Source organism: Pongo pygmaeus, chromosome 9 (genome assembly GCF_028885625.2).
Source record: "Pongo pygmaeus isolate AG05252 chromosome 9, NHGRI_mPonPyg2-v2.0_pri, whole genome shotgun sequence".
NCBI lineage: Eukaryota > Metazoa > Chordata > Mammalia > Primates > Hominidae > Pongo > Pongo pygmaeus.
The window spans coordinates 119955451-120081100 of record NC_072382.2 but is presented as its reverse complement, the minus strand read 5'-3'; the positions used below and the strand labels follow the sequence as shown (position 1 = coordinate 120081100).

The 125650-nt window shown below is 41.7% G+C and overlaps 4 protein-coding genes across 14 annotated transcripts in view; 3 read left to right on the top strand and 1 right to left on the bottom strand.

Moving 5' to 3' along the window:
- Positions 1 to 8224, bottom strand: part of LOC129007968 (T-cell surface glycoprotein CD3 epsilon chain) — an 11418-nt gene extending 3194 nt beyond the window's left edge. The window contains exons 1-6 of the mRNA XM_054439447.1: positions 8178 to 8224; positions 7953 to 8060; positions 5639 to 5659; positions 4520 to 4534; positions 786 to 803; positions 117 to 338 (exon numbers count right to left, since the gene is read on the bottom strand). Of these exons, the coding sequence (XP_054295422.1) occupies positions 117 to 338; positions 786 to 803; positions 4520 to 4534; positions 5639 to 5659; positions 7953 to 8001 (325 nt within the window). The 5' untranslated portion in view covers positions 8002 to 8060; positions 8178 to 8224. The remainder of the gene's footprint in view (positions 1 to 116; positions 339 to 785; positions 804 to 4519; positions 4535 to 5638; positions 5660 to 7952; positions 8061 to 8177) is intronic.
- A 40030-nt stretch (positions 8225 to 48254) lies between these two features.
- MPZL2 (myelin protein zero like 2) lies at positions 48255 to 61396 on the top strand. Of its 2 annotated transcripts, none has more exons than XM_054439446.2 (6): positions 48255 to 49637; positions 50631 to 50797; positions 51080 to 51290; positions 53523 to 53670; positions 56431 to 56506; positions 58505 to 61396. In XM_054439446.2, the coding sequence occupies exons 1-5, from the start codon at positions 49583 to 49585 to the stop codon at positions 56492 to 56494; spliced, it is 645 nt and encodes a 214-aa protein (XP_054295421.1). In that variant the 5' UTR covers positions 48255 to 49582; the 3' UTR covers positions 56495 to 56506; positions 58505 to 61396. The 2 variants fall into 2 exon arrangements, with proteins under 2 accessions (XP_054295421.1, XP_054295420.1); XM_054439445.2 differs by having other exon boundaries at positions 49344 to 49637; positions 58580 to 61396.
- A 10-nt stretch (positions 61397 to 61406) lies between these two features.
- Positions 61407 to 87112, top strand: MPZL3 (myelin protein zero like 3). 3 transcript variants are annotated; one of them, XM_054439444.2, is made up of 6 exons: positions 61407 to 61552; positions 73389 to 73555; positions 76516 to 76726; positions 78247 to 78352; positions 80274 to 80337; positions 83881 to 87112. In XM_054439444.2, the coding sequence occupies exons 1-6, from the start codon at positions 61480 to 61482 to the stop codon at positions 83905 to 83907; spliced, it is 648 nt and encodes a 215-aa protein (XP_054295419.1). In that variant the 5' UTR covers positions 61407 to 61479; the 3' UTR covers positions 83908 to 87112. The 3 variants fall into 3 exon arrangements, with proteins under 3 accessions (XP_054295419.1, XP_054295417.2, XP_054295418.2); XM_054439442.2 differs by having other exon boundaries at positions 61408 to 61552; positions 78187 to 78352; XM_054439443.2 differs by lacking the exon at positions 61407 to 61552 and adding an exon at positions 72535 to 72970 and having other exon boundaries at positions 78187 to 78352.
- Positions 87113 to 88753: 1641 nt separating this feature from the next.
- On the top strand, positions 88754 to 123991 carry JAML (junction adhesion molecule like). 8 transcript variants are annotated; one of them, XM_054439435.2, is made up of 11 exons: positions 100586 to 100799; positions 101353 to 101624; positions 102816 to 102878; positions 105139 to 105293; positions 106992 to 107217; positions 111693 to 111802; positions 114042 to 114279; positions 117094 to 117232; positions 119628 to 119721; positions 120888 to 120974; positions 123299 to 123815. In XM_054439435.2, exons 3-11 carry the CDS (start codon positions 102836 to 102838, stop codon positions 123389 to 123391), a joined length of 1185 nt encoding a protein of 394 aa, XP_054295410.1. In that variant the 5' UTR covers positions 100586 to 100799; positions 101353 to 101624; positions 102816 to 102835; the 3' UTR covers positions 123392 to 123815. The 8 variants fall into 8 exon arrangements, with proteins under 8 accessions (XP_054295411.1, XP_054295416.1, XP_054295412.1 ...); XM_054439436.1 differs by lacking the exons at positions 100586 to 100799; positions 101353 to 101624 and adding an exon at positions 88754 to 88857 and having other exon boundaries at positions 123299 to 123991; XM_054439437.1 differs by lacking the exons at positions 101353 to 101624; positions 123299 to 123815 and adding an exon at positions 122332 to 123291 and having other exon boundaries at positions 100585 to 100799.
- The last annotated feature ends 1659 nt before the right edge of the window (positions 123992 to 125650 follow it).

Sequence of the window (125650 nt, the reverse complement as noted above, 5' to 3'; positions counted from 1 at the left end):
GGAAGCGCAAAGACGCCTGGGCACTGTGAGCTGGGTTAGGGGAAATCATTGAGAATGCCCTTTTGAATGGTCCTCCCTAAAGAGCCAGTGGTGCCTGTTCTGGAGACCTGGATTACCTCTCGCCCTCAGGTAGAGATAAAAGCTCGCATCTTCTGGTTTGCTTCCTTTGGGGTAGCAGACATAATAACCACTTTGCTCCAATTCTGAAAATCCCGTCAGTGACAGGTGATCCTCATCACTTTCTATGTTTTTATCATTGTGTTGCCATAGTATTTCAGATCCAGGATACTGAGGGCATGTTAGTATTACTGTGGTTCCAGAGATGGAGACTTTATATGCTGGGGAGAAAGAAGGGAAATTGGCAGAAGAAACCAGGACAATTTTAGAAAAGGCAAATTAGTGACAAAAGAACCACCCAAATGCAGGAACTCATCTGTCATCTAGGTCTTAGATTTGCTTGTCAGAAGGGAGCTCTGCTGGCTAGAGGGTGTGGAAGAGGAGATATGTGGAATGAAGGGAACTAGAGAACCTTGAAGGGAACCAGAGAACCTTTTGAGAGGTGGCTTTAGGGTTTACGCAGGGACATGGAGACTTGGGAAGGGTAAGATGGATGTAAAGAAAAACCCACAGAAGTCCTTATTTGGAACCTTTCTAAAATGGGGTTGAGAATGCAATGCTGGGAAGATCTCAGTTCTTGGGGTTAATCTCTCTCAATCAGTTCCTTCTCATCTACCCACCAATCTGCATCCTCAGACAGGGCATAAATAAAAGACCAATAAACTCACGTGTCTGTGTAATACCACCTGAAAATGAAAAAAGGAAACAGCAGTAAGAAAATATCTTGGTTTAAGTTTAAATTGTAGGTAAAATTTTTCTAGTGGAATTACACACTCCCCAGAAGACTTCCCAAAGAGGGTCTCATCCACTTAGGAGCCCCGAGTCTTGGAGGTGAGGTTCATGCTTAGCCTATGAGATGTAGCTCATAGATATATTTATTAAGTAGCTCACAGATGTAACTCAGATACATTGGATTCAGAATATACCAGCATGAGCTCCTAGATCCAGATCTACTGAAGCTCAGAAAGCCTTAAAGTCCTAAAGCCGAAAAATTCCAGAGGTCTTCAAGCTTATCCTCTTACATTAGCCAGAACTGTATTACAGATAGATATGAATGACAAAAGAACCAACCAAATGCAGGACGTCATCTGTCATCCAGGTCTTAGATTTTCTTGTCAGAAGGGAGCGCTACTGGCCTTCTCAGAAATAAAGCTCTCCACACCACTGAATCACTGATTCATGGACTTACCTATTTCTTACAATTCAGAAATTCTTTCTCAGAACTGAGTCCCTCATAATAGAGAAGAAACATCTTTCTTCTTATTCCATATAATTTTCTCTCTTTTTGCCTTTAAATAATGTGAAATACTCTACACGTTTTGAGGGAATGCTTCTTCCAATAAAAAGTGGCTTCACTTTACATTATATCTGAGCATAATCAGCTCTCAATTATTTTTGTTAGAGGGAGGCCCATTAGTGTGGACAATTGAAATCAACTAATAAACCAGTAATGCCATTCGTAGGTCCAGCCACATTTCCCACAGCAGCCATTTTTGCCCTGGGAGGTGGAGCTAGGAGTCCTTTCTTATTTCCTGGAAAACTTGTGGCTGGAACACTGGGTTCTGCTACAGCCTGGACATGACAGCTGGAAGAGAGGAGAGGCGGTGGTGCCGCTCTCAGGGACAGAGCTCTGGACTCAAGAGTCAGAAGCCCTGTGTTTGAATCCTAGATCTGCCCTAGTCTGTGTGACCAAGGGCAAGTCATTTAACTTTGCTGAACCTCAACTTCTTTATCAGGGAAATGGAGATAAAACACCAACCTCACAAAGTTTTTGCAAAAATTAAATGGATTATGAAGGTGAAAGTGGATGACACATAGCAGGTGCTCAAGAAAATGTTACTTCCTTTCCTCCTTTCCTTCTTGAGGTCCTGCTACTCCCAGAACAGAACTGAACTCTGACCCAGTTGCTCAGGCAGCCCTCTGACAGAGACCGCACAGAACGTAAACAAATCATTCTCCAGGTTTTTCCACCTGCTTATAATTGGGAGCTGAGTATAAGGACAGTAGATAGTTTATATTATTTTAGTTTATAAATAATTTTTCAACACGGATGTTTCTTAGACATGTTAAATGAACTAGAAATCATAAATAAAGTACATAGACATTATACTCTGCTGGGTGTGTTTGTTTGAAAAAAATGTAAAGAAAATTGCTCACAACTTTTATTGGCACAAATTCAGTAGCAGAGCTTAGATTTAACTCATGCTCACACAAGGGTCTAGATGTCTATGCTTAGACAGAAATGTGCTCCACATATATTCATTGTGCACTATTCACAATAGCAAAGACATGGAATCAACCTAAATGCCTGTCAATGGTAGACTAGATAAAGAAAATGTGCTGCATATACACCATGGAATACTACGCAGCCATAAAAAAGAATGAGATCACATCCTTTGCAGGAACATGGATGGGACTGGAGGCCATTATCTTTAGCAAACTAACACAGTGACAGAAAACCAAATACCACATGTTCTAATTTAGAAGTGGGAGCTAAATGATGAGAACACATGAACACAGAGGGAAATGACACACACTGGGACCTCTCAGAAGGTGGAGGGTGGGAGGAGGGAGAGGATCAGGAAAAATAACTAATGGGTACTAGGCTTAATGCCTGGGTGATGAAATAATCTGTACAACAAACTCCCATGACACAAGTTTACCTATATAACAAACCTGCACATGTACCCCTGAATTTAAAATGAAAGTTAAGTTGAAAAAAAGATATGTGTGCTCACAAAGATGTTATACATATCCAGAGACAGTATTCATAATGGTTAAGAAAATGAAATTTGGTATCATATAAATCTGCAGTAAAATTTTTTATTTTTAAATTTCTATTTATTAATTTTTTCAGAGACAGGGTCTTTCTCTGCCACAGAGGCTGGAGTACAGTGGCACAATCTTTGCTCAATGCAGCCTCAACCTTCTGAGCTCTAGCGAGCCTCCTGCCTTGGCCTCCCAAAGTGTCGGGATTATAGGCATGAACCACAGCACTTGGCCTAAATCTGCATTTATATCTCCAGGACTGGACTGTTTATTTATTTTTGTTTATTTCATTTATTTTTGTATTTATTTGAGCCTTTGTTTCCTTAACTGTACAGTAGGGGTGTTAGAAGAATTAAATGAGGAAATTCAAGTAAAATATTTAGAGCAATGCCTAAAACATACATGCTCAGTAAACTTTAATGCTTATCATCTATAGTCAGCATGCTTTCCATGTATTAATAGCTAAAATTCACCTACTGCCTGTTTGTTTGTTTGTTTTGAGACAGAGTCTCGCTCTGTTGCCCAGGCTGGAGTGCAATGGCACAATCTCAGCTCACTGCAACCTCTGCCTCCCAGGTTCAAGCAATTCTCATGCCTCAGCCTCCTGAGTAGCTGAGATTACAGGCACCTGCCACTACACCTGGCTAATTTTTGTATTTTTAGTAGAGATGGAGTTTCACCTTGTTGGCCAGGCCGGTCTCAAACTCCTGATCTCAGGTGATCCTCCCACCTCGGCTTCCCAAAGTGCTGGGATTATGGGTGTGAGCCACCATGCCCGGCCCACCTACTGCTTTTTATGTCAGATAATGTTCTAAGTGCCTTAAATAAATTACTCATTTGGTCCTCATCATAACCCTACAAGTTAGGTAGCACTATTATTTCCATTATACCATGATGATGCTATGGCACAGAAAAGTTAGGTAAATTACTCAAACACACCCAGCTAGTAGAGAGTTGAGCCAAGATTCAAACATTCTGGTCTAGCTCAGTTAGACTCTCACCGTCATACTATACAGCTTTATCTCTTCTGCATAAAATATTTTTCTTCCCTAAAACATAAGCTTATCCTTTAAAATTCAGCTCAAGGATCACCTCCCCCAGGGAACCTTTCCCAACGACACTCGGTAGAGTTGACCACTCCCCTCTTTATACTTCATTTTAATCTGTATCTACCCATATTATAACATGCAACTCACTATATTTTCAATTATTTGTCTCTCACACAAGACCATCAGCTTCTTGAGGGGAGATAATTAGCAACGTGTTCATACGTTTGTTCATTTATTCATTCAAAAAATATTCATTGAGCACCTACTGTGTCCCAGACACTGGGCTAGGTAAATGAGACACTGTCTCTGTCTGCCTTCAAAGATTTCATGGCTTATACAAAAACACATGGTAGCTCCAATCCACACCCATATGTGTATGATCAGAAACACATATATGCACAGCTATAATCTGACATGACAGCTAGCAACAAATACAGGCATGTTTCATACAGATCCCATTGAAAGATACTTGTATTTTCCCTTTAATAGTTTTAGTTCTCAGTATTTGTTACTGTGATTGTACTCTGTGAGCATTTCATTCCACATTTGAAAACTTTTGCTAGATAGAGTGGAAATCCTCTTACCCATTTCTTCATTACCTGAAAAGGAAACAGTAAGAAGCCATTAGTAATGTTTCTATAGGCAATGAAGATCAGATCCTGCTCCCGTGGGTTGGGACTCTTCCCTCAACTCTTAGGAAACAATGGATCTTTCAATTCCTTCAGTGCATATAAAAAGCTGTTTTGGGCCTTACATCTTATCTGATGACTATTTACAAAAATGGCTCCTAAGGACACTACAAATTAGGCAGCACGGCGGAATCTAGGCTGGCATAGTGATTGCCTTTATTTTATTTTTGAGACAGTCTCTATCTGTCGCCCAGGCTAGAGTGCAGTGTTGTGATCTTGGCTCACTACAACCTCTGCCTCCCGGATTCAAGTGATTCTCCTGCCTCAGCCTGTCGAGTAGCTAGGACTACAGGCGTGCACCACCATGTCTGGCTAATTTTGGTATTTTTAGTAGAGACGGGGTTTCGTCATGTTGGCCAGGCTGATCTCGAACTCCTGGCCTCAAGTGATCGGCCCACCTCGGCCTCCCAAAGTGCTGGGATTACAGGTGTGAGCCATGGTGTCCAGCCATGGTTGCCATTAAATACAACATTGGTTCACTCAGTTTGGAAGAGCTGATTGAATAGAGGGGCTTCCAATGTTGGAACACTCCTGACTCTATTGCTGTGGTTGAGAGAGTAAGTTCACGCCAGGCACACTCATATGCATGTGCACTCGCATAAACACGTACACACGTATTCAGAGCGTTCAGACATGTGACTCTGAACACACATCCAAATGTTGCCCCAGCAGCTTATCCAGAGTAACTCTGTGCATGCATTCTGGCTATATCTCCGCAGAATCTCACATCAAATATGAAATGCAAATAAATGAAAACCGTTAGTGCTTTCAACTTCATTTAAGTTTCAATTTTTCTTTTGTATAGTTAAGACTCATTATTTCCTGCCTGTGTTGCTTCCCTCTTCTGGGCTAGAAATATCTCCAGACTTGTGAGGAAAGTCAAAGGGGTAGATGGCAGAAACTCCTTTCCCTGACATCTGTGGAAGTTCTGTGGGAGGCCTAAGAGAAAGCTCCACTCATAACTACAAAGAATGATGGGATGATTTCATAAAAAAGAAAGAAAGCATATCTCACCATCTTGCCCCCAAACGCCAACTAGAAAATAAATAAGAAAAAAAAAGTGTTAGTAAATGTTGTGGGTACCTGCATTCCTAAACAGAAAAAGGGCTGTGTTGCAGTATGACCACTGACGACATCTGATGTCCTTCCCTTCTGCTGCTGGGTCACAGCCATTTCTACACCCTAGAACAGTGGAACTTACTGCTGGTATTGACCAGGGGTTCCCAGGAAATTTGGGAGGAAATAGAGGAAGGAAGCATCTAGCATTAACTATGAGCCCACAGTTTTTGACAAGCAGGAGTCAGAAAAAGTTAGGACCATTTTTTGGACGACTAGAGACATAGCAAAAGAATTTTGCCCCCAAGCCTCCATTTTGAACATTGGTCTCTGTGGAAGAAAAACATGCTCTTGGTTGGGTATAAACACGGGGATTCTTGTTCCATCTCTGGCTCTGCTTTTCTGGTGGTTCAGTTTTTCCATTTGTTTTTTGCTTGAGACAGAGATGGAAATATTTGAAACCCTGATTACTCATCAACTAGGGCCTGTGTGTTGAAGAGCCGGACCACATTTCCACCGGGCCCTCCAGGATGCCCTCACTCAGCAATACCCTGGATTCATTACAATGATCAGTTTCCCTGGCATTGCCTGAAAGCCTTCTGTACACCTAGGCCTTTCTTTTACTGAAACCTCCACACAGGGGGAGACAGGATCCCCACTTTCCTATCCCCAGAGCAGATTGGGCACATTCCTATGATGCCAGATGTCTAGAGGTGATTGGGTCTTTGATACACTCTTATTTATTTATTTATTTATTTATTTATTTATTTATTTATTTATTTTGAGACACTCCAGGCTGGAGTGCAGTGGCTTGATCATGGCTTACTGCAGCCTCGACCTCCTGGGCTCAAGTGATCCTTCTGCCTCAGCCTCCCAAGTAGCTGGGACTATAGGTGTGTGCCACCATTCCTGGCTAATTTTTAATTTTTTGTAGAGATGGGGTTTCACTATGTTGCCCAGGCTGGTCTTGAACTCCTGAGCTCAAGTGATCTTCCCACTTTGGTCTCCCAAAATGCTGGGATTACAGGCGTGAGCCACTGCACCTGGCCCTCCCCCTCCTCCTCCTCCTTCTTCTTTTTTTTAAGGAAAAGCATACTTTATAATACAGGTCTCTAAGAAAATGCCTGGCCACTCCCTACAGGAGTCACATCCTGCCCCTCGATACTCAATATGTTCCTAGGACCAGTAGCAGATTAATAAACTTAAGAGCGTACTAGACATGCGGAATCTCCGTTTCCAGTCTGGGTCTTTTGAAACAGAAGCTGCATTTTTAACAAGATCCCCAGGTGATTTGTGTGCACATTCAAGACGTGAGAAACCCAAGATGAAGCAGGAAGTGGAGACATCACGGCTGTGGCTCTGAGACAGGAGCACCAGCTGTGACAGCATTTTCTAGGTCTTTGAAATAAAACCATCAAGAGCCATTTTGCCTCATGTGGTGCAGCCATTTAGAGTACAAACAGTCCTGGTCTCACAGATTGGCTTTAGCACTTACTAACTATGTGGTTTAAAACAAGTGATTTAACTTTTTTGAGTATCAATTTCTTAATCTGTAAAGTAGAGAGGACTTATCAGTTTATATAGTCAAAATTAAAAAGAATTTTAAAAAGAGGATATAACACCTTCTTTCCCAGGTAGAAGTAGGATTAAACCAGTTAACACATCTAAATAATTTTTTCTTTACACAGTATCTGACACTCAATAAATGGCAACTTTTTTTGGTATTATTTATCTCATATGAGATATATAAATGCTCTTGATTATTTATCAATTCATAATCCATCTTGCTTCAAAAAAACGAAATAAACTGAAAGTTGTTGGTCACTTGAAAAGGACTAAAAATTACGAGACGTTTTATGGTCTCGAAGATAGTGAATTGCTATATATGCCCTGTGCAGGGTTTGGGCACAACTATCTGGTCTCCTCAAAACAAGGAGTGGAGCTTAGCTCTTCTAGTCTCTTTTGGATTAGTTCTGGAGGGCTGGGTAAGTCGGAATGAGCTCATTCTTAGAGGTAGCGAGACATCTCTGCTCACAATAGCTATGATCACCCCAACTGCTCTTCTTTGCCTGCTCCCTGAACGCTCTCCCAGGCACCTGTGGCCTATCTTTTCCTTTAGTACCCAGCTCTAATCGCCCACCCTAACATAGCACAAACAGTTACTTACATCTGGTAAATGAGGCTCCTTGGTGCCACTAGGCAGTGCCAGGTAAGGCTGTAAGCCTTCCAGCGGTCTGGAGACACACCACCCTTTCCCCTCCATCCTACTCACCTGATAAGAGGCAGAGGCCCAGAACTCTCCAGCGAGTGCCCGACTGCATCTTTCTTTCATGGGACAGTTACTTTACTAAGATGGCGGAGGCCAGCAGACTTACTACTTCTGGAAAAAAAGCAAAACAGATGACTTTTTCAAAACATCTGCTAGAGATAAGGACGCTGGGGCCATTGTTCCCAATGCTAGAATGAAAAAGGAGGGCTTTATAAGAGAGAGACTCACCATTTTCTGAAGCAGGCACCTGAGGCTGGGAGGGGAGGAGGGTTTCTGAACCCCACACAGGAAGTAGAGGGGCCTCTGGGCCTGCGGGTTTTACCCCACTTGGAAACGTTCAAGACAGAGGCCTCCACCTGGATTGGTTGAAGAAAGCTGGGTCTCACAGCCTTCCTAGAAGGCCAAACAAGAGGACTCTGACAAAACCTGGAGGGGCCATGAAAAATACATGACATTTAGCTGTCCAGACCATGTAGTAGGTTGGCACAAAAGTAACTGCAGTTTTTGCCACTAAAAGTAATGGTAATACAATATGCCTCCACATTGCGGGGTTCTCCTTCCCCTATAAGCTCTGACAGGAAGAGGGAGATGCACTGAACATTTGCTTTCTTTATGGCGGATCCGGCATGGAGCAGCAGGGTGCAGCCATCTTATTAACAAAACTTGTTGGCTTGAAAATACATGTTGACTTAAATCCATAAGATGCCATTTTTTTGCCTATAATCTTTACAAAAATATTTAAAAACACAAGACTCAATGTCGAACAGGGTAAAGAGTGATAGTGTCAAAGTCTGCTGGTATGAGTGTGAATTGATGTAATCTTTCTTTATGTTTAAGCGTGTGTTAATCAAATGCTTACTATATCCAAGCACTGTTCTAAGAGCTTTTCTAATATATCTTATTTAATCCTCAAAAAGACCTTGTAAGGTAAGTATTATTTTTTATTTTTATTTCCATTTTATACTTGAGCAAACTAAGGCTCAGGCAGGTTATCTAAGTTGCAGATTACAGAGCTGGGACTCTAGAAAACATTTTCATGAAATTCACTTATTTAATACGTATTTTCTGTCTACTGTACTGTAATTATATGCTGGGTGCTAGTAATACAGGAGTAATAAGATAAATAGTCCTCTTGGATAAAAAAGGAAATGTGGCGATTAAACAGATAACTTCATAACCAATAACCATGGCCCGCATGATGGTGTACACCTGTATTCCCAGCTACTCAGGAGGCTGAGGCAGGAGGATTGATTGAGCGCAGGGGTTCAAGACTAAAGTGAGCGTGATTGTGCCTGTGAATAGCCACTGCACTCCAGCCTAGGCAACATAATGAGACCCCATCTCTAAAAAAACCCCCAGATGACTTCAGGAGATTGATGCTAAGAAAGAAGATGTTCAGGTGCTGTGGGAGTGATAGAAGGGATCTAAGATAGTCTGGGGTGGGGTGGGGAAGAGAAGGTCTCCCTGAGCAGGTGACATCTAAGCTGAAATTTGATGGAGGAACAGCAATGAACCAGGTGGAGTGGAAAGCATTCCAGACAGAGGGAGCAGCATGTTTGAAGCCCAGAGATGAGGAAGAGAAATGCAAAGTCCAGAACAGAAGGTAACAGGGAGAACGAGGAGTGTAAGAAATAATATAGGAAATTCACCAGATGTGGTACTTTGGGAGGCCAAAGCAGGCAGATTGCTTGAGGCCAGGAGTTCAAGACCAGCCTGAGCAATATGGTGAAACCCTATCTCTACAAAAAAATACAAAAAATTAGCCGGGTGTGATAGTGCTCACCTGTAGTCCCAGCTACTCGGGAGGCTGAGATGGGAGGATTACTTGAGCTCAGGAGGTTGAGGCTGCAGTCAGCTATGATTGTGCTACTATGCTCCAGCCTGGGCAGTAGAGCGAGACCCTGTCAAAAAATAAAAATAAAAATAATAAAAGAGATAGGAAACTCAGCAGGCGCCAGATGGGAAGAGATTTGCAAGCTATGTTAGGGATTCTTAAGGATTTTCTTAGGGCTGTAGGAAGTATTCAAATAGTTTTAAAAAGGTGAGTGACAGTATCAAATTCTTATAATATTCAAATGGAAAAAGTTGGGTTTTTTTTGGATGAAGTCTCACTCTGTTGCTCAGGCTGGAGTGCAATCGTGTGATCTCGGCTCACTGCAACCTCCCCCTCCTAGGCTCAAGGGATCCTCCTGTCTCATCCTCCCAGGTAGCTGGAATTGCAGGTGCCCGCCACCACGCCCAACTACTTTTTGTATTTTTGGTAGAGACAGAGTTTCACCATGTTGCTCAGGCTGGTCTCGAACTCCTGAGCTCAAGCGATCTGCCCACCTTGGCCTCCCAAAGTGCTGGGATTACAGACATGAGCCACCATGCCTGGCCAAAACGGAAAAAGTTTTAATGATGGAAGTAATACGTGCATGTTAAAAACAATGCATGTAGAAGGGTTGTATAACAATAGTCCCCTGTTCTACCTTGCTTCATCCCTACACTTCTCCCTACAGAAAACAACTTTTAAGTTTTTCAGCTTTTTTTTTTTTTCTGGTTGTTACCTTCGTGTCTGTAAATGTGCATTGCTATCCATGGGGCTCTCTGGGGAAAAAAGACAGAGATTTGGGCAGGTGGCTCTCTGAGGAAGCACAGGAGCATCATCTGTAAGGGAGAGAGGGGCAGCATCAGGCAGAGAGAGGTGAAATGCGATGAGACATATCAGGAGCCTCAGCCAGAGCCATGGGGAGTTCTCAGCCTGTGATCACCTTCCCAAGTTATCCTGAATTATCCTGAATTGAGCAAAGGGGCCATGAAAAATACAGGTATTATGAATTGAGGGGCTGCGAAGTTGGGTGAGGCAGCTGCTTCTGCTGAGGGCGATGCCTTTGAAACAGCTCAACTGTGAGTACGAGAATCCCAGCAGCTGGGGGAGGGAGCAGCCCTGGAGTGGTGACCTGGGTGCAGCCACAGCATCCATGCAGTTTAACCCTTGCACTGCTTGGATCCCTTCGCTTCATATAATAATTTCATCCCATCCTTAAACAGCCTTTTCAGGATTATGGTTATCTCTTTTCTTGGAGAAGCTTATAAAAGGAAAGTTTCCTAATGGGACAAATTACAGCCCCATTAGCACAGTTGTCCCAGGGCACATCTGATAGGCAAACCTTGTTCCCTATTCTGGATTGCTCCTAGCCTCAGCTAGCACCTCTGCTGACCTCAGGGAAGACATAGCTTGAGGAGTCTGAGCCCCTGGCCGTTGTGGTCTTTTCCGGCTGTGGCTGCTGCACTTGCCCATTTACTATCAAAATTGCACTAAAAGATGCCCCAGGGGAGCCCTTGGATTCTATCTGAGTTGTCCCTGCTTCCCTGCCTCCTCCTTATCATCAGATATGGAGAGATTCACTCGCTGGGGGAGGAAGTCATTTTTTTTTTTTTTTTTTTTTTTTTTTTGCATGCTGGTCTCTTGGCAGTGGTGTAGCTTAAAGTTTAATGGGTGCTGTGGTGAAAGAGTTCTGCCTCTGGAAACCATGGCCCCTAGAAACTCAGAGCCTAGTGTTAGCGGGACAGGAAGCACAAATTTCCTAAGTGGGTCACTGGAAGTAATGGTAAGCATGAATATCCCTACTTCTAACCTTTAGCTCTTGGACACATGCATTTTACCTTTTGGAGACATAGTATCATTTAACAATCATTGGCTTAATATGTATACCACATTCTGAAGAGTGTCATCCTGAAGGATGCCCAATCCTAGCAGGGTGTCATCTCTAAGTTGATACCTTAGCTATGTCTTCAAAAGACGATTCCATGGATCCATCAGGCTGGCAGCTTCTGGGTGTTGTGGTATATGATAGGGCCAGTGGATCCCATGGTCATATGTCCACTGACACATCTTTGTTTTAAAGTGGGTCCCATGGTCTGTTGTGATGCTAATGGAAGATCCAATGCTGATGGATCAGACAGTATGTGAACTCTTGGATAGTACGGCTAGCTCAGGCACTGCAGGTAAGAGAATCAAACTCATACCCAGAATATGTCAAATGAATTGATTTGTCCTGTCAATGAATTGAACCCTTTCCAGATTTTGGTTTGAAAAGGGTCCAATGTAATCCACTTGCCAAGAAATGACTGGTTGGTTGCCTTCAACGATGGCCAAATTGGAGGCTCCACACTGAACTCTGTTTTGGCAGTGGCTGGATCAACCTTTGTGAGTGGCAGCCCACACTGTTGTGCCCAGGTCTAGCATTTACCATTGCCACCATAGCTACTACATTCATAACCCCACCGTTTGAGTGTTGGGATGGCCATAGACAGAGGCTAGTTGACTTTAACTGGCCAAGTCATTTTCTTCTACTTTGTGTTGTGGTGCCTCTTCCACGACGGATGTTCTCTGCTTGGTGTTCATATGGGACACAAAGATTTTAACACCTGGTAATGACTCCCATGGGTCCATACACATGCCTCTTCCCCAGTCTTCTACTCTTACTTGTTCCAGGCCCCTGATCAATAAATCAAGCCACTCACCACTGCCCATGGATCTCTATATAGTCTAACATTAGGCCACTTCTCTTTCCACATAAAGTGAATGACCACGTACGATGGCAGAAGCTCTGCCCTTTGAGAGGATTTCCCTTTACTACTCTTTCTTTTTCTTTTCTTTTCTTTTTCTTTCTTTCTTTTTTTTTTTTGAGACAGAGTCTCACTCTGTTGCCCAGGCTGGAGTGCTATGGCACCGTCTTGGCTCACTGCAACCTCTGCTTCTGGTGCTCAAGCGATTCTTGTGCCTCAGCTTCCTGAGTAGCTGGGACTACAGTCACGTGCTACCACTCCCGGCTAATTTTTTGTATTTTAGTAGAGACAAAGTTTCACCATGTTGCCGAGGGTGGTCTTGAACTCCCAAGCTCAGGCAATCCACCCGCGTAGGCCTCCAAAAGTGCTGGGATTATAGGTGTGAGCCACCACACCCGGTTCCCTTTACTACTCTTTCAAGCTCATTCCCTAGTGGGAATGCAGGACTGCAGGACTGCAGCATTCCATTTTTGGCTTGCATCCACATACTAAGATGACATCTGTCAAGGAAGCTCAGACTTTATTCTCCTCTGTCAGCTGGTCTTCAAGAATAGCCCATCAGGCAGCCACGGGTTGAACTGAAGGTGAAGTATTAGTGTAGTAGCGGTGGATGATGGAGGCCATGTGCTCCTGCAGTTGCTGCTTGTGTCCTCTGGCACTGTTCATGCCTCAGCCAGACTGCATTCCTTCCATCTTGCAGTGGGTTGTTGCGCCCACCCAACTTTATGACTTGGAGGGTCTGACACTGCTTAGCTTATAATGGGCAGATCAAGTTTAATGGTCAGCTGATGTCCCATTGTCAGTTACTCAACTTCTTCCTGTGTATCTACGCTAGTAGCATGACAAGAGCTGCTTTTCAAATGGTATATAATTCACTGCTGTAGGTAGAATGGCTTTGTTCCTGAACCCTAGGTATCAACATTGTGATTCTCCTGCTGGAACTTGCCATAGACTCCAAAAGGCATCTTTTCCCACCACAGATACTTCTAACTGCCATCAGGGTTGCTGGTATGTGGCCCAAGTTGCAGAGCTGCTTGTACCACAGCATGGACTTGCTGCAGAGCGCTTTACTGCTCTGGGCTCCACTCAAAGCTGTCAGAGTTTTATGTCACTTGGAAATGAAGAGGCCTATAAGGCATTGTCTTTCTTAACGGTGGGGATGGTGCAAGGTACAATAACATAGCCTCTACTTTGGAAGAAATGACCTGGATGGTCCAAGATCTTGCACTCTTAAAAAGGACACCTGGCCGTGCACGGTGGCTCATGCCTGTAATCCCAACACTTTGGGAGGCCGAGGTGGGTGGATCACCTGAGGTTAGGAGTTCAAGACCAGCCTGACCAACATGGAGAAACCCCATCTCTACTAAAAATACAAGAAAAATTAGCCAGGCATGGTGGTGCATGCCTGTAATCCCAGGTACTCGGGAGGCTGAGTCAGGAGAATTGCTTGAACCCAGAAGGTGGAGGTTGCGGTGAGCCGAGATCGCGCCATTGCACTCCAGCCTGGGCGACAAGAGTGAAACTCCATCTAAAAAACACAAAAAAACAAAAAAACACACTTATGTGGCAGGCCCCGGAATCTTCATAGAGTTTATCTCCTATTCTCCAAGGCCTCCAAATACTTGCAATTTCTTGCTCATTTGATGTGATTAACACAATGTCATTGATATAGAGGACAAACGTGATGTTCTGCAGAATGTCCAGATTGTCCAGTTCCCTTCAGACTATGTTATGATAGAGAGCTAGCAAGTTGACACAGCCCCAGGCAAGACCAGGAAAGTATATTGTCTCTTGGCTGTGAGTGAATGCTCTGATTAAAAATATTACATTTGGCATAACTGCTGCAGTTGGAGCTACTACTTGTTTAAATTTGCAGTAGTCCACTCTCATCCACAATGATTCCTCAATTTTTGCAAAGGCCAAATCAGTGAATTAAATAGGGTGTATAATGGGATCACAATTCTTTAAGTCTTTGAAAGTGACACTAATCTCTACCATTCTTTCTAGGATGCAATATTATTTTTTATTTACTCTCTTGGCGGGGAGTCATGGAAAGTTACAAGGGCTTCCACTGGCTTTTCCTAGTACAATAGCTCTTATTTACATGTTAAGGAGCCAAGGTGAGGATTCTGCCAACTGCTATATCCATTATCATACTTTTGGGAACTGGGTAGATGGTGACTGGGTGGGTCAGTGAGATGGACCTGGGCCAGGACCCCATTTACCACCTGACTCTTATGTGGCCCTCCTCTAACAGCCATAAACAGCACTTTGGGACCCTGGTTATAATCATCACATTGGGCCCTGTATCCAACAGCCCTTGAAAGGTCTAGGTATTCCCCTTTCCACGAATAAATGAGTCCCTGTGGAGAAGGAATGTGGGAATCACTAATTTATGTACTTGCCATGGTGTTGTAATGTCCTTTCTTATGGGGACTTGGTCTTTCTTTCAGTTGATTGGTTCTAGGTATGAGAATCGGCTAAGATCTGGAAACTCAGAAGGGAATTACAGCTTTCCATTTGTAAGCTCACTTTGGCCATCTGCTCATTCGTTCTCGGATCAATTTTGGGGAAATAAAAATACACACACATATCATCAGATGTGTATGGGACATACTGACACTAAAAAATTATTTGTTATTTATCTGAAATTTAAATTTAACTGGGCAGCCTATATTTTTATTTGCTAAATCTGGCAAACCCACCTTAGGAAAAACATATTCCGTCAGTCATTGCCATAGATCTCTGTGAATCAGGCCTCCTGACTGGCAGTTCTGACCTTATAGCCACCTTGCTTTGGAAGATAAGTGCCGCCAACTGGCCTCTGCTTCTCCGGGACCTTCTCATTCTCATTACTACCTAGGAACCAGGTCTATGATACCATTAACCCAGGCCTACAGAAAATGACTAATATTAACTGTCTCAATAATGCTGGTGCAACAGTTGAACTCATGGACTTAGAGAGTAGAAGGATGGTTAACAGAGGCTGAGAAGGGTAGTGAAAGACTGGGGTGGGGATGGTTAACTGGTTAAAAAAAAAATTAGAATGAATAAGACCCACTGTTTGATAGCACAACTGGGTGACTATAGTCAATAATAACTTAACTGTACATTTTTAAATAAAGAGGCCAGGCACAGTGGCTTACGCCTGTAATCCCAGCACTTGGGAGGCCGAGGTGGGTAGATCACCTGAGGTCAGGAGTTCAAGACCAGCCTGGCCAACATGGTGAAACCCTGTCTTACTAAAAATACAAAAATTAGCCACGCATGGCAGTGGGTGCCTGTAATCCCAGCTACTCAGGAAGCTGAGGCAGGAGACTCGCTTGAGCCCAGGTGGCAGAAGTTGCAGTGAGCTGAGAGCACGCCGTTGTACTCCAGCCTGGGCAACAGAGCGAGACTCTGTCTCAAAAAACAAAACAAAACAAAACAAAACAAAACAAAACAAAACAAAAACCAAAAAATGAAAACGTAAAGAGTGTAATTGAACTGCTTGCAACTCATGGATAAATGCTTGAGGGAATGGATACCTCATTCTTTATGCTGTGCTTATTTCACACTGCATGCCTTTATCAAAACATCTCATGTGCCCCATAAACATATACACTTACTATGTGCCCACAAAAATTAAAAAAAAAACTTAAAAAAAAATAATGCTGGTGCTCATTTATTAGAATGCGTTGGCAAATCCTCTAGGCCCCCCGAGGGATAGAGTCAACTGGTGGGTTTTCTGGTATTTGAGAGTAGATTCGTTCTAGCCTGCTCACTCTCTGATCCTTTTTGGTCCTTTCTCCATAGTCTGCCACAGCAGTTCAGACACTCTACTTCATTTAATGTGGGCCACCACTTTTACCAAACTTTCAAGAGCCTTCCTAGCAGCAGATTAAATCAGTCTCCTAGGGCCCATACCAGGTATTAAATCTCGTGTTATGAGAGTGCCCCCACATTGACAAAGCCTCTTCCGTTCAGCTTTACATTCTACCCTACTTGATCCACATGCCTCCCACAGGCAAATGCCCCAGGTCTTGCCAGTCCACATCAGTGGGGTCCTGCAGCGGCCTTGGCATATCAATCTCTCTCTTCTCTCAGCAGCCCCAGCACTTCCTCAGTTGGATCATCTTGAGATTTGACTCTAGTGATTGATCTGATGGCCAGGAGGGGAGGTGAGGGCAGATTCTGAGATGGGCTAATGGTGTCTTGTAAGGCACCTTCTTATATGAAGCCTATGCCCAGCGGGTTCAGGGGAAACTGGAAGTTCAGGGGTCTCAATCACATTTTCTCAGCCTCAGGGTCCCATATCTTCCTTATCATGGCCCTGATTTTGGCATAAGCAACTTACCTAGGCTAAGAATTCCTCCTCTGAAATTCTTCCACTTTTACGGAGGGTGCCCTCTAGCTGCAGGAGATGAGGTCCTCTTTAAATGCTGCTAAGGAAGCCAGCTTCTGACTCACTTTGTTTTAAATTGGTGATTAATTGATATGAGCTTGTCATTTTCTTTCTTTAACACATCACTGGTTCTAAGCAAGGGCCACCCAATTTCACAATCTTCATAGTTACTATTTACCTGAACTTCTCACATGCCAGGAGCATTTCATAAGCCAGTGTATTCCTTCCACCTTAATCTTGGCCCAGTTCACCACAGGGACTGTAGCTCCTCCGACCATTGATGATGGGGTCTTCATTGCCATCTGCTATCCAACTCCAGAATCCCATCTTTAAAATCTACTTTTTAGGACAACTTCTAGAACCGACTAGTTTAGGATTGATCCCCCAACTGCAGAGCTTGAGATTGCAATTCTTGTTCAAGTGATTTGGTGAGGGAGTGCCCTCAGATGAGTTCTGTAAGGGAGTAAGGATGGCACTTGATGGCACATTAGAAGAGGAGAAAAAGCTAGTTCAAAATGTGGGTTCAGCTGAGGTCTAGCCTTAATCTGATCTCCAGGGGAGCTCTAGAGCAAGAATGCCCCCACGGAGTTGTCCCACCTAGAGGCAGGTGACTGAACTTCTGTATTCCCCTATCTGTCAGTCATTGGCTGCAGGATGCCAGGTAAGGCAGCTTCCTGGAGGTGGAGGGCAATTCTCAGGTGAAATGTGCTGCTGTGAAGCTATTAGCAGTCAATACTCACAGAAGCCAGGGGAGTTGGGTGCACTGAGCAGGTGAAGGGGATGCGACAGGGCACCAACAACACCTGCTACAGCATGCATCTCTAAACACTAATTTCCATTTCCTATTTGGTGAGTTTTATGTAAATAAAATCACTCATGTCACTCATACTTTGTGTTTGGTGTCTTTTGGTCAACATCAGGTTTCTGAAAATCTTATATGTTGTTGCTTGGGCTGCGTTCTGCAAATTTTAATATGTTGTATTTTACTTATTCAGTTAAAATACATTCTAATTTCCATTGATTTATCTTTGACTCATGGGATATTTTGAAGTGTATTGCTGGAATTGGCATTAAGAATAGACATAATTCAATAAAACAGAGTAGAGAACCCAGAAAAAGACCCTAACATATATAAACAATTGATTTGCAAGGAAAGTAAACAACGGGAGAAATGATAGTCTTTTCAACAAATGGTCTAGGAAAAACTAGATAGAAATCCATAAGGAAAATAATGAATTTCAATCCTCAAACTATGCAAAAAAAAAAAAAAAAAAAAAAAAAGAGAGAGAGAGAACTTGAAATAAGGACCTAAATGTAAAAGCTAAAACTATAAAACTTGTGGAAGAAAACATAGGATAATATCACTATAGCTTTGGAGTAGGCAAACATATTTTAGGATACAAAAATAGTAATTTTTAATAAATAATAAAAGGTAAAAAAGAGTAAGTTAGACTTTGTCAAAATGAAAAACTTTTCTGCTTTTTGAAAGACTATAAAATGAAGAGGTAAGTCACAGACTAGGAGAAATAATTCACAATATGTGTATCTGACAGGGGACTTGTATTCAAAATATATAAGTAACTCTTACAACTTAGTAAGAAGAGGCAACCCAATAAAAAGTTGGGCAAAGGATATAAATAGGCACTTCATAAAAGAAGACATACATATAGCCAAGAAGCACATGAAAATATTCTCAACATCATTAGTTGTCAGGGAAATGCAAATTCAAATCACAATGAGATACTACTATACACATTCTAAAATGGCTAATATTAGGATGACTGACAATAGTAAGTGTTAAAGAGGATGCGGAACAATTGGAACTTTTTTACTTTGCTGGTGGGAGTGCGGAATGCTACAACCACTTGAAATAACAATGGAAAAATGGTTTGTCAGTTTCTTATAAAGTTAATATACTTTTATGTTATGACTCATCAATACCATACCCAGGTTAATGAGATAAATGAAAACATGTATCCACAAAAAGACATGTATATGAATGATCACAGCAGTTTTTTAAAAAATAATAATGGCAAAAACCTGGAAACAGCCCAAATGTTCAACAAGAGATGAATGAATAAATAAATTGTAGTACATTCAGAGCATACTACTAAAGCAATAAAAAGGAGCAAACTACTGATGGGTGCATCTCAAAAACTTTATTTTAAGCAAAGAATCCAGACACAAAAGTGTATGTGCTGTATGGTTCCTTTTATATGAACTTCTAAAACAGTAAAGTTTATTTATTATATTTTAAAATTTATTTTCTTTTTTGTAGAGACAGGATCTCACCAGGTTACCCAGGCTTTTTTGGACTCCTGGACTCAAGTGATCCTCTTGCCTCGGCCTCCCAACAAGCTGAGATTACATGTGTGAGCCACTATGCCTGGCTTAGAACAGTAATATTTAATTTACAGTGACAGAAAGAAAATTATTGGCTGTTTGGGGCTGGAGGTAGGTGGAAGATTGATTGCAAAGAGCCTTGAGGGAACCTTTAGGGGTGATAGGAATGTTTTGTATCTTAACTGGGGTGGTGGTTACACGAGTGTATACATTTGTCAAAATTCTTGAACTGTATACTTAAAGGGTGCATTTTATGGTAAATCAAACCTCAAAAAAAGAATGTACAAATAGACACATATACACACACAGGAGAATGACTACATAACAATGTCAAAGTAATAGATCATAGAGTAAAAGGGGAGGGGCAAGGATTAGTTGGTTGTGTTTTTTCACTCTAAGCCTTCAGAAAATTGATTTTTTTTTTTTTTTTTTTTTTTTTTCTGAGACAGGGTCTTGCTCTGTCGCCCAGGCTGGAGTAGAGTGACGCGATCTAGGCTCATTCCCGAGCCTCCCAGGTAGCCGGGACTACAGACATGCGCCATGCCCAGCTAATTTTTGTAATGTTATAGATATAGAATCTTGCTGTGTTGCCCAGGCTGGTCTCAAACTCCTGAGCTCAAGCAATCCACCGGCCTCAGCCTTCCAAAGTGCTGGGATTACAGGTATGAGCCACTGTGCCCGGCCTAGCAAACTGATTTTTTAAAACAATGTCCTTATACTTCTTCACTAAAAAAAATTAGGCATAAATGAGAGGTAAAGAGGTAGAGTCAGAATGTAGACATCTCTTTTGAGAAGTTTTTCAGTGAAAGAGAGCAGAGAATGGGGCTTTGGTTGGAGGGGATGTGATTTCATGGGAATTCTTTTTTAAATGATAGATACATAAAACTAGGCAAGAACTCAATATGCTTATATCTTTTATACAATTATAGAACCAAAAGGAATTTACAAGTTAAATCTAAAAAAATTCAAAACCAATTCAATTTAATTATACAAAAAAGAGAATTGCACAGTATAATCTTTACCATGTACAATGCAAATATATATTTATGAAAGTGACGGGAAAAAACTACAGCAAAATGCCTACAAAGATGGTACATGAATATAAATAGAACAATTTAAATTTTCTTCCTATACTTTTCTATGTTTGAAATTTTCTGTAATGAATATTTATTACTTATATAACTAAAGATAAGCATTTAAAAAAGAAAAGAATAATTGATGCTAATTTTCAAATAGGTATGAATCTAATGTGGCATATATATATATTTTTGAAACAGTCTCACTCTGCCACTCAGGCTGGGGTGCAGTGGCAAGAACATGGCTCACTGCAGCCTCAACCTTCTGAGCTCAAGTGATCCTCCTGCCTCAGCCTCCCAAGTAGGTAGGACCACAGGTGTGTGCCACCACACCCAGATATTTTTATTTTTATTTTTTGTAAAGATGAAGTCTCCCTATGTGGTCCAGGCTGGTCTTGAACTCCTGGGCTCAAGTGATCCTCCTGCCTTGGCCTCCCAAAGTGCTGGGATTACAGGAATGAGCCACTGCACCCTGCCTAACGTGCATGTATTTTTGATATCAGCATGTGGACACACCCATCCTGCTTTCCCTAGCGTTCATGTGTCTTACTTATTTATGCATTTATTTGTTAATTTTTGCTTCTTCTGACTCAGTCCTCATATCATTCATGCTTCTGTTCCTAGGTCCTCTCCTTAGCTTGAAATCCTTCCCTTTCCAGCACCATACAGTTCTTAATTAGTTGAGATGGCACAGCCCAGAACAACAACTGGCCACCTTAGTGTAATGTAGTGCTTCTCAACTCATAAGACACATGCCCCTTCCTATAACAACTATTTTGTAACATCCCCTTTACTAGGCTGAAAGGAAATCACAGAAAAGAAAGCAAAACTCTACACACAATTTTCCCTCAAATCAATGCAATGCTCCTTGTAAAGAAGAAATACAAGAAGTGTATGATGAAATAAATCCTTTGGCATGATTCCATTAGAAGACAGAATAAGAGTCAGATTCTTGCCTGTGTATGTATTATCCTTGTAAATGCTCAGCTTCAAATGTGTGCTATTGGGTGGTGCTGGTGACTCAAATACCACGGGTGCTTTAGTGATGTAATTTTCAAAAGCAGTAAACAACGATTGGTAAAGCTCTGAACAAAACAATCTTCCTTTAAATTATATGGTAGTTGCATGCCTGGAAAATTCAACATATATTAAAACCATGAAAAACATATTGTGTAAAATGGAGCTAGAGTCTAGGATCAGATATTAACACATTTAGGTTTTCCAGCTTCGTTAATGTCCCATGTGCCATTTGAAAGTCGTGTGGGATGTAGGACAACTCATTGTTTTGCTGAACTGTTCCCATGCATTGCAGGATGCCAGCACTTCTAGCCCCCAACCACTAAGTGCCTCTAGCATCTCACAAAAACAATCCCACACATTTCCAAAACATCTTCCGGGGAACCGTGCCATCTCAGTTAAGAATCACTATTTAGAGCCTTCCTCCGACCGGGGTTTGCAGAACCTAGTATCGCGATCCCTCCCGAAATGAACAGAAGGAGGCAGCAACTGACTGGAAAATCAGTATTATGGACACAAATATACTTGGCATGAGGTGTCCTACTTCTCTGAACTTTGCCCTCACTCAACCTCCACCACGAGCCTCTGGACCAGCTTGAAGCTGCTCTGATTTCTGACACTCTACTTAATCATGTTCTCCTCTCTGGCCTCCCAAATGATTCCTATCTCCTCTCAGGTTGTAGCAAACTTGCAGTCCTCGAGCAGTGGCCCTATTTCTTTTTCAGGATTGTTATTTTTTTAAAAATTGTGGTAAAATGCAAATAACAAAATTTATCATCTTAACCATTTTAAGTATACAGTTGAGTAGTGTTAAGTCCATTCACAATTTTGTGCAATCAATATCCAGGATCTTTTTTATCTTGCAAAACTGAAACTGTATACCCATTAAACATTCTCCTATCCCCTCTGATATAGTTTGGATGTGTGTCCCTGCCCAAATCTCACGTTGAATTGTAATCCCCAATGTTGGAGGTGGGTCATGGATCATGGGGGTGGATTTCTCATGAATGGTTTCGCACCATTTTCTTGGTGCTGTCCTTGTGATAGTGAGTGAGTTCTCTCAAGATCTGGCTGTTTAAAAGGGTGGCACCTTAGCCAGGCATGGTGTCTCACACCTGTAATCCCAGCACTGTGGGAGGCCGAGGTGGGCAGATCACCTGAAGTCGAGTTTGAGACCAGCCTGGCCCACATGGTGAAATCCCATCTCTACTAAAAATACAAAAATTAGCTGCGCATGGTGGTGCATGCCTGTAATCCCAGCTACTCGGGAGGCTGAGGCATGAGAATTGCTTGAACCCAGGAGGCGGAGGTTGCAGTGAGCCGAGATTGTGCCATTGCACTCCAGCCTGGGTGACAGCGAGACTCTGTCTCAAAAAAAAAAAAAAAAAAAGTGTGGCACCTTGCTGGCTCTCTCTTTCTCCTGCTCTGGCCATATGATGTGCCTGCTTCCCGTTTGTCTTCCACCACGATTGTAAGTTTCCTGAGGCCTCCCCAGAAGCCAAGCAGATGCCAGCATCATGCTTCCTGTACAGCTTGCAGAACCATGAGCCAATTAAACCTCTTTTCTTAATAAATTACCCAGTCTCAGGTATTTCTTTATAGCTATTTGAGAATGGACAAATACACCCACAAAGCTGCAAGAAACATCTGTGTACATATCCCTTCAGCAACTATAGCTGCAGGATAAGCTACTAGAAGAGAGATTGCTGAACCAAAGGATACATGTACTTAAAATTTAGACAGATATTTGTAAATTACCCTTCCAAAAAGTCATACCAATTTATATTCACATGGGGTATAAATGTTACTCTTTCATTACATCTTTGTTAACCCTGGGAATTTTTTTCTTTCTTAAAAAGTAGTTTGTATTTTAATCTAAATAACATAATAGTCTAATAGTATTGTAAAGTTTATAATGAAAACCAACAATCTCCTGCCTGCCTCCTCCACCCCTTAACCATCTGGAGTTGATTTTGTGTACAATGTGAACTAGGGATTCAATTTCATTTTTTCCCCTATGGCATTTTTCCAAACTCCATATTTTGAACATATTCTCCTTTCCCCACTGATCTGCTATGCCACCTCCATCATATGCCAGATTTTCATATGCATAACATATGCATAAAGGCCTGACTTATAGGCTATGTATTGTCTCATCAGTTAATTTTTCTATCCTTACATCAATACCACATCATCTTAACTATTATAGATTTACAATACATCCTGGCATAGAGTCAGTTCCCTGCCCTGCTCTTCCTTTTTCTGGCTATCCTTGGCTTTTTACTTCTCCATATAAATTTTAGAATCTTAAGTTTCATGAAAAACCCTGCTGTGATTCTGATAGGAAATGAAACAAATTTATAGATCAATTTGGAGGGAATTTATATCTTTATGATATTATTATATTGTTTAAAATACATGAATATGACATAGCTCTCTGTTATCATCACTATTTTGTTGAGACAAGGTCTCACTTTGTTGCCCACGCTGGAGTGCAGTGGCACGATCTCAGCTCACTGCTGCCTTAACCTCCTGGGCTCAAGCGATCCTCCCACTTCAGCCTCCAAAGTAGCTAACACTACAGGTGCACTCCACCATGCCCAGCTAATTTTTTGTATTTTTTGAAGAGAAGAAGTTTCATTATGTTGCCTAGGCTGGTCTGAAACTCCCAGGAGCAAGTGATCCACCCGCCTTGGCCTCCCAAAGTGTTGGGATTAATGGTGTGAGCCACCATGCCTGGTCTATGAAGTTATTTTTAAATGTCACTAAAGTTTTATAATTTCCTTTGTGTAGGTCATACTTTTTTTTATTAGATTTATTCTTAGGTATGAGATATACTCTGATATTATAGTATGTAGTATCTTTTTAAAAGTTATGTATTTTTGGCTGGGCGCAGTACCTGACGCCTGTAATCCCAACACTTTGGGAGGCTGATGCAGGCGGATCACTTGAGGTCAGGAGTTCGAGACCAGCCTGGCCAACATGGCGAAACCCCGTCTCTACTAAAAATACAAAAAACCGGGTGTGGTGGCTGATGACTGTAATTCCAGTTACTCAGGAGGCTGAGGCAGGAGAATCGCTTGAACCCAGGGGGTGGAGGTTGCAGTGAGCCGAGATTGCGCCACTGCACTCCAGCCTTGGCTGGCACAAGGAGACACCGTTTAAAAACAAAAAAAGTTATTTTTTTGTTGTTGATTATTGTTGCCTTATAGAAATGTTTTTAAATATTATGTATATTGGTGTAATATTCAGTTTCATTGCTAAACTCTATTATTCTTAAACATTTGTCTATATTCTTTTGCTTTGTCAATGTAAAAAATCATGTCATCTGCAAACAATTACAGATTTATTTTCTCTTTTTTTGTTCTGTAAGCTTTTAGTTTGTTTTTCTTGTACTGTACCAGGTGGGGCCTCCAATATAACACTGAATAGCAGTGAAGATATTGGGCATTCTTCTTTAATTATTGAATTATATTGAATATTGGGAATGATCTAATACGTCTCCACTTAGAACAATATTTGCTGTGGGGGTTTAATAGTTACTCTTTATCAGGTTAAGGAATTCCCTTCTAATACTGATTTATAAAGAGCTTTTATCCTGAATAGGCATGGGATTTTATCCAATACTTTTTCCGGTTCTATAGACAGGTTCCTATGATTTTTCTCTTTTAAGCTGTTTATATGATGAATTACATTGATAGATTTCCTGATATTAAACCATTGTTATATAACTGAAATAAGTCCTACTTGGTAGTGGTGTGTTATCTTTTTAAAATTTTTACCCATTTGAAGTCAATTTGCTAATATTTTGTTTAGAATTGTTGTCTTTATTTTCATGAGAGAAATTGGCTTGGAATTTTTTTAAGTGTCTTTATCTTATTTTCTTTTGTATCAGTGTTATACTGGCCTCAATAAATGAGTTGAGGAACATTTTATTTCTTCTATTTTGTGGAAAAATTTAGTTTTTTTCTGGCACTCTATTTTATTTATCACTCATTCACTTGTTTTTCAGCTTCCAAATTTTTATTCCATTTCTTGTCTGCTATTATCCTCATATTGTCCTTGTCTTTTATGGGTATATGCCATTTGAGTGGGCTTTCTAGGAGATAAAAAGAACGAAATACATGTGTGTTCACTTTGTCATGTTTAACCTAAAATCTGGTATTTCTGTTTCCTTTCCCATTAATTAATTTATCTATAAAGTTTGACTAATGGAGAGTTGATTGAATAAAGAGTAGATTGAAGTCTGAGCCTGGGTATTTAATTTTAAATTGTTAATTTTAATGGAAAAACTAAGAAGCCTATACAGTCATACTTCAGAGATATTGCAGGTTCAGTTCCAAACCACCACAATAAAGTGAGTACTGCAATAAAGTGAGTCACACAAATTCTTTGGTTTCCCAGTGCCTATAAAAGTTATGTTTACACTATACTGTAGTCTACTAAATGTGTAATAGCATTATGTCTAAAAAATAATGTGCATACCTTAATTAAAAATACTTTTTTGCTTTAAAATGCTATTGATCTGCTGGGCGTGGTGCCTCACACCTATAATCCTAGCACTTTGGGAGGCCGAGGCAGGTGGATTGCTTGAGCTCAGGAATTCAAGACCAGCCTGGGCAGCATGGCGAAACCCTATCTCCACAAAAAATACAAAAATTAGCTGGGGTGGTGGTGCATGCCTCCTGTAGTCCCAGGCTGAGGATTACAGTTTGGTGGCTGAGGCAGGAGAATCACTTGAACCTGTGGGGTGGAGGCTGCAGTCAGCTGAGATTGCACCACCATACTCCAGCCTGGGCAACAGAGTGAGACCCTGTCTTAAAAAAAAAAAAGTGCTATTAATCATCTGAGCTTTCAGCAAGTCATAATCTTTTTTGCTGGTGGTGGGTCTTGCCTTCATGTTGATGGCTGCTGACTGATCAGGATGGTGGTTGCTGAAGGTTGGGGCGGCTGAGGCAAATTAAAAAAAAAAAAATGAAGTTTGCTGCATTGATTGACCCTTCCTTTCATGAAAGATTTATCTGTAACATTCAATGCTGTTTGACAGCATTTAACATACAGTAGAGTTTCTTTCAAAATTGGAGTCAATCCTCCAAACCCTGTCACTGCTTTACCAGTTATGTTTATCTAATATTCTAAATCCTCTGTTGTCATTTCAACAATGTTCATAACATCTTCACTAGGACTAGATTCCATCGTAAGAAACCACTTTCTTTGCTTACCCATATGAAGCAACTCCTCATCCATTAAAGTTTTATCATGAGATTGCAGCAACTCAGTAATATCTTCAGTCTCTACTTCTAATTCCAGTTCTCTTGCTGTTTCCACCACATCTGTAGTTACTTCCTTCACTGAAGTCTTGAACTCCTCAAAGTCATCCATGAGGGTTGGGATCAACCTCTTCCAAACTCCTGTTAAAGTTAATATTTTGACCTCCTCTCATGAATCATGAACGTTCTTAAATGGCATCTAGAATGGTGAATCCTTGGCAGAAGTTTTTCAATTTCCTTTTCCCAGATCCATCCCACTATCTATGATTGTTATAGCCTTAAAAAATGTAGTTCTTAAATAATAAGACTTGAAAGTCAAAATTACTCTTTGATCCATAGGCTGCAGAATAGATGTTATGTTGGTAGGCATGAAAACAGCAGTAATTTCTCGTTGTACATTTCCATCAGAGCTCTTCGGTGACAAGGTGCATTGTCAATGAGCAATAATATTTTTAAAAATAATCTTTTTTAGGGGGGCAGTAAGTCTCAACAGTGGGCTTAAAATATTCAGTAAACTGGCTGGGTGCGGTGGTTCACGCCTGTAATCCCAGCACTTTGGGAGGCCGAGGTGGGCAGATCATGAGGTCAGGAGATCTAGACTATCCTGGCTAACATGGTGAAACCCTGTCTGTACTAAAAATACAAAAAATTAGCTGGGCTTGGTGGCAGGTGCCTGTAGTCCCAGCTACTTGGGAGGCTGAGGCAGGAGAATGGTGTGAACCCAGGTGGCGGAGCTTGCAGTGAGCCGAGATCACACCACTGCACTCCAGCTTGGGCGACAGAGCAAGACTCCATCTCAAAAAAAGAAAAAGGCAAAACAAAACAAAACAAAAAACAAAAAACCATGCTGGAAACAGATGTGCTGTCATCCAGGCTTTGTTGTTCCATTTATAGAGCTCAGGCAGAGTAGATTTAACATCATTCTTAAGGGCCCTAGGATTTTTAGAATGGTAAATGATAAATTGGCTTCATAAAGTCACCAGCTGCATTAGCTGCTAACAAGAGACTCAGCCTGTCTTTGAAGCTTTGAAGCCAGGCATTGACTTCTCCTCTAGAGCTATGAAAGTCTTAGGTGACATCTTCTTCCAACATAAGGCTGTTTTGTCTACATTTAAATTTTTTTTAACTTAAAAAGATTTGATGGCTGGGCGTGGTAGCTCACGCCTGTAATCCCAGCATTTTGGGAGGCTGAGGCACGTGGGTCACCCGAGGTCAGGAGTTCGAGACCAGCCTGACCAACATGGTGAAACCCTGTCTTTACTAAAAATACAAAAAAAAAAGAAAAATTAGCCGGGCATGGTGGTGCATGCCTGTAATCCCAGCTACTTGGGAGGCTGAGGCAGAAGAATTGCTTGAACCTGGGAGGTGGAGGTTGCAGTGAGCCAAGATTGTGCCACTGCACTCCAGTCTGGATGACAGAATGAGACTCTGTCTCAAAAAAAAAGAAAAAAAAATTGAGACAGGATCTTGCTTTCTTGCCCATACTGGAGTGCAGTGGCACAATCATAGCTGGCTGCATCTTCAAACTCCTGTACTCAAGTGATCCTCCCATCCCAGCCTTCTGAGTAGCTGGGACTAGAGATGTGCACCACCATGCCCAGTTTTCTTTCTCGTTTTTTTTTGTTTTTGTTTTTGTTTTAAGATGGGATCTCACTCTGTTGCCCAGGCTGGAGTACAGTGGCACGATCATAGCTCACTGCAGCCTCCTGGGACTCCTGGGTTCAAGCCATTCTCCTACCTCAGCCTCTCGAGTAGCTGGGACTACAGGTGTATGCCACCATGCTCAGCTAATTTTTTATTTTTTTGTAGAGATGGGGTCTCACTGTGTTGCCCAGGCTGTTCCCGAACTCCTGGCCTTAAGTGATCCTCCCACTTCAGCCTCCCAAAGTGCTGGGATTACAGGTGTGAACCCCTGCACCTGACTACATTGAAAATCTGTTGTTTAGTGTAGCCACCTTCATCAATTATCTTACTTAGATCTACTGAATAACTTGCTGCAGCTTCTACATCAGCACTTGTTGGTCTACCTTGTACTTTTATGTTATAGAGATGGCTTCTTTCCTTAAACCTCATGAACCAACCTCTGCTAGCTGCAAACTTTTCTTCTTCAGCTTCCTCACCTCTCTCAGGCTTCACAGAATTGAACAGAGTCAGGGCCCTGCCCTGGATTAGGCTTTGGCTTAAGGAAAGGTTGTGGCTGGTTTGATCTTCTATCCAGACCACTCAAACTTTCTCCATACCAGCAATAAAGCTGTTTTGCTTTCTTATCATTCATGTATTCATTTGAGTAGCACTTTCAATTTCTTTTAAAGACTTTTCCTTTGCATTCACAACTTGGCTAGCTGTTTGGTGCGAAAGGCCTAGCTTTCTGCCTATCTCTGCTTTCCATATGCTTTCCTCACTAAGCTTACTCATGTCTAGTTTTTGATTTAAAGTGAGAGACATGCAACTGCCTTTCACTTGAACACTTAGAGGCCATTGTAGGGTTCACTTGGCCTGATTTCAATATTGCTGTGTTTCAGGGAATAGGGAGGCCTGAGAATAGAGAGAGAGATTGGGGACTGGCTGGTGTGTGGAGCAGTCAGAACACGCACAACATTTTCTGATTAAGTTTGCCATCATGTATGGGCATGGTTTGTTGTGCCCCAAAACATCTACTACTGTAACACCGAAGATCACTGGTCAAAGGTCACCATGACATATAAAATAATAATAAACAAGCCTGAAATGTTGTGAGAATTACTAAAACATGACACAGAGACACAAAGTGAGCACATGCTGTTGGAAAATGATTTGCTCTACATGGGGTTGTCACAAACATTCAATTTGTAAAAAACACAGTATCTGCAAAGTGCAATAAAGTGAAGTGCAATAAAATGAGGTCTGCCTGTAGAGCATAAAGCAGTAGATGAATCACAAACATAATTTAACACCCTAGTAGCAGTGTATCCTTAATGCCCAGATTGTAGGTTCAAACACCATTTCCCACTAAAAGAAATCAAGGATCCTTGAAGAATTGTGGATGATTTGAAGTCTATGGCAAGAAGTGTTCAAAATGAGCCTGGAACATCTTGTCGTATGGGTCAAAAGGACTGTCACGTGAGGAATTACCTTGGTGCAATGATAACCTTCTAACGTATCACATAACAAGCTATCCCCAGATTGTAGGTTCAAACACCATTTCCCACTAAAAGAAATCAGGGATCCTTGAAGAATTGTGGATGATTTTAAGTCTATGGCAAGAAGTGCTCAAAATGAGCCTGGAACATCTTGTCGTATGGGTCAAAAGGACTGTCACGTGAGGAATTAGCTTGGTGCAGTGATAACCTCCTAACGTATCACATAACAAGCTATCCCAGATTGTAGGTTCAAACACCATTTCCCACTAAAAGAAATCAGGGATCCTTGAAGAATTGTGGATGATTTTAAGTCTATGGCAAGAAGTGCTCAAAATGAGCCTGGAACATCTTGTCGTATGGGTCAAAAGGACTGTCACGTGAGGAATTAGCTTGGTGCAATGATAACCTTCTAATGTATCACATAACAAGCTATCCCAGATTGTAGGTTCAAACACCATTTCCCACTAAAAGAAATCAGGGATCCTTGAAGAATTGTGGATGATTTTAAGTCTATGGCAAGAAGTGCTCAAAATGAGCCTGGAACATCTTGTCGTATGGGTCAAAAGGACTGTCACGTGAGGAATTAGCTTGGTGCAATGATAACCTTCTAATGTATCACATAACAAGCTATCCCAGATTGTAGGTTCAAACACCATTTCCCACTAAAAGAAATCAGGGATCCTTGAAGAATTGTGGATGATTTTAAGTCTATGGCAAGAAGTGCTCAAAATGAGCCTGGAACATCTTGTCGTATGGGTCAAAAGGACTGTCACGTGAGGAATTAGCTTGGTGCAGTGATAACCTTCTAACGTATCACATAACAAGCTATCCCAGAGGTCACAGAACAGAATGACTCACAGACAAAATTACGATCCTGAATCACTTGGTTTATCAACTCAATTAAAATGTTTAGTAAGAAGCAATGGAAAAGAGATGACGAAGGTTAACACCCTTAGCACAGGGTGGAAGAAGTACCCTATGTGAGTCCTGTGTTACGTAATGCTCATATGCCCAATCTTTCTACTGCATCAGCCTTCCCCACCAATGGTTACAAGGACCCAAATTGTGGATGGGCAAGAGGAAGAGGACTCAGCAGATTGACTGGGCCTGGAGCCCAGACACTCTTGCTCTATTGTAGGAAGGCAACGGCAAGAATCCTTGGCTACAGCTGTAGCTTGCCGATTACCCTGTTGGGCAGCTATGGGTTTTATCTGCATATCTCAGGCAGAGGATGCAGATTGCCAGAATGGGTGTCACAAAGGGATGGCTGGTTTAAATTTTTGTGAATATTCAGTGCCTCATAAATATTTGGTGTTTCATGTGTCTTGTGTCTACTTGGTCTGTCCATCCCTTCTCATATCAGCATAAATCTGCTCTACTCACCAAGGTCTAACATAACATGTCTTACAAGCTACTTGCTTCAATTTCATCTAGTCTCCATATTTGTTTCCTTCTCTTACTTTCTATAGCAGATTTTAACATTTATAAAGAATTCAGCAAACACACCTTACAAGGATGCACTTGAAGCTGGAAGAGCCTCTTCCACTTGAAGAGGCTCCCGATGGCTAAAGATGAGATAATTTGAGAATCAATAAGAATAATAATGATGATGTTTGAAACACATCAAACATATTTAATGCTATGTTTAGCTTTCAATTTAAAGTGAGAGGTGTGTTAACTATCTTTCACTTGAACACTTAGAGGCCATTGTAGGGTTTAATTGGCCTAATTTCAATATCATGTGTCTCAGGGAATTGGGAGGCCTGTGAAGAGAGACTGGGGAATGGCCGGTCATTATGTCACAATGTCATTATGTGTAATAACACTAAAAACAAAAAACTCTCATTGCTAATCATTGGAAGATGCTAGTGAACCAATGCATTGTGCTCAAAATAGATCTTTTCTTTTCTTTTTTTTTCTTTTGAGACGGAGTCTTGCTCTGTCGCCCAGGCTGGAGTGCAGTGGCTCGATCTCGACTCACTGTAAGCTCCGCCTCCTGGGTTCACACCATTCTCCTGCCTCAGCCTCCCAAGTAGCTGGGACTACAGGCGTCTGCCACCACGCCCAGCTAATTTTTTGTATTTTTAGTAGAGACGGGGTTTCACCGTGTTAGCCAGGATGGTCTAGATCTCCTGACCTCGTGATCTGCCCGCTTCGGCCTCCCAAAGTGCTGGGATTACAGGCGTGAGCCACCCTGCCCGGCCTCAAAATCGATCTTTTCTATATGAACCATCCCTGTGAGTAGTCACTTTGTAGATGAGGGAGTTTCTCTTTCTAGAAATAGTCTAGCTAATAAATAAAGTAGGGATGATATGATTAGAAGATCATCACTTTGCACACCAAATGAATGAATGGATCTGGGCACTGAGCATCAAAGGCTACTGACATCAAACACACAAAAGAGACAACCACATACTATATTCCTCCCGGAGGAAGACCACAACACTGCCTGTGATGTAGTCTTGCTTTAAAAAAGTCAGATTTCAATCTGATTGAGCCTCAGTTCAGTCCACATCAATAGTTTTCAAGGAGTGGTCAGCATCAAGCACACAGGAAGTTGCCGGGAATGCAAACTTTTGGGACTTTCCCAGACCAGAATCAGAAACTCTGAGGGTGGGGCCCAGCAACCTGTTGTAACAAATCATTCAGGTGATTCTGATGCTCACTAAAAATGGAAAACTACTCCTTTAAATACAATACCAGTTTATAGGAAATACAGAGGAACATATTAAACAACACCTTTGTGATGCAGGCAAAAAAAAAAAAATACACTGTGGAAAACCATGAGACAAATGACTCAATTTCTTTAAATGTAAATTGCAAGGAAATAAAAAATACTAAGGAATTATAATAAAAGATAATAAGGAACCCATAGATTAAGAGAGATCTAGGAAACATAAAGACCCATCGCAAATTTTATACCTTATTTGGACCTTAATTCAAATAAACAAATTGTAAAAACATGTTATAACATTTATGAGATAACTGGAAATTGTAACACTGGTTATTTGACATTTAGGAAATGCTAATTCTCTTAGAATATGATAATGGAGACTGGGTATGGTAGCTCAGGCCAGTAATCCCAGCGCTTTGGAAGTGCGAGGCAGGAGGATTGCTTGAGGCCAAGAGTTCAAGACCAGCCTGGGCAACATAGACAGACTGTCTCTACTATAAGATTAAAAAAAAAAAATTAGCCAGGGATGGTGGTGCACTCCTGCGGTCCCAGCTACTTGGGAGGCTGAGGCAAGATAATTGATTGTGCCACTGCACTCCAGCCTGGGTGACGGAGCATGACTCCATCTCTAAAAATATAAAATAAAATAAAATAAAATAAAATAAAATATGATAATGGTGTTGAAGTATTTAAATAATTAAATGCGGGGGGGCATTAGACTAAGGTGGCTCTAACTAAGTTCCTACTAAGCAAGCTAAAACCTAACTCAGTCTCATTTCCTGTAAGCAGTTAATTTAAAAGAAACTTAACCAATCACAGCAGGCCATCTGGGCATTAGTTATATTGTCTTTAACTTCCTATTGGATAGTCTAAATATGGCAATTCCTGGAAGTTTAACCAATCAAATAATTTATTTGCTCTGCTTCTGCATTTACCCTATTAGAGCCTTCCCCTCTTGCTCCGTGCTCGAAGCCCAAACCATTTCCAGTTTGGAGCAGCCTGATCAATGAATTGCTGTTTGCTCAAATAAACTCTTCAAAGTTTTAATGTGTGCCAAAGTTTATCTTTTAACAGAAGTTATATTTATGGGCAAAATGATATGGTATCTTCAATTTGCTTCAAAATAATATTGGGTGGGTAGCTAAAGACATAAATGACCATGGGTTGCTGATAATAAGGGCTGGGTGATAGGACATGGGGTTTGTTATATTATTTTATCTACATTTGTATATGTTTGAAATGTTCCATAGTAAAAAGCAAAAAAAAAAAAAAAAAATTATTGACTTTGTGTGAGCCCATGAGAAAAGCTTTGGATTTACAGACAGAACTCCCAGATTGAGCCCTAATTTTTCCATTTATTTTCTAGCCAGAGTGAGTTGAGTAGCTGGGTAAACTGTTTCATCTCTGTCATCCTCATTTTCCTCATCTAAAGTAGATGAGGAAAATTGGGTAGAATAGAATAGTGAGAATTAAATGATACAATGTATTCAAATGCTTTGCAAAGAGCTTTGCAGATGGAAGGTTCTATTATCCGGGTTGTGAATTCCATGAAGCTAAATATGGCATCTTCATATATTTTTTTCAGCACAGTGTTGGACATATAACAGGTGCTCTATAATTATTCAGCCTTAGTATTTAAATTCAATTTAAACATTATTTGGTAGACGAATGAATGGGTATATTCCAAATCCTAGGTTTCAGCCCAACATAGTAGCATTCTTGATCATTAACTTAGTAATTAAAACTTATAAAGAGTGAATAAAAGTAGGAGACACATTCTGACAATTAGTATTTAATTAGTGTTTATTATTTAATCGACATTATCAATTAGCTTTAATTTAATCATGTTCAAATAGAATCTATTATAATACAGATTACATTTGCTCCTTTCCTTTCGTGGTTGCGCCTAGGCTGAAAACAGAGGAAGGTGGGAAGCCCTTGTTCAGTGTAGATATCCCAGTCTTAGAGATCATCTTCACTTAGATACAAAGATAAGCCAAGTTAAAGCTGGGACTGAGTTTTAGGTTGTCACTTCACTTCTTTAGTAAACTTCTTTAGGTTCCAAGAGTGGGAGCTCCATACTGCTTAGCATCACTGAGGTGTGGGGCACACAGATGCTTCAGTAAGAATGCATTCACTCATCCAGCAAATGTGTATTGAGCATCTACTATGTGCCTAACAGTTAGGTGTTGGGGATACAGAGACATGAACTCTGCCCTGGAGGGATTCAGTCTACAGTAGAGGCAGACGTGTAAACAAGTAATGACCATACAGTGCAGCAAGGGCTATAATAAAGGTGTCCCAAGGTGCTAAGGGAACTATTAACTCCAGGTCCAGGGGACAGGGAAGGCTTCATGGAATGTGAACTTAATTTTGAAAGGCAAATAAGAGTTGATCAGCTGGATAAAGTAGACATAACATATGCACAAATATATACGTGGAGGTAAGAACAAGCATGTGATTAGTTTGGCATAGTGATGAATAAGGCTTAAGGAGCCTGGAAAGTGGGGAAAGAGGGGCTGGTTAGTTGACAGGGGCAGATCATGAAAGGCCTTAATCTGTGAATTAAGAAGAGCCAGTTAGGGTATACATCCAGCTTAATAAGATAAGAGACCTTAAAGTAAATGGAAAATTATACCTTTATTATAGTTATGCACAAAACAGTTTTTAAAGAGGTTTTTTTTTGTTTTTGGAGACAGAGTCTTGCTCTGTTGCCCAGGCTGGAGTGCAGTGGTGTGATCTCGGCTCACTGCAACCTCCATCTCCTGGTTCAAGCGATTCTCCTGTCTCGGCCTCCTGAGTAGCTGGGACTACAGGCACACACCACCATGCCCAGCTAATTTTAGTATTTTTAGTAGAGACGGGGTTTCACCATGTTGGCCAGGATGGCCTCGATCTCTTGATCTAATGATCCGCCCACCTCGGCCTCTCAAAGTGCTGGGATTACAGGCGTGAGCCACTGATCCTGGCCTAAAGAGCTTTTAAAGAGAATTTTGTCTTTTAAAGGATCCTCAGGGACGATTTATGCATTTCACAAGTCATCATACTTATAATTTTATAATCAGTGCCTGGTTTGGTCATTCACTTTCTTACTTTCTTTGGATTTGATCTACATGACTTTTAAATGTGTCCAAAAATCAAGCCCATTCTCAAAAGCATGAAGATTTGCCATCATGAAAAATCTCAAGGCTGGACGCAGTGGTTCATGTCTGTAATTCCAACACTCTGGGAGGCTGTGGTGAGTGGATCACTTGAGGTCAAGAGTTTGAGACTAGCCTGGCCAACATGGTGAAACCCTGTCTCTACTAAAAATACAAATAAAATACAAACTTAGCTGGGCATGGTGGCATGTGCCTGTAGTCCCAGCTACTAGGGAGGCTGAGGTGGGAGAATTGCTTGAGCCTAGGAGGCAGAGGTTGCAGTGAGCCGAGATTGTGCCACTGCACTACAGCCTGCTCAACAGAGCGAGACCCTGTTTTTTTTTTTAAATCGAAAAACGATATGATTCAAACTCCTAGGGCAATTCTAAAAATGTTCTAGAAATATCTGGAATAATGTCAGCATCATTAGAATAAAAGCTTGTCCCCAAGGTGACAACTTTAAATGACAATTTTTCTTTGGCTTTAAAGGCCTCTTTTCCTCTCGGTTATTGCTAATGTAGCTCAGCAGATATTGACACTCAAGACAGCATATAACATTGGAACAAACTGCAAGAAAAGAGCAATGTTGCTGGGACTTTTCCCTGAGTTTTCCCCTTTCCAAAGCTAAGGGTGGACCCCCTCACTGAGCTAGGCAGGAAAGCCTTTCCTCTTTAGCTCTGACTCACCTGAGAAGACTCACATCCTGTCTGCCTGGACAAGCAGCTGGCTGCCCTTTCTACCCAGAAAGGCTTCTCAACTCTGACAAGTCCAACCTGCTTGTTCTCTTGAAGTTTGAGGCCTCAATGGGAAATGGAGGGGAAGGTAGAAAGGCTGAAATGCTTTAGCTAACTCAGCACCTTTGTTGCTTTTCAGCATTTGGCAGATCTATGATGATGCCTCCTGCCATACAATTTGCAACACCTGCACTGTTCTATAACCTGTCCAGTGAGTCCTCTGATCACAGCCTTGGATGTTGTGACAATGTCAAATTACTTGTAATAACTTTAAATACTTACTCTCAGGTTTTGTGTTTATCTCCTTAAGGACCAGTGACAGTTTCCAGGTAGTCTGCAGGCCACACTTTGAGATGCATAGTCCCAATTTTTTTCAGTGAACAGAAAGTTCTGGAAAGATGAATAGGTAAGGTATAAAAAACCTGGTCCCATGTTAGCATATTGAAAGCCCTGAGGAGTACTGTAGCTAAAACCAAACCAAAACAAAATTCTGTTTCATTAGTTTAATCTAGCATTTTCCCTTGCATACAGAATCTTTTCTGTTGTTCAGTACCTACTAATATCTTGAGGAGTGGTGTCTGTCCAGATGCCAATCTAGGAGATGTTAGTGTAATGGGTCTCCACGGCTTCTTGCAATTCTGAGTTTTAAACAGGCAAACTCTTCCCATTGCTTGAGTTATTGATTCTATACTTCTCCCTGCTTACAACATTATCTCAAACAAAATATGTCTGCTGCCCCCCTTTTCTCCCCCGAGATGGCTGTTGTGAAAAGAGCAAAGAACAAGAGGTGGAGTTACAGTAAGTCAAGGACCCTGGACAGAAAGTTGCTGAGGCTGAGGCCAGGGAAAACAAGAATTACTGGTGGGATTACAAGTCAGGTCTTGCCATGAGCTTCTAAGCTTCCACTTGCTGTTATTCAAGGAGGCTACTTGCAAGATCAGCTTTCCTCCAAAAAGCTTATGTCTGTTTTCAAACATAAGCTCACTGTCTCAGTGGTGTTGATGGATCAAAATGTTTAATGGTGTTGGAAAAGGTGGAGCCTTTTTCCACTCTGCCTGGCACAGTGTACCTCTTGCGGAGAATCCACCTAACCCTCAGATTTTCCTCTACTCCTCTTCCTGTTCCGATTCAGTGAGTGCTCCATGCAACCACTTTTGCATACCTACGCTTAAATCCTTATATACAAAACCCATTAATAATGAAAAAGGTAAAACCTTTTTAGCATTACTGACAAGTCTCTGTTGCCTTTCTCTTTCACACTTATTTAAAATTCCCATCACTTCTTAGAATTTCCCTGACATCATCAGACTTCAGTGAAAAACCCTTGGACCAAATTGGAGACAAAAGACTCTCACCTTCAATAGCTCCTTTCCTGCTGCTCTGCCTCTTCTGTCTTAAGCTTGTTTTGTGGAGGAAGGATCATGGAGTTTGGAATTAAAGCCCAGTTGTACTACTTCCAGCTACGTAAGCTTGGGTAAGTTACTAAATGTCCTAGTGTCATTTTCCTCATCTGCGAAATGAGGAGATTAGTAAAGTACTTTCTAAGGTTGTTGTGAGATGTAAAGATATTAAAAGAAAATTATTGCCTGGGTGCGGTGGCTCGCGCCTGTAATCCCAGCACTGGGGGAGGCCAAGGTGGGAGGACTGCTTGAGCCCAGGAGTTCAAGACTAGCCTGGGCAGCATGGCAAGACCCCATTTCTACAAAGAATACAAGTGTGGACGTGGTGGCGCGTGCCTGTGGTCCCAGCTACTTGGGTTACTGAGGCAGGAGGATCGCTTGAGCCCAGGAGGTGGAGGCTGCAGTGAGCTGTGATTGAGCCACTGCACTGCAGCCTGGGTGACAGAGTGAGACTGTCTCAAAAATAAGAAAAAAAAGAAAGAAAATTATTTAACAAATGATAGTTATTGCGATTCCCACAAGCTGGCCTCTGACTTGAAGCTCTTGTGTGAGCCATGCTATTTCACCCTAACCCAGCCCCCCTGTTCTTTTGTCAATTGGTCTTGGCTAAAGGATGCCATTTTATGGTTAGCCTTTTCAGGGACAGCTTCCCTCATGCTTCCAGGCAGAGCTTGTTCTTCCTGTGCTATCATTTGAACCTGGCATTTCCTTTATTATTGACATCACCCTGTATTGTGACTAACTTTTTTTCTTTAACCTGAGAACTCCTTGAGGGCTAAGATCTTATCATTTTCACCCTTGAATTCCTGAGGATGGTGCCTGACACTTGGTAGTTGCTCAAAACTTTTTTTTTTAAAGTAATAGGAGGCAAATGGAACAAAATGAGATTTTGCACAATCCTAACCTCATTGTAGGCAAAAATTCCAAGTATTTTCCCTTCGACTTTTTCTTTCAGGAGAGATGCTGAGAAAAGGATACCTACTGTTTATTTCATTTGCTTTTGCTTCAAAAGTCTTCCAGAATGGTGGAGATGCAGTCCTGGGGAGGGAAGGAAGGCACTACTGATCAAAGAGTGGTTGGTACATACAATTGAGAGTTGACTGTTGATGTGTTTGGTAGATTCTAATGAGGAAGGGAGACTGACGTTGAAGAAGGAGTTGAAGTTGCCTCCGGAGTTGACCTGTGAGTTAGGCAGGTCTTGTTGTGAGTCTGACTATATCACTAGCCGGGTGACCTTGGTTATACTACTTGATCTCTTAAGTCTCAGCCTTAGGCCAATTTCCTCTCTTATTCCTGTCAAAAAACCGTTGGGTCACCTCTGTCTTCAAGACTTCTGCCTCTCCATCTCCTCTACTCTAGGACAGTGACTTTCCTTCTCTATTACACAAGGAAAGTGAGACCACTAGATGATAACTCCCTTACAGGGGAGAAAAAACTATAAAATCACAAACACACACACATGCCCAGATCAAAAACTCCTTCAACTTTCTGTCCCAACCCTTTTACCTTCAAAGTTAACTGTACCCGTGCCCCATCTGGGGGCTCCCCATTATCTAGATTGACCATATAAATTTTCTTCCAAACTGTAACACCACAGCGTAAAAGGCGTACAGTTAATCATTACAGTGGAATAAGAGGTATTAGCCAGGGCTGATTTAAGCAGCCAGAACATTCTTTACCTCTTCTTAACAATGCAAGAGGTACACTTCCTCCTGTCTTTGGCCTCAGTCCTAAAAGCACTTTAACATGCTAAAGTCTTTCCCTTAAAACCAACATAAATCAAGATCTGAAAACTTCTTTCTATTCCTATTTCTTTCCAGCTGCCTCTGTCTCTGCCTCCTTTATAAGCTCTGTCGTTTGAAGGGTAAACTACATCCTAGTCTACCATGATTCCTCAGTCTACTGCAAAATGGGCTCTGCTTCATAACTTTTCTGATGAAACTGCTTCCACCTAAATCACCAACTGGGGAATCTTGTAGACATTTTCAGTCCTTGTTTTATTTGACTTTAGCAGCATTTGATATTTTGTGTATTCGCTCTTTTTTTTTTTTTAGATGGAGTCTTGCTCTGTCACCAGGCTAGAGTGTAGTGGTATGATCTTGGCTCACTGCAACCTCCGCATCCCGGGTTCAAGCAATTCTTCTGCCTCAGCCTCCAGAGTAGCTAGGACTACAGGCGTGTGCCACCACATCCAGCTAATTTTTGTATTTTTAGTAGAGACAGGGTTGCACCAGGTTGGCCAGGATGATTTCGATCTCTTGACCTTGTGATCTGCCTGCCTCAGCCGTACACCTGTACTCCTAGCGTAGCCACCGCGTCTGGCCCCAGTATTCGCTCATTATTTAAATACCTTTCTCCCTTGGCTTCTGTGACCACTCTCTCCTGGTAATTCTCCTCTCTCCCTTTCTTCTGGACACTCTTATTCAGTGACTTTAGACATCTCCTCTTCCCCTTGTCCCTTAGGTATTGTTCAACCTCTAGATTCTGTCCTTTCCCACTCTACTGTGGTCTCGGGCCATCTCATCTATTCCCATTCTCACAACTACCTTCTAGAAAGGCGAAAGACCTCAAACTGGCATCTCCAGTCCAGAACTCTCTGTAGAGCTCAGATCTGTGTTGGGTACTACTGTCAAAAGACAAAATTACCACAGATTTAGCTTAAATATTGAATTGGCTTTTATTTGCAACTCTAGAAGAGGGCAACACCTCATTCCATAAAACACAATGAGTGTCCTGATGAGCTGAGCACAGGGGGTTGGCTTTATAGGTAGAAAGGGGCTGAAGAAAGCAGATACAGGGAACAAAAAGTGGACGAATGGTTTTTTTGCTTGCTTTTGAGACAGGTTCTTGCTCTGATGGCCACACTGGAGTGCAGTGGCATGATTATAGCTGATTGCAGCCTCAAATTCCTGGCCTCAGGCAATCCTCCTGCTTCAGCTTCCAAAAGTGCTGGGATTACAGGCATGAGCCACTGCACCCAGCCTATGGGTGGTTTGGAAGTGACTTTCCTTCTTGGGCTAAAACAGAGGGGACTTCTAGCTGGGTGTGGTGGTTCATGCCTGTAATCCCAGCACTTTGGGAGGCCAAGGCAGGTGGATTACCTGACGTTAGGAGTTCGAGACCAGCCTGGCGAACATGGTGAAACCCCATCTCTACTAAAAATATACAAATTAGCCATGCGTGGTGGCACACGCCTGTAATCCCAGCTGCTCAGGAGGCTGAGGCAGGAGAATCACTTGAACCCAGCAGGTGGAGGTTGCAGTGAGCCGAGATCATACCACTGCATTCTAGCCTGGGCAACAAGAGTGAAACTCCATCTAAAAAAAAAAAAAAAACACGCACACACAAAACAAAAAACAGGCTGGGCGCAGTGGCTCATGCCTATAATCTCAGCACTTTGGGAGGCCGAGGCGGGTGGATCACCTGAGGTCAGGAGTTCGAGACCAACCTGACCAACATGGAGAAACCCTGTCTCTACTAAAAATACAAAATTAGCCAGGTGTGGTGGTGCATGCCTGCAATCCCAGCTACTTGGGAGTCTGAGACAGGAGAATCACTTGAACCCGGGAGGCGGAGGTTGCGGTGAGCCGAGATTATGCCATTGCACTCCAACCTGGGCAACAAGAGTGAGACTCCATCTCAAAAAACCAAAAAACAAAACAAACAAACACACACAAAAAACACCAAAAAACGAAACAAAACAAAACAAAAAAACCAGGGGACTTCCTTATCATACCAGTTCAGGTACACTGGCCTCTTTTGATTGGTTACTGTGACTCTTCTGTTCGTTTGTTTTAAACTGGCCCATTTCAGTGTTCAGTTTGATAACATGTCACCTAGCATGAGTGGCTCTATTCTGGTTTGGTCTGGTCTGCTGGGACCTACTGCAGGAGGCTAGGCCAAAACAATGGGCTCCCATAAACTTTATTTAATAGTGCTATACTAAACATCTCTGCTTGGCTGTCCCATAGAAACATCAAATGCAACAAGTCTTCATCTTCTCTGTTTCAGAGAAAGGCAGTCACCTTCCACCCAGTTACCTAGGCTCGAAATTTGAGAATTATCCTCCAATACTTAATATCCCTTCTGTCCACTTCTAATCATGTACCAATCCCCTTCCTTTCCATCTCCTTGATAGCTCTCAAACTCTTAACTTCTCTCAATTCCCTCTGCCACCGTTTCAGCTCAGGTCAAATAATCTCTTGCCTGGGTTCCTGGAAGCCTCTTGCCTGGCCTGATTCCTCTCCAGTGCCTTTCTCCATACTGTAACTGAGCGATCTTTTAAATTCACAAATCTGATCAAATCACTTTCTGCTTAAACAGTTTCAATGTTTCCTCATTGCTCTCAGGATAAAGCCCTAACTCCTTAACTCTTATCAAGGGCCTCTTGGGTCTGGCCCCTGATTAGATTTTCAGCCTCATCTCTGAGGGTCATTCACTTTACTTTTCTTTTTGCCCTTTTCTCTCCACTCACACTCAAGTTTTTTAATTGCCAAAAAGGCCATGTTTTCTCTTCTTTCTTGGGCTTGGTACCTACTTTTGCCCCTACCTGGGCTCACCTCTCAAATGCCACCTCCCATTGCTTACCTTGTAAGTATCTTCAGAATTGAAGAATTATAATAGTAATTGCAATAATAGATAATGTTAATTGAGTGCCATTATGTGCTAAGTGATTTATCTGCACTATCTTATTCAGTCCTCACAACCGCCCCATCAGGAAGGCCTCATTATCCTCATTGAATGGTTGAAGAGACTGAAATCCAGATACCCTCACAGCAGTCAGAGTGATCATTTTAAACGTGAGTCAGATAATTTTACTTTTCATTTCATAAGCTTTCTTTTTCTTTTGTATTGTAGTAAAAATACATAACAAAAAATTTACCATTTTAACTACTTCTAAGTGTACAGTCAGTGGCATTAAGTCCGTTCACATTCTTGTGCCACCATTATTACTGTCCATCTCCAGAGTTTTACATCTCCCCAAATGGAAACTCTGTACCCATCAAACAATAACTCCCCATTTCCCTCTTCCCCCAGCCCCTGGCGACCACCATTCTACTTTCTGTCTCTATGGGTTTGACTATTCTTGATGCTCCCATATAAGTAGAATCATTCAGCATCTGTCCTTTTGTGACTGGCTTATTTCACTTAACATAATGCCTTCAGAATTCATCCATGTTGAAATATGTGTCAAAATTTTATTCTTTGTAAGGCTGAAAATACTGCATTGTATGTATATGCCACATTTTGCTTATCCATTCTTACTTTGATGGACATTTGAGTTATTTTCATCTTTTGGCCATTGCGATTAATGCTGCTTTGAACGTCGGTGTCCAACTATCTGTTTGAGTACTTACTTTTAATTCTTTTGGGTACATGCCAGAAGTGGAATTCTGGGTCATATGGAAATCTATGTTTAATTTTTTAGGAACTGTAATACTATTTTTCACAGTGACTGCACTCCTTTATATTCCCACCAGCAATACACAAAGATTCCAATTTCTCTACATTCTTGCCAACACTTATTATTTTCTCTCTCTTTTTTTTGGTAATAGTTATCCTAGCAGATGTGATAATAGCATCCTAATGGACTGAGGTTTTGATTTATATTTTCCTAATGTCTAGTGATGTTCAGTATCTTCTCCTGTGCCTACTGGCCATTTTATATCTTTTTGAAGAAATGTCTATTCCACTCCTTTGCCCATTTTTTAATGGGGTTGTTTGGTTGCTGTTGTTGTTATTGAGTTGCAGGAATTCTTTATGCATTCCGAATATTAATCCTTTAGCAGAAATGTGATTTGCAAATATGAAATATTTTCTCCCTTTCCAGAGATTGTCTTTCATAACACTTTAATGCTGCCCTGTACCCCTGGTGGTCTGATCTGCCTTGTACCCCTCCCTCCTTAGCCCCTCGCCACTGCCCCTTCACTCTGCTCCAGCCACACTGGTCTCCTTGTTTTTCTTCAAATACTCCACACATGCTCCCGGGAGCTTCAGGTCCTGTGCTGTTTCCTCTGCCTGGAATGTCCTTCCTCCTGATCCACATGGTTCACTACCTCACTTCATTCAGATGTTTCTTAAGTTTCATCTTATCAGAGAGGTCTTCCCTGACCACCCCTTGTCCCTTTGTTCACTACTTTATTCCTTGTGTGCCCAGGAAAATGCCTGGCGTGTCATAGGTACCCAAAATGTGTTTCTTAAATGAATGAATGAATGAATGAATGAATAAATGATGTAGACCTTTGATTCACACCCATGTTTCTCTGACCCTAGAGCCTGTAGCTGCTAGCCAGCTACACTGGATGGTTCCTGTTTTGGGAAGCCTTCCCAAGGCCTCCAAGGCTGGCCGAAGGACCCTGGCTTCTGTGTTTCTCTGATCACAACTCATTTCATTTGTCACATTGCATTGTAATTGTCTACTTATTTGACTGTGTTTCCTAAGATATAGTTAGCAACTTGAGAGTACACACTAATTTCTTGTTTGGAATCTAGCACAATTTCTAGCAACAGGGCTCAATAGGTATTAGAATGAATCAATCTCTCTGAGTCTCAATTCCTCATCTATAAAATGGAGATATCTATGTATCATCTTGCAGTTACGGAGATCAGAACTAATATATGTAATATGCCTACCACAGTGCTGGGTACATGGTAGGCACTTGATAAATAGTAATTTAAAATTATTAATGGTAATTTTTGTTTGTTAAAATCTACCAGTATTCTAAGGTATGTCTACATTAGAATGATATAATGTAATGAATCTCCAACACTTTATTACTGAATTTGTGTTGTCATTTACTTAATGCTGAAGAAACTTGGTGAATGTGGGAGCAAATTTCCTCTTAACATTTTATTATGAAAAATTTCTAACATGCAGAAAAGTTTAAAGAATTATACAGTAAATACCTGTGTATCCCACCTAGGTTCTTCAATTGACATTTTACTATACTTGATCACATATCTATCCATCCATCCATCCATCCATCCACCCACCCACCCATCCTTCCTTCCTTCCATCCATCCATTTATCAATGCATCTTATTTTTGATGCATTTTTAAATTAAATTGCAGACATCAGGATGCTTCCCTGTAAATACTTCAGCATTAATGAGAGTTTAGAATTTGTTTACAATTCTTTTAAAAAAATTACTGAAGTAAAACTTACATTCAATTAAATGTACAAGTCTTAAGAGTATACCATTCAAAGGGTTTTGGCAAGCGCATAACTCAAACCCTTGTCAAGATGAAGAACATTAATATCACTCTAGAAAGTTCTCTCATGCCCCTTCAGTCAATCCCTGCCCCCATTCCCCCAGGGGCAAACACTACTTTTATACTTTTTTCATGACAAGGTAGTTTTGCCGGCTCTAGAACTTCATATAAATGGAATCAAAGAGTTTATACTGTTTTGTGTCTGGCTAATTTGTTCAACTTACTTTTGAGATTCATCGTGGTGATATGTATCAGTGATTTGTTCCTTTTAATTGCTGAGTAGGATTCACGATATGAATATTCTACACAGGATCCATTTTTCTGTTGATGGACCCCTGGGCTGTTCCAGTTTTGGGCTATTATGAATAAAGCTTCCATGATTATTCTCCTACAAATATCTTTCTGTATATATAATTTCATTCATCTTGGAGTGGAATTGCCAGGGTGGCTGAGTGTTTAGCTTCATAAGAAACTGCCAGCCCTTTTCCCAAACATCTTAACTAAGTATAGCCACAAACAACTAAAATTTACTGAATGTTTTGTGTGGGTGCTGAGCATAGAGCTTTAGTTAATGTATTTCACTTGATTCTTAACATCCAGACTATGGGGTAAATGTTACTGTTCCCATTTTACATATGAGATAACTGAAGCACAGAGAGTTAGATAACTGCCCAAGGTCACACAGCTAGTAAGCAGCTGAGCTTGGATCTGGATCTAGGCAGGTTGGACTCTAGCTCCTATACCTCATGCCTCCTAGAATATAGTAGCAAAAAAAAAAAAAAAAAAAACAAGAAAAAAAGTGGCTATTTCTTTTCTCAGGAAATTAATGAACTTCCTAAGAATAAAAAATTGGTCATGGTAACCAATTTTAACAAGAGATAACTGGAACAATAATAAGAGATGCGGTGTTCATCAATAAACACAATATAATGTAAATTCTCACCACCATTTAGATGTGGTGTGCATGGTTAATGGGGAGGTAGATAAATTCATTTATCAAGGTCCCTTTATCCTCCTGAGAGGTTCCTTAAAGTTATCTTCAAAAATGCCCCATCTCTCTAGCCCTGCACCATCTATGTAGCTTCCCTTGAGAATAAGTGAAGCGTTAAACCACTTCAGAGTCTCTTCTTTGGGCTGGTTAATAAGGGCATGCTGCCTCTCCTCTATAATTACCAGAGGAGCCTGAGGCTTATTGGAGAGGTGCATATCAGCTGTAATGAGGTGGGGCAGAAGAGCGTTCCCTCCCACGTTTTTTCTAAACTCATAGAGGCTCAGTTTCAGGCCCAGACCTGTTTTGGAATATCTCTAGGAAACTTCAGGCAAGAAGGAGGGCCACAGGGAACAGAACTATTCTCTTGGGCTAAGAGCCCACCTCTCATCTAGGACTCTTGACAGCCTAGCCTCCCTCTCTCATCTTTGAAAAGCTCTCTAAACCCAGAGAAGTTTTGACAAAGGATGCTAGAGATTGGAGTTGTTGGTTGGGGAAGGCTGGGGGTCCCTGAGTCTTTGGAAAACAGATGCTGGTCTACCTTTTCATTCTGGCTCATAAGCCAGGATCCCAAACGAAAGCCAGGAGTGAGTGGTGGTTGGTATCCCAAGACTTTCCTTCTTGTTTTTAACGGTTCCGGGAAATACCAAAGTAATTCTACTTCTAGGGATGCTCTTCTCGGGTCACATATTAGCCATCCCCAATGGGTATATTTGTCAGGATCAAGTCCACACTCCTTAGGATGGTGGATGAGGGCACTGCCCGGGTGGACCTAGCCTCTCACCTGACCTGCCACTCCTCCCTGTGCTCCAGGTTTGAGGAACTGCATGCTAGTCCCTGTGGGTACCACATTCCCACCCATTTGTTCCAATGGGAAGGGCTTTGTTTATCCTCTTTCCAGAATTCCTATTCATCCTTTAAGGATTGAATTTAAAAATCAAGAATGTGGTAATTATTTGTTTACTTCACCTTCCTTTCTTATATTATTTCCTCCCAGATAGAAATATTCTATGTATGTCTGATTTTTTTTCTAGTAAAAACATATGAACAGAAACTTTTGAGTAAATGAATGCTTTATTTGATCACCCTAAGAGCTAAATTATTTGTTTTCCTTGCTTCACACAATGCTAATTTCATCTTAGGTGAAAAAAAGATTTTTGCCTAGGAGGTTGAGAAAGGCAACTTTTGCAAATATTGATACAGGCCCATTGTCCCTTCTGTCGTCTGAGCCCCCGGTGAGTCTCCTGCTGGCTAAGGTCTGTATACTCACTAGAAATCATTTTTTGGGAAATGTGTAGAGGGATGGGACAGATGAGATTCTTTCAAAAACTATTGGTATCTCACAATTTTAAATGACAATCAGGATCTTTCCCTGGAAAAGTTTAGAAAGAAAATGGTGTCTTTGAAAACTTTACTTTTCTTCTTTTCAATTTCCAGAACTCCTCTTCCTTTCCTTCCATTTGCCTGGACACAAACATAACTTAGGCCTTATGTAGATGCCTTCAGTTTTGGTCTAAGTCCTGCTGACTGGTGTCCAGAAAACTGTGAGGGGCAAACATCCCTTTTATTTAGCATTTTCTTTTCTTAACCTTCTACCCTTGGCCTCTTCCTTGCCCAGCGAGGTGAAGTGGTTGACTGTGGAGCCACTCCTGCTAACTGGAAGGAATTGGGCGTTGCCAGGCACTAGGCCAGGAACTTGAACTCAGCTGAGAAGTGGGATCTGGATAACTCCCGCCCCTCAGAGCAAGGCTGGCAGCCAGCTCTTGGGCGTTTGGCTACCTGGGGGAGGGATTTCTGCTCCTGACAACAGGCAGTTTGTTCAGTTCTTCCTGCCCTGATTCTTCTCCTGTTGCTTTTCACTGCATCCCTGAGCTCTTTGGTAACTCTACCTCTCACCAGTTTTCGCAATTTGCTGTAGACTTCAAAATCCTGGCTCTACCTCTCCTTCCTCTGTAGCTGTATTTCCCTGCAAAGTTGGAAGCCAACCAACATCAAGTTTCCTTAACTCTTTCTTTCAGGGTCCTGGAGCTGAACTCTTCTGACCTACATACCAGAAAGGCTGTATCTTATCCTTCCTCACCACCATCTGAAATGTTCCCCCAGCAGACTGATTTTAGGTCCCTTTCTGAACTAGAAGCTGACAAAGATGCCACACAGTTTTCAGAAACTCTCACCATGCTAACAGATTTTCACTAGCACACAGCTGGTCTGCATTTGGGGCCACCTCTGTTTTCTGAGTTCCAGCACAATGGATTTTTGTGGTTGTCTACCTGTTTTTGCTCCATGCCCATGTCATCTTTCTCCTGTTGTTTTCTGTTTTCTGCACTTCTGCATTCTCCTCTCTTTTGGTAGAATTTTCTCTTTTCTTCCCTCTTTATGATGTTTTATTTTTTTCTACTCAGCCTGCCACCTTCTCTTGTTCCTGCCACCCTTTCTGCTCTGGATTCAGCTAGAAGATTTTATGAGTGACTGAAGGGTTTCTAGACTGCTAATCCAGGGATAAAGGCAATCTGTCTTTTTTCAGGGTTAGATTCTCAGCCCAGCCTACTTCTTAACTGCATGTGTAATCTTCATCCCCCTCCTACCGATGTTTCCGTGCCGCTTCATTAATCTGTAACGATGACCCACCCTCTTTCCAGACAAGGAGGCATCTTTTCTCGTTTGGATTCCTCAGCTCTTTAGACTTCTCAGTCATTTAGCTATTCAAAAAATGACAGATGAAATCCGAGGCACAACAAAGTTATCATGAAAACCTTTTCCTTGAGAGCCCCATGTCTGATTGTTCATATTAGCTGTTATTTGGTGGAAAGAACACTAGATTTTTAAGAAAAGTTCTGGTTTTGCCACATGGTAGCTGTGCGACCTTGGGCAAATCATTTACCTTCCTCGGGTTCTTAGCGTCCTCACTGGTAGAATGGGAATGCTTCACAGGGGTGTTATGGAGATGAAACAATCAGCAGGAGAGCACTTTGTAGATTGCACTCGGATGGCAGGGTGAATGAGCAGGGATGGTGTCCTGATTTGTTTTTAAATTCTTCAAAGGTAAAGGATTGTTAAGCGTGGAGATTTGATTGGTTTGTTTCTGCCAGGTCTCCTGGAAAGCTACAAACTAGAAGAAGTGCAGGAATCCTTGTGGTAACAAGGGTATCAGCTTTTTGTCCACAGAGGGTCCTGAGGAATTCCGACTCCCATTTTGAAATTGTTTCGAATCCAGTCCCAGGTGAATGTGGCCCTGGGGTGGTGCTTTGAGAAGTGGAATCACTGCAGGACAGTTTCAACATTCACTTCCCAGGCAAGCCTAAAGCCTGTTTTAAAGGGGCGTGTGAGGGCCAAACCCATAACAGTCTGGGACATTTCAGACCGGCACCACCTCCTCTGGCTGTTTCCGAGGCCATCTAGAGGCCAGAGCCCAGTCAGATTAACTGAAAGTAAAGAGAGGACTGCAGGAGTTTGGGACCTTTGTGCAGACGTGCTCATGCTCGTTAGTGTAGAGGGCGGGAGAGAGGAAAGGAAGGAGGGCATTGGGAGCTGAGGCCCCACCTTTCATTTCAGAAAAGTGCACAGGCAGAGCGGGCTGAGTCACAGGCACAGGTGAGGAACTCAACTCAAACTCCTCTCTCTGGGAAAACGCGGTGCTTGCTCCTCCTGGAGTGGCCCTGGCAGGGTGTTGGAGCCCTTGGTCTGCCCGGTCTGGTCTCTGGGGCCAAGGCTGGGTTTCCCTCATGTATGGCAAGAGCTCTACTCGTGCGGTGCTTCTTCTTGGCATACAGCTCACAGGTAAGAGCCGGCGGGCTTCTCTCAGCGTTTCCTCCTTCACTGCTCACTCTATAAAGTTAGCTAATTGTCTTAGAAGTTGCAAGACTTTTGTTTGGGAGTCTGAGCCACAGATAGTTTGTTTTACTTTGGGTTTTACTGAAACCAAAGTTGGTGGACTATTTTTGGAGAACTGCTCTTGGACAAACAGGTTTAGGTGTGTTCAGCTGCCAGTGATTCAGGCACAGAGAGGGCTTTCTAATCTCAGGTTACATGCCATTTTTTTGTGTGTGGCTGTTCTCAACCTCCCACTGCTGGCAGGACTTGGCATTTGGATTTCTGTGTGTGGGTCTTTTCTGTGACTCTCAGCAACACCAGGAAAGTGGAGATTGTTAGAGAGAGACCTGCTGTGATTTTGAAAGTGCCCCAACACACACATTCTAAATGTAAATATCAAGGTAAAAAAAATGCCACGTGGTACAAAGGTTCTAGGGGTGCAGGCAAACATAAGCTGTCTGGAGTTGATTAATTCAGTTTCTGTAATAGACTAGTAACAGTACGAAATCCACATAAGGACCCATCTGGAAAAGTTACCTGCTAGGAGACCACTTTACATACAATACATAATGCAAGGTCTATACATAATGTATAGGTCTAATCAATGTTATGATTCATTTTAATTTTTTGTTTATGCTTTCAATTCTATTTGTGGATGTTTGTAGTTTGTTATAACAGTTTTGAAGTCAGTACCACGAGGCGAGGCTATCATGCTGTGGAGAAAGTAAGAGCACTACGAAGGCTTGCTGTGTGGTAGTTTAGTTGTCACATGGAATGGGAGGGTCCAGGCTGCATACTGGTAGGAGTATGTAGATTCTGGGTGAAGTAAGTTTGGGAGCTGGGGCATCTCAGTTTCACTTTACTTTGTGTTACTCAGATATTTATTTTGGAAGTGTCAGCAGAGGTTCTCACAATACTACATCCCCTGTTAACCCTTCTTTTTCTTCTTTTTCATTGCAGCTATTTGGCCTATAGCAGCTGTGGAAATTTATACCTCCCGGGTGCTGGAGGCTGTTAATGGGACAGATGCTCGGTTAAAATGCACTTTCTCCAGCTTTGCCCCTGTGGGTGATGCTCTAACAGTGACCTGGAATTTTCGTCCTCTAGATGGGGGACCTGAGCAGTTTGTAAGTAGATTATCGTCATTTTCCAGGGTACTCTTGTTTAGGGAAATAATAAGCCAGTCCATTTCTCCTTTCCCTTCCAGTATTTTTCTTAGCAGCAAGCACAAGGTTAAGCTCGGAAACAATTCTTGGGACAGAGACTGAGAGGCCATTGAAGGGGAAAGCAAGTGACCGAGCCGCAGACAGGACAGTTGGGTTTGCTGGCGTTTCACTTCTGTTCCCACCATCTTGGCCTCCTTGCCTGGGTGCTGAGTAAGAAGACCTTTTGCCATTTCCCCTCTCTAGGTATTCTACTACCACATAGATCCCTTCCAACCCATGAGTGGGCGGTTTAAGGACCGGGTGTCTTGGGATGGGAACCCTGAGCGGTATGATGCCTCCATCTTTCTCTGGAAACTGCAGTTCGACGACAATGGGACATACACCTGCCAAGTGAAGAACCCACCTGATGTTGATGGGGTGATAGGGGAGATCCGGCTCAGTGTCGTGCACACTGGTAGGTTATGCAGGGAACAGTGGTTTTGGAAAGGATGAGAGCTTGTAGAAAAGAAAGGGGCAATCTTTGTTAAGGCTGAGAGAGAGGGACAATCTTTTGTGATGGATAGAGAGAGGGACTAGCCCTTCAGAACTGGGAGCCTCAGAGGGAGACTGAAGAGTTCTGGGGTAAAAAGAGAAAGGCTTTGTTTGGCTGTGGAAAGAAACAGAAAGTAAAGCAAAGGAACTCAGAGAATCCGTTACAAAAATGGCATTGAGATTGTGAAAGGGACAGGGAGCAATTCTTTGATAAAAGGCTTACAATAGGTCTGTTCACTCACTCATTTATTCGAGATACTTACTGAGTACCTACTCTAATGCTAGGCAACGTCACAAGTGCATGACATACACTATCTCACTGAACCCCCACACCACTCTAGGAGGCAGGTACTAATAATGGTAGCTAACACTTACTGAGTACTTCCCAAATGTCAGGGGCTTTACATGACACATTTTATTTAATCTTTACATATCTCATCAGTTTATTGTGCATTTAATGCCTCCCATCTTGCCAATGAGGAAACGAGGCTCACAGAGGTTAAGTCATTTGCCCTGAGTCATGTAGCTGATAAATGGAGTAACTTAGTACTCAAACCCAATCAACTTTGAGTCTAAAACTGTGCTCTAAATTGGTGCATTGTATTGTCTGCATCCCTGTAAAGGACAATCTGGAAAACCATGCCAAGCAACAAAGAGCAAAGTACATGAAACTTACAAGTTGTAGATCTGGGTTTGAGTCATTGCTACCATTTACCAGCTATCAATAAGTCTTATTTGCCTCATCTGTAAAGTGAGAATAACACAGTGAGGATCATGGTGAGGATAAAATGAGATAATAAATGTGAATATGTCCCAACCTCTGAATTGTACTTAACAGCTACCATACACTGAGTGTTTATTTTGTATAGGCACAGCAAGGAACAACTTACATGAATTATTTTATTTTTTATTAAGAACTCAAGAGATGAATATCATTATCTCTGTTTATACATGAGGAAACTGAGGCTCAAAGAAGTTAATTACTTCAAATCACACAGCTAGGTATTTCAACTTAGTGCTCTCTGGTGTGTGCTCTTAACCAACACTACTCCAAACATATAAGCCTGTGCAGTGGTATGATTTCCTTTCATTCATAGTACAGTTTAAAACCATTTCTCAACGCCCCACCAATAGAGGGCTGTGTGACCTTGCAGAAGTCATTTGAGTACTGAAAGAAGTAATGTAATGGTTTTGGACCTGTTTCTTCATCTGCACAATGAACAGGTTAAACAAACAAAAAATCAGTGGTTCTTAAACATATGTGGGTAATTATTCTTTGAGAATCAAATGAAAGCCATGGCCCTACTTCCCATAAAACAATGGAGACATACAAAATGAGACATGGATTCTGTGGGCTTGCAGACTACCTTCCATCTTCTTCCCCATTCTCCTTCATAGAGTCAAGGCTGGGAATCCTGGGCTAGACATTCTCTAATGTCCTTTCTCGCTCTGAGGGCTTATGGAAGTATAATCAGAAATCAAGCTAAAGGACAAGAGAACCAGGGTTCACAGACTCTAGTGTGGCTTAGGGGACCTTCCCTCTGGTTTCCCTTTTCCATCATTTATCCACTAGACTAGCTTCCGATTTACTTTCCTATCCTCTCAGTGGCATGAGCTCCTTGAAGGTGATGTCTTTTTTGGCTCTGCATTTCTATCACAGTGCCAGGCATGTAGTAGGCCCTTAATAAATCTGAATAAATGACTGACTGAGTGAAAGTGGTGAGAAGTCAGGGAGAAATGGATTGGGCACTACGTTTGATGAGGTTAGCAAAAACCTTACCCCACAGGTAGTTCAACCCACCCAGTGGTTTTCAAAGCTGCATCAGAATCATCTGGAGGACATGTTAAAACACAGATTGCTCAGCCCCACCTCTAGTGTTTCTAATTCAGTAGGTCTGGGGTGGGGCCTAAGATTTCCATGTTCTCAAGTGATATTGTTGCTGTTACTTCGAAGACCACACTTTGAGAACAACTAAAGTATGTGTATGGTTCTTCTATTGCTAGTAGGACTTACAAGGTAATATAGTATTTTATGCATAAAGGTAGGATAAAGGAAGATTCCATCTATTGATTAAATGCATCCCTATTATGTCATTAGATTTCATTGTAGTCCTCTTCTTTTTAGAACCCTAATTTGATCTTTTTCTCCTTACAGTACGCTTCTCTGAGATCCACTTCCTGGCTCTGGCCATTGGCTCTGCCTGTGCACTGATGATCATAATAGTAATTGTAGTGGTCCTCTTCCAGCATTACCGGAAAAAGCGATGGGCCGAAAGAGCTCATAAAGTGGTGGAGATAAAATCGTAAGGCTGGGCAGTTCTGGGAAAGTTCTAACACTCTAATGGCGACTCTTGGTATTTTGCAATGGGCTAAATAGTTGCTGAACAGATGTTTTTCCCTTTAAGTAAATCCTATATAAAAGAATTCACATTTGCAGGACAGATAAATTAGGTATGAACTAGTAACTTTACAAAAGTTTTCTTAATTTTACAAAATATTTCTTTATGGGATTTCTTTACTATGTGGGGGGGTTGATTTTATAAAAATCTGCTATGTAAAGCTTTTCTAAAAAATCCCTTATGTTTAAAGTGAAGCATACATTTGTAAAAACCACTGGGCTAGGCAGTCAGCAGGGCCACTATGAGTCAGGGCTTAGGAAAGTCTGTTGTGCTGATAGCAGGTGTTCATTAAATGTATTTTAAAATTGAGATAAAATTTACCCACCATAAAATTTACCCTTTTCATGTTCACAAAGTTGTGCAGCAATCATCACTAATTGCAGAACCTTTTTAAACTCCCTCCCCTAAAGAAACCCCATATCCCTAGCTATCACTCCCTATTATCCCCTCCTACCAGCCCCTGACAACTACTCATCTACTTTCTGTCTCTATGGATTTGCTTATTCTGGACATTTCATTTAAATAGAATCATACAATACGTGGTCTTTCATGCCCAGCTTCTTTCACTTAGCATAATGCTTTCAAGGCTCATCCTTGTTGCAATATGTATTAGTATTTCTTTCCTTTTTATGACTGCATAATATTCCATTGTATGAATGTACCACATATTGTTTGTCCATTCAATTGATGGGCATTTAGGTTTTTCCTACTTGTTGGCTATTGTGACTAATGCTGCTATAAACATTCATTTACAAGCTTTTGTGTAGATCATATGTTTTTAATTCTCCTAAAAGTGGAATTGTTGGGTCTTATGGTAACTCTGTTTAGTTTTTGGAGGAATTGCCAGACTGTCTCTAAACAGCTGGACTATTTTGCATTCCTATCAGCAATATATGAGGGTTCTGATTTCTCCCCATCCTCCTCAACACTCATTTGTCTTTTTTTTTTTTATCATAACTGTGTATTAGGCCGTTCTTGCGTTGCTATATAAAAAAAGAAACCCTAAGACTGGGTAATTTATAAAGAGATTTAATTGGCTCATGGTTCTGTGGATGTACAAGCATGGCGCCAATGTTGGTTGGCTCCTGAGGAGGCCTCAGGGAGCTTTCACCAATGGCAGAAGGCACAATGGGAGCAGGCATTTTGCATGGTGAGAGCAGGACAAAGTGAGAGAGTTGGGGGGAGGTGATACATAGTTTTATACGACCAGATTTTGTGAGAACTCACTCACTATTGAAGACAGCACCAAGCCATGAGAGATCTGCTCCCATGACCCAAACACCCTCCACCAGGCCCCACCTCTAGCAATGGAGATTACAATTCAACATGAGATTTGCGCGGGGACAAATATCCAAACTATATGAAGCCATCTAGTGGATGTGAAGTGGTATCTCATTGGGGTTTTGATTTGCATTTTCCTAATGACTTGATGTTGAGCATCTTCCCATGTTCTTATTGTCCATTTGTATATCTTATTTGGAGATGCATACATTCAGAGTTTGCCCATTTTAATATGGGGTACATTATTTCACTTATTCTTGTTGAGCTGTAAGAGTTATTTAAGGGATGCTAGTTCCTTATCAGATATACAACTTGCAATTATTTTTTTCCCATTCTGTGGGTTGTCTTTTCATGTTCTTCATAGTGTCCTTTGAAGAACAAAAGTTAAATTTTGATGAAGTCCAGTTTATTTTTTCTCTTTTGCTGCTAGTGCTTTTGTGTCTCATCTAAAAAACCACTGCCTAATCCCCAAGATCATGAAAATTTATGGCTGTTTTCTTCTAAGAGTTTTATAGTCTTAATTTTTACATTTAGATCTTTGATTTGAGTTCGTTTTTGTACATGGCTGAGACAGAAGTCCAAATTCACTCTTTTGCATGTGGATATCTAGTTGTTCCAGCACCATTTATCTCATTTCCTTAATAAATATTTACCGAAATAAACAGACCTTTTTTTTTTTGAGACAGACTTTCACTCTGGTTGCCCAGGCTGGAGTGCAATGGCACGATCTCAGCTCACTGCAACCTCCGCCTCCTGGGTTCAAGTGATTCTCTTGCCTCAGCTTCCCAAGTAGCTGGGATTACAGGCATGCACCACCATGCCCAGCTAATTTTGTATTTTTAGTAGAGATGGGGTTTCACCATGTTGGTCAGGCTGGTCTTGAACTCCTGATCTCAAGTGATCTACCTGCCTTGGCCTTCCAAAGTGTTGGGATTACAGTGTGAGCCACTGCGCCCAGCCAAACAGAACTGATTTTAAGAAGCCTAAACAAACACAACTCTGAGGTTCTAGTTTGAATAGAATCAATAAAGATGACTTAGGTCAACACAAAACTTTTTATTTTTTATTTTTGAATAACAAATATAAATTAGAGGTGGGATACTAATGATAAAATAAGGTGTCTGCTTTAAAACTCTGGAGTTCCCGAATCAGAACCCAAACTGTATTCCCTTACATTCTGAAAAGTCTCTAAGTTCAGAGGTGTGAATATTATTAATTAGATGGCACCAGTTTAGCTCTGTGTAAACTTCAATCTACTCCCAAGTGCATGTAATTCTTCCAAAAATATGGGGGAAAAATACCTTACCTGAAGCTTCTGTGGGATTTACCTACTTGCTTCTTGTCTTGTTCACCTGACATTTGGTTTCTGCTTCTTTGTTACAGAAAAGAAGAGGAAAGGCTCAACCAAGAGAAAAAGGTCTCTGTTTATTTAGAAGACACAGACTAAGAATTTTAGATGGTAAGGTTCACAAATAGGTTGATTTCTTTCTTCAGCTTTCTGACATGTCCGGCCCATCTCTATGTCCATCTGGGACATAAAGTGTCCCAGATCACTTTATGGCTGTTAGGTGTTTCCCATATGAAATTAGAGGAGCTGGGTCAGGGAGACAAAAGTCTTCTATTAGTCTTATGGATAGCTCCTCCTTCGAGTGTATTTTGTGCAAAAGATTAAGAAGCTGGACTCTACTGCCATTAAAGCTGAGAGAATCCTAAGGTTATTTGTGGCTTCGGGGTTATATTTATTACTACTACTACTAATAAATATTCAACAAGTACATAAATCTTTTTTAAATCCAAAGATTAGTATCTGCTTATTCTGTTTTTTTTTTAATTGTAAACCAATTATGGTATTAAGAGAGTGACTCAATAGACATATCTGGCAGTTTTTACAGGAGAGTTTTTGTACTATTTGGAATTGATTTCAACTCCTCTCATTTAGTTATTGGCACTAATAACTACATGAAATGAATCCAGCTTTAGTAGTGTATAATTTTATTTTTCCAGTTTTCAGGTTCATCAGGCTTAAAAAGTAGGATAATTTATTTTTCTTGTCTTTGTTTTTGAGACAGGGTCTCAACCTGTTGCCCAGGCTAGAGTGTAGTGGTGCGATCTCGGGTCACTGCAATCTCCCCCTCCCAGGCTCAAGTGATCCTCCTACCTCAGCCTCCCAAGTAGCTGGGACCACAGGTGCGCGTCACTACACCCAGCTAATTTTTGTACTTTTTGTAGAGACGGGGTTTCGCCATGTTGCCTAGGCTGGTCTCACCTGAGCTCAAGCGATCCACCTGTCTCAGCCTCCCAAAGTGTTGGGATTACAGGCATGAGCCACTGCGCCAGGCCAATTTATTTTTCATATGCTCAGAATTTCTCCCATTCTCTGAAATAGGTCCATACATTTAATTTCTAGATGTTATAAATCCAGACATGCAAACTTAAATTTTATGCTCATCAGAAAGTTCTTGATATTAATGACTTTATCCTGTAAAACTCTGGCTATGTTACACGGGAGAAAATTTTTTATAGACCATTATTAGTTGCAAAGAGGGTCACATTTTTATAGGCTAAAGCTCCAGTGAAATACCTCAAGGATTTATAAAATAGAATATGGAGAAAAATGATTGTATTGTAAAACCAGAAAACCAAAATTAACATCAGGGAGTTTTTACCAACCAACGGCTATTGTCTTTTTAAAGTTAAGGGGATTATCTAACAAGGTGGGGTCATGGAAAATAAATATGGGAGATGTTTTAGATCAAAAGAAACTTAAGAGATGAACACAATCAAACTGCAATGTGTGATCCCCAACTGGATGAATAATAGTGTGAACAAGCTAGTTGTAAAAAAAAAGCTTGGAGGGGCAATTGGGAAAGTCTTGAATATGAAAATGTTAAATATATGGATAATATTAGGGAATTATTGTTAGTTTGTATTAGGTATAGTGATGGTATTGTAGTTATAAAGAAAATGTACCCCAATACATTTGGGGTAAATGTCAGCAATTTACTTTAAAAGCATAGGAAAAAAGCAAATAAAACAAAAAAGGCTTCAGAATTAGGTGATGGGGGAGATGAGGGGAGAAAAGAAAAGAATGAATTAATGAATTTAAGGGATGGGTAAATTCCACATACTCTCTTCTCTACTTTTCTATATGTCTGATTTTGTTTGTAATGAGAATGAGAAGTGGGGAGAATATGGAATGCATGTGTGTGAACAAGTTGTGGGTCATCCAAGTGTCCATGCAAGGTACTTAGAGGCTATGATTTAAGGATACTAACTCTGAAAATTATGTAATAAGGATTAGGAAACTTCTTTTAAAAATTAAATTGGGGGAGAATATGAATACTTTCCCTCAGAATATTTTCCTTCTAATAACATATATGTAATTCATAATGCCAAGTATTCCTATTGTACGCTTTTCAAATATATTATCCATTTAAACTTTTGTTTTGTGTTTTAGGAAGCTGATGATTTCCAAGAACAAGAACCCTAGTATTTCTTGAGGTTAATGGAAACTTTTCTTTGGCTTTTCCAGTTGTGACCCGTTTTCCAACCAGTTCTGCAGCATATACCTAGACAAGCAACATCCCTCTGGAGCCAGCACAGTACTCCTCCATATCACCAATCATACACAGCCTCATTATTAAGGTCTTATTTAATTTCAGAGTGTAAATTTTTTCAAGTGCTCATTAGGTTTTATAAACAAGAAGCTACATTTTTGCCCTTAAGACACTACTTATAGTGTTATGACTTGTATACACATATATTGGTATCAAAGGGGATAAAAGCCAATTTGTCTGTTGTATTTCCTTTCATGTATTTCTTTTAGCAGCATTTCTGCTACTAAAGTTAATATGTTTACTCTCTTTCCTTCCCATATTCTCAATTAAAAGGTGAGCTAAGCCTCCTCGGTGTTTCTGATTAACAGGAAATCCTAAATTCAAACTGTTAAATGACATTTTTATTTTTATGTCTCTCCCTAACTATGAAACACATCTTGTTTTATTGAATTTCTTTCAATATTCCAGGTGATAAATTTTTGTTGTTTTGTTAATTAGTCCAAGATTTACAATAGCACAACGCTAAATCACACAGTAACTACAAAAGGTTACATAGATATGAAAAGATTGGCAGATGCCATTGCAGGATGAATCACTTGTCACTTTTCTTCTGTGCTGGGAAAAGTAATCAACAATGTGGGTCTTTCATGAGCAGTGACAGACTGTTTAGTTTACTATGTTTCCCCCTCAATTCAATGATCTATAACAACAGAGCAAAGTCTATGCTCATTTGCAGACTGGAATCATTAAGCAGTTTAATAAAAAGATTGTGAAACAGTACATTCCAAGTTTGAAAATTCAGGACTGGTGAAAAAAATCAACCCTAAATGATGATAATTTTGTACAGTCTCATATAAAACTCTGAGAACTAGAAGAAATTATTAACTTTTTTCTTTTTCTTTTTTTTTTTTTTTAATTCTAATTCACTTGTTTATTTTGGGGGAGGAAGACTTTGGTATGGAGCAAAGAAATACCAAAACTACTTTAAATGGAATAAAACCAACTTTATTCTTTCTTTCCCCTGTACTGGTAGATAAAGCAAACTTTATAAGTGGGCTATTGAAAGAAAAGTGCCTTTTAAGTGTTTAGTTTCCCAGTGTCTTTCCAAGCTTAAGATACAGAAGCATTTGTTCAAAGGATAGAAAACACCTAAAAGTTTAGGCTCAAGATCAATCTTTACAGATTGATATTTTCAGTTTTTAATCGACTGGACTGCAGATGTTATTTCTTTTAACAAACTGGAATTTTCAAACAGATTATCTGTATTTAAATGTATAGACCTTGATATTTTTCCAATACTATTTTTTAAAAAATTGTATGACTTACATATGAACCTCAATTCTCAAATTTATTACATATCTGTCTCATTCTGCCTTTTATACTGTCTAAAAAAGCGAAGTTTTAAAATGCAATTTTAAAACTGTAAATTACATCTGAAGGCTATATATCCTTTAATCACATTTTATATGTTTTCTTCACAATTCTAACCTTTGAAAATATTATAACTGGATATTTCTTCAAACAGATGTCCTGGATGATGGTCCATAAGAATAATGAAGAAGTAGTTAAAAATGTATGGACAGTTTTTCCAGCAAAATTTGTAGCTTATGTCTTGGCTAAATAGTCAAGGGGTAATATGGGCCTGTTGTTTAGTGTCTCCTTCCTAAAGAGCAATTTTGTATTGTAATTTATTTTTTATTATGCCTTAAATACTATGTAAATAAACCTTTAGTAATAAAGAATTATCAATTATATAATTTGTGTATATACATATCTAGAAGTTCTACACTGCAGGGAAAACAGATGGATATATATTTGATCTTTACCAAAAAGTTTTCTTAGTAGAGACAACCTGCAAGTCAATAATGGATACAGTTAGTTTCTACTGGGTAAACAGAAGTATACGGATTTCCACAGAATTTTCACATTGTTTTGGATAGGTGGGAATAGGGCATAACAGCACTACTTAGTTTGAGGGCTCTTTCAAAGAAAAGTATCAAAGATTCTATTTAGTACTTTGCATTACACTTTTAATAGGGAAAACTACTGGCTTTCAAGTCTAGTAAAGGAATGGAAATTGAAAAATGGGAACTTATTAATTCTTCCCCAAAGTGAAAGCATACTTTTATTCTCCTCCTGCTTTCATTAACATGTGGCAATTTCCAGGGAAGAGGCTTACTCATTATTAAAGCAGCGTACTTGCTGTACCATCTCTTTTTCAGAAGTATGTGACGCCATCTCACTTCAAGTACCGTGATAACATAACTTTCTTACTTTTCCAACCAAAGACACACAAATCCCAGTTCCCCTTTTCCTCTAATACAGGCTGTAATGATTTGATCATCATTGCCACTGCCAAAAGTAATTTAATAAACACCCAATTTTGGATGCTGTAATACCTAGACTAAAAAGGACACCAACCAATGAGGCTTGGGCACATATTACTACAAGCACCTAATATATATTTACCTATACTGTATGATCTCCCAGGTGTTTCTGAACTCTAAATTTACGGGAGTGTATTCTGAGAACCTTCAACTAAATCTCGAGACGTAAAAACGATGTCTGACATGCAGTCAGAGCATCAAAATTATTTAGTTCTGCAGAATTCCATAAAAACAAAATTGTAATTATTCCAAGTCTGTAGCCTACTTCATTTTCAAGCAAGAGAGCAATTAGCTCCCGCCTGAAAGTTAATAAATCTCTGGTCAGTGAAACCAGGTGTGGTTCTGGAAAGAAGCCAGGTTCCTATGGTAACTTCGGGTCGCCATTTAAGTTGTCTCTCGGCCTCCTGCCCTGACGTCACTTCCGGTGTTACCTGTGTCGTTACTGGGAGCTGTAAACAAGGTGTGCAAGTAACTGCAGAGCTGCCGGGATGCAGCAGAGAGGAGCAGCTGGAAGCCGTGGCTGCGCTCTCTTCCCTCTGCTGGGCGTCCTGTTCTTCCAGGGTGAGTGCTCCGGCTGGCTACGCTCCACTTCCGGCCGGGGGATTAAGGAAGATGGTCGCTTTTCCGGTTCCTGGTGGGGAGGGTCTCCAGAAAGCCCCCGCATAGCTCTGGGATGGAGGGAGGGAGCGGTACGTTGGGACGATGTCATCACCACCCCGTTGAGGATAGTTGGTATTTTGTCAGTCCTTTCCTGAGCCTTGGGAGCTTTTCCACCTTGCGTGACCTGCCATTGTAGTTTGGTGATGGCATATTTGTTGGAACCACAAAGAGCTCTGGCTTTGGGGGCACCCGGTGTTATTTTGTGATGTGATTATCAGTGGTTGACTGCTGCGGTTTGGGCGCTGTATACCCTAATTAGAAAAAAGACAGTTCTAGCATTCAGTAGTTTGTCCCAGTAGTTTTGGGAAACAAAATCATGACAGTTGGTAATTTTATTTTTTGTAGGTGATTATTGTGGTCTATAAAATGAAATATTTGTTAGTCACAGAAGGGATGTGATGTGATTCATTATCAGAGAAGCATATCGATGAAAAAAGCAACTGCTTTAGCATTTTCATAACTTTTTTTAATACAAGAAAGAGCATATAAATTCTGTTAAAATTTAATCTATTAAGTAATATCAGAAGTAGAGTTTTCACACTGACGTTCACATCTTAAAATTTAGGTGAGTTTTGCTTTCATATAATTTTCAAATTGCATAAATTTCAGTCCAACCTAATTACCTTCATTTTAAGGTACAATTATTTCCTGGATTTTGTGTATGTGTGTCTTCCTGGGAAATAAAATATTAGTATATCTAGTATTAGAGTGAATTGCTAAATTTATAAAATTTCCTTGAGGGTAATGGGGATTTCTGAAAGAGATATTTAATATTATATGAATATAAAGACTTTAAAGACTTCAGATGTCCTAAATCTTAGCAGTTAAGGCTGGAAAGTTTTTATTTTAACTGGTGACAATATTCATGTTGCCAGCACACCCCCGATCCCTCCCAGCTGCCTGTGTCATCATAAGTCACCAGTTTTTTAGCTAAATGACTTTGCAGTATGATATTTAGGCTGGCCTGCCGTCACTCCTAATAAACCCAGTCCTCTCTCTCTCTCTCTTTCACACACACACACACACACACACACACACACACGAGAAATATTCAAATATTGTCTTATTGAGAAAAAAAAATCTGGAAATGGTGTTTTCTTAAATCTAATGTCATTTTGCTTTGAAGAGCATCTGTCAAGTCCAGCAGACCATATAATTCAATCAAACATTAAAAGTTGATTTTACAATCTCTGTGTACTTGTGGAATAGATTTTTTGCCTTTTAAAAAATAACTGGTGGCAGGGTGCGGTGGTTCTTGCCTGTAATCCCAGCACTTTGGGAGACTGAGGCAGCTGGATCACCTGAGGTCAGGAGTTCGAGACCAGCCTGACCAAGATAGTGAAACTCCGTCTCTACTAAAAAATACAAAAAAATTAGCCAGGCGTGGTGGCAGGCGCCTGTAATCCCAGCTACTCGGGAGGCTGAGACAGGAGAATCGCTTGAACCCAGGGGGCAGAGGTTGCAGTGAGCTGAGATCTCGCCATTGCACTCTAGCCTGGGCGACAAGAGCGAAACTCCATCTCAAAAAACAAAAACAAAAAAGAAACAACTGGTTTATCATATTATTCACATGCCATACAATTTACTCTCTTAAAGGGCATAATTGAATGGTTTTTAGTATATTCACAGTTATGCAATCATTACCACTATTAATTTTAGAACATTTTCATCACCCCAAAGAGAAACCTGATACCCATTAACAATCACTCTTCATTCCCCATTTCCCTTAGCCCCTGGCAACCACCAGTCTATTTTTTGTATCTATTGATTTGCCTATTCTGGACATTTCATATAAATAGAATAATATCTGTAATCCCAGCACTTTGGGAGGCCGAGGTGGGTGGATCATTTGAGGTCAGAAGTTTGAGACCAGCCTGGCCAACATGGTAAAACCCCATCTCTACCAAAAAATACAAAAAAAAAAAAAAAAAAAAATTAGCTGGATGTGGTGGCATGCCCCTGTTATCCCAGATTCTTGAGAGGCTGAGGCAGAAGAATCACTTGAACCTGGGAGGTGGGAGTTGCAGTGATCTGGGATTGCACAACTGCACTTCAGCCTGAGCGATGGAGTGAGACCCTGCCTCAAAAAATAAATAAAATAAATAAATAAATAAATAAATAAATAAATAAAAATAAATAAAGTAAATGGAATTACACAATATGTGCTTTTGGTGACTGGCTTTTTTCACTTTGCATGTTTTCAAGGTTCATCCATTTGTTTGGTGTTTTAAATCTTATGTGGTTGAGTTTGGTTTCATGTCAGTGTTTATTTGCCTGTTGTTTTCAAAGATAAGCCCACTTAAATTATTAGATTATTTGAATTCTCCTTAAGTTATAAGTCTGGTCCTGCTATATCAGTTATCTAAGTATTTAGAAATGGTAGACTAGGGGACCTAGGCTTCTTAAACTTTTCTCTCTTTTACTTAGGTGTGCAATATGAATAAAATATCAGTAGATTTATATTTTAGAAAATGGGGCATACAAGATTGGGGGTTTTATTGACACATTTAATTCTTTCATGTGTAAAATTACTTATGTTAAAATGTGATTTTCTTGTTTTTTCCCCAGACTAAAAAGTTTTTGTTAATTATTATGAGTATTTCTATAGTTGGCTGTTTTTACCTGGCAAGAATGCTTTCCTGCTCAGATGAAGAGATAAAGGCATTAGGCCTGGGATGGATATTTCTGAGTGAATTAATGTTGGATTGGTATTTTTTTTATGAGTGGAAGAGACAAACTATCTTACATCCATTGGTTTTAAAACATTTTTTAATTTCAGTATATATATGTAGAGAAAAGTACACGTCATAAGCCTATACGGCTCAATGAATTTTAAGAAACTGAACACACATGGGTAACTAGCACCCAAATCAGGATACATAAAATGTTCCTTGCATTCCAAAAGCCTTCTTTTGTGCTTCTTTCCAGTCATTAAACTTTCTCCCCAAAAAGGAGTCAACACCCTGATGTCTAACAGTATAGAATAGTTTAGTTCATCCGTGGATGCAGTGAGCCGAGATCACGCCACTGCACTCCAGCCTGGGTGACAGAGTGAGACTCTGTCTCAAAAAACAAAGAAACAAACAAACAAACAAACAAAAAAACTGAAAATATCAGTCTGTAAAGATTGATCTTGAGCCTAAACTTTTAGGTGTTTTCTATCCTTTGAACAAATGCTTCTGTACCTTAAGCTTAGAAGGACACTGGGAAACTAAACACTTTTAAAAGGCACTTTTCTTTCAATAGTCCACTTATAAAGTTTGCTTTATCTACCAGTACGGGGGAAAAAAAGAATAAAGTTGGTTTTATTCCATTTAAAGTAGTTTTGGTATTTCTTTGCTCCATACCAAAGTCTTCCTCCCCCAAAATAAACAAGTGAATTAGAACCAAAAAAATCAAGAAAAAGAAAAAAGTTAATAATTTCTTCTAGTTCTCAGAGTTTTATATGAGACTGTACAAAATTATCATCATTTAGAGTTGTTTTTTTTCACCAGCCCTGAATTTTAGTTCATCCATGGATAAACTATTACTTTTCTTATTTTTCTTTAACTATACAATTAAGACCCCACATATCCAGTATTTAGATTTCAACAAAGTGACTTTAAATGTTTATAACTTTGTGGCAAAATCATGCTCATAAATATGGAGTTCAGATATATTAACAAGGAAAAAATTGGTAGGTAGGTGGGTTTATTGGTGGTGTACTTACTATAATTTAGCAAACAAAATTTGGTTTAGTAACCAAAATTTACTATAATTTAGTAACCAGAATGTGTAATTTTAATGCTTATTTTGTAATAATTTTTGTTTTATAAAAAGGAAACTGGGCTGGGCACGGTGGCTCACGCCTGTAATCCCAGCACTTTGGGAGGCTGAGGCAGGTGGATCACGAGGTCAGGAGTTCGAGACCATCCTGGCCAATATGGTGAAACCCTGTCTCTACTAAAAATACAGAAGAATCATTTGAACCCGGGAGGTGGAGGATGCAGTGAGCCAAGATCGCGTCACTGCACTCCAGCCTGGGTGACAGAGTGAGACTCTGTCTCAAAAAAAAAAAAAAAAAAAAAAAGAGGAAACTGTTGCTTTGGTCTAGTTGAATAAATATTACTATAATAAACATCCACAATATGCTAGGCTCTGTTTTGGTGGGCTCAGGATCTATTGGAGAAGACATAAGTCAACAGATGATTTTAGAGTCTGATACTAAGAGGGAAATGCGTTAGAAACCATGAGGATGGAGAGAGATGCTTTGATCTGGCATGAGAATAAAGGAAAGATTTCCTGGAGGTGAAGTTAAATCTTGAGAGAGGAATAAGTTTGTTAGAGATAGGGAGTGAAGAAAATATTAGACGTAGAAAGGAGCATAAACAAGGCATGGAGGATCGTGCATGGTGGCTCATGACTGTAATCTCAGCACTTTGGGAGGCCAAGATGGGAGGATCACTTGAGCCGAGGAATTCAAGACCAGCCTGGGCAACATAGTGAAACCCTATCTCAAAAAAACAAAAAGTAAACAAGGCGGGCGCGGGGTGGGGGGCATTAAATAACTTTCCAAGCAGGTTTTCTGAAACTCGCTTTGATTGGATTAGCTTAGATCACATATTGACCTATCTTTATGATTGGGAGGATGTGATTGGCTCTCAAGAGCCAATTAAGTATTAATACACCTCTTCCTATGTCAGCATTAGGGACTTAACCTGTGTAGCCTGAAATTGACCATGGTAGGAGTATTTGCACCACAGAAATTGTCCAACCCTATGTATCTGGACTTTTTATTTTTTGTAAAAATGTTTTGCTGTTTACCAGGACACCACTAGATGTAATGATTGGTTTAGGTAAATCTGAGTCAGCCTCAGCTGGCAGTAAAGTCAGTTGCTGTTTACTCTTAGTTTTCTCCCCTCCCACCAGACTCATTCTTTTCTCTACTCTACTCTTTGGAAAGCTGACTACATAGAGTACATCATTCAGACTCTTCCTCTGGTTTCCAGTTAGATTTGGCCAACGGGAGGCATTGGCAGGAGATTGGAGGGCAGGAGAGAGGTCAGGATATTTATTTCCTGCTCCCTCCCTCTCTTGGTGCCATCATCTGTAGTACCTGTATCCCTCTAACAACAGCCCCTGTCAGGTTGTCCACAGCTCCCACTCTTATCAGGATCTAGTAACACCATTTCCTCCCTTTGCCCTTCAGACCTGGGGATGGTAAAAGCTTTGTGCTGCTGTCAGCTTCCCTAACCTTGGGAAAAGTCCCTTTGAAAAGTGGCCTAGGCTGAGCATGGTGGCTCACGCCTGTAATCCCAGCACTTTGGGAGGTTGAGATGGGAGGATTGTCTGAGTTCAGGAGTTTGAGTCCAGCCTAGGCAACATGGCAAAACCCCATCTCTACCAAAAATACAAAAAATTAGCCAGGTGTGGTGGCACACGCCTGTGGTCTCAGCTATTTGGGAGGCTGAGGTGGGAGGATCACTTGAACCTGGGAGGCAGAGGTTGCAATGAACCGAGAATGCGCCACTGCACTGTAGCCTGGGCAACAGGGTGATGCCCCATCTCAAAAAAAATAAATAAATAAATAAAAAATAAAATAAAAGTGGCCCATACACTTTTCACAGTCTCAGCTGATTGTGCCTTCCATTTCGTGCCTGGATCCTGACTGATCGTGTCATCTTCCTCCTAGCTCATAGGCTATGTGGGAAAAGGTAGGTATAAAAAAAAAAAAGGGTATTATTAGGAGATCAGGGGAAATGGATGTTGAGCTGGCAACAAACAAATGTTTACCACATTCGATTTGAGGTCCTGTGGGGGTGATATTCAAGAGCGTATATCTGGTAACACTTGAACACTCAGAGGCAGGTCATGGCTAGTAATATAGATTGGGAAATCATTATCCTATTAGTGGTTGTTAAATCTACAAGTGAATAGGATTGTCCAAGGAGAACATGTTGAATGACTGTATATTCAGGCTGGAGCTCTAAGGAACACCAGTGTTTAAAAGATGGTTAAGAAAAGAACAGCCTTAGATATTTGATACGTACTGTCAGAGAAGTGGGGAGACAGAGAGAGAGTGAATACGTGTGTGTATGTGTAACACAGTCAGTGGTGGAGTTGGTTGGAGGGAAACTAAACAGATTCTGATCTTAAATTGTAACCCATATCTCTTTGTTCTAAACCAAGGATTGACAAACATTTTCTGTAAAAGGCCAGAGAGTATTTTAGACTTTGTGGGCTACATGGTCTCTGGTGGCAACTATTCAATTCTGCAAAAAATGCAGCCACAGATAATACATCAACAAATGAACATGGCTGTGTTCTAATAAAACTTTATTTTTAAAAGACATTGTAAATTTTTTTTAGCTGTTTACCAAAAGACCACTGGATGTCATATTTGATTTAGGCCAATATGGTCACACCCAGAGCTAGCAGTAAGGTCAGTTGCTAGTTATTTTTAGTTTGTTCCCTTTCCACTAGATCCATTTGCTTCCATTTAGCTCATGGGCCATAATTTGCTCACCTTTGCCCTAAACCAACTGCTCCCTTGACATTATCCCTTGGGTATCTCAGAAGCACCTTAAATGCATCCAGAATCAAACTCCTGTTCCCTTGCCAAGCCTAGTACTTTTCTAGTCTTCCTGTCTCAGTGAATGACATCAGCAAGTCAGAAACCTGGGAGTCATCCTTGATACCTCCCTTTCCCTAACATTCCACAGCCATACTTAGTTCAAACTTCCCTTCTTTCTTAATTGACTATCGTAGTAGCCTCCTCAGTAATTTCCCCATATTCACTCATTCACTTTTTTTTTTTTTCTTTAAGAGACGAAGTCTTGCTCTATTGCCCAGGCTGGAGTGCAGTGGTGCCATCTCGGCTCACCGCAACCTCCGCCTCCCACCACCACGCCTGGCTAATTTTTCATTTTTAGTAGAGACGGGGTTTCGCCATGTTGGCCAGGCTGGTCTCGAATTCCTGACTTCAGGTGATCCACCCGCCTCGGCCTGCCAACATGCTGAATTTCCCCATATTCACTCTTGATTCCTTGTAAGTGTCTTCTCTAAAGTCATCTTTTTTTTTTTTTTTTTCTTTTTTTGAGACAGAGTCTTGCTCTGTCGCCCAGGCTGGAGTGCAGTGGCGTGATCTCGGCTCACGGCAAGCTCCACCTCCCGGGTTCACGCCATTCTCCTGCCTCAGCCTCCTGAGTAGCTGGGATTACAGGCGCCGGCCATGATGCCTGGCTAATTTTTTGTATTTTTAGTAGAGACGGGGTTTCATCGAGTTAGCCAGGATGGTCTCGATCTCCTGACCTCGTGATCCGCCCGCCTCGGCCTCCCAAGTGCTGGGATTATAGGCGTGAGCCACCGCGCTGGCCTGAAGTGATCTTTTAAGAATGCAAATTTCATTAGATCTCTTCTTGCTCAGTCCCACAGTTAAGTACTTTCCATGGCTTCCTATTACACTAAGGATGAGGACCCAAATCTGGAAGGTCCTGCCTGGTCTGGCTTTTGTTTACCTCCCAGCCACATCTCATTCTATTTTCTCTCCCTTTCGTGTTTTTTGTGTTGCAGTCATACTCCTTCTTTTCAGCTCCTTGACTGACTGAGCTCCTTCCTGGTGCAGGACCTTTGCATGTGCTGTGTCCTCTGCCTAGAATGCCCTCCCTCTCCTCACCTTGTTACCTTTTTCTTCAGATCTTAGCTCAAGAGTAACTTCCAGGGAAGCTTTCATTAACCACTCTCCTCTCCCCCATCTTAACAGGGGCCATACCCATAGCCACTTTCTTTTTCCTTCCTTCATAGTAGTTATCCAAGTTTGTTAATTGTGCATTTGTCTTTATGATTATTTAATTAATGTATCAAACTTCTGCTGTATTTCAAGTATACAAGGGAGTGTGTTTATTTTGCTTGCATTTAATTCCAAACCCAGAGGATGGCACAAAACAGATGCTCAATAAATGTATGTTTGAAGAATGAGTGAATGAATGAGAGAATTGTCATGCAAGCTTTGGGATAGAGAAGTTCAAGGAGCAATGAGTCACTGGCAGAGGATCCAGTAAAATAAGTATAGAAAGATGTCTACTGGAGTTTTTATCCCTCGGATTTTACAATTTTAAGATATATGATGCCTTTTACCAGAAGTGGTAGTGGAGTTCAGTTGTACCATAAGGTCCATAAGTGAATGGGAAAGAGGAAATGGAGACCTCAAGTGTAGACCACTCTTTCACAAACTTGGCTTAGAAAGGAGAGAACGGGCAGTAGTTGGTAACTAGAGTAATATTACAGCGTTAAGGAAAGATTTTTTTAAAATTGCTATTTGTTTTTAAGGATGGGAGATACCTGTGTATTTAGAGTCTGAAGGGGAGGGGTTGAAGAAAGGTTTTTTTTGTTTTTTTTTTTTTTGAGACAGAGTCTCGTTCAGTCACCCAGGCTGGAGTGCAGTGGTGTGATCTCAGCTCACTGCAACCTCTGCTTCCCATGTTCAAGCAATTCTCCTGCCTCAGCCTCCTGAGTAGCTGGGACTACAGGCATGTGGCACCAAGCCCGGCTAATTTATTTTGTATTTTTAGTAGAGACAGGGTTTCGCCATGTTGCCCCGGCTGCTCTTGAACTCCTGGCCTCATGTGATCTGCCTGCCTCGGCCTCCCAAGGTGCTGGGAATATAGGCATGAGCCACCACGCCTGGCCTAGGGAGGTTTTTCTGCTAAAGCAGGGAATGGAGGGGATGAATCCAGGCAGAGCAGAGGACCTGGCCTCGCATAGGAAAAGGGACACCACATCCTTTCAGGTTGGAAGTAAGGATGGGAGCAGATGCAGGAATGTGTGTGCCTGGGCTGTTTATATGGCCTCAAGTTTCATGACAATGTAAGAGGTAACATTTTCTTCTGAGAATGCGGGGTTTGGAGGTTGCATGGAGGACTAAGGGAGAATGACAAGGGCTTGAGGAATCATGGAATAGGAAGCTAAGCAAGGCCAGTTAAAGGTTTGCCAGGTCTCATTGAGGACTCAGCTGTGGGAGATATTCACGCATTTCTTATGATAATTGTCCAGTTGTGTGATTTTTCTTGTTCAGGGTATACTAGCCCAGTCTAGTTGTGGTCATCTAGAGCTGAGCTTTTTCTGAACGGAGTGTAGGGGAGTTAAGAGTATTGAATGTATTATAAAAAAGGTGATAGGAATAAAGTGGGTGATTTACAAGCATGCTTTGTTCCTATACTAGAATTTCTGGTGACCTGTCCACCTGTTTCTCTCGGTGTCCCTCTGCCTGCTCCCCTCCCTCTGAATTTTTGCCCTGAAGGTGCTGACATTTAATAGAGGAATAGCCTTTGTAACTAGGTGCAATCGATGGCATCTGTGCCTGTGCAGGATTATGTACCTAGTGTTAGGAGGAGAAAGGGCGATGAACCATATCAGGAAATTTGGGAAGGCACCGCAAAGGGGGCCAATATTTGAGCTGGAATTTGAAGGTGTGTGAATGTTGGGATGTGGCGTGGTGGGGAACAACCCAGGCAGGATTATTAGAGGTGGGGAGAGCCTTTCAGACAGAGACCTGTTCAAAGAGAGGCTCAGTGGCATGAAAGGACACAGTACATGTGGGACATGGCAGAATATTCAAGTAATGATGAAGGGATTGGGAAGGTAGATGGAACGCAGTGACAGAAGTTTGGGGCTAGATTGCCACTGTTTGAATTTTATTTTGTAGTCCAATAGGAGATTATTGAAAGTTTTTGAATATGTGTGGTGTTCATTTTAATAATAGCTAACGTTTATTAAAGTTATTATTCCAGATGCTGCATCAAGCATTTCATGTTGTGAAATGAACAACATGATCATAATAAAAAATTATCTTTTTTGATTGTAGTGGCTCTTCAGAGTGATCCAGTGAAGTAGATCTTGTTATTATTCCCATTTTCCAAGTGAAGACATTGAAGCTTGAACTGGTTAGGTAACCGAGATCATGGTCTCACAACCAGAAAGTAGCTGAGCTAGAACTCAAGTCCAGGTCTGGCTAATTCTAAATCTGTATTTTAAATGTCTATATTATACTTATGTTTTAGGATAAAGGAATGGACATGGGGAGAGTGTAGATTGTCCATTCATTTCCACCTCCCAGTTTTTAGAGCTAGATCTTGAGTGATGAATAAGGATTTTCTTACAGTGATGGGTCAGGATTGAGGGCCTAAGAGAGTGGGGACTGAGGGATAAAGCTTTCCAGCAGAGGGACAGCATTTGCAAAGGCACAGAAGGCAGGACAGGTTTAGCATGGCAAAGTCAGAAAGGGTGCCATAGGCAGACCAGAAGTAATCTTCATCTTTGGGATGGGTCAGATTCTTATGAGTTCTTATTAGTGGGTTCAGTTTTGGTCTCCTCCTCTTAAAAGGAATGTCAACAGACTGGATTGTCTAGAGAGGAGCAAGAAAAATGATTCAAAGCTGGCAGAGGTAAAGGCAGTGGAATTGATGACTCATAACTGTGACAGGAAAGGTTGAGAGTGTGTGGGCAGGACTGAAGAGGTGGCAATAATGACAATGACACTGTCTAACACGCACTGAGCACTTACTCTGGTTTGGGTAGGCTTCTTAGTGTTGTATGTGTTTTAACTCTTTTAATCCTCACAGTGGCCTTCTGAGGTAAGTACTGTTATTATCATTCCCATGAGGGTGAGAAGACTGAAGAAGTACAGTAACTTGCTAAGGCTGCAGAGCCAGCAGGTGACAGGGCCGGGATTTGAACCCAGACCCTCTGGCGTAGGAGCCGTGGCCTGCGTGCTCAATCACTACACCATTCTGCCTGTACCAGAAGCACTGCTGATTTTCAGGACAGCGTGTGGGTTTGCACTTTTCTGAAATCTTGCTGCTCTGTTTTTCTTGGCCACCAGAAGATTCACGGCTTCTTGAGGTAGATAAGGAAGCAGGAAGAACAAAGTACTGGCAATGTCATTTCCTAAAATATGCCTCTGTAGGGAAAGATAAGTTTTTGTTCTCTGAAAGCAGAAGGAACTGGTTAGAACAAAGTGCCAGCCCTTTTTAGGGAGATGAAGTGTCAGAGTTGGATAAATGAGTGGTTTTGGAAGACATAAGTCTCTAGTGGGTTTTAAAATGGTACCTTATTTTTACTTGCTAGAATGCATTCACCTATTCTGTTTTCTTCCCCATGATTTACTTTTAATGGACGTGTGATTCCTCAGCCAGCTTTAAGAAAAAGGGAAAAACTAGATAGTACCTTGGGGGCAGTTTTAGAAAATTATTTGAAATAAATTCTCCCATTCTTACTTCCTATTCTCATTTTGCTGTTGATGAGGCAATGGTAGTTTCATGATGCAACCATGCTATACTTGGGGTAAGTCCCTTAGACCACAAAAGCTGCCATATTCCCAGTGTGTGTGTGTGTGTGTGTGTGTGTCTGCGGGGGATGGAAGGGGATGGGTGACGTTGCCTTTTAGCCAGCCATGGGCAGACCCATTGTTTGTACTTAATTGAACCACAAGTCTGTATTTGGGAAAACGCTGGTGTGACCAGATTTTAAATTTTTACACAAGCATTCAGTTGTGATTTAAGATTAGAAAATGATTGAAAAATACTATCTTTGATTAATGCAGATATCAACTCCTTGTCCCTTGTGGGCTTGCCTGAGAAGATAGTTGTTAATATTTATTGCTCTGGCTTTTTGATGAGGGCTCTAAAAATAATTGTTCACTCACATCTGTGTATTCCACCCACATGAATGCATTTTAAGTGTTTGGGTTTGCTTTGATTAGGTGTTTATATCGTCCTTTCCTTGGAGATTCATGCAGATGCCCATGTCCGAGGTTATGTTGGAGAAAAGATCAAGTTGAAATGCACTTTCAAGTCAACTTCAGATGTCACTGACAAGCTTACTATAGACTGGACATATCGCCCTCCCAGCAGCAGCCGCACAGTATCAGTAAGTGTGTACTTTTTCAGAATGTTCCTTTGGTCAACAGTTTTGGAATTGTTTTACTGCAAATCATAGGCATGCCTGAGGCCATCTCATCTTAGAGTAGAAGATGAGCTTCTACTTTAATAGAGATAGATGAACTTTTATCCTGTATGACATTCATTTGGTCACGCAGGGCCCCACGTAAGAATTCTGTAAATAAGCTGCAGGAAAAAAGCTGTCAGAAACTCAGAGGAAATGTGGTTTGATTTTGTTTCCTCTTTGTTGTTTCTTTTTGCATTATTTCATAGCTTCATTTTCAGATTTAATGTACTAAAATGGTACCTTCAGGACTATTGAATAGAAAAATTCTATAGGTCCAGTCACAGACATCCTTTCTCTTAAAGCTGCTCATTTTCTGTCGTATTAAGTTGTCTCAATGGGTGTATCTGTTTGCATATTTGCGCTTTGTGGAGTTATCTTGACACTTGCTCCCAGTGTATAAACATCTGCATTGATTTATATGGCTGCCTTTGAAGGAAAAGGTAGCACCTCGTGTTGGTGACAGATGTTGGTGACAGATGGTCTTGCAATATTGGAAGCAATATACCTTATTGAGGTATATTAGTCACACATATAAAACACATTTATGGTCCAAGTTTCATTGTAGGTGTCTAATTGAAGATTAAAATGCTATAAAATTTTTTTCTTTTTAAGCTTCCAGCAGTATCCTTAGCTCAGGATAGATGTTATTCAAGAATATGAATGTCATAGCTGTATGGAAGATTATATCTTTTAAAGTGTTGTTAATTTATTTATCCTGTTTCCTTCACTGGAAAAATGTCCTCTTTGACTTTCATGTATAAATAAGCTTTGCATTCTGTGTTAGGAGCCATTATAGAATGCCACATAGCTTGAGGCTAGGTAGGGGACTCCAGTGAAAGAAGCTAGGCTGTATTCATGCTCCCCTCCCACTTTTTTTTCAGACTTGAAATAGTTCACTTGATTCTGAGTGGTCAGGAAACTGTGGCTGGCCTTATTTGGCTCTGCCTCCTTGGTCAAAAGTAGGACAGAGCAAGCAATGGGGAGCTTCCTGGGTTAGAAACAGCAGCTCTCTTCTACTGCTGCTCTCTGCGAGGCTGGTCAGAAAATCAACAAACTCATACAAGTTGGAATTAAAGTTACATAACATGATGTTGCAGTCATGGGGTTAGTCAATCAGGATTGTGTCAGATTAATCAATTTGCAAGGGATATGAGTTTCATGAACTTAACATTGAATTTACGGGCTAGACTAATGTTGAGGCTACACAGTGGGCCGTGTTTTGTCAATAAGGAGTTTCAAACTCTTTTACACTGATGCTGATAATTAGTGGTAGGGATTCTTTTCTTCCCCCTTTGAAATGTTCAAGACACTTATTATTTCTCATTATCTGTCTTTATCACTAAAATGTAAGTTCTGTGAGAGTAGGGACTATGCCTGCGTGGCTCCCACCATATCCTTTTGCTTAACAATGCCTAGCACATTAGAGGTCTGCACCAAATATTTGTTGAATAAATGCATGAACAAATGAACTAATAAGTGAGTCAGCATCTTTTCTGGGAAGTTGCTTTTCAAAATTGGGCAATTCAGTGGTTGTAAACACCCAGCTTCCTAAATGGGAAGGTACCAAGTAACAAAGAAAGAGGAAAGCCTGTATTTTACACAAGCCATATTGCGTAAGTCATATTATATTGTAATACCTGCCTGGCCTGCCCCAGGTATAATTAGGCTTTTGGTGATGAAGTGTCTAATCAAGGCTTTTGATAAGTGTCTGATAATTAGGCTTTTGGTGATGAAGTGTCTGATCAAGTCCTAGGCAGCATTGTTTTAATTCAACATATATTCACTGAGTACTTATCAGGTATTAGACTTAGGGATTATATTAATTGTCAAGATAGATAACTTGAGAGAGGCTGAATTATATTACAACCTCCTTGTGATTTTGAGAATAAGCAAAAATCTCCCTTTTGTCACTTACTAGTTGTATACCGTAGAGCAACACACTTAGTCTTTTGTTTGGCTTTGTTTCCTTTCTTTCTTTCTTTCCTTTTTTTTCTTTTTTTTTGAGGCGGAGTCTAGCTCTGTTGCCGAGGCTGGAGTGCAGTGGCACAATCTCGGCTCACTGCAATCTCCACCTCCTGGGTTCAAGCAATTTTCCTATCTCAGCCTCCCAAGTAGTTGGGATTATAGGTGTATGCCACCACGCCTGGCTAATTTTTGTATTTTTAGTAGAGGTGGGGTTTCACTATGTTGGCCAGGCTGGTCCTGAACTCCTGAGTTCAAGTAATGCACTCACCTCGGCCTCCCAAAGTGCTGGAATTACAGGCATGAGCCACCATGACCAGCCTGTTTCCCTTTTTATACATTTGGAATAATTATACCTGCCTCATGTAGTTCAGTGTAGTTGTGAGGCTCAAGTGGTAAATGTGTGGAAATTATTTGTAAACTATAGACCGCTATTCAAATATGAGATGCTACTTTAGAACAAAGTTTCTCAACTATGGCACTGTTGACATTTTGAGTCAGATAATTCTTTGTTGTGGGTGCTGTCCTGTGCATGGTAAGATGTTTAGTAGCATTCCCAGCCTCTACCCACTAGATGCCAGTAGTATCTCCCCAGTTGTGACAATCGAAAATGTCTTCAGATATTGCCAATATCTCTTGGAGGGTGAAATTGCCTCTGGTTGAAAACTATTATTTTAGGGTTCCAGGGAGAATTTAGAAGAGATTCAAGGGTTAGGATCCCAGAAGTCCCTCATCGGGCCTTTTTCTGATCAGTTTTATTAACCTATGGGATGGAGGTTAAAAAAGCATAAAAAGTTGCCCAACTGAAAAAAAAAAAAAAACACCATTATACAGTTGTATTTTATTTTGGACCTACTGAGCTTTATATTTTCATTGCATTTTCCAAGTTAACTTTTTCTCTCATGGTGTTGCTTTCTTAGATATTTCATTATCAGTCTTTCCAGTACCCAACCACAGCAGGCACATTTCGGGATCGGATTTCCTGGGTTGGAAATGTATACAAAGGGGATGCATCTATAAGTATAAGCAACCCTACCATAAAGGACAATGGGACATTCAGCTGTGCTGTGAAGAATCCCCCAGATGTGCACCATAATATTCCCATGACAGAGCTAACAGTCACAGAAAGGGGTAAGCTCATTGCCACCAACCTTCTTCTGCAGTGCTCTGTGACTGCTGTGGTGCTTTCTGGAGAGCTCGATGATAAACAAAGCTGTCTATCTTTGTAAGCCAGTTGGGTCATTAAATCATTGAGTTGAAGTAATTTTTCTGCCATCCCAATATGTATATTGGGGTGAATTTTTAATCTTTATTTTGAAAACTGAATTTTCTCTCCAAATGTTGTCATAATTTCTCCATTACCCTTTTTTTAATTTTAACTTTAGGTGACCAAAGTTCTTGTGGAATGCATGGAAAACCCCTGAGTAAATATAGGGTTGTTATCTCTGTGAAATAGAAGTAATTCCAGTTTTCCTCGCGTGTTCACACTCCCAGTTATGACACAGTGTTCTTGCCTGTGTCTTGAAAGGGTACCCCCTCTAACGATGAGAGGTAGTGCTTTTCTTTTACACTACAAAGAACAGTAGTTTCTCTTTAGTGTGAAACAGGAGGAGAGTAGATTAAGGACTGATTTTTTTTTTCTGCGTTATTCCCTGATGACAATTAAGTGGTTATTCTAGTCCTTAATTGGGTTTGAGCCAAAGATTTAGAGGTACATTGCGGGTCATTATAGATTCGTCATCATTTCTCAAGTCTTTTTCAAGTTTCTCTCCCTTGCTCTTTTCCTTCTTCTCTCCCTCCCTTCCTTCCTTCTTCCTTCTCATCTTCCCTTCCTTTCTCTTTCTCTTCCTCTCTCCCTGTCTCATTTCTTCCTTCTCTTTCTCTTTCTTGCTTTCTCTCTCTCTCTTTCTTTTTTCTTTTAAAGGTAATAACTTGTAGGTTTCAAAGATGAGCACATTCATACTGCTGGCAGAAGAAGAAAATGATACAGTTTTGCTGGAAGGCAGTTTGTTAGTATGAATTAGGTGCCTTAAAAATATAGGCCCTTTGATCTAGTAATTCCATTATAAATTTCATCTTAAGGAATTAGAGCTAAAGATGAAGATTTATGTACAAGCCTGGCTATCCTAATGTGACTTGTAGATTCTAAGAATTCGAAACAACTTGAATGTTCAGCATTAGAGGATTAGTTCTATAAATTATTCAATATGATAGAATGCTATGCAGCTGTTACACATCACATCTGGAAGGAATTGTTAAATATTTATCATATTATAACTAAAAAAGGAGGTTAAAATAGTATATAATATATGATCCATACTTAAAAATATATATGCCCTCCGTGCACCCCATACCCGATACCCCTAGAAGAAGATTAAATGGGTAGATACCAAAGTGTTCTTCCTAGGTCGTGGGATTATGGGTACATTTTTATTCTTCCTTGTACTTTTGTGTATTCTACCTTTCACACAATGATTTATTATTTTTGTAATCAGAAGAAATATAAGAGCAAAAGTAGAAGCTAGTTGCTCATGTCGCAGGAGGCATATTTGCATGTCCCTGTCTTTTACCTTCTCTTTCTCCACCTCTAGGTTTTGGCACCATGCTTTCCTCTGTGGCCTTTCTTTCCATCCTTGTCTTTGTACCCTCAGCCGTGGTGGTTGCTCTGCTGCTGGTGAGAATGGGGAGGAAGGCTGCTGGGCTGAAGAAGAGGAGCAGGTCTGGCTATAAGAAGTCGTCTATTGAGGTTTCTGATGAGTAAGTCCCACAAGAGCCCTGGGCAGCAAGCCTGTTTCCTCCTTAGCGCCCTACCCAGACCCCCACATCCACACCTTCTTTTCTTCTGGACTGAGTTTAGTTCTGCTGGTGAACTTTCTTTTCGAAGAGAATAGTTCTGCTAAGGGGTGCCAAAAGGAAGGTTGAAAGTGATGTGTGTGAATATTAATTTGGAGAGAGATGGGGGAGTTGATATATGGCCCTAGTCTTCTGCTTTGGAAATCAGATTGTACAGTGCCATGGTCTGAATAAATTCTGAAGTCGGTGTTTCACTCTTTTAATTCCAGGTCAATTATTTTTCCTTCTCCTTGTATTTGGCACTGAGCTGATGATGTCTCCTGACAGAAAATGCCTGAGCAATGAGAGAGGCTTTAAGAATAGCTGTGGAGGGCAAAAGTGATTTGAATAAGCGAGATCTATTCTTGGTCAGCATATGTTCTGAAGGGAGGGGCTACATAGATCGTGGTTATTAAAAAGATTTATTAAACATTATTCTGCCAGTAAGCAGGCGTGATCTAGTGTATTCCCTAAAAATAAATGTAGTAAAAGGAAATCAAAACAAAAATCTATGTAAAACCCCTTTTCTCCATTATCTATGTCAGGGGAGGGGAGTCTTACATTGAGAAGGTCCAAAATTCTCTCTCTCTCTCTCTCTCTCTCTGTGTGTGTGTGTGTGTGTGTGTGTGTGTGTGTGTGTGTGCATTTATTTAATGATAAGAGAGCACCCTGTGCCCTTTCCAAGGAATCTGTGGCTCAAAAAAGACAAAGAACTCTTGGTAAAAATGCTAATGTCTATTTCTAAGCATGGTATCCAAAACCCCTTATGATTTTACTCTAAGTCACATTGTTCCCTGACATCTTCCCATGTCCCAGCTGCCATGAACTTATTTATGTACCCTAACATACTATACTTCATTCATATATTTTTCTTAACTGTTTCTCATCCTCTAAGACCCCTCCTTTTGTCTTGCTGGGAATGCCCTCTTTCCTTCTCTTGTTTGCCTGGAAACTCTTTCTTATCCTCCAAGACCCAGCTGAAATAGCCCCTTCTCTTGAGTTTGCCTGAGTCCTCAGGGGACAATTAGTCACTCCTCGCTCTTTGCTGCTGCAGCAGTTTGATGTTAACTCTATTAAAACACTTATCACACTGCATTATAACATATTTGTTAAGTTTTAACAGGTCTCTCACCCCCATCATGAGCTCTTCACAGGCTCAAGTTTTATTCATCTTTTTACCTCTAGGCTAGCACAATGCTCAGACTTTGTCAGTGCTCAGTACACTTCTGAATGAGTGATAATTTATTGAGCATTTATTATGTGCCAGGCACTATGGTATGTGTTAAACATGTATTTATTTTTTATTTATTCCTAACAACTGTGCTTTAAGGGTGGGTGGTAATATGTGCATTTGTTCGTTTGTTTGTTTTTTGAGATGGGAGTCTCACTCACTCTATCGCCCAGGCTGGAGTGCAGTGGTTTAATCTTGGCTCACTGCAACCTCTGCCTTCTGGGTTCAAGTGATTCCCCACCTTAGCCTCCTGAGTAAGTGGGATTACAGGTGTGCGCCACAATGCCCAGCTAATTTTTGTATTTTTAGTAGAGATGGGGTTTCGTCATGTTGGCCAGGCTGGTCTCGAACTCCTGACTTCAGGTGATCCACCCACCTCATTCTCCCAAAGTGCTGGGATTACAGGCATGAGCCACTGTGCCTGGCCAATATGTGAATTTTATAGATGAGGAAACAGGCTTCTGGGGCTTAAACAATTTGCCCAGTCACCCAGCTAGTGAGTGGAAGAACTGGAATCTAAAACCAGACCTGTCTGATTTCAACACCTGTACTTTCAACTGCTCTACTCTATTGAGGATAGTGGTGATTCAGATTTGGTTTGTCCTCTTTTTACAGCACTGATCAGGAGGAGGAAGAGGCGTGCATGGCAAGGCTTTGCATCCGTTGCGCTGAGTGCCTGGTAAGTGCATGCCATTCCTTCTGCTTACTGTTGATGTCCCACTTTCCTGCTTACCTAAGAGGATCCATCCTATGCCCTCAGAGGCAGCAGAGGATATGCAGGTAGGTCCAAGGAAGATATGAACCAGCATCCTCCCCCAAAGCATTTTGGACTCAGGGGACCCCTACCAATTCTAACCAAGATTTTGTTTCCTGTCTCATGGGCATAAAGCAGTGGTCTTAGGTTAGGGAAGGGGGCCACATAGAGTAGTTCCTGCTGACTGACAGAAAATCCCAAAATAGGAGTGTCCTATGCCACTGAATTCATACTAGGAGACTTCGACTTAGCTGGACCCGACCCTGAATTTAACTTTTCTACTGAGCCGTAGTATTTTTCAGGGAGTTAGGGTGATATAACCTTTTAGGTAACTTGATGTCTTTTATCAATAAGAAATACCACCCTGGAAGGCCCAAGTTTTGATTTAAATGTCAAAAGGCTGTCATCCCTCCTGCTTTGAATACTCACTGTGACTAATGACAGAATCAGAGAGTCCAATTAGAAGGCTGGGGTGGGTGGCCTAGGATCCTAGCAGGAGGGAAGAGTCTCTGATGTGGTGCAGTTGAAAACAGGTCACAAAGAACTTCTGGTCTCATATGATACATACCTGTCATTGCCTCCCGTTTACTTATTGCCAAGCTCACACTTGGCTCAATGACTAATTGCAGTGTTTTTTGTTTCTGTTTGTCTCATGCACTTGAGTATCATAGGGAAGATGAGAGAAAGGTTGATAATGCCAGTGCAGGGGACCTAATACCAACCTTTGGAGGCTCAGATATTTTTAAGAATGCAAAATAAGTTAATGTTCATATGGTTATTATCCACATTTCAGATATTAATCCATTCAACAGTGATTTGTTGAGCATCTGTCACGTGCCATGTGTACTGTTCTAGGTGCTTAGGAACCAGCAGTGAACAAAACTGACAAAAATTCCTACCCTCCGAGAACTGAATGTTCTTTGCCTGGAAAACTTTCTCATCCTCTGAGACTCTGTTGAATTGGGGTACAAATAAATACTCACAAAGTTTTTAAAAATAAGTAAAATATATAGTATATGAGATGGTACTTAATGATATGGAGAAAAAAAGCAGAAAAGGGGGATGGGATGACTGGATGGGGGTGTGACATTAAATAGGTTAGGGACAACCTCAGTGAGAAGATACTCGAGCAAACACCTAAGAGAAGCAAGCCATATGGCTATTGTGGAGGAGCGTTTCAGGCAGAAGAAATGACTGGTGCAAAGGCTCTGAGGAGGGGTCAAGATTGGCATATTCTTGGAGTAGCAAGGGGGCAGTATAACAGGAATGAAGACAGCAAGGCAAAGCATAGTATTTGTTGACATCAGAGAAGTAACGCAGCAGCTAGATCTTACAGAACCTTATAGATGATTTTAATGACCTGGACTTCTACTCAATGAAATGGAATCCATTGGAGGGTTTGGGAAGAGAAGCACTATCAACTGATGTCTGTTTTAAAAGGATTACTCTGGCTTTTGTGTTGAGAATGGGGGGTAACGAACAATGACAGAGTCAGAGAGTCCAAGTAGGAGGCATTTGCATTAATCCAGGTAGCTGAAGATGCTGGTAGTTTGGACCAGGGTGGTGGTGGTGGAGGTGGTGAGGAGTGGTTGTATTCTGATTATAATTTGAAGGTAAAGCCAGAAGGATTTACTGCTTTTGCATTTATATATGAAAAAGTGAGAGGACTCAAGGAGAGTTCCAAGATTCTTGACTTGAGCAACTGGTAGAATAGAGTTACCATTTGCTAATATGTGGAAGTCTGTGGGTGAGTCAAATTTTAGGAGGAAGAACAGAAGTTGGGTTTGGACATATTAAGTTTGAAATACTTATTAAACTTCCAAGTGGAGATGTGGAGTAGGCAGTTGTGGGTGTGGAGTTGAGAAGAGAGGTCTAGACTGGAGATAGAGATTTAGGAGCCATTAGCAGATAGAGACTGATACAGACATTTCCTCCAGGGAAATGAATGTAGATAGGGAAGGGGTCAGAGGACGGAGCCTGGGCCCTCCAAGATTTCTAGGATGGGGAGATGAAGAGGAATTATCAGTAAAGAGGCTAAGAAAGAGCAGCTAGTGAGGTAGGAAGAAAACCAGGAGATTTTGGTATCCTGGGAGTCAAGTGAAGAAGTATTTCTAGGAAAAGAGAGTGATCAACTGTGTCATTTGCTGTGGAGTCAGGTGAAGTAAAATGAGAGCTGATAATTGATTATTGGATGATTTGGGAATATGGAGGTCATTGGTGACCTTGGCAAAAGAATCTTCAGTGGAATAGTGGGAATGAAAACTTGTCTGGGGTGGGGTCAAGAAAGATTGCAGAAAGATGCATTGGAGGCAATGGGTATAAACAACTCTTTCAAGGAGTTGTGCTGTGAAGGGATGCAGAGAGACAGGCAATATGTGGAGGGCAGTGTCACTGGTGGCTTTTCTTTTTAAGATGGGAGAAAATGAGCACATTTGTGTGCAGATGGGAATTATATAGTAGAAAAGGAAAAAATTGATGCTGCAACAGAGAGAGGAGAGGATTGCTGGGGTAATGCCAGGTCTAGTGCATAAGTGGAGTGGAGATGTTGACCTTAGATAAAGTAAGATAGGGAGAGTGTATAAGAACAATAGGGAAGGCCAAGTAGATGGGTCCAGATGTAGATGAGTGGCCACATGTGATGGAGCTTGTGGAAATTCCCTACTGATTGCTTCTCTAGTCCCAATCATGGGAGAAAGCAAGGCCATCAGCTGAGAATGATGGGAAGAGGAGGTGCTGGAAGTTTGGGGAAAGAGGGAAGGATATGAAATAGTCATCAAGGAGAATAAACAGACTGGAGAAATGCGGTATGCCAGATAGTGCTAATGGCCCACTCGAAGTTAGAAGTAATGAATATGAGTATGAATAATAATAATGGTAACAGAAGCTAGTCTTGAATGAATGCTTATGAAGTGCCAGGCAGTGCTAAGTAATTTACATATATTGCCTCATTCAATTCTCATAACAGTTCTATGAGGTGTATTTTTATTATCCCCATTTTACAGATGAGGAAACTGAGGCTTAGAGAAGTTAATAACTTTATCCAAGGTCACACAGCCACAAGAGGTGGAACTCAGTGGTAGACTGACACTTAGTCTAAATTCCTAACCACAATTTTGCACATTTCTGCAAGAGAGTGAGGAGAGGATCGCTGGGGTGATTCCACTGACACTTGTTTTGCTAAGAAAGGGTGCGGTAGACGGGCATCTTTTCTTGTGTGTTGAGGTTTTAAAAAATATTCACCAAGGGAAAGGAAACCACTAGGGCTTCAAAGCAGAAATTAGCCCAATAGACACCAATTATATTGAGGTCCTGTGAAGCTCTGTGGGAATTTAGGTGTATTGAGTCAGTGGCATTTCACTGTGGCTGTCTCCCCAAGCCAGGTTCCATTTGGAGGATCCTAACATGTGGTCTTTGCCTAAATTCCAACTCTGGAATTGTGTTTCACACCGGCTGTTTTTCTCCCTCCAGGATTCAGACTATGAAGAGACATATTGATGAAAGTGTATGACATAAGAAGAGTCACCTAAAAACATGAAACATCCCATTCCACTGGCAGCTAAAGCCTGTCAGAGAAAGTGGAGCTCGCCTGGACCATAGTGATGGACAGTCTTGGAGATCATCAGTAAAGACTTTAGGAACTACTTATTATTTATTGAATAAATGTTCTTGTATTTATAAACTGTTCAAGAACTCTCATAAGAGACTCATGACTTCCCCTTTCAATAAATTATGATGTAATTGAATGAAGAAATTCTTTTCCTGAGCAAAAAGATACTTTTTGATTCGTCTTTGCTCTGGAATGTATTACATGTTTTCTTCCAACTGTTTGAAGGAGAATTCTGAATGTTTGCCACACTGCTGATGCCCAAATAATTTTTTAAATGAAGTGGAGGTTGTGGCTTCCTGATGTGTCACCAGACAAAATTCACTTGGGATAGGTATTCTTTGATTTTTGCTCCATGTACACTTTCAGCTGTGAGTTAGTATAGGGCGTATACTTACCAGTTTAATGACCTCAACCTCAGTTGTGTTTGGATAACTTAGGGTGTATACCCTTAGTTTCCTTAGAGTTGGTAGGATCAAGTCATTGGTTTGCTTTGGCTGGGTTTTTAAAGTATTAAGTACAGCATCATCAATTTACAGTTAAGGAAAGGAATCGTGAAGTAGAAAAATTATTTTCTTTAGTCTTGCTGGTACAATTTGGGCTAAGGAGTCTTTGTTATTTTCTTTCTTGCTTTTTTTTTTTTTTTTTTTTTTTTTTTCTGAGGCAGAGTCTCACTCTGTCGCCAGGCTGGAGTGCAGTGGCGTGATCTTGGCTCACTGCAACCTCTGCCTCCTGGGTTCAAGCGATTCTCGTGCCTCAGCCTCTCAAGTAGCCGGGATTACAGGCATGCGCCACCACACCCAACTAATTTTTGTATTTTTAGTAGAGACAGGGTTTCACTATTTTGGCCAGGATGGTCTCAATCCCCTGACCTCGTGATCCACCCGCCTTGGCCTCCCAAAGTGTTGGGATTACAGGCATGAGCCACTGCGCTCGGCCTGTTGTTTTATTTTCTTATAACTACAACTTTTCTTCTTGACTTTTCAGGTCAGAGGCAAGAAAAACTCTTTACAGGTTTTTAGTGGGGGGCTTATGGAGTATTTCAGGAGTTCTTTGCAATTAAATAATCTTTTCACTTGTATTGTTTTTCAAAACTGTTGATTTCTAAAATGTGCCAACTATGAGTAAACTATGGTATTTGCAAGCGGTTTTTACATAATATTTGAGATGAGGAAGTGAGATTGTGCGTGACATACTTCTCCTTTGTATTCTCTCAGTGCCTTATAACAGGTTACTCCATTCTGCTATGACAACTTGTTTCAAATGTTAATTTGCATAGGATTTTTTATAAGCCATTAAGGCATATGTATAGCATATCAGTAAAGATGGATGGTGCATATATAAATAGTCCTCTGTAATAGTGATTGGATTTACTTCTCAATTATGAGAGACAAAAATTATCCCCTCACCTGTCTCTATTCTTTCAACAGGTTGATCCCTTTTCATGATTTTTCATTAGGTGGTTCAGGAAGTTTCCATATTACAGCACTTTAGACTGTATATGTTAGTTTAAAAATCACTTTTCTCTCTCTCAGTTTCTTTTTTTTTCTCGAAGACTTAATTTAAAAAATTTAGGTTGTTAGATCTGTATCGTAGATTTGGCCTGGCCTCTTCTGTTAACCTAGTCCACAGATTAGCGGATCTGTTTAGTTGAAGGACATTGTGATTTGACTCTGGTCACGCAAGGAAGAAGAAGAGGCAAAGACAGGACCGGCAGTTTACATTTCCAGTGGTTAAACCTCACGGTACTTTGGGGCTGCTTGTTAACTTTTGTGGTTGTCTGAGGCCAATCTAACGTGACCATTTCTGACACCTCAACAGAGAGAGGAAAGCAACTTGAGCAATGAGAGTAAATAACTTGGGCTCTCAGAGATTTGAAGATAGAGATCTCATTGTGAGGGGCACTATTTTGCAGGTCCTCATTTCTCCAAGAAAGAGATGGTGTTACAGAAACCCACTGAAAGCCACATCCCATTAAATGAGGAACCAATTTTGGCTGGGCCTTCTTGTAATGTCCTTGCAAGTGTGTTGTGAAGATTAATGCAGGGTAGTATGTTTGTAGATTGACACCTAGTCTAAACTTGAGGTAATTGGTGCTCTATGAATACTCAGTCATGTTCTTTTATAGCCTTAATCATGATTTGAACTAGTCCCTTGCTTTTTAAATGACTGAATGGAGTCCTTCGTGGTAAGGGAGTACGTTGATAATTTAGTTTACTTTATGGGTTTGTGGTCACATCCCAGTCATCAGCTGCTATCATTTTCCTTCTTCATCCCTTTTACTGAGATTTGGGTTACAGCTTTTTATTCTTCGAAGGATCACAAAGCAGTGTACAGACACCTGCCTTCTTTAAGGATGAAAGGAAGATAAAGTGTTTTTTTTTGTTGACTTATTTGTTTCACCTCTTGTTTGAGTAACTTCTGAGGTGCTATTCTCTCTCTCTCTTTTTGCTATCCCATGAGCTCTTGTCACAGCCATGGAAACCAGCCTCGTTTAGAAAGGGAACTTAGTTCAGAAGGGGTTAAAAGCCTTCCAGAATTTTTCTTTAGCTGCTGAAGTTTTTACTTGTGGTTACATGACCTGAAGTTTTATGCTTTACGCTCTTAATTCTATTACAAAATGTGAACTTACCAATTGCTTTGTGTTTTCCATGTGACCTGTTGTTACTTCAGGCTACTTGGGGAACATCTTAGTCCTCTGTAGCTCCTGAACCCAGCACTGGTGCTTCAAGAGAGAAGGTAGCATGTCTTTGTTCAAAACAAAACAAAACAACACTTCTGGAGGCCACATCCTGAATATGAATGTTCTACTAAGTCACTCAGTTATGGTTCTAAAGGGAAACTGTAAGAAGACCAACAAGGAGTGGACCAAGACTATTATTTAATTGCACAACTTGAAACTTTGCTGCCAGAAGAGGCAGCTCCATTCCTTTGACTCCAGTGTTGGGCTGTTAACTGCTGCACCTCATTGCCTTTTTTTGTTTTTGTTTTTGTTTTGTAGGAGGGTAGGCACTGTTGGGCCATATGCACAGATATTGTAACTCTTGGTATCTTTACTGCATCATAGTCAATAAACTTTTTTGCACCCTTTGGCTACCTTTTGGTGTGTGCATATCTACATAAAAGGTGGGAGTTGTCATGTGAAAAAGATGGGGGTTTGTGGTGTTAAAAGCTGAATTAAATTTAAAAGAGTTTAATTGAGCACAGAATGATTCATGAATCAGGCAGTCTCCTGAGCCAGAGTAGGCTCAGAGACCCCAGCGCAGCCATGTGGTGGAAGATTTATGGACAGCAAAAGGAAAGTGATGTACAAAAAACAGAAGTGAGGTACAGAAACAGCCGGTTTGGCTACAGCTCGGTGTTTGCCTTATTTGAATAGTTTGAATCATTGGCCATCTTTGATTGGCCAAACTCAGTGACTGGCACAAGAGTAGACTACAGTCTGTATACTATTCCATTTACGTTATAGTTCATGATGTACAGAGAAACTTTTAGGACAAACTTAAAATATGTAAGGAGGCAGCTTTAGGCTAAACTTGATTTAACAGTGGTTTTCAGCATCGTGCAACCAGTCATGTCTGAGCTGTACTCCCGCAAGGACCTGCAGAGATTCCGTGGTGTGCTGGAACCAGCTTACATAGCAAGAGCTGATTACAGGCTGAGTATCCCTAATCTGAAAATACAAAACCTGAAATACTCCAAAATCTGAAACTTTGAGTGCCAACATGATGCTCCAAAGAAATGCTTATTGGAGCATTTTGGATTTTCAGACTAGGGACGTTCAACTGGTATGTATTCGGCAAATATTCTAAAATCTGAAAAAAATATGAAATCTGAAACATTTCTGGTCCCAAGCATATTGGATAAGGGATACTCAACCTGTATTAAGTTTTTTAGAAATTTTGCAAGCCAGTTGTTAAACTGTTGGTAGCTTGAAATAGGCTATGATGGGAATATTTATGCTGTGGAGATTGCTGGCTCTCTAGCACATCACTTCTCAAGGACCATGCAGCATAGTGCTTGGGAGCAAACGTTCAACAGCTTTTCAGATGATACAGGACAAGTTCCATAAGATGAGACTGCCCATGCCTAGGTCAAGCCAGTCTAGCCGAGGTTGAAGGTGCGTACATTGAGAACACCTATTTTGAAGTGGTGACTAAGACTGAGAGATATCTTGAAGTGAAGAAACCTTGAGTTCTAATCTAGGATGTCCAAGTCACCTAAGAGGTTCTCTATGGGAATCAATGGCTGCCTGTGTTCTGGAAATGCTGATATCACATGGCCAGAGGAAACTTTCACGTCTACGTGGTGAGTTGGAGGACTGGGCAGGCATATTTTCGGAAGCAGGGATTGGGTGATTACCTGGTGAGGTTGCACCTCTGTTTTGAGAGGAAAAATAAAAGAGGTTGCTGTGTCTTTAACACAGAATGTTTTGTGTTAATATTACATTTATTGTATTTTGTTTGCATGAAATGGATTTCTTTCTCAGCACCTATTTGCCTGGTGCCATTCAAGCTCCTACCCTCAGAGGGCTTGTCATCTAAAAGGGGAGATGGCACCTGAAGAGGTCTGAGTGTGAGGTTCACCTCAGTAGGTTGAATTTGTCACCTCTTTTTAGAATGAAAGTATACATAACAATTGGGTAATGGGCCAGATGACTGAAATGAGAACCTTGATTTAGAGGTTCCTGTTTGCATTTCTGCAACCACTTCAGAAGGCACGTGTTTGGTTTGCTCTGAGCCTAACCTAGAGTGCTCACAGCAGTCTTTCAGTTGAGCTTGGGGACTGCAGCTGTGGGGAGATTTCAGTGCATTGCCTCCCCTGGGTGGTCTTCATCTTGGGTAAGCAGTTGCTTTGAATTTCTTAAGCCATTATTTGAACTTTTCTCACGCAGAAGTGTGCCAGTCCTGAAGGCTGGGTGAATTGGTAGTCTCTCAGGATTGTGAAGCCGCGATTGCAGAACTCTTGATCTCTGCAGGGGGATGACATAAAGTAGTCTAATGGGTGCTGTTTCAGTTACTGTCGTGTAGAGTAACTTAGGTGAATCTCCTCAGCAAAAAGAGGAGCAAAGTTTCATCATAATAAGAGTACGTGACAATGATGATGACAAGGCTTCAGCTTTTAAGTCACCCATGGGTTTAGGTAGAGCTGTGACTGGCTGTTCTTGAGCTCACAGCAGAGCTCTTTCTTCACTGTTTTTCTTTTTAGAAGATAGTTTTTAATTTTATTTTTAAACAAATTTTATTGTGTATATTTAAGGTATACAACATGATGTTGTGGGATACACGTAGATAGTAAAAAGTTTACTATGGTGAAGCAGATTAATATATCCATCATTTTACATAGTTATACCACTGTTTTTCTTCTCCCCATTATAGACAAGCTGATATTTAACCTTTAGAAGCCCGAGACTTAAATCTCCCAAGAGAGCTAGGCTACTGTCCATACTTGTTACACCCTCAGCACAGCCCTGACCTTGGGAAAGGCTGATGCAGGATGGTTTAGGTATAACCCACTCTGAAGAAGGGAGGAGGAGTAAGGACCTCCAGGGTCCCCTTCGCCTACAGCATTAACCGATGTGACCTAGACTGTGTTACAGAAGCCACGTGACCTACCAGTCCGTATTCAATGGCTTAACAATGGAAAATGAGGGCATATTTTAAGAGGCATGGCTTAGAGTGGTTATATGGACTTGTAGACCTAAAAACATCTGAGAGCCTAGAAGTGCACAGCAGTGTGCAGATAGATTGAGAGGACTCGGCTCTGCAGGTGGACAACACTCTGTGAGTAAAAGAAGGCTGTGCAGTTGTCCGTTTGCTCAGTGGTTAGTTGTCCTTACTAGGGAGAAACACTGAGAGACAGCAGCTCTCCCTTATTTTGTCTCATGATATTGTAATTTGGGGGGTAACTTTCACATCTCGTATGGTAGTCTCATTGTAGCATGTCTCTTTTCTGAAGATTTCTTTTCTGTAGTAACTGCCAAGGAGAATAATTCCCCTACTCTGTTTAGTAACTTCAAAAAATTGACACATAATAATTACACATATTTATGGGATACACAGGGGTGTTTTGATACATACAATGTATAGTGATTGGATCAGGCTAATTAGCATATCCATCATCTCAAACTTTTTTTATTTATTTGTGTTAGGAACACTCAGTATCCTCCTTCTACCTCTTTGAAACTATATATCATTGTTAACCATAGCCATCTTAAAGTGGTATAGGACACTAGAACTTATTCTTCCTATCTAGCTGTAATTTTGTTTCCTTTGACAAATCTCTCCCTGTGTCCCTTCCCCTCTCTGTTCTACTTTTTACTTCTATGGGATCAGTGTTTTTAGCTTCCACGTATGAGTGAGTACATTCAGTGTTTAAGTTTCTGTTCCTGGCTTATCTCACTTTACAGAATGTCTTCCAGTGTCCATCTATGTTACTGTGAATCACAGGATTTCATTCTTTTTAATGCCCAAATAATATTTCGTTGTGTACATATATCACATTTTCTTTACCCATTTATCTATTGTCGGACACCTAGATTGATTCTATGTCTTGGCTATTGTAATAAGTGCTGCAATAAACGTGGGAGTGCAGATGTCTCTTCAATGTGCTGATTTCCTTTCCTTTGGATAAATGCCCAGTGGTGGGATTGCTAGATAAAATAGTAGTTTTATTTGTAGTTTTTTGAGGGACCTCCATATTGTCTTGGGTGGTGACTAGCCAGGGCTGGTGTCATGGGTGGTAAGGGTATTTACCAAGACAGTCATAAGTAAAGAAAGGCAGATTTATTAGAGAAGGTATGAAAATATATTGTAAGGTTGCTGGGCAGCACAGCAGGGAAAGGGCTGTCTGCAAAGAGGCAGGGACTAGAGAGAAGTTTTATAGGGTCGTGCGGGAGGGGGCTACCTGTGGAATGAGGTCACTGTGCCCACAGAGGTCATTGTGCCCTTGGGTTGTTTGATTAGCTGTCTCTCAGAACAATCATTCATTGTTCTCCCCACCCCTCCCCGCGGACCCTCCCCAACTTGGGGCCCCTTCCTCATTGTTGCTTACTTATCAGGACTCTACATTCTACCCCTGGCAGAACAACAATGACAAATCTTTGGCATTGGGCAGGGGTCTCATCTTCCAACTGCTTCCTGCTGACCAGCGGCATAGAGTTCTCCCTACCTAGAATTGTTGATCTGTCAAGAGACCCGTCCTAGATTGTGGGACCTAGGATATTGGATTTTGCTGGAGGAAGGGTCTCATCAGAGAGGGGGAGCATGTCAAGGCAAAACTGGTGTCCAACTGAATTCTGGGGAGACTTGTAAATGTAGCAGGCATCATTGGGGAGAGACCGATATCCCATTTGCAGCATCATTTGAAGGTGAAACTGCTGAATTCTAGAAGATACGATTTTATTTCTTAAGCCGGTTACTGAAAAGACGAAGAAAAACCTTTTGCAGTCTGACTATTTTTCCTTATTGAAAGCCCATTTAGATAACCTGGAAGTTACTTGAGGAAAAAGTGTTTGAATTTAAACACAGCATAGGGAAACAATTTTAGACAGACTATTTTACCTTAATTACATACAACATTCCTTTTATAAATTTCTTTCATGAATTTTCTCTTGACTTACACCGGTCATGACTATCTATGATAGGCTTGGACTTTCTGACTTGTCCTAAACTTCCCTCTTTCTTAACAATCAGTCATTTTACTTTATGACAAGAATTTACCACACAAGATCCGTTCTTAAATAAAATTTCTTTCTTTATAACTCTCCTTATCAAAAATACCTCTTCACCTTTATAACTTTCTTCTTCTTTTTGTTTTTTTATTTTTATTTTTATTTTTTTGAGACAGGGTCTCATTCTACCGCCCAGGCTGGAGTGCAGTGGTGCGATCTCGACTCACTGTAACCTCTGCTTCCCGAGTTCAAGTGATTCTTGTGCCTCAGCCTCCCAAGTAGCTGGGACTACAGGCACATGCCACTATGCCTGGCTAATGTTTGTATTTTTAGTAGAGATGGGGTTTCACCCTATTGGCCAGGCTGTTCTTGAACTCCTGACCTCAAGTGATCCACCACCTTGGCCTCCCAAAGTGCTAAGATTACAGGCACAAGCCACCGCACCTGGCCTTCACCTTTATAACCTTCTTTATGTCTGTCTTATTTCCTCATTCCTTTTACCTTGTCTTATAGATAACCTTTTTTTTTTTTTTTTTTTTTTTTGAGATGGAGTCTCACTCAATCATCCAGGCTGGAGTGCAGTGGCACAATCTTGGCTCACTACAGTCCCCACCTCGTGGGTTCAAGCGATTCTCCTGCCTCAGCCTCCCAAGTAGCTGGGACTACAGGTGTTTGCCACCATACCCAGCTAATTTTTGTATTTTTTTAGTAGAGACAGGGCTTTGCCATGTTGGCTGGGCTGATCTTGAAGTCCTGACCACAAGTGATCTGCATGCCTTGACCTTCCAAAGTGCTGGGATTACAGGTGTGAGTTACCACATCTGGCCTATATGTAACCTTTAAGTACCTTTGAATTAGACAAAAAATATTTTCCTTTTGTTAGGAAGTTAAGGTTTATACTGCATGTTGCTGTGCGAGTTCTGTGAAGGGGCCACATATGAGGAGGTTATCCCCTCTCAAGAGATTGCTAGGTTAAATTTCTTGCTAGGGTGTGTCTGTGTAAGTGTGGGCTATTTTTAAACCCCTGAAATAGGACTATCTAGGTTGAAGCTATTGGTTAAAGATTTAGATAGTTTTCCTGGGAGAAACAGTGGTATTAGAGGGAAAGATAAATTCACAAGTTGGGTAAACATTAAGCAGGCACCCATTTTGGAAAGGATATTTTTGCCCCAAAGGGGTGTGGGGTATTTGGATATTACCAGGGACTGGTGGGAGATTGGTAATTGGTCTCTTAAATAATATAAAGGGGTATGGATTTTTTGGAGGGAGGGGTGCCACTTGCTCTCATTACCCAACAGGATTTGGAGGAGAGTTGCTCCGAGAAGATTAGTATAGAGTCACTAAAAGTCATTTATGTAGCCAAAATGATAACTCCAAAATTTCTAAAAGGCAAAAATCTTTACTTGCTGATAGAGGGGAGAGTCAACTTTACAAGCAGTTCGCAATAAAGACAGCATGACGCCCACCGAATCTGTCTCCTCTCTCCTCCTTTTTCTGTTGTTTATTAAAAGGTAAACAAAACTCTCTCACTATTTTAAAATCTTATGCAAAATTCTTGTTTATGAGAGAAAGCAAAATTTCACCTTTGCATTAGTATATTATTAATGTTAAATCCAATTCTTAATAAAACCTTACAAACTAATCTATACAATCATAGTTAGTCTGACCATAAGGTAAAATGTCCACAAACCTCTCATAATTCTTTACAATTTTCTGTTAAACAGATAAATTCTCTAGAAAACCATTATTCAGGCACATGGGCCCAGATTCTGGCCCTACATCAGTGTGCTTTTATTTCAGTGTTCAACCTACGGAAAAACTAAGTAATCCCCTTTAAATCTTAGCCAACTTGCTTATACCCACAGAACTTTTCACAAGATTAACCCTTCACAAACCCTTTTCAACTTGCTTAAACCATCAGTTTTGTCCCATTACTCTTTTTTTTTTTTTTTTTTTTTTTTTTTGAGACAGAGTCTCACTCTGTCACCTAGGCTGGCATGCAGTGGCCCAATCTCGACTCACTGCAACCTCCACCTCCTGAGTTCAAGTGATTCTCCTGCCTCAGCCTCCCAAGTAGCTGGGATTACAGGTTCTCACCACCACAACTGATTAATTTTTGTATTTTTAGTAGAGACAGGGTTTTGCCATGCTGGCCAGGCTGGTCTCAAAGTCCTGACCTCAAGTGATCTGCCCATCTCAGCCTCCCAAAGTTCTGGGATTACAGGCGTGAGCCACCATGCCCAGTTGTCCCATTGCTCTTTTAGGTGAGGCCAATAGTTAAAACCCTCTGAGCTAGACAAAATTACATTCTCTTTAACAGAAACCATATTCACACGCCTTCTTATAACCTCCCACCAAAACACATTCTTTACTTACACTGTCTTTATTTTTTATGTTATTTACACTGTCTTTATTTTTTAAAATCATTTAGAGTCACGTGACCTAAAAGAGATTCAAGTTTCAATTTTTTCTGATAATATGTTTGATTTTAGTTTCTTTATTATTATTATTATTATTATTATACTTTAGATTTTATGGTACATGTGCGCAAAGTGCAGGTAAGTTACATATGTATACATGTGCCATGCTGGTGCACTGCACCCACTAACTTGTCATCTAGCATTAGGTATATCTCCCAGTGCTATCCCTCCCCGCTCCCCCCACCCCACAACAGTCCCTGAAGTGTGATGTTCCCCTTCCTGTGTCCATGTGTTCTTATTGTTCAATTCCCACCTATGAGTGAGAATATGCAGTGTTTGGTTTTTTGTTCTTGCAATAGTTTACTGAGAATGATGATTTCCAATTTCATCCATGTCCCTACAAAGGACATGAACTCATCATTTTTTATGGCTGCATAGTATTCCATGGTGTATATGTGCCACATTTTCTTAATCCATTCTATCATTGTTGGACATTTGGGTTGGTTCCAAGTCTTCGATATTGTGAATAATGCCGCAATAAACATACGTGTGCATGTGTCTTTATAGCAGCATGATTTATAGTCCTTTGGGTATATACCCAGTAATGGGATGGCTGGGTCGAATGGAATTTCTAGTTCTAGATCCCTGAGGAATCGCCACACTGACTTCCACAAGGGTTGAACTAGTTTACAGTCCCACCAACAGTGTAAAAGTGTTCCTATTTCTCCACATCCTCTCCAGCACCTGTTGTTTCCTGACTTTTTAATGACTGCCATTCTAACTGGTGTGAGATGGTATCTCATTGTGGTTTTGATTTGCATTTCTCTGATGGCCAGTGATGGTGAGCATTTTTTCATGTGTTTTTTGGCTGCATAAATGTCTTCTTTTGAGAAGTGTCTGTTCATGTCCTTCGCCCACTTTTTGATGGGGTTGTTTGTTTTTCTCTTGTAAATTTGTTTGAGTTCATTGTAGATTCTGGATATTAGCCCTTTGTCAGATGAGTAGGTTGCGAAAATTTTCTCCCATTTTGTAGCCAATTAATTAGCGCTTTTTTATATAAATACTATACACACAACACATAAATACACAGACAGACAGAAATGGAGAATCAAGACAAAATTCCTTTGACTGAGAAGTTCTTAGAGGGAAAGCAGGGGCTTTTTGTTTATTTAGACAGAGTCTCGCTGTGTCACCAGGTTGGAAGGCAGTGGTGCGATCACAACTCGCTGCAGCCTCAACCTCCTGGGCTCAAGTGATCCTCCCACTTCAGCCTCCTGAGTAGCTAGGACTACAGGTGCCTGCCACTACACCCAGCTAATTTTTGTATTTTTTTGTATTTTTTTTTTTTTTTTGTACAGATGGGATTTTGCCAAGTTGCTCAGGCTGGTCTCAAACTCCTGGGCTCAAGCGATCTGTCCACCTCGGCCTCTCAAAGTGCTAGGATTATAGGCATGAGCCACTGTGCCTGGCCAGCAGGGGCTTTTAAAACAATATCTGTATACGTACAGCCCAAATATAATCTTTAATTAAGTTGATTTCTGACTATGGAGTTCTCAAAATAAAAATCCTCTAAAAATCTTTTATTACCAGATTTTAGCCAGGACAAATGGCCGATATTTCTGGCTTTTGAATCTTTACCTAAAGGTAACCTCCTATGTGACATTAATAAACCTTAAGTAAGGGGATAACTTAAACATGGACACACAAGGTCCATGTGTGTCTGGAGACACAAGGTGTCTCCAAAGAGATGGTAAGCAATTTACAAGATCTAGAATTGCCCCAAAGGTAACTCAGAGAAAAGAAAATTTCAAGACAGGAAATTAGGAGCTGTCCATGGAGGGGAAAAGAATCAATAAATGATTAAACCACAAAAGACTCACTTTTGGAGCCAGGAATTGAACCCAGGGCACCACTGTGAGAGGGCAAACTTTAGCAGTTGAGCTACAGCAGGGGTCCCCAACCCCTGGGCAGTAGACTGGCACTGGTCCATGGCCTGTTAGGAACTGAACCGCTCAGCAGGAGGTAAGTGGCGGGTGGACAAGCAAGCATCACTGCCTGAGCTCTGCCTCCTTTCAGATCAGCGAGGGTATTAGAGTTTCATGGGAGCATGAACCCTATTGTGAACTGCACATGCGAGGCATCTAGCTTTCATGCTTCTTATGAGAATCTAATGCCTGGTGATCTGAGGTGGAACAGTTTCATCCCCAAGTCATCACCCACCCTCCCTGGTCTGTGGAAAAATTTTCTTCCATGAAACAGGTCCCTGGTGCCAAAAAGATTGGGGACCAGTTACCTATAGTGCAAGGTGACTGCTGTTGTTTTTTTCTGGGAGGAGTTTAGAGCATTTGCAAGCTTGCAAAGGATTTTAACTTCTCAAGAGAACTTTCTAGGACTAGCCATGTTATTATTATGCATGCTTCTTTTAATTTAGCCTTTTCCTTTTAATGGTGTACTCAGTTCCAATAGTGACTGTATCTAAAAGCCTGTTAAACTCCAGATAGTGATTTTCCAGATTTTTACCATATAAGCAAAAGGTATTTCTAGAAAGGGGTAGAGGAGGCATCTCTATGACAGGCAGCTCTTGAACTCAAGGGGAAATTGATAATTTTACTTGCCACCTCCAGAGTCATCCTTGGCTTTGTTTTGTTGTGATTTGGAATTCAGCCGGAGCAGAGAGCCCACTTCAGTTTAAGGCCATCAGGGGCTATAATTCTGTCCTCAGGGCCTTTCAGCCCTCAGGACAGTCCCATTTTCAGCATCTGAGCTTGTGGCAGAGGGTACAAGCTGTGCGGGGCTTTTCTCTATGTATCCCATTGGGGCAGTTTGCCTTCCAGTGGCCTGGCCATCTGCACTAAGGGCACTTACCTGGAGGAGTGTCCTTAGGGCAACCTGGAGGGAGCTGAGGGCTTCTAAATCAGCCAACAATTGAGCCTGCATTTTGTCCCTGCATTTTTCTTTCTCCTTAGCCCTGTGGTCCTCATTCTGCTCTTGGTTATAAAAGACCGAGGAGACTAAGTGGAGGATTTTTTTTGCATAGGGACCACGCTGTATTACACAAGAAAGGTAGGTGTTTCTTTTTGAGAGTCTGAGGGTTAAATTTGTCTCAATGTCTTAGGATGCAATGAAGAGGTGAGTCTGAAGGAGCAGATGGGATTTGTCCCATGGTGGGACTGGAAAATGATGAGCCAACCTCTGGGGGCTAATGTCTGCTGGGGACACAAACTGCTTTCTCTTGGGGCTTCTCGCTGAGGAGAAGCGTTCCACTCACATCCACTGACGGACTTGGGTGCACTTTCTAAAGGGCATCCGAGCTATCAGACTTCTTGGCACTGGGGACTTGCCCCGGATGATCGGTTCAGGTATGAGGAGAGGAGAGGGGAATGGGGAGACTCACTGCTCTGAGGCTGCTTGAGCTCACCTAGTTTGGGAACATCCAGAGTAGGAGGTCTGCCTGTCTTCATGCGGAGAATTTAGAGTGAGAAAGAGGGAGGTCTGAGTTCCCCAAACCATGTGTGCCAGTTGTGACACACAGAGGGACTTTTGACCAGAAAAGGTAGGAGAGGGTTTTCCTCTCTCCCGGGCAAGGCAGACAAAACTCTTCAGCCCCTGGCCTTCAGGCCACACCAGGAAGTGGCCCTGGCCAGTTGTCATAAGTTGCCAGAGGGATACTAGAGTTTGTTTCAGTTGAAAACTGAAAAGGAAAGCAAACTCTGATTGGGTGGTGACTTCTCACCAGGACCTTCTGGTCCACAGGGAGCAACCCTGGCCAGGACCTTCAATTGTCTCCAAACTTGGATGCTGTTCACTGAGATAGTGGAGTTGGAGCAGAGGCAAGGGAGAGAGTAAGGGAGAGGTCCCCAAGCAATCCCCTTGTGGATCATCAAAATGTTGCGGGTAGTGACTAGCTAGGGCCGATGTCACCGGCAGCAAATGTATTTACCAAGACAGTCATAGGAAAGAAAGGCAGATTTATTAGAGAAGGTATGAAAACATGTTGTAAGGTTGTAATGGGCAGCCCAACAGAGAAGGCGCTGTCTGCAAAGAGGCAGGGGCTGAAGAGAAGTTTTATAGGGTCGTGCTGGAGGGGGCTACCTGTGAAAGAGGTCATTGTGCCCATAGAAGTCATTATGCCCTCAGGTTGTTAGATTAGCTATGTCTCAGAACAGTTGTTCATTGTTCTTCCTCACCTGGGCCCTCCTCCAGCTGGGGCCCCCTCCTCATTGTTGCTTACTTATCAGGACTACACACATACTATTCTCCATAGTGGCTGTACTAGTTTGCATTCCTACCAACAATGTATAAGAGTCCCCTTTTCTCTGCATCCTCACCAGCATTTGTTATTTTTTTGTCTTTTTGATAATAACCACCCTAACTGGTATGAGATGATAACTCATTGTGGGTTTGATTTGCATTTCCATGATTACTGATATTGAGAATTTTTTTTCATATATGTGTTGGCCATTTGTATGTCTTCTTTTGAGAAATGTCTGCTCAGACCATTTGCCCATTTTTAACCCCCCTACACTATTAGTAATAGAAAAGAAGATCCTGATAGTTATAACCCCCTAGAAGGACAGAAGGTATTTGCCAGAATTTATATTGTGAAAGAACCATGAGCTCAGGTCAAAATGTTTGGCCAACAGATGAGATAACTTACTATGGAGAATTATCTCCAAACATCTGCTGAGGAGATAAATCAGTATCTGGAAAGAGAAGGAAGCAGGGTAGAAGTTGCGAATGTCAATGGTGTCTATTATCAAGGTGCTTAAGGTGCTTCTGAATGCTTTTGCTGGATATTTTTTAAAACTGAAATTCATTTTATTCATCTACATACGAAATCAGAATTTTGTTATTCAGCTAAATATGTATATATAAAATTCAGAATTTGTGTGTGTTGGTGAATATATAGATAGGAATTTGCAAATATCTGTCAACTCACTAGGAAATTCAAACGTAAATAGTGTTCTTGGTAAATGTCCAAGGTGTTACGAATTCATTTGACAAGTAGTTACTGAGGATGTCCCTGTACCTCACACCATGCTGGCACTGGAAGTGCGGTGGCTCATGGGCATGGCTTTTGGCTTCATGGAGCTTATAGTCTTGGGGGTGGAGGTAGACAGCAGGGTCTTAATTAAATGAGCACACAAATAAATAGATAATTAGACACAGTGGCCCATGCCCTAAAGGAAAGGTAGAGGTACTATTAAGGCATGTGGCTGCCGGGCACAGCGGCTCACGCCTGTAGTCCCAGCACTTTGGTAGGCTGAAGTGGGTGGATCACCTGAGGTGGGGAGTTTGAGACCAGCCTGGCCAACATGGTGAAACCCTGTCTCTACTAAAAGTACAAAATTAGCCAGGCGTAGTGGCGCAGGCCTGTAATCCCAGCTACTCAGGAGGCTGAGGCAGGAGAATCACTTGAACCTGGGAGGCGGAGGTTGCGGTGAGCTGAGATCATGCCATTGCACTCCAGCCTAGGCAATAAGACTGAAACTCCATCTCAAAATAAAAAAAAGACATGTGGCTTGGGGACCTGTCCTGGGATGAGGTTGACGAGAGGTTTCCCGAGGAAATGATATTTAACTTGAGATGTGAGTGAGGAGTAGGTGTTAACTGGGTGAAGGCCTGAGCAAGGTGGATTGGAAGATCATTCAGTCAGGAGGCGCAGGTTAATCTTGTTTTGACAAATAAAGTTCAGAAAAGCTTTGCTCTAAAATATTGATTACTTTCTCAACTGTGGAGGAAGAGCATAGTGTGGCAAAGACACAGGCTCAGATCCAGGATGCCTGGGTTTGAATCCTCGCTCTGCCACTTGCTCTGTGTTCTTAGGCAAGTCACATTGTCATTCTCTGTCTCATTTCCTCATCTGTACAACCTCATGGGGTTGTTGTGAGGATTAAATGAGTTAATGTGTAAAGCACCCAGGGCCTGGCATTGACCTTCTCTGCTTTATTACATATCAACTACTGATTTCTAGTGTGCTGCTCTATTAAGAAAAAGGTCTGATCTTTTAATATTGAAAACAAGGCCCAGTGATTTTCCCAAAGATCAAAGAGTTGGTTAAAGGAAGATCTGAGCCCAGAAGAGCATTTAAAAAAACTCTTAGTAATTTTGCTGCTAAAATCATTGCTTCTCTCTTCACTGAGTTCTAGTGGTGCATTTGAGTACGTAGGACTGACAATGAGCGTCTTCTATTCATGATACTCATGTTTCTTAGAATTTGTTTGAAGATGGTTTGGGTGTGGCTCTGAGTTACTCGGGTTTAGTGCCGAGGTTCAGAATCTTTTTAGAGTTGCTGGCTTCCTCTTAGAATAGAGTGGAGTGGGGACTGCTGCAAGATGCCTTTAAGTTGATTTCAACTTAATGGTCACATTGTCAGCTATGAGCACTTATCCAGTATATGCCAGGCATTTTACCAGTGCTGCAGCACGGTAACAGACACACGTATAAATAAGGCACGTATGGTGCTGCCTTTTAGAGTCTGCAGACTTGAGTTGGTGGCAGACATATAAATTAGTCATTACTCCTCCATGCGGTTGGTGAGCTGCAGGGGGAATGTCCCACTGCTAAGTGCTGTTTTCTGGGCAGAGGAGGGAGCACAACCAACTCTCTGGGGAAGGCAACAGATGTCCCAGATGTGATGAACTAATGTTAGGACATACCATAAAGGAAGCCCCTTATGACCTTCATGCATGTATGTATGGGGCAAGGTGGGTGGCATGGAGCAGGAATGGGATTTTGGTTATGTTGAGAGAGGTCTGTGTTTTCATTAGAGGTTCTTTTGTTTAGGGGAATCTATGTGACTCCTGGTATATCTGGCTCAGTGTAATTATTATCCACATTGTTACAACAAGGTTCAAAAATGGAAACTTAAGTTTCCTGTTCATTCTGATTCATCACTTGCCATTCTTAGAAAGGTAGAAACTCAGAACCTAAAATCTCCCCTAAAGCTACAAACTCTGTTTCTGACTCTTATCTATATAAAGAATCTTCCATGGTAATACTTCCTATTTTCAAAGCACTGTTATCTATGTTATCCTATTAGATCCTTTCATTATCAATCCCTTTTAAAGGCAAGGAAACAGGTTCAGCAAGATCAGCTGACTTCTCTGTGTAAGTGGGACCTAAGGTAGGAACCTCCTTGAATAGCTTGACTCTGATTTTTCAGGTAGAGGATTTTGTTGATTGGAAAATACGATTAAGGAATGTCTTAAGTAATCAATTTTTTTTTTTTTTTTTTGAGACAGTCTCGCTCTGTCGCTCAGGCTGGAGTGCAGTGGCGTGATCTCGGCTCACCGCAAGCTCCGCCTACCAGGTTCACGCCATTCTCCTGTCTCAGCCTCCCATAGCTGGGATTACAGGTGCCTGCCACCATGCCCGGCTAATTTTTTGTATTTTTAGTAGAGATGGGGTTTCACTATGTTAGCCAGGATGGTCTCGATCTCCTGACCTCACGATCCGCCCGCCTCGGCCTCCCAAAGTGCTGGGATTACAGGTGTGAGCCACCACGCCCGGCCAGGTAATCAATTTTTATTAATTAAAATGGCTACCATATGTGCCAGATGTCCCAGCAGAGCTGGGTGGGGTACCTTGCTGTTAATGCAAAAAACATATCTTTCCTCTTAGCAGATTCTGAGGTGGAATCTCCCCAGCGGCAGGGTGGCCAGGGGTAAAGACCACGGCTGAGGCCAGGCGTAGTAGTAGGTGGGAACTCAAGACTGGTTGCACTGTAACTCCTGAGAGTCAAGGTTCTTCTGTTTAGCTAAGAAAATTTGGGGGTGTTTGGTAGAACAGTGAATCCTTTTCCAGGGGCTGGTGAATGCAATGAAATGAATACTACAGAGAAAACATGCATATTAAACACATACTTTTGTCCAATGCACAGCCCAATTCTCATTCTAGCCACACTGCCCTGCTTTAAAAAGTTAAAAAAAAATAAGATAAAAAGTTCACCATGGGCCAGGTGCAGTGGCCCATGCCTGTAATCCCAACACTTTGAGAGGCTAGGGTGGAGGATCACTGGAGCCCAGGAGTTTGAGACCAGCTTGGGCAACACAGTGAGACCTCCCTACTACTTAAAAAAAAAATTAGCAAGTGTGGTGTAGCGTGCCTGTAGTCTCAGCTACTCAGGAGGCTGAGACAGGAAGGTTGCTTGAGCCCTGGAGTTCACGTCACTGCACTCCAGTCTGGGCAACAGAGTGAGACTCTGTTCCCTCCTGCCACCTCTTCCTCCCAAAAAAGTAGTAATTCTAATTTAGGTGGAGAGATGGGGAAAAATTTCAGGCTGGATATCCTATAATTTTTTGTTTGTGTGAAACACACAGGTAGTGGAAATTCTAGGGTTGTCATCTCAAGGGCATCCTGCAATCATTTGCTTTTTTTCTCTTGAAAAGCAGCTTTCATCTGAACTTCCCTTATGGCCAATCTAAAGCAGCCCCCAAGTGACTTCAAACACTGCTCTGTTTTGTTTCATCATAGCACTTATTGACATCTGGTATTTTCTTATTCATTCATTCATTTGCTTCTTTTTTCCCCACCTCCCGCTACACACAAACTGCAAATGACCTGGGACCTCGTCTGTTTTTCTTGTTCAATGCTGCACACCAGTGTCTCAAACACAGGCTGCTCCATATGGTCCTTCACTATTGGTTTTTTAAATTAATGAGCTTCTCTTGACATGATTTTCTGATTTTTGTTCTTTTATCTTAAGATTTGAAAGTTGAGAGCAGCATGTTTTGCCCACTGAAACTCATCCTGCTGCCAGTGTTACTGGGTAAGTAGAAGCTAAGGGACTGCGTGGGGTATTGATTTCTCCTAAGTTCTGTGCATTATTAAAAGCCAATTTTATATACTTTTGATTCCCTTGGGTTTGTTGAAGATGGAAACCGTAATGTGGAACTTCACAGTTTTGTTGAAGCAGCTGTTTTTGAAGCCAGCTAGCTTATGGTTTCTTGGGAAGCTGAATCTTCCTGTTTCCATTAGAAACAGAATGCATTTGGGTCCTAAAGGGTGTTCTGGGACCCTCTTACGTGACAAAGGGAAAGTTTCTCTATGGCATTCCTGCACTTTAAATTGTTATCTTTAAAACCACAGTTCGCCTTGAATCAGGAACTGAAATTACCAGAGAGAGACCCAGAGCTGTTTTTCATACTATGGCCACGCCAGCCTTCTTGTGGTTCCTCAAATGCACTGAGCTCTTTCCCGATTTATGGTGGTTTCCTTTGCCTGGAACCTTCCTCCCAACACTTCACCCTAGCAAGCCCGCCTGATGCTTCCTTACCCTTCAGGTTTCCCATTATGCTCCACTTCCTTCTGAGGAGCCTGACCTGGCCATCTCCTCAGATCAGATTGGTCTCCTGTTTATGCTTCCCCTAAGTGCTGAGCTTCTTGTTGCTCATCTCCACTGGTTTCTAGGTTTTCATCCTTTTCCCCCATGCCTTTTTCTTTATCCCATGGATGTAGTTCTGGAAGGAGAAGAAATTAATCAGGTGCTTTGCTCTCACAGCCTTTTCTTTTTCTCTTTATTATTATTTTTTGAACTTTGGACAGTGATTTAAACCCTGACTCAGCAAAGTATACAACAGGGTTGCCTTTGCTCCTATTCCAGGCAATACAGAGTGTGTACAAATATGCACACATGCACGCGCACCAAAATGGTGTTCATTAGATAATTTTTCTCAAAGAAGCAGGGTTATAATGATCTCAAAAGGTATTTAGACATTTTCCCAGAGGTCTGTGGAGCAGCCTGCAGGTTTTTGCCCTCTGATCCAGAGAGCTACCAGTCCAACCCCTGTGTGTGGTGACTTGGTGGCACTGGGGGTTTTGTAGTTTTTTGTGGAGAGGTTTTCCTTTCTTGCAGAAAATCTCATCTTCTTCAGCTGTTTTTCTACCAAGATTGCCCTTCAAACATCAATTTCTCTTTGCTTTGGTTGCTGTTGTTGCTTCCTAGCAGTCCTTCATTTAATTCTACACACAGTGTTCTTAATATTAAATTCGCTTATTACACTTTCAATCACACATGGAGCAGCTCAATTCTTCCTTACAGGAAAATTCCAAATATTTGTTGGAGCTAATTTTGATTTCTTTCAAAATAATTCCCTCTGAAGGGTTTAGAGTTGATGTTTTCTTTTGTGTCCTCCCTGCTGTGTAAGCCTGCTGTTGGGGCAGGAAGTGAACTCTCTTCTCTCAGGGAAACAGCTTGGATGAAAAGATTGGCACATTTTCTGTTCATTCCTATCACTTGGCTCTTCTCTGATATGAACTGGGCAGCATCTAAATGTATCTTTCTTGATTTTGTTGTCTCTTTGCATAGAGCATATCTTGTGAAAACAGAAATATCCATGTAATGGTTTTTTCTTGTAGTGATCGCTTGAAATTGCTTGAGCAACATAGAGATAATGGGCAGGGGCTCCTGTGTGAAGCACCTAGAGGCTGGAAAGCTGATGGCAAAGCTGGAGGGGTGAGGCAGGGAGAGGACAAACACAATGGAAATGCAGGAGGAAAGCTGTGCTCTGTGGTGGCCTAATTACAAGGACCTGCCCTACAGCCAGAATCAGCCAGCAAATGCTTTTGTAAAGGAACTAACAGAAAGGGAAATGAGGAAGTAAACAAAAGGTCCCTTTTCAGAGAGGGAACCAGTGGGAGACTTAAGAGCAAGGAACATCCCATTTCCTCGTTATGGTAAGTGGAGGTGAGTTTCTAAATTCATGATCAGAAAGGAGAGACTTCTGGGTTTTCCCTTATTTCTTTAGAAAGGTTGGGAGGAAGAATTCCAGAAAAGTGTAAGGGACTAGATAGGAGGAGGGAGCCACATAGCATTTATTGTAGTATGAAGATTGCAGAACCCTTCTGATGAGCCATATAGGTAACTAGAGGACAGGGATGCCATGCTGCCTTTGAACATGCCTCTGAGGACTTTGTTTATGTTGGATCATCCAGGGAGAGGGGTGTTTAGTACTCCATGATTGAAATTGATTTTTGTTGTTGAGAGTATTTGTCTAAATGATGTGTCCTCTTGCCTTTGACTTCTATAGATTATTCCTTGGGCCTGAATGACTTGAATGTTTCCCCCACTGAGCTAACAGTCCATGTGGGTGATTCGGCCCTGATGGGATGTGTTTTCCAGAGCACAGAAGACAAATGCATATTCAAGATAGACTGGATTCTGTCACCAGGAGAGCACGCCAAGGTAACACAGGGGAAACATCACTATGTAATGGAAGCCCCTGACTGCTGGTGTCAGGACAAAGTGGTGTTAAGAGTCAGGCATCAGGTGCCACCAGGAGGTGTTGCAAGAGCTGGGGCTTTGGAGATTATCAGAACTGGGCCTCATCCTAGCTCAGGAACTTGGCTATGTTATCAGCTGTTGCTCAGTAAGTTACTCAACCTTGCTGATCTTAGCTTCCTGAGCTGTGAAGAGGAAGGCAATTACAATAATGGTAATGCTTACCTTTCAAGTAGTTAAGGGGCTGATGGGAGACACAAACATGAAATGAGAGAATCCTTGTTCTTGCACATGAAATTCTTTTAGTTTCCTTCCTTTATCTCTACCCTTTGTTAAGTAGCAGAAGCGGGTGAGAGGGGTAAATTCCGAGGTTCTAGAAAGGAGAGCTCTGACCTAGGCATAAGAACTATACCACAATGATCTTTTTTGGGGTGGGGAGGAGGACAGATTCTTTCAGTGTTTCACTGCTCCATGTATGTGCTGGGGAATCATCTTTTTCTCCTTTGTGGCTGCTTAACGTGTTGGGATTAGCAGATGCAGCATGGCTGGGCGAGGTTCTTTCATGGAGCTCTTTGGAGTGAGGAACAGTGTATTAAGCCTCATCAGAGAATCTGTATAGATACTCGTATATCAGGATCATTTGTGAAAAACATCCCAAGTAGTTTGTTACTAACAATAAAGTCCCAATGTTTGCAAACAAAATATTGTTTTTGTAGCTCAGAGCACATTACCTGTTGTCCCTATAATGCTACTCTCACTCAAATTTTTATTGGCCTCTATTTTTATAAGAGGGATAAACCCATGGTGTAAGCAGAAATAAGAATTTCTGCTGGGTGCAGTAACTCATGCCTGTAATCCCAGCAATTTGGGAGGCTGAGGTGGGGGGATCACTCGAGCTCAAGAGTTCGAGACCAGCCTGGGCGACATGGCAAAACCTCATCTCTACAAAAAAACAAACACAAAAATTAGCTGGCTGCAGTGGCATGTACCTGTAGTCCCAGCTACTTGGAAGACTGAGGTGGGAGGATCACCTGAGCCTAGGAGGTGAAGGCTGCAGTGAGCTGTGATTGCACCACTGCACTCCAGCCTGGGTGACAGAGGAAAACAATACAAAACCAAAACCAAAAACAAAAGAATTCCCCAGGGCCCAGCCTGGAACCATTCCTTGTGGATGTCTCCTTTTGTGTTATGATACTGCTGCCGGGAGGAGGGTAGAAATGAGAAAAGTGGCAGCCAGCCGGCCATGCCTGGAATTCTTACGCCAACACCACCCACAGCACTAGTGAAAATAGATCATGCATTTGAATGCCATCTAATCTGGGGCCGTGGCAGAAAATAGGGTGAAAATGAGAGATAGTTTTCAAAAGTTGTAAGTTTAAAACCGTAGAGTGATCTTCAGAGTGGGTGCTATATTTTACCTTAAACTGTAAGAAATAAAATGTGGACTGCATTTCTCCATTTGTCTTTGTAGAAAGGGAGTCGCAGAGCTTGTGCAAGTTAGACTGTTGCCTGGCACATTATTTTTATTAACTGGGTACCAAATGCTTTTGGATCACGATCATGATGACAGCTCTGCTGCCCCCACATAACAGAGTCTTTGGGATCCAGGCTCCTCGGTCTGGCACCTCTTTTGATTTTCTCCAACACTGTTTTGCCCTTCAGGACGAATATGTGCTATACTATTACTCCAATCTCAGTGTGCCTATAGGGCGCTTCCAGAACCGCGTACACTTGATGGGGGACATCTTATGCAATGATGGTTCTCTCCTGCTCCAAGATGTGCAAGAGGCTGACCAGGGAACCTATACATGTGAAATCCGCCTCAAAGGGGAGAGCCAGGTGTTCAAGAAGGCGGTGGTACTGCATGTGCTTCCAGAGGAGCCCAAAGGTACGCAAATGCTTACTTAAAGAGGGGCCAAGGGGCAAGAGACTTCATATGCAAGAGGCAAGGAAACATTATCTTGAGCAAATGCCAGCCTTTGGGCTAAGTACTTACCACAGAGTGAATCTTCGAAAAATGATCGTAATTATTTCAGTCAATAAAAATATAGTTATTTTATTAAAATATTGATAATTATTGTATTAGTACTTTAAACACATTTCCTCCTCACAAAAGCCTCGTGAAGGATGTTTTGCTCACGTATGTGTCCAAATATGTTTTGGACACATATTTATTAAAGGGAATAACTAGTACTTGAACCCTGGCACCTCTGACAACAAAGTCCATGTTCTTTTTACTGTGCCCTAATACCTTTCATCAGTTATCCACATTGATGCTACATCTGTATTTTATAGGCACCCTATGTTAGGTGTTCTGGGGGATAGAAAAGAAATAAGCAGGCCAGGCTTAGTGGCTCATGCCTGTAATCCCAGCATTTTGGGAGGCTGAGGCAGAAGAATTGTCTGAGCCCAGGGGTTCAAGACTGCAATGAGCTATGATGGCACCACTGCATTCTAGGCTGGGTGACAGAGCAAGACTCTATCTAAAATAAAAAAAAAAGAAAAGAAAAGAAGAGAAAAAAAGAAAAAGACTGGGTGTGATGGCTCATGCCTGTAATCCTAGCACTTTGGGAGCCCGAGGTGGGAGCATAACTTGAGGCCAGTTTGAGACTACCTTGGGCAATATGGTGAGACCCTATGTCTAAAAAAAAAAAAAAAAATAGCTGGGCGTGATGGCACATGACTGTGGTAGTCTCAGGTACTGGGGAGACTGAGGTGAGAGGATCACTTAAGCCCAGGAGGTGGAGGCTGCAGTGAGCTGTGATCGCACCACTGCACTCCAGCCTGGGTGACAGGGCTGAGATCCTGTCTCTTAAAATAGAAAAAAGAAGAAAGGAGCAGATCTTTCTAACTCTTCTTTGCACTTTATTTTTCCATTTATAAGTGGAAGGAGTCAGTGGTTTTAAAATTTGTGCTTTGTAGAACCTTAAGCTCCAAAGAACATGAAGGGTAAGAGCGGGGCAGGGGGTTGGTAGCAGACATACCTGCTCAGATAGGACCCTAGGCTCCCACGTGCATTGCAACCAAAGTCCTTTTCCTTTTTCCTGTTGTATTCATTGGGCTGCCAGGTAAGATTTGGTTTGAATAAGGATTCTGCTGCTTGCAAGCAGTTTGAAAGGGAGAGTGTAAGCTGTGGTGGCCCGAGTTACTTAGAAAGTTTTTTTCGCCTCTTTGACTGGGTATTAGTTGAAAGGAATGCAGCTGAGACTGTAACCAAAGGAGGCATTATGCTTCCAGAAAAATCTCAAAAGTATTGCAAGCAACTGTAGAAGCTGTTGTATTGAGTTCTAAAGGAAATGGTGGAGAGATTCAACCAGTTAGCCCAAAAGCTGGAGATAAAATTCTTCCCCCAGAATCTAGAAAATGGAGGCACCAAAGCAGTTCTGGATGACAGGGATAATTTCTTACTTAGAAATGGTGGCATTCTTGGGAAGTATATATACCGAAATAAATCACTATTGAAAAAGCCTCATGTGAAGCCACTCATTCCACTGGAGTTCTGAAATCTTTCATTGTGTAAATAATTTCCATGTCTCTTTTTTATAATAAACTAATGATATCCAAACTAACATCAGCTAGTGTCTCTAAAATTTAGTTTTGCTTATTGATATAAACACTTACAAATAAAAATACATAAATGAAAGTAAAAGTTTGCAAGCCACAGAACTAGATGCATTCTTTAAGAGTGTGGAATACAAGGAACAGTCTGTGACCCCAGGAGAGCTTGCAATGTAGTTAGGGAACTAGAATCTGGGGCCATTTCCCGCCTGCAGCTAGCTTAGGTCCTTAGCCTCCCAGCTTTATTAATTAACTCCTCTGGTGCACCCTGCCTTCCTCTCTTATGGCACTCATCACACCTATTCACTTGTGTTTTCCCTGCTTGCCTGGGCACAGCCCCTGACACAGAGTAAGCAATTAATAAGCATTTGTGGAACGAATGAAATTATTGAGTTAGCATCCCTTGCTTGAATCTGATTTCTAAAAAATGGAGTTGTAGGAAGTGGCCTCTGGCTCCTCTCCTAATTATCCTACTTTTTTTTCATTGTCATTTTTCTCTTAATTCCAAAGCTCTTGTTCTCCAGGAAGAAGAAGCAAATCAGATGCCTGTGCCCAAGGATTCTCTCTCTGTCTTTTTTTTTTTGAGGTGGGGTCTTGCTCTGTCACCCAGGCTCTGGAGTTGCAGTGGTATGATCATGGCTCACTGTAGCCGTGAACTCCTGGGCTCAAGTGATCCTTCTGCCTCAACCTCCCGAGTAGCTAGGTCCATAGGTGTGCATCACCATGCCCGGCTTTGTTTGTTTGTTTAAGTAGAGACGGGGTCTCCCTACGTTTCCCAGGCTGGTCTCAAACCAGCCTGGCTCAAGTGATCCTCCTGTCTCAGCCTCTCCAAATTGCTGGTATTACAAAGGATTCTCTTTTTGCTTCCTTTTTCTGCCTTTGGTCTCTAATGCCATGCCTGAACACTTGTCCATGCAAACATAGCCTTTTCCTGCTTAGAAGAGACACAGAGGGAACCACAAGGAGTCAATTTCAAGAGCTGAGGAATCCATGGAAACAGGCTAGGGCAATGTTAGAGATAGTCAGATATTCCCCCAGTGGCTAGTGGAGCAAGCTGTATTTTTTTTTCTTCCAGCTAGAATGGGAATAGATCCAACCCCTAACAATTTTGCCTAGTGGAACGTGCTCCAACTTGCTTTATGTAAGTTGCCTCCACCAACACGGCAACTCCATTTTTTGCAGTCATCTATAATTTTCTCTACAAAGTTTACCCTTCAGTTGACAGTCTCTCTATGATTCTACCACTTCAATTCTTTTTTTCATAGTTCTTAATTTAAATGCTATAGATGAAAATAATAATTAGTTTGATGTCCTCTACTTTTGCTCTAGAATCAGCCATCCTTCTACTTATGTGGGGTGCCACAGTAGAGTGAGTGAGAAAACTTGGGCTTTCCTTTCACTCAGGCCTGGGCTTAAATGTTGGCTTTACCTTTCCTGGCCATGTGGTGTTGGGCTCCTTTACTTTCCTTCTCTGTAAAACGGGAGATTAGTCATACAAACCTCAAAATACTGTAATGACTAACTGATCTACCGTGTATAGGGTGTCTAGTACATGGTGGTGCATTGAAAGGACTCAGTATGTTCAGTTGTTATTATTGCACTTTAAAGTTTAATTCTTAATGTGCTGATAGATTTAAAGGGAGTTTGCTTCCTTACTGGTATTCTTTGGAGTAACTTTTTTATCGCTTTCAAAATAATTCCTTCCATAGATTTTAGAGTTCATAATATTTTCTTTTGCTTTCCTCCTATTGTGCATTTCTCCTGCTGGGCAGGAAGTTACTCTTCTCCCAGGGAAATAATTTGGATGAAAGGGTGGCTTATGCACTCTGTTCCCTCGTGATCTTTGCTTAACAGTCTTTTGAAGGAACCCTGTGCACTTAAGACCTAGACTTGTGTGTTCCTTATACACTACCCTGCCTTTCATTACTTAATCAACTTTGTGGCTGATGTGTATAGAGCATTACTTGAAAAATCAGAAATGTCTTTCTACTTCTTTTCTTTTTCACAGGCCACTTAAAATGACTTATGTAATAAACATATGGTGGGTCAGCTGCTTGTACAATAGGCAGAAGGAAGAGCCTAGGAGTTGGAAAGCCAGAAGCAGAGGAAGTGGGGAGGGTGGGGGCAGGAGAGAGCAGGATTAAAACAGAAAGAAAAGTCAAGGAGAAAGCTGTCTTTTGTCTTGGCTTAATTAGCAAGGAGTCCTGTGACTTGTACCAAGGCCAGAACTAGGTCCTAGAATAAAAGAAAAATAATAAAAGAAGTTGAAGAAAGTTACCCATGGTTCATTTTTTTAGTCGGGAGAGTCAGTGTGTTAAATATAAGAATGAGAGCTCTATAACTTTCCACTTCCTGTTTATGCTAAGCAGATGTTGGTGTCTAAGATGATGAACATAAAGTGGCGGCTTTGAGATTTCCCATACTTCCTTTAGTACAAACTTGATGTGAAATTAGAGTTCATGGGAGGAATTCTGGAAAAGGGGAAAGAGAAAGGAATTAAAGAGGACCAGAAAGTGTTTATGGTGGTATGGAGACAGCAGAAACCCTCAGGCTTGGTACATGTGCGCAGCTAGAGGGTATTCTCATCTTGGGGATGATGCTGTGCTGGTCTGAGGGAGGAGGCTCTGAGTACTTTGCCCACGTGGAATCATCTGGATCACCTACAGAGGGAATACGTACAGTGTTTGGTGGTGACAGCGATTTTTGCTGCTGAGGGTCTTTGGCTAAACATGATCTCTTCTAGAAATTCTTTGACTTCTATAGATTATAACTTGAGTCTGACTTGATTTACTGTTTTATCCTCAGAGCTCGTGGTCCGTGTGGGTGAATTGATTCAGATGGGATGTGTTTTCCAGAGCACAGAAGTGAAACACGTGACCAAGGTAGAATGGATATTTTCAGGACGGCGCGCAAAGGTAACAAGGAGGAAACATCACTCTGTTAGAGAAGGCTCTGGCTGATGGTGTCAGGACAGAGGTAGAATCAGGCACATGAGGAGGTGTTGCAAGAGCCTGGGCTTTGGTGCTTATCAGAACTGGACCTTCTCCTAGCAATTTCAGCTTTCTGGTGGGAAAGATAACTCCAATGAAGAACAAGAACAGGAAGATGATGATGATGCTTAACTTTTAGATGCTGATATGAGATTGTACATGTAAAGCATTTTGTATAAGACTTGGCACCTGCATTTTAGTTTCCTTCTTTCTCCCTTTTCCTTTGTATAGAGTCCATGGGAGAATGAGGGAGATGATTTTTGTGGCCCAGCCAAGAAAGCAATGGGCTGGGCATAAAAGTGATTACACTTTTATTCTTACTGGGGTTAGTTCTGTGAGTTTTCGTCTGTGCCCCATTGCCCCATTTATGTGATGGAGGGAATTTTCATGGGTACTTCACGTGTTGGGATTGATTGATCCTGGGGGTCAGGGTGAGGGGTATTTTACGGGAACTCTATAAAGCAGGAAAAAGCAAGTTTATTCATTAGACCAGTAGATCTCAACCATGATGTGGCTGTATATTTATGGGTCAACATGTGTTGTGGGGATATCCCAAGTAACTTGTTATGAACAAAAGTTAAGTTGCAAAATTTATTAAAGACTAACTTTCATATATTAAAACATATTCCAAGTCATCTCTCTAACAAAGTCATTTGCCCTTGATTCCTCTATGCTATCTGAGTGGGTCACAGTGGGTGACATCATGATGGAGTATGGGGAATTACATCTGGTCCCAGGTTCACCCCTGAGAGCTTGCCGTACATTTAAATGTCATCCATTGAGTGATTCACAGGAGAAAATAGGATGAGAATTGACATTTTGAGGTTGTGAATTTGAATCACGAGAGACAAAATGTTAGGGGCCAGGTCACTTCATTCATGTTTGTGTCTACACACCCATTAACTTTTCTTAAAAGCTTTAAAAAAGCAATCTTTTTCCCTTTTTTTTTAAATGCCAATATTCATTTAACAAGTTATTTTTAAAGCATCTGCTATATGAAGAATACTCAAAGTCCCAGTCCTGATGGGAAACTTACAACCAAGATGGAGGGAGATACATGTAAAATAATAAAGAAGTATATAATACATCAGGCAATAGTAAGAGCCTACGGGGAACAATAAAGCAGGACTTTGTGGTTTTTGTTATGTGGGTGCTTGGGGAGCCCTCACTGAGATGACATTTGAGGAGAGGTGTGAAGGAAGTGAGGGAGTGAACCCTGCATATGTGTAGGGAGAAGTGTTCTTGCAGTCATAGACAGTAGCAAGTACAAAGGCCCTGCAGCCAGTATGCAAGGAGCAGCCAAGAGGTCCATGTGGCTGGAGCACAGTGACCCAAGTAGGTGAGGGAAGAGCAAGTAGAAGTTGAAGTCAGAGGAAAAGGGAGATAGGCTGGGTCATGCAGGGCCTTGCATTTTAGTAGAAATGGGAGTGGGGAACATGAAGGGTTTTGAGCACATGAGTAACATGATTTAACTTACATTTTTAAAGGCTCATCTGCTGAAAATAGATTGTCATAGAGAATAAGCAGGGAGACAAGTAAGAAAGCTGTTGCAGGAATCCAGGTGAGAGATGAGCTGGACCAGAATGGTATCAGTGGAGGAGGTGAGGACTGGCTGGATTGGGGATATATTTTGAAGGTAGAGGTGATAGGATTTGCTGAGGGATTCGATGTGATTTGTTCCAGAAAGACAGAAATTAAGGATGACTCCAGGATTTTTAGCCTGAGTATCTGGAGGAAAGCATTGCCATGTACCAAAATGGGATGGACTGGAAAGAACTGGTTTGGGGGAAAGATGAAGAGTTCAGTTTTAGACATGTTTCAGGTTCCTATTGGAAATCCAACTAGAAATGTCATCAAGAATAAAAGTATACTTTTGCTTTTTTTTTATTGGAAAGGTGCATAAAATGAAAGTCCTCCTTTTCTTATCCCTCCGTTCAGATGGAAAAACTGTTCATGGTTTGGTGATGTCCTTCACAAGTACACACGCATGCACATGTGTGTGTACATGACTTTGTGTTATTTAATGCTGTCTGATAATACCCTTACTGCCCTCACCTAGCAGGGCCTTGGAGTCCTGAGATCTTCCCTCCCCCATCCCCATTTTCTCTGCTCCCCACTCCACTCCAGTCCTCACAATATCATACTTTTTGCATTTCACTTCTAGGAGGAGATTGTGTTTCGTTACTACCACAAACTCAGGATGTCTGCGGAGTACTCCCAGAGCTGGGGCCACTTCCAGAATCGTGTGAACCTGGTGGGGGAAATTTTCCGCAATGATGGTTCCATCATGCTTCAAGGAGTGAGGGAGTCAGATGGAGGAAACTACACCTGCAGTATCCACCTAGGGAACCTGGTGTTCAAGAAAACCATTGTGCTGCATGTCAGCCCGGAAGAGCCTCGAAGTATCTAACATTTGGCTGGGGAGCACTGAGGGACCTCCTGGCTGGTGCATGGGGCCAGAACTAGAGTGAGGCCGGAGAGGTTCCTAGGATGCAAAATTGAAGGAGGCATCCCTCTCAGGTGCTGACTCTGGCCTTGCACAACCCTGAGAATGATGCCTCCTTAGAGGTGGCTCCTCAGGTGCCTGGCTTGCCTCACCCTAGTTCTGGCCCCACTGCTAGGCCAAGGAGAGGCGAGCTAATTTAGTGAATACCAATCCTCTACCAGACCCCACTCATTGCCAGGGTCATCTACTGATGTAAAGATACAGAAGCTCGGGGAAGGATCGGAGTTGATGTCCAAAGTCAGCATACTTGGTTTCAGGGGAGGTGCTGTATGTGCTAGAGTGGAGCGGGAAATGATCCTAAGCTAGTGAGAGACAGCCAGGAACAGAGAGGAACACGCAGGCACTAGAACCAAAAATGGAGGGGTTTTCTGATCAGAGGTTCTGGATTCTGGCAAATAGTGTGCATCAAGGCCAGTGGTGTGTAGGAGAGGAAAGACTCGATTGTGTTGACAGAGAGAGGTTGATAAGTGAGGGGTTAAAGTTAAACCATAACCCAGTTAGCAATCAGGATGTGGCCTGTGGACTTTGCCTCTCACTAGGGCCTTCAGGAGTTGGCTGTGGTTGGCTGGGGGCGGGGAAGATGGGGTGAGGATGGAATATACCTCATACCTCAGGCCAGAGACTTAAGTCTGTGGAGGCACCTTGTCTCCAGCTGGAGAGGGGAGCAGGGCAGATCTGTGTGCTTCCTTCTCAGAAGTCCAATTCACAGAGAAAATCGAGCCATTATGGGGGCTCATGCAGCTTCTCCACCCACAAACATATCTGTGTCTCCCCCATTCTTATCTCTGCCCTGCCGTCCTGAGGCAGAGGAAGGTCCCTTCTGCTCTGGGCTTATCTGGCCCCCTGTGCCCAGGTGGCATCCTTCTCAGGAGCTTTACAACATGGCTCTTTGAGCTCTCACTTTCTGTTGGTTTCTACCATTCAATGGATACATTTGCTCAATTCTACCACTTAACTACTCCAGCTCCATTCTATGTCTTTTTATCTTCAGCTCCATTCTGTGTCTTTCTTTTTCTTAAGATTGCTTTCCTGAGATACAATTCACATACCATACAATTTGCCCATTTAAAGCGTTCAGCTCAATGGTTTTAGTACATTCAGAGTTGTACAACCACCACCACAATCATGTGTTTCTTTCTCAAGATAGCCAAATAGCTTGCTAAAGGTCTGTGTTTGGTGTCTTACTGTCTCATCTCCCATTGACTCCTCAGTGCACTGCATTCTGGCTTGTTCTACCTCTACTCCAGCTTAGATCACCAATGGCTCTGCAATCATCCATCCTCAGCCTTCTCTCCCTTGGTAGCATTTATATGCACTCTATGTTGGACACAATTCCACACACACCCATGGATATACTTAGTCAACTCTACACAAGTTTTCCACAAATCCTTCATATGCAACATGTCTAACCTACCCCTGCACACCCCTCCTCAGCCCATCTCCCCAACCTCAGTTGTCTAACTAGATGCCTGGGGGTGTGCTTGATTCTTTCCCTAGACCCCTAATATAACAGGTCAGGTCAACAAGTCCTTGACTCCTACTACAGGCTCTTGAAGTTGTCTTCCTTCCAGTCCATCACTGCTGCCTTAGTTCTGGCTGTCTTCATCTCTATCTTGAACTGTAGGCCTCTAACCAGTCTCTGCTTTCTCTCTCAGCCACTGCTCCTCATTCTTCACATGGCTCTTGGTGCCATCTTTCTAAATCACGTTAAGAACTTTCTCTTCCACTGCTAATAATCTTTCAATGTTTTTTTCATCGCCTGCAGAAAAATGCCAAATTCTTGGTTGAGATAGTCAAGGTCCTTCCTGACTTGGACCCGGTCATCTCCCCAGAGAAATTCTCCAGCACACCCACAGATGCCACTTTTGTGCCAGACCCATTGAACTCTTTCTAGTTTCTAAAATTACCATCCTGTCAGGCCTCCAGATCTCATGCAGAACATCCCCTCTGTCCTTCTCCATATTGTCTGTCCAACAAACTGGATGTTTCCTATAAGTCTCAGGTTAAACTTTAGAACTTTTGCTGGCAAATTCTCACTTGCTGCATATAGAATTGGACACCCTTTTTTCTGTGCCCCTCTGTTCCCCATACAGACTTCTGTTGTAGTGCCTACAGCAGCCTGTGGTTTTCTGTTGACGTGTTTGTCTCCTTCCTTGGAAGCAGGGACCACACATCATCATTCATCTCTGAATCCCCTGTACCTAGTGCTGTCTGGCCCTGAGGAGGTGTTTGCTTTATGTATTTAGAAAGAACCATGCAGATGAGTAGAAGGCACCATATGGGCAGAAATACCTCCGGAAGCTTTACTTGGTATCGTCACTGTGGGGCTGAGTCTTGCAGCATGAGTTCTTTTGAAGACAACCACTTGCCCTAAGGAAGATCAGCAGCCTCTAAAATGCCTGTTATTTCTGGGTCACTTGTTAAGCCAAATTTTAGAATAGAATTGTTGATGTGAAAGGAAACTTTACTGGAGGTGAAGTGCTAGCCTCTTCTCCCACCCACCTTAATCTACATTTTAGGGTAAATGAGGGGGTTAGACTTTGGTTCTCAATCTCATGGAGACAGTGTCCCTAGTGTCCAGATATGGGGTGGAGTCTGGCCTTCCCCTCCGCTTCCTGGCCTGGCTGGTGCTACTTGGTATAGGGCTGTGGGGCTCTCAGCTCTTTGCTAAAGTATTGAGACCCTCTCCTTGCTTTTCTCCTTTCCCAAGCACTGGTGACCCCGGCAGCCCTGAGGCCTCTGGTCCTGGGTGGTAATCAGCTGGTGATCATCGTGGGAATTGTCTGTGCCACAATCCTGCTGCTTCCTGTTCTGATATTGATCGTGAAGAGGACCTGTGGGAATAGGAGGTACAGGGCTGCCCCCGCCCCTTGGGTTGGGAGGCTGGGGGTGCAAGGCTGCCTCTATCCCAAAGTAGAACAGGGTGATAGGGCCCTACTTATGCCACTCTCACAGAAGGGGACATTTTTAAATGGAATCAACTGTGGTAACCCTGCCCACTTTGCTTATTGTGCCCAGGAAAAGAATTTAATATTCCTACGCTCTCCTCATTCACTTTGTTATCATGTAAAGACTACCAACTCCCTTAGAAATGGGGGTCTCAGTAGGGCATAATTCAGAGCATAAATCTTACGCAAGAACTATCATAGTACCGTTCACCGCCTAAAAGATGATTTTTAAATTATCCATACTGTACTTTCCGCATAGAAGCTAAGATCTTAAGGGTTGCCAGTGGTTTTATCTAAAAGACCACATTCCAATTATGAGAGAAAATCTTTGAATGGGTGCCCTCAGGTTCTAAATGAATTATTATTAAAAGGTGCTTTTGGCTGGGCGCGGTGGCTCATGCCTGTAATCCCAGCACTTTGAGAGGCCAAGGCAGGCGGATCACAAGGTCAGGAGATCGAGACCATCCTTGCTAACACGGTGAAAAGCTGTCTTTACTAAAAATGCAAAAAATTAGCTGGGCATGGTGGCATGTGCCTGTAGTCCCAGCTACTTGGGAGGCTGAGGCAGGAGAATGATGTGAACCTGGGAGGTGGAGCTTGCAGTGAGCTGAGATCGCACCACTGCACTCCAGCCCAGGTGACAGTGCGAGACTCTGTCTCAAAAAAAAAAAAAAAAAAAAAAAAAAAAAAAAAAAATAATAATAATAATAATGTGCTTTTAAAGGCCTGAATTTCATCAGTAGTTCTCCCAGGGTCTCAGAAGTGCCCAGATGCTCCAACAGGGACACTTGTGTTTCACTGGCTGTTGGCAGATCCATGTCCCTCAGTTTATCCAACTACCGATGGAGTATGTTTGTAGTGCAGATTGACTCCCTTGTTGAAATAGTGTCAGTGGGAAAGGGCCTCATGAATAATCCTGACTTTTGAGTGTTCTTTCCCAGTGGGTCTTGGATCCTGCAGAAAACACTTGAGCCTGCTAAGTTTTCACTTGCACTCCCAAGGGCTTCCTGATTTGGTTTTGAACTTGGCTGGCCTCTCTAAAGGTCTTTGCTCTAGGCATGCTCGGAGCACTGAGCTAGACAACCTGGATTCCACTCTCGGCTTACTTCCCCTGTTGGGACCTCAGTTTCCCGCCAAAGGAAAGGTAGCACTTTCATGTCTAGTCGTTTATTCTAAAGAAATAATTAAATGGATATGCTGAGATTTGTGCAAAACTGCAGTCTTGCTTATAATTAAAAATAGGGATAATTGCCAGTGTCTGTTGGAAAGGCAATGATTCAGTGAACCAGTGTTTCACTCAATGAAACACTCCAGATCCCTCTATGTAATGACATGGAAAGATATCCAAGGGGTAAAAATACAGAATTTATGGTATGACCTCATTTTTATAAAAGAGAAAATAATATGATGCTTACTCCAGCAGCATATGTACTAAATACATTTTATTTGAGCTTATGCTTACACTGAGGGAGGCTTGGAAGGACAGTTGTAAAATGTGGGTAATGGTGTGGAATTTGAGACGAAGGAGAAGGTGGATCCCATGGGGTGAGGGGTTGCAGGGAACTTCCAACTGTCTACGTTTCTGTATTATCTGAATTATTTTACAATGAGAAGATACAACTTTAAAAGCAGAAAATACAATGAAAATATTTCCACTGAGACCAAAACATATGGTTTCTTTTCTAGCTTAAACCTTGAGTTTTTTTTTTTTAGTTCTGCCTTAGGCCAAAATAGAAAAAAAGAAAGTATATTCAGAAGGCAAACGGTCATGAGATCAAAGGCCAAGGGGCCCCGACAGGGCAGGCGCAGACCCCCCCGGCCTGGGGCTTGGGTGGGGTGTTTGTGGGGATTATTCCGCTCCGCCCCCCGGAGAGGCCAGGAGCTCTTCGCATTGGTGTCTTGCTGAGCTCCTGCTGCCCCCTGCTGGTTCCGCGGCACTCCCTGGTCCTCAGAAATGTAGACAGGATGGTCAAATGGAATCCCATCTCCCCTGTCTCTCTTCATTCACTTAAAATAACCTCTCCCATACGGACTGCAAGTGGCTTGAGTGATAATAGAGAAGTTGAAGCTGTTTTTCAGCCTAAATTATCTTCAGAACGGCTTCTTGTTCTTCATTAGAAGAGATGCGCTTCTCAGGTTTCCAGGTGAGCCGGGTAGCCCTGGCTGCAGGAGTCCAGAGAGAATAGTTCCTTCTCTGGTGTCTCTCTCTTCACAAAGCCAAGAAGGGATCTCATGTAGGGACCCTTGAATGAACCATGCCCGCTGGTTAATTCCACATGCTTTTCATGTCTTGCAGTTCGTTGAATTCTACAGTCTTGGTGAAGAACACGAAGGAGACTAATCCGGAGATAAAAGAAAAACCCTGCCATTTTGAAAGATATGAAGGGGAGGTGAACACACGCTTCAGCCTAAAACACTAAGTAGATGCAGGCCTAGGCCGTTCTCATTCCCCCGGGAACCATATCTTACCCATTGTACGTCGCAGCTTGCAGGCCAGTGCTTGGCACAGAGCAGGGACTCAGGAAGCCTTTGTCGCTAAAGTAAGAGCCTCTGCGGAGTACAGTGCATGGGGCCGGCTGGGCCAGCCCCGGGCAGCAGATCCTGGTATTGGGCTGAGGAAAGAGCACTGCGCTTGGAGTCAGAAAGATCTGCCACCTCCCTGAGTCTCATTAGCAAAATGAGGATAAGGATAAAGATGTTATAGTTGCCCAGCCTGCTTGACAGGGTTGTTGTAAGGCTCACATAAGGTGATGATATGCAAATGCTTTGTAATCTAGGAAGTGCTATTTGTCTAAAGTCTAATGGAGAATTATAATACATTCAGGAGTTAAGGAATTCAATGCTTAAAATGAAATAGTCTAAGATCTTAGCAAGAAAGGATTAAGAAGGACTTTTCTCTCCATATTGATTTGTAATGGAGTTATAAATAATTGCTTCTAGAGACCGAGAAATGGATTGGTTTTCTTTAACTCCCATTCTTTCTTTAATTTTTAAAAAACTCTTTGAATGGTTACCTTTCTCTATTTTGGGCTGTTTTTGTCCCAAGAGTAGGATTTTCTCCCAGTAGAGTGCAGTAGTCCAAGAATGGGCCACTGGATGATACTGCTTTCCTAACGAGCAACAGGACTATGAACCTCACAGTTGTGAGGTTCAATGAGGGCTGGCCCTGCCACTTAAATCCTCTGAGGGAGACGATGACAATTCACTGCTGATTAATGCCATTCTGCCTTTACTGTAATTAGAAGGAAATAACCCCCGAATACAAGGAATTTAGCAAGATAAGGAACCCCTGCTGCTACCTAAACATCCATCTAAACAAAGATGTTTGGCTTTTGAAGCAAAGAGTTTGGTTCTTAAGACTGTGTTCTTTGACGGTTAATTTTCAAGAAGACTGAAGACTGAATTATCATTATTGAGAATTCTCTAGGTCTCAGTAACCCTCTGAACCTACCAGTTTGGGTGGTCGATGCCCAGCAAATAGGAGTAGGTGGCCTTTTCTCTGGTGTATAAGATTCATCTAATTTTTAGGAATTTTTGTACCATTTTCCCCCTCTAGAAACACATTTACTCCCCAATAATTGTACGGGAGGTGATCGAGGAAGAAGAACCAACTGAAAAATCAGAGGCCACCTACATGACCATGGTGAGAATGATTCTGGCCGCAGCCAGGTGTCAGAGGCTCAGGTGGTGGTGGTGGTGGGCGTGGCTGGGTTGCCCAAGGGAGGCTGCTGAGGGCGGTGATTTTTCTAAGTAGCAGAAAAGTCTGAGAAACTGAAGTTCTGCTGGATAGAAGAGCGATATCAAACTTTCTTACCCAAGCTCAAGGATGAAAGGTTATCACCAGAGATTATTTATATTAGTGGTGAAAAGAAGTGAAGAGTGGCCTTTACTGGGGGCAGGGAGGATGTCTTTTGCCTCATCGGTTCAATCTAATAAAGAAAACACGGCTGGGTGTGGTGGCTCATGCCTGAAATCCCAGCACTTTGGGAGGCTGAGGTGGGCGGATTGCATGAGGCCAGGAGTTCAAGACCAGTCTGGCCAATGTGGCAAAACCCCCTCTCTACTAAAAATACAAAAATTAGCCAGGTGTGGAGATGCGTGCCTATAATCCGAGCTACTTGGGAGGCTGAGGCACGAGAATTGCTTGGACCTGGGAGGCAGTGGTTACATGAGCCGAGATCCACCACTACACTCCAGCCTGGGAGACAGAGTCTTACTCTGTCTCAAAAAAAAAAAAAAAAAAGGCTGAGCGTGATGGCTCACACCTGTAATCCTAGCACTTTGGGAGGCTGAGGCAGGTGGATCACTTGAGGTCAGGAGTTCAAGACCAGCCTGGCCAACATGGTGAAACCCTGTCTTACTAAAAATACAAAAAATTAGCCAGGCATGGTGGCAGGCACCTGTAATCCCAGCTACTTGGGAGGCCGAGGCAGGAGAATTGCTTGAACCTGGGAGGTGGAGGTTGCAGTGAGCTAAGATCACGCCACTGCACTCCAGCCTGGGAAACGGAGCGAGACTCCTGTCTCAAAACAACAACAACAACAACAACAACAAAGAAAATAGGATAAATAGGATAAGATCCTTGGGCAAGTATTGTGTTGCAGTGAGTCGTTTTCCGTGCTATCAAAAGGTCAAAGTAGAATTCCTTCCAATGCTTAGATTTTGTTTCTTAACTTTGTGACTTATTATACCTTCTCATAATCTAACTGCCAGGCAGGCTACATGCTGGATCTCATACAATATTTTGAAGTCTGATTCCTACTTTCCCTTTGCTTAGACTTCTGTAGCCCCTTAGAGAACTACAGCGCCTGGAAAAGGCACCTCGGGGCATGCAGTGAGTAGGGGTAGGGACAAAAGGAGTGAGCTGGCGATGAGCATGGTGCTATTTGTAGACTAATTATAGGCACCCAGCCTATTAAGGAGCAGTGTTCTGTGGGTTTGGGAAGGCTGGCCTCCTCTGCTTGTGGAATGATGGACTTTGTTTGTTTCTGTCACACCAGCCCTGAGGACACATGACTCCCAGCTGATTGCAGCAGAGAGAGGTCTGCCAGGGAAGTGTGAGATCAGAGGCCTGGCCTGGATCCACCGAGTGAAACATTAACTCCACTCTGAAGTTGCAGCTGAATGGAATCATTTTCCCCCTGTATCTTTCTCCCATACTGTTATGTGATGCTGCAGTAACTTGCGAGGCCTCATCCTGGCTCCTGGAGACCTGCTGATACAGCTGCCTCGTGGCTACTGCTGAGTGGGTCACCAGCCAGGGTGGCACTGTTTGCAGAAAGTCTCCGAGGTGGAGATGATGCAGGAGGAACAATTGTCTTCACAGCTAACTTCCCCAGGTTTAATGCTAGGCGATCATGGTTTTGATTTTGTAGAAAACACCATTCCTGTCCTCTTGATCTAGAGCCAATAGAGTAAGAGGAGAGGCCTGGGCTGCAAACTCAAAGGCTGGCAGGGGCCAGTCAAGTTATTTTAAAATATGATGTGCCAAGTTAAATAAGGCTGTTGGTGAATTTGGGACTGCAGGCCACTTGTTTGGGACTTCATTTATAAAGGTGTTCTCTGATAGGGAGCAGGGGTAACAAAGAGCCTTTGTTTTTTGTTGTTGAATTGATGAAATTCATGTAAATGTAGTGGCACCTTGCTGTTTTCCCTTTCTGAGGCTGTACACACAGAGGTTAAGATCACAAGCTGTGGAGTTAGACAGACCTGGGTCCAAATTCTAACTCTGTATTGCAGCCAGATGGTCTTGGGCAGGTAACTTGGCCTGTCTGAGCCTCAGTTTCCTTATCCTTAGAAGGACAAGAATAATACCTACCTCCTGGTGGTAAGGATCACATGAGATAATGCATATGAAATTCAGTACTGGGCCAGGCTCATGAGAAGAGCTCAATGAACAGCAGCTGCTATGATTATGGAACAGCTTCTTACAAGCATGTTTTGTTTCTTTCTGCCCTTCCCCCACAGCACCCAGTTTGGCCTTCTCTGAGGTCAGATCGGAACAACTCACTTGAAAAAAAGTCAGGTGGGGGAATGCCAAAAACACAACAAGCCTTTTGAGAAGAAAGCAGAGTCCCTTCATCTCAGCAGCGGTGGAGACTCTCTCCTCTGTGTGTCCTGGGCCACTCTACCAGTGATTTCAGACTCCCGCTCTCCCAGCTGTTCTCCTGTCTCGTTGTTTGGTCAATACACTGAAGATGGAGAGTTTGGAGCCTGGCAGAGAGACTGGACAGCTCTGGAGGAACAGGCCCTGCTGAGGGGAGGGGAGCATGGACTTGGCCTCTGGAGTGGGACACTGGCCCTGGGAATCAGGCTGACCTGAGTAGCCTCAAACCCCTGTTGGATCAGACCCTCCTGTGGGCAGTGTTCTTAGTGGATGAGTTACTGGGAAGAATCAGAGATAAAAACCAACCCAAATCATTCCTCTGGCACATTATTTCTAAATAAGTGTGGTTCGTGGAAATCGTCCTATTTTTATGCCTCGGTTGAGGGGGGAAGTAAAGTCCTGGTGAGGAATTTACAGTTAGAAACTTTTGGAAAAACTGAAGTTCCTGGAGGAAAGCCAAACCGTGCTAACACACTAGAGGCTGGTTTTGGTCCTGGGAAAGGTTTGGGGTGAATGGGTTGGAAGTAGGGTATGAATACAGCTTTGGGATTTAACTCAGTGGTTCTTCATTTGTGCTGGTGGCTCCTTGTGGGGCCTCACCACAGGCCTCCTGATTTGAAATTTCCGGGTGAAGTTTAGGCATTTGTCTTTCTTGATACTCATGGCTTGCCACAGTGGACAGCCACTGATTTAATTCTTGGTCTGAAATGTGCGGTTCCTATATTTTTGGTTGCTATTGTAAGATTTGATAAGGTTAGTCTTAAAAATCCTTTGGCAGGGGGCATCCAAATTGGTAATGAGGAAGTCAAACTGTCTCTGTTTGCTGATGACATAATCATAAACCTTGAAAACCCTAAAGACTCATCCAAAAAGCTCCTAGAACTGGTAAATGAATTCAGCAAAGTTTCAGGATACAAAATTAATGTATACAAATCAGTAGCTTTGCTGTACACCAATAGCAACCAAGATGAGAATCAAATCAATAACTCAATCTCTTTTATAATAGCTGCAAAAAAAATTAAAATACTTAGGAATATACTTAACCAAGGAGGTGAAAGACCTCTACAATGAAAACTACAAAATACTGCTGAAAGAAATCATAGACAGCACAAATGGAAACACATCCCATGCTCATGTATGGGTAGAATCAACATTGTGAAAATGACCATACTGCCTGTATTTAGTTTGTTTTCATGCTCCTGATAAAGACATACCCGAGACTGGGAAGAAAAAGAGGTTTAATTGGACTTACAGTTCCACATGGCTGGGGAGGTCTCAGAATCATGGCGGGAAGTGAAAGGCACTTCTTATATGGTGGTGGCAGGAGAAAATGAGGAAGATGCAAAAGTAGAAACCCCTGATAAAACCATCAAATCTCATGAGACTTATTCACTACCATGAGAACAGTATGGAGGAAACCACCTCAATGATTCAAATTGTCTCCCGCTGGGCCCCTCCCACAATATGTGGGAATTGTAGGAGTATAATTTAAGATGGGCTGGGCGTGGTGGCTCACGCCTGTAATCCCAGCACTTTGGGAGGCCGAGGCAGGCGGATCACAAGGTCAGGAGATCGAGACTACGGTGAAACCCCATCTCTACTAAAAAAAATACAAAAAATTAGCCAGGCATGGTGGTGGACACCTGTAGTCCCAGCTACTCAGGAGGCTGAGGCAGGAGAATGGCATGAACCCGGGAGGCAGAGCTTGCAGTGAGCTGAGATTGCGCCACTGCACTCCAGCCTGGGCAACAGAGCAAGACTCCATCTCAAAAAAAAAAAAAAAAAATAATAATAATAATAATTTAAGATGATATTTGGGTGGGGACACAGAACCAAACCATATCATTCCACCTCTGGCCCTTCCAAATCTCATGTCCTCACATTTCAAAACAAATCATGCCTTCCCAACAGCCCCCCAAAGTCTTAACTCATTTTAGCATTAACCCAAAAGTCTACAGTCCAAAGTCTCATCTGAGACAAGGCAAGTCCCTTCCACCTATGAGCCTGTGAAATCAAAAGCAAGCTGGTTACTTCCTACATACAATGGGGGTAAAAGGTATTGGGTAAATACAGCCATTCCAAATGGGAGAAATTGGCCAAAACAAAGTGGTTACAGGGCCCATGCAAGTCTGAAATCCAGCGAGGCAGTCAAAATTTAGAGCTTCAAAAATGATCTCCTTTGACTCCAGGTCTCACATCCGGGTCACACTGAT

What these genes read in the sequence shown, in the direction of transcription:
- MPZL2 (XM_054439446.2), top strand. Translation starts at nt 49,583, where the DNA reads ATGTATGGCAAGAGCTCTACTCGTGCGGTGCTTCTTCTTGGCATACAG. An exon ending in TCTTGGCATACAGCTCACAG is followed by an intron (nt 49,638 to 50,630) that starts GTAAGAGCCGGC and finishes TTTTCATTGCAG; the next exon opens with CTATTTGGCCTATAGCAGCT. An exon ending in AAAGTGGTGGAGATAAAATC is followed by an intron (nt 53,671 to 56,430) that starts GTAAGGCTGGGC and finishes TCTTTGTTACAG; the next exon opens with AAAAGAAGAGGAAAGGCTCA.
- MPZL3 (XM_054439442.2), top strand. Translation starts at nt 61,480, where the DNA reads ATGCAGCAGAGAGGAGCAGCTGGAAGCCGTGGCTGCGCTCTCTTCCCT. An exon ending in GGGCGTCCTGTTCTTCCAGG is followed by an intron (nt 61,553 to 73,388) that starts GTGAGTGCTCCG and finishes TGCTTTGATTAG; the next exon opens with GTGTTTATATCGTCCTTTCC. An exon ending in TCCGTTGCGCTGAGTGCCTG is followed by an intron (nt 80,338 to 83,880) that starts GTAAGTGCATGC and finishes TTCTCCCTCCAG; the next exon opens with GATTCAGACTATGAAGAGAC.
- JAML (XM_054439433.1), top strand. Translation starts at nt 100,754, where the DNA reads ATGTTAGGACATACCATAAAGGAAGCCCCTTATGACCTTCATGCAT. An exon ending in CAGCCCGGAAGAGCCTCGAA is followed by an intron (nt 114,280 to 117,093) that starts GTATCTAACATT and finishes TCCTTTCCCAAG; the next exon opens with CACTGGTGACCCCGGCAGCC. An exon ending in TTGAAAGATATGAAGGGGAG is followed by an intron (nt 119,722 to 120,887) that starts GTGAACACACGC and finishes TTCCCCCTCTAG; the next exon opens with AAACACATTTACTCCCCAAT.